The sequence below is a fragment of the Carassius gibelio genome, chromosome A3 (assembly GCF_023724105.1).
Source record: "Carassius gibelio isolate Cgi1373 ecotype wild population from Czech Republic chromosome A3, carGib1.2-hapl.c, whole genome shotgun sequence".
Taxonomy (NCBI): Eukaryota; Metazoa; Chordata; class Actinopteri; order Cypriniformes; family Cyprinidae; genus Carassius; species Carassius gibelio.
The window spans coordinates 15,013,500-15,157,678 of record NC_068373.1 but is presented as its reverse complement, the minus strand read 5'-3'; the positions used below and the strand labels follow the sequence as shown (position 1 = coordinate 15,157,678).

The window sequence follows — 144,179 nt, the reverse complement described above, 5'->3', positions numbered from 1 at the left end:
TTTCGTTTTTGGTGCAAGTACTGTAAAACATTGATCTCTGGTCTGTTTGGGTTTTTTTCCCCTATGTTTTTTTCTTTTCTTTTTTTTTTTTTGCCTGTTTGATCAATATGCCTAAATTAAACTACTAAAAAATTGAAGGGTTGTTTGTGCAAGTGTATTGAACTAGAAAAAAACAAGCAAATTCCTCTTGGTACCAATTTGCAAAGTTTGTATGTATAAACTGATATTGCCGTAAGAGTATGAATAGAGCAGTGAGGTCTTGCTCAAGTGGCCCTTCAACTTTCAAACAGTGATGTCTTCCTCTTTGACCTGTGTAGCATGACTGCAAGAGCCATGTGATCTTCTCCTCTTTGACTTCATTTGATTGTCATTTTCCAAACACTCAGAAACCATCACCATACGTAGTTGCTTCAGTCCGTGGTGTCGTATATGACTGTAAGACGTTTGTGTTTGCATAGAAAAGAAGAGATTTTCAACTTGGCAGCGCGATCTGACCATCTCTCCGTGTATCCACAGTTACGGACGAGTTTATGCTGCCGACCCCTACAACCACACACTTGCTCCAGCAGCCGCATACGGCATTGGTGCCATGGTGAGCGTGAATCTCCATCTCCATCCGTCTCGATTCCACTTTCTTTCTTTCTCTTTCCTCATTACCTCTTTATTTATCCCTTCCCTGCTCTTTCTCAGTGCACGCTTGTCATGTAAGCTCATTCTTTTCCCTTTTCTTCCCACCTATTCCTCCTGCATGGATTTCAGCACTGCTGACATCTCCTCACTTAAACTTAATTGAATTTGTCTCTTGTGCTAACGGCAGCTGAAATGCCACATTAATCCTCCCAGTAAACGTGATAAATGTCTTAATTTCTTGGCAGTGTAGTGCATGTTAGTTATTATATTTCTAATTTTGTGAATATCACCTAGCCGAGCGCTCCCCTTAATGGAATAATTAGTCATTTTGATAATTAAATCCATCACCTAAGTGGTGCTGTAGCAACAGCTAAAAGAGAGAGGGAGCAGAGGAGTGAAGAAAGAGTGCGAGGAGTCTCCAGGCACCTACTGCGATGTGCGACTGCTTCTGATCCCAAAAATGTCCACGTTGCATACAAAACGTACACTGCAAAGATCAATTTCTTAATCTGTATTTTTGTCTGATTTTCCAGTAAAAATACTTAAAACAGTTGTGTATGTTAATAAGACATTTATTTATTTTTTTATTATCATTATTATATACTTTGCATCTGTTGCTCATTTTTTGATTTGCTCTGTAAGTCATATATTTCTTTCACCCCTTTTACATTTTTAAGTAGCTAAATGCATCTCTTCTGGCATGAGGTGTGTTGGTGTGCTTGCTGCATGATGGAACGTGATTGGTTTTCGTCCGGGGGGTATGTACGGCAAATAGCCTGAATGCTAGCGGAGGTCTCCTCTGAACTGTGTGATTTAAACGTGTCCAAACCCGTGGCTTCTCTTCCAGAATGCTTTCACTCCCTTGACTGATGCCAAGACCAGAAGCCACGCCGACGATGTGGGTCTCGTTCTTTCTTCTTTGCAGGCTAGTATATACCGAGGTGGATACAGTCGTTTTGCGCCATACTAAAAAAACAAACAAAAAAAAAAACTTTCAAAACCTATTGAGAATCTTCCTGTGGGGGTAACGGAGGAGTAATTCAGAGGCCTGGGTATTGCAATACATGCAGTAGTGCATCATTTTAGCATCTCTTAAGAGAGAGAAGACAAAAACGGATATTTTTCATCTTATACCTCAGATATTTTGTGCTGTGTATTTTAATATTGTGGGTTTTTCATTTCTAAAGATTACATAGATCGTTGGCTGTAGAGGTTTCTGTGGTGATCTAGAGAGCTGCTAGATTTTAAAAAGATTAAAAAAATAAAGTAAGATACAAATTGTTAGGGCTTTATCATGTAAATGAGTTATGTATGATAAATATTCAAGTCACTTCGGGGTTATCTTATTCTGTAAGGGTGTAAGTGACTAGAGTCGTCCAGTGGTTTCTGCTTCCATTTGACATCGCCTTTTGTCTTTCTTTTGGTTTCTTTTGTTTCTGGGTTCTGTGCCGTGAAGGAGGCGTGTGCAGGGGGTTGTGGGTAGGAGTAGATGCGGGCGTGGTGGGCGAAGGACCGGGGGCTGGCGGTAAAGTCGGTGTAGTTCCCCCGAGTGCAGTGAAGACACAGAGCTGGTCAAAGAGACCACTGAGGTATCGATTATTTAAGCTGTCTCATATCAGTCATTACTCAAAGCCAAAGGTTATGTTCCTGGGGTGTTCAGTGTGTATATTTAGACTATACAAAGCAGCTCGTAGAAACTCCCCAAAAATTCCCCATGACAGTATTTTACTGTTTAACTATTAGCTAGTCCTTAAGACAGACCCGCGCTAGTTTAGGCCTACCACCAGATGTTCTTTTTATATTACAGTACTTCCAGTACGTCGATTGATATAAATGCTGACTTTTATAATACGGGAGAGATGAAACACGAAAAAAAAAAAAACGGCGACAGTAGCGCCGTTTATTTTATTATTATTTTTTTGTTTTTTTGTTTTTGTTTGTTTGTTTGTTTTTGTTTTTTTTTCAGTTTTTTCTCAGAAGTTAAGAAACTCTGATTATTTGTACAAGACGAGAGTGGGAAAAAATTAACTAACAGTGTATTAAATTTGATCTGTGCAGTGAAAATGTTCTCTTATACGAAAAACACAACTGTATAATGTTTTAGATTTAGTGTGGTAGACCAGCTGTTAGAGAAAAGTGTCTCATTTTTTATGGAATCATACACAGATTTATATCAACACTTTACAAGTAATGCAATCATTATGTAGATATAATCATAGTATTTTTGTCAACTGTACAATTTTGCACACACATCCTGCAATTTTTTTCCATCACTACTACTACTACTTCTCGATTGTGGGACGTTCTGTTGTCTTTTGGCTCTTTTGGTTCTTTTGGTTTTGAGATCATTTTCAATGTGACATCCTTTGTACTATTATTTTCTAGAACACAGCCTTTACACTTTGAAACTGTTTGATTATCGAGAACCTGAGAAATATATGACTTGTGAAAAAGAGATCTATATGTAAATAGGAATAATGAGAACTATGTCATTTACAAGTGCTACACAAACAAGCTGTCGAGGTGTTCTTGAAGAGTCGCAGCTTGGCTGTGCATATGCGAAGACTTCCCTTCATGTTGTTTACAAGTATACCTAATTAGAGGTGTTTGTCACATATCTTTTTTTTTCTTTCTTTTGTATTTATAAAAGTTTCAATTGCATAAAATACAAACAAAAGAGCAGCTCCAGTTTATCCGGCTGCGAATATCCTCTTGTGTACTGTGTGCCTCACATCACACAACTCGGCAAAAATATCTTACCCACTGCTGTGATTCTGCTCTTTCTGCTTTAAGTACGTGTTGTGGACCGGCTTTCTCCTTGTCACTGTATGTGCATGCACTATGATCTGCATAACAATAACCATCAATAAAGTTTCTCAAGATAACGGGAATTTGTCTCAGAATTTCTTTGCACGATGCCAGCGGATCTAATATTCAGATGATGGAGCGCGTTTGTCCTCTGATCTGATTTCATTGGCTAAAATTGCATTGAAAGCTCAAGGCGAAGAGGAGATGATCATCTCCGAGGAGGTTAAGTGGAATTGATGCTGCCAGGTCTGAGGTGGTCATCTGTACGCCTTTAAGAAGACTCTGTATCCAGGATGAAGGAGCGAGATCGCATTCTTGCAGTCTGATTAGGTTATCCCACACACTTTCAGGGTTATGAAACATCACCCGGTCGCAAAAGGAAGCCACAATATGGGCTTATTTTAGGGTGCAGTTAAAGATTGAATGGGGGAAAAAAAAGTGGAGCACAATCACCAATAGCAATAGATCATTCGCATAACAGTGCTGCAAATGACAATATTCTGAATGTGCTATGAAGAACATTCTTTTGGAGAACGTGGGACCCTGAACCTGTCTGCCCCGCATAACTCTTAAGTAGCACATATTCATTAACTTGCTCTCATTTCGCTAAGGTATGAGGGAATTTCATAAATGATGTATACTACAGATAGTTCTAATTGAAGAAAAGAGGAATTACCCCGCATTCTCGATTTGATCAGTGTAATTGGAAAAACTTAGCCAGGGGTTCCTTGGAAAGATAAGCAATATAAATGTTTAAATGTGATGAAGGAGTCACATTATGCTAGGTAATTACAGCACCTCTTCTCAGAAATGGGTGATCAATAATTAACGGATCTGGGGTCACAAGTTGGGGACATAATTTAAAATTGGTTATTAATTCTATTATGAGAAATGTACATTCTCTTCAGATGATGTTGCTGAGTCCACAGGGAGAGGTAAAGGAGGTCTGATGGTTTTAACACAGTCTCTCTCTCACTCGTGGTTCGGTCCCTTTTCCCACCGGCTCAGTAATGTGATGATTTATGTTTCTGAATTAAATCAGGTATTAAATGAAGTAATTTGGGTCTCTTTGCTCAGTTTGATTGGCTGAATGAGACTGGATTGATTGTCATGCATTTTGCAGGGAGTGGACGCTGGCTTTCTAACAATCGGTCAGTCGTTGCTCTCTCATAACACTGCAGACTTGCAAATCACAGCTGGCACTAGGATTCAGGCGCATTGGATTCTATGTGGGATTGTTCAGAGATTCAGATCAAGGGAGAAAAAAAAATCACTAAATATGAATTCCCCAATAGTAAAAGCTGTTTTAAAGCTGATCATCTTCTAAGGCCTTTTCACACCAAGAAAGATGACAACAATACTAGCGTCCTCACCAAGGCATGAACACATTTGTTTATTATAAGTATGTGCTGCAGTTAAGTCTTCTGATACTTTAAATGCTCAAGATTGGATTCTGATTGGCTGCCAATGTAAGATTACAGAATCTTTTTCAAAGTGACTTTTTGAAAGTGATTTTTTTTTTTAATTCAGAATATTTTTTTAAGTTAATGTCCTTGGTGTGTCATCCAGTCTATCTGCTCTATAACCAGTCAGCAGACCAGGTTGGAAGAACGGAAAACCATCTTAGACTTTTTTAAACTCTTTCAGAAGGGTTGCTTTAAATCAGTGATTCTCAAAATCCCCGGCTGTCCACAATAATATTCAAAGTAAAAAAATAATAACTTCTGAATTTACAGAAATCAGAAGCTTTGAAAATACAGGTCACTAAAATGATTAAACTGTAGAATTCCAGACGTCTGAGGATGAATGTGAATTGGTCTTTAGTCATCTTGAGGCACCCCAGTGGACCCCAGCCCTGTTTTCGTTTTCAATATTATACAGTCACAGACTTGTAAATGTAGCAATTCATTAGAGACACAGCAGGACTGGGCACCCGGAGAAAAAGGCCATACGTCACGACACTCGTAATTACAAAAACTGTCATCCCATTGCAGTTTACACTGCGTCTCCAAAGCCATTCGTCACGAATGGGACCTGCATGAGTTACTGTCATATCGAAGATTTGTGCTCTGCACCTAGCAACCTCTTGCCTGTGTGAGCTTTATCAGGCCCTCGCACTTAAATTGTCACCAGTCGGCTGGATTTCATGCAAACTTTCTTGACGCTCATGACACGGGCTGATACAGGAGGTGCACATTATGAATGTATGACTGAGTGAGCTAGAGAGAAGCAGGAGGCAGCAGGGCAGAAGCTAATCGCCTCTCCATCATATCTGTTCTGCTCTACTTTCTCCCGCAGAGTCTCTGATAATAGACATTTCATCAGAGATTAGGCACCAGGCATCTAAACACTGCTCCAGGGGAGCCCTCGCGTCGCTGAGGGAAGCTCTTCGCCCTCCTCCTCCTCCTCTCGCAGCCCTGTCTTTTTCCGGAGTCTCCAAATGACTCATCAGACCCATGATGCAAATGAGACCTATGTTGAGATGCCTGGGTGTTGTTTTCAATTGACTGGAGCCCCGTGGAATTCAACAATGCAGTGATGCAACCCTCCGTTTTCAATTTCAAAAGGCCACAGATTTGATCGTGTCTGCTAAATCCAGCGTGTGGTTCGCATGAGGTAATGTGTCGAGTTCGTCAGCATTCTTGGAGTGGCCGAGATGACATCACCACTGTGCAGAACGAGCTGATGTGAGAGTGATGTATGCAAACATTAATGTGCATCACTTTGAGTGAAGACATCAAACAGACAGCGCATCTGCTGAGGCACACTGTATCTTTTAGCTCTTTCAGCATTTGAATGCACTCCTAAAAAGCACAATAATAAGTTTGGGGTCAGTGAGATTTATTTTAATGTTTTTGAAAGAAGTCTGTCATGCTCAGCAAGACTGCATTTATTTGATCAAAAAATACAGTAATAATAAAAATAATAAAACTGCGAATTGTAACACTGTGAAATATTGTGATGTTGTCAAAGCTGCATCATTGTAAAAATAAACTATTTATTTCACACACACAGATATATATATATATATATATATATATATATATATATATATATATATATATATATATATATATATATATATATAATTTAATGGGTAATTTAAGTTAAAAAAAATATTAATTTAATGAAATCTATAAAACATCACATTAATTTATACCTATTTTCATACATTAAAATTGCTATAAATTAAATGTTATGTTTAATTTAAAAAATAAATGAGATATTACTTTGTTTAATGTGTTTTGTACGTAGCCCATGGATATGATAATTCACATCTCACAATAAAGCAGAAGTCTTATTGTTTTCACAGAGCGCCTGGGCTATGATGACGAAATATATATTCTCTTTGCATCAAATGATTTAACGTATCCATATTGGATATTGGGAAACAGAAAATGGCATTAGATCAAAAATATAACATCAGTTATTAAATTGGCACATGCCTGTGGTGGCAGAAACAAGTTGATCTTTCTAAAGCTGAAGTGATAAAGGATTAGCTGAAACACCAAAGAGAGTCATGACTCCAAAAGAGCCTTTAGATGTTTTGAACATCTGCGCTATAAAGCTGCACTATGAAAAGGCATATGGATATAATTGCATTAGCAAAAAAAAAAAGTGCTAGGGAGCCTTGTTTTTAGTCAAACTGTTTGTACACTCAGTTTGCAGTGTTAATAGTAGGCCAAGTGTGCACACATGGGAACTGCTCTTACTGTAAACACAAGCATTACGAAAAATGAGTCAGTATATATTACAGTGCCTGTGATTGTAAGAATGAACCTCCCTCTAAAGAAGCAGCTTTACAATCCTGTGGTGTGAGCATAGAGATGCAGATTCTCCTCTCCAAACCTATGAACCATCACATTCCACGGAGGTTATGTAACACAGTGCCTTAGGAGCTGACAGAAGTGATATGGTTTCTAGTATGTGGAGTAGTGTCGACTGTTGTTGATGATATTATTATAATAAAATTACATTAATGCTGTGAAATTAACCCTTAATGTCTAACTGCCACTCTTCGGTATTTGTCAAAAAAAAAAAAAAAAAAGACTTAATGGAAACTGTTGTAATTATGGACGTTATTCATCCAGACATGTACTTTACTTGGAAATTAAATCTATTAAATACAGATTCTGGAATGACTATAATACATTACATTTATACAGAATTTGGTTTTGTCACATTTCAAAACAAAACAGACACATTATTTTCTTTTGCTGTCAGTCATTTTATTTGTAGAGTTCAAGAACATCTGTTTACATTTTCCCCAGGGCACTGGGATTGATTCAATCACTGGTAGGAGCGTATTTCAACTATTGTTTTTAATTATGGATTATCGTGCAAAGTTGTGAGCCCGTTTAATAGTGGGCTACTCTCTACCCTCCAGACCCTCATGAAATCCCTTGCACTGTGCTGTTGCTTATTTGTTTTGGCACATTTAGTCACAAATCACGGTCTCACATGTCTAATAAAATCTCATGCATGAGATTTGCATCTGATTTGTGCAGTTCAGAATGCGAGCAGTGATTCCATTGTGAAATGCATGGAATACATGAGCATGGAAAATCTGATTATCATGCTCTGATAATATGCAGACATTCGAGAGAAGACTGTTTTTATTGAGTCATATTTTTTCTCTCCTATCCCCTTCCAAAACATTTTTCTTAAACATTTCTTTACGAAAGCAAGGCATTTCCATTTCGTTATTTAATTTATCTCTCTCTCTCTCTCTCTCTCAAAAAGAAAAAAGCACAGCCTTGTTCCGTGTGCATCAATATCATTCATATGATTTTACCGGGGCACGTTATGCACAGTTCAATGGCTCAATATTCCATAAATGCTCTCTCGTGAAATATCACCGATGTGAGATGACACGCTGATTGTTTTTATTTTCTAGTGTAGATGTGCGTGTGGATGGAAAGAGTTTATTACCACTATTGCAATTTATTTTGGTTTTACTAGCTCTTCTAACCGACCCTTCTCACTTGATCCACACTAGCGGAGTTCCAAACGTTCAACGCGTTTATTCTCAGTGTTCTACCTCCACCTGCTGGTCATAAAGAGAATGGCTGTTTAAAAGACTGCCACCAAGCAGTGCAGTGCAGGCATGCAGTTTTCTACATAAACATCACTCGTCGAAGGCCTATGACCTCTCACCGTAGCCTACTATTTTAGTGATGCTTCGTAATGACAATAGATGAGGAGAAGGAGGGTTGCTCAATCACATCAGTTCCAGACTCCTTTGCCCAAATATTGTACATCACAAGCCCTATCTCAATACTGCTGACATCTAGGTCGACTGTGGTTTGACATGGCAAGCGCTCTAGCCTCTTTTTTCCTCCTCTCTGTCTCATTAACTCCCTCACGCGCACTCTTTCCCTCCATCTCTCCCATCTCACGCACACCCACTCTTTCCTCATTCTCCCTCCCTCGCTCTCTGTCTCTCTATCTGTCTCACACCCACTTCTTCTCTCGCTTTCTCTTCTCTTCCTACCTTGCTGTCGGCCTCCTCACACCCAGCACCTCCATATGCTGCTCTTTAATATTTGATCAGCTCCATCTTGTCTGCAGCCAGCGCCAGTGACTTCACGGGATAAATAGCGTCTGCCTGCATCGCATCGCCTCCCCGCGTGCCTCTGCAGTGCGTAATTACGCACAGAATTTATGTGAGGCAGCAGCTTTGTTTATTTGCAAACTGCTCGCAGTAATTGATGCCAGTGTGGAGTGCGGCTTGCTTCTGGCCCTCGCGCACGGACCCCGCTCATTTTAAAAAAATATTTTTTATGACTAAACAGCTTGGCCGCTGGAGCTTGTGCGCTAGCAGCGTGGTAAATATTCGTATCTCTCTTTAAACTGGGGTTTGTTGGGAAGTGAGGGGCCTGCCGCAGTGAGAAGAGACAGACGAAGGCTGATGTGGTGCATGCGGTGTTGGGCTGGTAACGTAGGCTACTATCTGGAACAGGTGCCCATTTTCGACCCCCATCCGAATTACTACCCTACTTGTTCAAGTCGCTACCTGATTGCCTAATCCTAACCCCACCCCTACTCCTAAACCTACCTAGGGGGGTAATAATTCGGCAGGGGGTCGAAATTGGGCACAACACCGGCACCAGGTGGACTTCAATGCAAAATACAGTGTGGATGATTTCGCGCGTGCAAAAGACCAAACTGTCAGTAGAGTTAAAATTGTGACACAATTATAGATTTCTGTTAATTAGAACACTGTGACAGACAAACATAAATCCATACACAGCAAAATACGTCAGTTTTTGTTTCATTCTGAAAAACTGCGATAAAAGAAAGTAAAGATAAAACAATGTGCATTTACTTAAATTTAAATGGTAGGCTATAAGTTACAAAGAATATAGAATATAGGCCACATTGAATTAGATTGTATACCCTATGTGTGTGTGTGTGTGTGTGTGTGTGTGTGTGTGTGTGTTTACTGGTGTATACTGATTATGGTTTATGATGACACAAATGTGTATAATGACATGGGTACTACAACGTAAACATGATTTATGAGGACACCTCTTGTGTCTCCATAAAACAAAATGCTAAAAAAAAAACATTCACAAGCCGCTGTTTTATGAAAACAAATAAATAAATAACTAATCCAGTAGTTTAATGGGTATATTAGAAAGTACAGCTCAGTATAAAAACCATTGTAAGTGTGTGCAATTGTTCTGACCTGTATACTTTTTAAAATACATGAAAGAAAAAGTGGTTATATACATTTTATTATATTTTAAATGAAGGTTATTATATTTTAATAAAAAACCTTGTAAAGATTTTAAGTGACAATTAATTAGTTTCTAGGAGATATATATGCGTATAAAGATGTGAAAAAAATTACTGTAAAAAAAAAGAATAATACAAAAAACTGTTAAAGAGCAGTTTTGGATTGTCAAATGTTACAGTAGGATACATGTGGATAGAAGAACTGTTGATACTGGAGTAGGTTTTAGAGCATAAACGAGATTCAAAACTTCAAAACTAAAGAAAGGCATTACATCTGTACACCAGCAGAGGGAGACAATGATCACATAATGTAACATCACATAAATGAGGTAAAGGCCCTTTAGAAAAAAAAGAAAGAGGATGTGGAGTTTCTCATTAGTTCTAAGAATATAATCAAAAGCATCTACAGATAATGCTGTAATCAAGGTTGAATGAATGACTGACAAAAGAAGAGATGAGTTCAAGGTCAACCTCAAAAAGCAAGGCCTTAAAATATTCAGAAGAAGTGGAGCAGAAGGTCTCTGAAATATAGCATTAATGATGGAATTGTTTCTCACAAACATTCAGCTTTACACTTCACGAGATGTTAACTGATGAACATGAGTCATGTGGATTACTTGAGGATTATTGTCATGCTTTAATCAGCCGTTTGGACTCTTATTCTGACGGCACCCATTCACTGCAGAAGATCCAATGGTGAGCAACTGATGTAATGCTAAATTACAACAAATCTGTTCTGATGAAGAAACAAAATAAAAATTTTGGGGTGAACTATTCCTTTAATAACCAAAGCTGATAAGTTGTTTTATATCATCATCAGTGTGATATATATACTGCAAGCTAATCTCCATCCAAAATTATTTTCTTTCTGTGTAATATGGCCTTAATTAGAAACTTTATGATAATAGTAATCATAATGTAAAATCCAAATTCATATATTCAAGAATGCACTTCAGACGTAGATACAAGGGAAGAATACAATTATTTTGTAGATTTAGATTTAAATTTTGAGATTTAAGATCAAGCTGATCCTATTAAGAATTCATCATCATCTTTTTGTTTACATTCATTCTGATTTGTATTATTTCTGACTCATCTCACGCAAGCCCAAAATCAATACTTTCCACTTCTCAGATCGCCGGGATCAAAATATTTGATGGAAATTCTGTAGCAAGAAACTTTGCATTGGAGAAAGCATTGGATATCCTAAAGAATATTTTCTACAAGTCTCTTCGATCAGTAGAAATCAGTTATCTATCAATCAGACAGATGCAGCAAGGCTGTTTCCAAAATTGCAGTGTGTAATTCCCAAAATAATACAATGCTATCAGAAACCTTTGTGTGGGACAGATCCAGCCATCTGGAGAGGGTGAAGCATTTGCTTTCATTTGTGCTATAGTCATAATTTATTCTTGTGTGCCACTTCCTGATCTGGGAAAATTAAAGGTTTTAGTCCTAATAAAACAGTATAAATACAAGCATGTATTCAGCGAGATCTAGATGTAAGTAGAGATCCGAAGGTCAGACTGTTAATTAGGCAAATTGGTAGCAACTGATTAGGAATATATTTGCAATCACTGTCGTTTCTTCTTATCTGAGGTCTAAATTAGCACTCTACATACACTTCAACATGTATGATGGATATATAAATTGGCATTCAAAAAGTAAATCAGAGGGCAAGACCTCTCAACAAAAAATGTAATAAATAAACATTAAGAAAAGAAGATATGAAATGAAAACAAAAGGGGGGGGGCAATATTTTATTATGTTTTACTGACACAAATCAGACAAAATGAACATAAATAACATAATTAAAAGACAGTAAGCAAATGTACTGTAAAAATTAGGTTGCAATGTTTTTTTTTCTTTACATCAGGGGTTCCCATGCTTCTTTTAGCAGTTCAACCAGTCACTTGAAGACATTTTTACATTTCCACATGTAATTATTGTTATTATTGTTATATAACCTCAAAGACTGACCCTTGGCGTGCCTTGCGAAAATTGAACACTGAAATGTCCATAAACATTTTTCATTTTAAAATGTAAACACCAATTTAATTTTCAGTGTTTGTGTGGCATTTTCAGCGCCTTCACGTGATGTAATCCTCTCCTGTCCTGATTCAGAGCATGTCAGTATTCATGTTCTTCCTGATTGGTCAGCTGGCTCACTCTGGCTGAGGTAAGCAGGAACCCCACTGCAGTAAACAGTTCTCCAACAAAAGAAACAGATGCTAGAATCAGAGACCAGCCAAAGTAAATCTCAATGTCCTCCAGGGTTTTGTGGCCAGAGATGTCCACAGCCTCTTTGAAGGCAGCTGCGGAGTATGCCATGTAGACACAAATTCCAGCCAATGAGAGCATAGCTGTAAGAACAGAGCAGGAAGACAGATGTTTGTAAGACATTCTCCAGTGGTTTTATATTGGAGAAGACCATAAATTCATACATTGTACGGATCCTGGCCAGTAATCACACCTGATAAATGGTTACGTTTTATGTCGGAATACATTCTCTTAACCCAGTTTATAGTTCACTGAGTTGAATACTATAAGTATACCATTTATGGGTTTATCTCTCCCCCATAAATATAAACAATTGAGCCTCCCAGGCACCATCTAAACAGCGGCCTGCTCAGGGATAGTTCATGGGACATGTGATAGTTCTCTCAACAATGATGCCAATGTTTCTGCAACCTTTTAGGTCATTAAAATTCTGTATAAGTTTCTTTTGTTGAGCACAAAAGAAGATATTTTGAAGAATGTTGGTAACCAAACAGTTGATGACAGCCAATGACTTCTATAGTATATGGACAAAAATACAATGATGGCTACCATCGACTGTTTGGTTACCAACAATCTTCCTTTGTGTTCAACAGAAAAAAAGAAATTCCTACAGGTTTGGAACAACTTGAGCATGAGCAGAGGATGGAGAACTATCCCTTTAAGAATTTAGGAAAAGAAAATCAGATTTAGTGACAGAAGTGCAAGCCAAATATCAAAGACTTGTCAAAATATACAGAGACAGACAACAGAGTAAAGCAAAGGCGAACTCTGGCGGTGCTTTTACAAGACGGCAGAATTGAACAGAATGGGTTTCGATCGAGAAGTCAAACTCACAGAGATCCTTCTCAACAGATAAAGCTAAACTTAAGTTTTTGGCACAAATGTTAACTCTTTACTATCAAGCCCAGATTAAACAGTAAGGTTGTAAAAGTAAAGGTTGTTTGAAAATGTGCTTTATTTTTGTAGTTATGCTTAGTGACACTAGTAGCGCCAAATCCGCATACACTCAAAAAAATGTACTTTCACCTTTGCCAATTTTACTTAATCCGTTCATGTTATGATTACTTAAAAAAAAAATTATTTAACAATGTGAACTTGATTTAATCTAGTTCATTCAACAAAAAAGTGTGTATTGTCAGCTTTAATTAAAAATTATTTGTTCAGCCAACATAACATTGTTGCGTAATAGTAACTGATTAATGAAACCAACACAGACTTGCATCTCATTGGCTGAGGATTTCTGCAGTGTATTATGGGTAATTGTTATTTTGTCACCCTCTTGGAGAAGTGTAGCACCATTAGATAGGTAGATGAGTAATACAACTCATAGCAATGAAGTTGTTCTAATAAGTTTTAGAACAAAACAAACAAAGAAAACAAACAGTTTGAAATGTTGCTTTATGTTTCAAATTTGTTAGTGATACAATTGATTAACTATAATTATAGGAAGGTCTGGATGAAGAGTAATATTAATCATCTGCTCATGGTCCTAATGCAAGGGGGTGGCATTCCTAATATGGCATTAGTCAAATTTTATGTCATCATTATTTAACATTTTCAGGTACAATTAACTCATTTGTTGTTTGTTGACTCTATTAAGGTTTGTTAAGTTTACTTAAACTTATTTTGTAAAATGAACTTAATTATTAAAAACATTGTCCAAAACATTGCAAATTAGTTGGACTGACACTATTAAATTAAGCTTTGCCCAACCATAGTAAATAAGTTGAATCAACCTTAATAAGTTAAGTTGACCCAGCGTAAGTACATTAAATTGGAGTAACAGAATTGCATAATGCTGAAATAAAGCAAATTAATCATGTGGAAATCCTTTCCATGATTTTTTTATGTTCATTCAAAGAGTAATTTTTTTGAGTGTACTTCAACTTTAAGGATGTGGTACTTGTTTTTATTATTATAATATTATTATATTTAATATTTTCCAATGTATTTTGATATTTGATTTATTTATTTTTATTAATTTTTTGGTTACTAAACTCATATTTCATAGTTTTATTACTTTACTATACTTCTAAAATGAAAAAAAAAAAACTTTAATATAAGGGAGAAGGTGTGTCCAAATGTTTGACTGGCAGTAAAATGTCTCTTTGTCAATGGAAACACATATTTTGTGAATGCATTTGTTCCACCGTCTTTGCAGCAGTGAGAGTGAAGTCTAATGCAACCCTCCACAATGAGGGTCTCTGTACTTAAAAGCAAGTCATTCATGATGCTGCTCTTTTTATATGAAAAGGCCCATGACCTTTGAGAACCGCCTTCATCATCAGCCAATCATTTCTTGCTGATGAATAATCACCAAGAATTTCAGTAATTTATTGGCTGTGATCTGTAGGTTGGTGACATTTAAAGGAAACGCTGCTTTGCAGTTATTGCATGTGTTCATATCAATCTGATGAAGTTCAAAATCCATGTTGGGTTTAGTTGTTACCATGGCATCTGCAAAGCAACATACAATTTAATTTCTTTCTGTTCTAGGTACTGAGTGAATCTTAAAAAAGAGAAAGGCTTTCATCCTGAGAGGAATTTCAAGTGAACCTATATTTTCTCACAAATGATGTGGGTAGATATTTCCTTTTAAAACATGAACCAGTGTCCGTGTAACAGAGTAGCACCAGTTAAATGGGTCTGAATAAAAATCTATTCCATTGTCAATGCTCCCAAGTCCCCTTAGCTTTTTAAAGTTATATAATAAAAGAGTGTTCTACAAACTGGCGCCAGCATTACAAACGTACAAAGCTGAGTAAAATACAGTAAGCATTATTTGAAAGACTTTCACTTTTGTTGTAAAGCATAAACTGCACACAGTCATGCCTCATATATGAGTTTTGAAGCCGGTGTTATGTGTGTGGTTGCTAACAAGTTGGCCTACTAAATAAAGTCAACGACCACATGTGTTTGACAGATCAGAAAACCATTCAGACCTTTGTTAGCAATAAATAAAGTAACTTGTAAGCAATTTCCTTTTTTGTTCAACCTTGAAATTGACACCCTGACTGAAAAATTGTATTGCTCCAATGGTGATAAAATTTCTTATTGCAGAATTATGGCATTGACATGATTTTTTTTATTGCATTATTTACTGCATGATGTAGCCTATAGAATGTAGTTATACAGTATGCCCCTAAGCGAAAAATAACCCTGTATGAGTTTTTGTCTCATATTTATATGACATGATATAGTTAAGCAATATTACACAAGCAAGCAATATTTTAAATGAAAAAATCCATATCAATTTAAAAAAAAAGGAGAAAACATTAAAGGGATAGTTCACCCGAAAAATTAATTTGTCATCATATACTAACCCTCATGTAATTTAAAACTGTCATACATTCTGATAAAATTGTAATAGAAACTGTAATAAATTGTAATAAATTCTAATAAATGTAATAAATTATAAGTTGATGTATATGTTGATATAAAAATGCATATTAACATTATGTCAAGGTTTCCCGAGCTGGGGCTCATGAACTGCAGGGGAGTGAAGCCCCAGATTAAATGAATGAAATGGAATAAAATGCTTATAATTAAATTATAAAAATGTACAATAAAAAAAAAAAAATCATGTTAAAATAACACAAATCGGAATAAAACGCTTAAAAACACTAAAAATATATTTAATTTGTTTGACTGCATGTTGTGTGTCATCAGAGAACCATGTTACTTAATTATTAACTTATTACCTAAAAATCTGAGAGGGAACTTGAAATAAATATATTAGGTGAAAGAGATTTGGCTGACAAGTTTTGGAATCCCTGCACTATATGTACTGTAAATGAGAATTAACATGATTTTTTGCGCTTAATAGCGCTTTTGCGCTTAAAGCATTCCAAAGACAAAGTAATACATGATTAACCCTCTGAGTGATAATTTAAGTAGATGTAGATGATACAATGTTGAAAAACTTTTTAAATTAAAATGATTTTTGTAAATCCAGTGATCAAATGCTATGTGATTGTGTAATTACAGCCACCTGACCAATGACTGGTCTTTGTGTAAATATCCACTAAACTGGAAGAGTTTCGAAGTGTAAATAAGGCTATTTTAGAAAGGAACATTTCAAACTTGGAGGAATCAGGGAGAATCAATATATTAAAATCTTCATGTAATCAATAAAAAGTATCTCTGTTTACAAGTGTTTTCAAATGTAATTTTTTGTTGTTGTTGCTTGCGAAGCTTATTTATTACTATCAAAACCGTCCAGAGTTCCAGATGCTCTGTCAAGCATGACTTGGGCAGAATAAATATTCATGGCTCACAGAGGTGAAAGCGGGGGTGATGCTCACCACCGAACAGAAGCAGCACTCCGGTCAGGAGGAGCAGCAGGTAGGCCCTTGCCAACATACTGATGAAGCCCAGCATTCCTCCAATAAACAGCACAATCACACTGAGGGGCAGCAGGACGATGAACGTTCCTTGCATGTCTGGAAAGAGAAGAGTACTTGATCCGTCAGTGCCAGTCACAATCCCAACCAAAGCATGCTGATTTTTTCACTAATGGGTCTATCCTTTGTCACGCTAATTGGACACATTTGGAAATAAGCAACAACAAAAACTGCAAAAAATTACTGCATTACTACATTGGGGCAATTATGGAAAATCTGCGTGTTTCTGAGCGTAAAGTTGGAATTTACCCAATTAATTAATGAAAACTTTTGTGGCATTTAAAAAGGTTTTGTTTGTTCATTAAGAATGGTAATCAGTACGGCTAATCAGGATCATTTCAAAGAGCATTTCAAGAGAATGTTTTTGTTCCCATTGTGTTGACCATGATGAAATATTGTATGCCATTCAAGTTGCCATTTATGCCAGAGTATGCATTTAGCAGCTGGCGCATTTTTGACAGTTATGATATTGGACTATTAAAAAAATGATTCACAATCATTCACAGGCCTTCTAATGACTTAATCCTACATTTCTTGAGCAGCCCTTCCCTAGTAATTAGCCGATTTTTATAAAAGGAAATAGGTGATGCAAGTGAGTGAATGTGAAAAGCTAATTTGACTTTCTTTGTGTAGACTGGCAAGTCAAAGCTCAGCTCTTGAGACTTTGTGAATACAGTATACCCTTTGACAGTTTCCAGGAATTAGCCTATAACTTGTAAGATTTACTTGAAAAAAACAATCCTTGGAACAATTTACAATAACACATTTTAAGTAAATTTTACTGCTCTAATATCAAGTACAGCTTACGTGCTATTATCAAGTAAAATCTAATTAAATTAACATTCATTTAAGAAATTAAATCTAATTGCACTTTAATTGCGTAAATATTAAGTCTTTTTCATTTAGAAGTTTTGTATATTCAAAGCAATTATGTAAAGTTTATTTATTATTTTATAATAATGTCTTGCATTTACTTTGCATTTATCAAAATATTAAGTAAATTGAATTATTTACTGTAAATTAAAATATTAAAGTAAATAAGTTGATTGTATTTTTATTTTATTTTTTTAGATTTCCATTTACTTAGTTTTATGAATATCTATTACTCCTTATGATTATGTAAACATCACCAATTTCTTTTTGATTAATATAACAACATAAACTATGTTCTTTTTTTTTTTCTTTACCAGGGGTTTCAACTTTAAGGAAGAGTTTAGCGCTGTTTTCCTATTCAAACCCATCTGGACAAGCTAAGTGCCTCGAGCGCCGGTGTTGAGAACTTCTGGCCTATACTTTTATCACAAATCACACAACTAAAATAGAATTAAACTGTTTATTTTTACAACATAAAATAAAGTGAATCAGTCACATTCACATGAAAAGTTTTTAAAGGTGCATTCAGTGAAAAAAAAAAAAAATTGTTATGACTGACATTAATCAACAAAACATGCATACCTCCAATGGTATAGAATAATAATATTTGGTCTATTAAAAATGTTAAAAATAAAGTATGACTGAATGCTACTTCCAAGTTTCTGCTGCTCTGTAATACAATTTAGTCTCCATAACATTAACTGTATTTGCTGCACAATTCACAGTTTTGACTCTAGGAGTTATAAAATATAGAAGAGGAAAAAAAAATAACAAACAGAACAAGATTAAGTATTAACCTGACAGAAGTTAAGGTTAAATTGAATCGTTAGTATTGATATGAACAAAACTGCATTCAACATGAAAACCATCAATCTGTCTTCCTCCTCACAGCTCAAGTGTCCACTCTATCACACTTTCATTTAGTAAGCAATGTTTCTTTCATTTAAACACAATTTTATATTATGCAGTGAATAATAGTTCATAATAACAACAATAATGTTATATCATAGCATAGGTTTATACTTACATTTACTTTTCACATTTAGTCAACTGCCAGAAGCTTATCTCTAAAGCGAATTTTGTCCAAAGGACACATGAGGATAATAAAAGCAATCAAAACCAACAAATGAGCAATATGACAAGTCTTGCCTGAATATGGTAAAAACCAATAACTCCTTCTATAATATGTACATCAATTTACATGTTTCTGCAGTGAATACAAGCCTTCTTAACCTTTTTAACCAACAAATTACAGATTTTTTTGAGAAAAGAAAAGATTTCACTGACAAGACTGGACTTGCATGAGAGGATTTATACTTAAAGGAACACTACACTATTTTTGAAAATGGCCTCATTTTCCAACTCCCCTAGAGTTAAGCAGTGATGTTTTACCATCTAGCTATAGCACAGGATCTCGCTGAAAAATGACCAAAGAGTTTCTGTATTTTTCCTATTTAAAACTCGAATCTTCTGTAGTTACATTTTTTACTAAGACTGACTGAAAATGAAAAGTTGCGATTTTTTAGGCCGATATGGCTAGGAACTATACTCTCATTCCAGTGTAATAATAAATAATGAAATGTTGATGTTTATACAGTGAAATGCAAAGAGAAAAAAGAAAATAATCACAAGGATTATAATGCAGTCATTGAAAAGAGCTCTAGCATAGATATTCTTGTTTGAACATGTCCCGTTAAAATAGTAAACATTACGTTATTCTCATGAACCGGAGGTCTCGCCTATAGTTACACATTGAAGAATAGGTGGATTCTATGCAGATTTATTCATATATAAATATCGGAATGAATTAATTCTACAATAATTATATTTATGAGGCTTGGAAATACTGATTATCTAGACTATAAATGGATTTACAAAATTATGAGAAAATTAAAAATATATTCATTTGTGTTGTAAACATAAGTCTTATAGGTTTGGAATGACATGAGGGCAAGTAAATTATTTTTTGTGTGACCTTTTCCCTTTCTTTCTCTCTCTTCTAAAGACTTCTGTGTCCTTAACTCCAAAGTTAGTTTGAGTTCTGCAAAGAAAAAAGGGACATCAATAGTTAAAATATGAACATGTAATCATACTGTTGTTGCATCAAAATGTGAAGTAAACAGGCAGGACACAACAGAAACATCAATTTTCAAAATAATTACATCAGTCTCAAAAGAATTTAGTTATGTTGTCTCTGGATTACAATATCTACAAAAACAAACATTATTTTAGTCTTAGTAAAAAAATAAAAAAGTTACCTTGATAGAATTCTGAAGTTTACTCGCCTTAAACCCGTCTTTCCCTCTCTTCAGAAGAAGCTGAGAACACCGCTACTCCACCGCTTCAGTTGGTTCTGTGTCTTTAACTCTCGGCGCTGACACAGTGAAGTAACGAGCTCAACAAGTCTGAAATATTACATGTAAAACATACTTTTAAAAATTACCACTTCAACAGCCTCAAAATAATTATGTTAGCCTTTATTACACAATGCCGTTTCCTTTAGGAGACTAAAGTACATTCAGTTTAACCGTGAAAAATAAGATAACAAATTAACATTAGTGTAACCGTTACCATAACCTCAACCATACCTTGAAAAAGTGCAGATATTATAAAATATTATGTAAATATGACATAAGACACTCACGGACCTTATATTAAAAAGTACATCTTCCGTTTAGTAATGTTAAAGGAGGCCGTTAAGACCTCAGTGTCTGAGGCGAAAACCGCGTCCACATATTTTTCTATATAAAGTTAAGCTCCTTTGTTTCCTCCTTTCATATAACCGGGTAAACAATAAACGCTAACTTTACATTTTTAATCTTTACTTACCATAATGTCTTTCACTCGCTTCTCGCTTCTTTCACGCTGAGAAAATGGCAGCTGCCCGCACTGGAGACGTACGATCTTAACGTGACGTGCTTGCTCTCCTTCGCGTCCGCGTTCCCAACCCAGCGCCGCTGGGTTATAATCGAGAAAAATTTTCAATCCAAACTTGGGTTAAAACATCCCAAAGTCTTACCCAACGGTCTCAACCCAGCATTTGGGTTGAAAAACAAAGATTACACTGACATATTATAATCAAACCAGCTATTATTTTCACTGTATTTCTGACATTACTCTGCACTATTTTTGGAGCAGCCATAAACATAATTACCTTTAGGGGGGAATTTAGCTGAGTTTTGTCCAGCAACTACTATCTAATCAAAGCAACATCCTGGCAACCCAGGCTTATTAAGTTGTTCAAAAGCAAAAACTAAATCCAATTTTGCCAGTTAAGAGGTAAATCTTAAATCTTAGATAATCTTGGTTTTAAAACCTCATTATAGTCTCTTGTGGCAGGTAGGCCTATATAGATAATGTTTAAGGTGTGGACAATGAGCATGTGAATTTTTAAATCTCATTAGACCTACACAAGTGCCTTGAATGTCTCAGACAAGAATATATTTGATAGTGTATGATGTACGGGATAGATAAGAAGACTTTATCTCAAATTAATTTTGCTTTTCTCAATGGCTTTTTTACAATCATCAGTAGGCCCTAACTGCAGAACCCAAGATCAAGGGGGTGTGGTTGGATCCACATCTAAGGATGGAGTCTGGTAGCTTAAGGGGTGGAGATGAGTGGTTTTAGGGATCAGGGGGTGGAGACGGGTAGGTTTAGGTATATGTAAGGGGGGAGGAGTTGGATCTGGATCCAACCATGCCCCCTGGATCTTGTCACTCGTAATTATTTAGCAATAAAAAGACATGAAATTTTGAGTGATATTGTGTATAGCCAACAGCCATGTTTAGATTAGGAAAATAAAAAAATAAAAAAACAAAGGAAAATAATGTTCTGGAGTCTGCTGGCAGGTGGGCTCACAATATTATTAGAGAAACACATGAAGCTGTGTTTCTACCAAAGCTGTTTCTTTCCTCTGATTGAAGAGTGTTTCCATGACAATTTAAAGATAATAGGGCATTTTAAAGCCATTGTGTTCAGTGTCTTTAGGAACTTTACATTAAGCCATTCAGGTGAAAATGGTCTTAAAACACCTTGTTCTGACAGTCTGAGAATTTAAATACATATTTTCAGATATTTCCAAAAGCCAAAGCCAAAGTTCCTTTTCTGAAGTTTGCAGCCTGTGTGCAATTATCACAGATGTGTTAAAATTATTATTTTTGTCACGCCACTGGAGTCATTGAATTGTGTTTTCAATCCACATATGTTCCGTGTCCCTGTTAATTAGTTATTATATGCACCTGTGTCCCCAATTATCATGTCTTTATAAGCCCTAGTCCTTTCAGTTTGTGTTTGTCGGTTTTTGAAAGTGAATTTGAAAGTGCCCAAGCAAAATTAACTGTCCTCCAGGGCCTGCTCCCCGAACGATGGAGGGAGGGGCCATGGAGGAGATAAGAGGAGCTTGGAGCAGGAGAAGTCCCGTTGCCCCAGGCCACAGCCATGATATTGACAGGGGGAGGAGCCATGGAGGAGGAAAGGGGCCGACCAACGGTGGCGGAGCAGATGGAAGAGGAGCCCAAGGTAGCGACGGACACTTTTCTTTCCCCCTGGCTCATTGGTTCTCTGTCTCCACCTCGGGCTCCTCCTCCACCTGCTTTGCGGCCATTGGTTGGCCCCCTGGAGTCAGCAGCCATTCCTCCTCCATGGCTCCTCCCTCTGTTTGCTCCACCGTGGGTCGACATCATGGCTGTGGCCTGGGTCCAGTTGCTCTCCTCCTGCTCCAAGCTCCTCCTATATCCTCCCTCCATTGTCTCCTCCCTGGATTTTGTCTGCTGGCCCCCTCTCGGATATCCGTCCTCCTCGTGAGCCTCCTCCCTAGTTACCACACACTCCCCTCCCCATGTTGTTCTTATGGTGCAAGGGTGCACCTTCCAGGAGGAGGAGTAATGAGAGTAATGAGTCATGAGTCCCTGGACTCATTATTCTGTGTTTTCCCTCTGTGTTCTGTGTCCTTGTAAATTAGTTATTCTATGTACCTGTGTTTACCCAATTATCCTGTCTTTATAAGCCCTAGTCCTTTCAGCTTGTGTTTGTCGGTTCTTGGATGTCTTCCATGTGCTCCGATTCCCATTTGTATTATCAAAGACTCTCATTTCATGAATTCCTCGTCCCCTCGTTCCTGGCTCCTTGACTCCTCGTGTAGTGTGACAATTATCTATACACCTTCTTTTTTTCTTGCTATATAGATTTTTCTGTTACTTTATACTTATTTTTGGCATGTTTAAGAGAAAATGCAAATTGGCTTGTGGATTTTGCATACCTAAGCCACTCCCTGTGCCTACAGGGATAAATAGGTGACAGGTGCATCCACTCTTCAGGTTTTACACTGAGGTACAGAGAAAGTGTCCCAGCAACAGCGAATGATTCAAGGTTGTGGCATGGGGACATAACGTCTCAGATTATGTACGTAACTGAGATGTTCCCTATCTGTTGGTCAGTATGAGTTAGGTCGAACAACATATGGGGTCCATGGAAAATGCCACAACCTGAACACGTCCCAACCCTGTTGCACTGCAATTGTTAACAAGCCACGCGTGTCCCAAAAGCTACACTTATGGTCGTAACCTTCCCAAAGTCCCAGCACAAATTAACTGAATTAACTTGGTACTGAAGGGGCTCAAAATGTTGAGTACATTGCTGCTGGAGAGGGCCATGCTGCTGTTCCATCCACAAAAGTTTTTGGAATGGGATTTCAATCTTCAGTCAAAGATTGCTTCAAATATTTCTTATTTGTTCTTTGAGCTTGGCAGACGATGGGGAAGTGAGCCTAGGAAAAAGGTCACTACGGAGACCAAATCATACTCGTAGGGAGGTGACATGTGGAGATACTGATATGGACTGGCCACTTCATCTGCAGCGATATTGTTGACTTGATTGCAAATAAATTCACAGACACTATTTACCTGAACAGAGAGGACATCACTGAATTCAATGATGAACTGCCTTGAACTGTCTTTTTGCATTATTGACACACTGTTTTCCTAATGAATGTCGTTCAGTTGCTTTGATGCAATGTATTTTGTTTAAAGCACTTTATAAATAAAGGTGACTTGACTTGACTTGACTTGACCCAGGGAGCAATACTACATATGGAATGGGTCTCTGAAGCAGGTCCTACCTTAGAATGGAACAGCTGCCAGAAGTGACTGACAGAGCGGGTCAAGAGAAGACACAGGTTTACCAAGAGGGAAACCTTATCGTGGAAGAATACACATGTGGAATATAGGTATACCCATGTGGTATACCCATAGGGAATCAAGCCATATGGGCACGTAGCCCAGTATTGGGGCTAACTGGGACTCTGGGCATGCCAACACCAGTACTGGGCCTGGCAACAGACTGCTCTGCCAAGTCTGACCACAGAGGGTGCTGGAGGATGCTCAACCAGGGCACACTAACCAGGGAACTCTACTGGGAGAAAAAAAAAACTTACATCCCCATGTAAGGGCGAATAGTGCAGCAAGCATGACACAGAGCCAGTTCTTCCTGCCAATTACCTATTACCCAACACAGGGAAAGAAACCAGCTCTACACCAAGGTTAGAAGGTGTTGCCCAGCCTGCAGCTCGACAGATGTCTGCCAGAGAGGCGCCATGCGCAAGCGCATAGGAGGAGGCAACACTCCATGTGGAGTTGAGCCCTCACCCCTAGAGGGCATGGTTCCCACTGTGAATGGTACGCCTAGGTGATGGCATCCACTATCCATTGGGCCAACCTCTGCTTGGAAACAGCCTTCCTTTCTGCTGACCCCAAAGCAGACCAGGAGCTGCTCAGAGCTTCTGACACTTTGGGTGTGGTCCATGTATATGCGAAGCACTCTTGTGGGACACAACGATCTGCCTCCTCCTTGGGCAATACTTGAAGGTTCACCACTTGGTCTGCCACGTCCCATCCAGAAGCCACACATGGAGGTTCCGAAGATCTGGATGCGGGTGCCATATGGTGCCCTGCCCCTGAGAGACAAGCTCCCTCCTCAGGAGCATGCGCCAGGTAGGGGCTGTCATGAGCAGCATGAGCTCCGAAAACCAGGTCCGAGTGGGCCAGTAAGGTGCAACCAACAGAACCAGTTCCCTCTCCTCTGGTGCCCTCCGCGACCTTCATGAAGACACAGGGGGACATGGAGAGCCCAAAGTGGAGGACTTTTACATGCTATGCCCATCCCTCAAACTACAGAAATGGTCTGTGGCGAGGAGGATAAAAACAGGAAAGTATCCGTCCTTCAAGTCAATCGCTGCAAACCAATCCTGGGCTTGAACGCATTTGATAATACATTTCTGCGTCAACATCTTGAGTGGGAGCTTGTGCAAGGCCCAATTCAAAACTCGCAGATTAGGATAGGTCGAAGGCCACAGATTTTCTTGGGTATGATGAAGTATGGGCTGTAAAAACCACTCCTCATTTCGACCGGAGGAACCAGCTCGATTGCATCCTTCGCCAACAAGACAGCAATCTCCTCACACAAGACAGAGGCGTACCGGACTGCCACCAAAGTCTCAAGAACGCCACTGAATTTGGGAGGTCGCCGAACGAACTGAATCACGTAGCTAAGTCAAACCTTCCAAATGAGCCAACGGGGACAAGTTGGGCAGCGCAAGGCATGCCCTGAAACTCCGTTGAACTGTCCCACCCCTAGCATGCAGGGCAGAGGCAGCTTGCAGTATTGAGGAAATACTGCTCTTTCAGCTGAAGCGCCCAGGAGAATAACTGCAGGGACACTGCTGTACTGCGCTGTACTGACACTGACCAGAAACAGCTCTCCACAAACACAAAGATGAATGGCTTTGTAGTGAATATATATATCATCGACTACTTGACTCCGAAGCAAAAATCTGATGAGTGGGGACAGGGAGTGGCTCAGGTATGTAAAATCCACTAGCCAATTTTTATTGGCATTTTCTCTTAAACTCAGAGATGATTGACCTCCCAAGTGAGACCCCATATGTCGTTTGACATAACCCGTAATGACCGACAGATAGGGTACCTGAATATTTGTGAATTTTTTCTTTAAAAAATTATTATTCAGTATGCTTTGTGCTGTTTATAGTTTAGGCATGTTTTATTATCGTTTTAAAGAACGATTAGTGAATGAAATGAAATCTCAGATATTAAGTCATATACAGTATAATTTATCAAACCTTTGTAAATGAAGATTTAAAGAATTCATTAGCATATATGAAACTTTGAGCATATGTACTGCATTAGTATAAAGCCGGACCGAAGAGTTTTAACTAAGTAAATCAAATACTTCCTTCAACAAGAGTTTACATCCCTTGGATAGCATATTTAATAAAACAATCAACATAAAAAATATATATTTTTAAGGATTTGGTTTTGTCTGCTGAATGAAGCTTATAAAAAATACAAATTGAAGAGATATGAGGATGACACGAGGATGATATGATACACAGATCTTACTTAGTATCTGCCTTTGTGACTCTGATAAGTTTGTTCCTGCTCCATAAGGATTCATAAATGGCCAGCACTTGTTATGAACTGTAAAAAGAGAATAACTTTATCCATCCACATGATATCCTCGAGCATTAAAATCACAAGCAAAATGTCAAACACAAACATGTAATGTGACTTACAGTTACAAGTCCTCCACAGTCCAGAATGTGAGCTCAGAGACTCAGATGAGCTGTTTTCTCTCTTAGAAGTGTCAATGATGTACCAAAAATCAGTTCCAATTGCCAACACGAGACCCACAAAGCTGAGGACACCAAAGGTGGCCACAAAACTGGCCAAACCTGTGAAAGTGATTTTCATTATGTCTGAATGCGTCTTTCTGCGGTGTTTGAATAGAAACTCCTCCTTCGATAGTGTTCTTCTTTCCCTCAGAGCTGCCCTTCTGGAAGCCCCTCGCTGGATTCTTTGCTGTTTATCTATGAATAGCTAGTGTTGGCTAGTGATTTTACCAAGAGAGGGCAGTATGGTCCTCTCTCTCTCTCTCTCTCTCTCTCTCTCTCTTCAATACAATTAAATTCAGTTTGTGCATTATTGGCATGACAATTTTTACAATGTATTGCAAAAGCATAGTGTAGTGTTTACAGTATACACACATATACATATACATATATATATATAAACACACACAAATAAAATAATAATAATAAGTAGATAAATACAAATAAAAACATGCATGTATATATTATTAAAATAGGACAAATCAACATTGATATTATTCACATTATTCTATGAACTATTTAGAATTCAGTGGTGTGTAGAGTGGTGTGTGTGTGTGTGTGTGTGTGTGACTGCAGAAAATTTGGCTTTGCCATCACAGAAATAAATGTGAACATTGTGGCACATTTTGAACATTTCATGCATTTTGTGTTTAATTTGCATACTGAGTACAGTACATATTATTAGGATGTTAGATGTATGTAAGTATGTTATTCTGAACATTATCTATACACCTTTTTTTTCTTGCTTGCGATGTACACACACACACACACACACACATATATATATATATATATATATATATATATATATAGTAACAGAATTTAATTTATTTATATATATATATATATAGAGAGAGAGAGAGAGAGATAGATAGATAGATATAAAAAAATAAAAATCTTTTACTTGATACTTATTTTTGGTAAATTGAACAATGAATACAGCAATTTGTACTAATGTTACGACTGGGGGGGGGGTATAATGTTTTATTTTATTTTATAATATTTCAAAGTCTTCTAAATTCATGGAAATCAATGCTGTGTGGCCTGTTCTGGTCCTTAAAACCCTGATGTTGTATTGGCTGTGATTCATTATCCTCACCAGAGCAGCTAGGCTCAGTTGAAGATGAAATTTTACCATACACAGCTTATCATTATTCTAAGAAAAACAAAGAGAGACAGATTTTGAATGCCTTAGATGAGGTGACCTTTATTACACTAGACTGGAGCTGACACTTTAAAACTGAGCCTTACGGTTCTGCTCTTGAATAATAAGATGCATGCTGTTCCAAATCCATCAGGCAGAAATCACAGTTTTAAACTTTTGACTAAAGGTTCTATGCCTATACTTTCTCAATCTAACTTTTAAACATAGGCCATTACTAATTAAAATCATCCAGACTGATTTGTATGCTTCACTCTTTCCGTTTTGAACTCATTGATCTAGGCCCTGTAGATTCCATTTCTACTATTTCTATACATCTTTTATCTGTCACTGCTTTTGTCATCATATCCCATACCCCATCATATCCCATACGATTAGAGTATATTTTAAATACAGTATTCTTTGATTAAAGGTATAGTTCACTCTCAAATTAAATTTTGATATGTTTTAGCTTACCTCAAGGACATCCAATATGTAGGTTTCTTTGTTTTCCTCAGTATTTCCCATTTTGATATTTTTAGGTCCAACCGTTCTGTGACTCACATAATGGAGGTCTATGGTCACCACTTTAAAGAGCATGCACAGAGGAGTCAAAATTAAACAATTCCCCATCGTAAGTACACATTGATGACCTAAGACACGAAACGAGCAGTTTGTGTAAGAAAACAAACAGTATTTATATCGTTTTTACCTCTTGTACACAACCACGTCCAACTGATCTGAGTGCCGGAGTGCTTTCCGATGTGACGTGTGCGTGCGCTCTGGCTTAGTCTGCGCAACATCACTCATGTTTTTTTTTTTTTTATCATTCATTGTTTACCACACGCTACGCCACCAATGTGCACAGTATGAAATATTAAGCAGTAATTGTAATTAATTAATTTGTTTATAATGCATCCTATAATCGTTGCGATTATAAAAAAAAAATTAAAAAACACATTACTCACTCTATTGACAGCGTGCCATTGGGTCCCTCTGGCATTGGACATCGCCTCCAGTTTATACGTGGCAAACTAAAGACAACATGCAAAACGCTGGGTCTCAACAGTGGAGAAAACTCAGGATCTTCAGTCAGGCAGGTGTGTGATGGGATACTGTCAATGTCCTCGTTGTCGTCTTGTTGTTCCATTCGTGACAACATATGCTCTCCACTTCTGTTTGCATCTCACAACACTTGCTACTAAAACACCACAAATTTTGAAGAGATCTCTGTCTCTCTGAGGCTTGAAGTCGTGATGCTGCAGCGGATCGCTCCTGAGTACTTGGTCTGTGTATTCTGGTTCAAATTAATATGGTTGTGAAAAAAATTCAACGTTGTCTATGGATATATTGAAATCGTCTTCCATTGCAATTTCCTGTACGTCTAAATATGTTTAGATCTTCACAGTGAAAAGTAATACTTCTGAAATCTGTGTAAACCATAGACAGTAAGTGTAAACAATGAGTGATGTACACGCGCGAGAGATCACTTCCGGCTCTTTTCGCGCTTGCGCAGACTAAGCCAGAGCGCGCGCGAACGTCACATCGGGAAGCACTCGTGCCCTCAGATCAGTTGGAAGTGGTTGTGTACAAGAGGTAAAAACTATATAAATACTGTTCGTTTTCTTACACAAACCACTCGTTTCGTGTCTTAGGTCATCAATGTGTACTTACGATGGGGAATTTTTTAATTTTGACTCCTCTGTGCATGCTCTTTGAGGTGGTGACCATAGACCTCCATTATGTGAGACACAGACAAGAACATTTTGACCTAAAAATATCAAAATGAGAAATACTGAGGAAACAGAGAAACCTACATCTTGGATGTGCTTGAGGTAAGCTAAAACATACCAAAATTTTATCTGAGAGGGAACTATCCCTTTAAGTGTTGTACAACTGCAAAAAAATGAGTTGCTAGTAAGTTGTAGCTGTTAACAGCCTGGGATAATAATGCTAAATGCAGATAATAAAATACAATATAATATACTCATGGATACACTACCTTTCAAAACTCTGGAATCAGTGAGATATTTTTTAAATACCAGCAACAGTCTACCATCCAATTGGGTTTATCAATAATCTCATCGAGTTCAGCCAGGAATCTTGGGGTGATCATTGATTATCAGCTGACCTTTAAAGATCACATTGCAGAAACAGCACGATCATGCAGGTTTGCACTACACAACATCAGGAAAATAAGACCCTTCCTAACAGAGCATGCAACACAGTTTCTCACCCAGGTCCTTGTCATTTCTAGGCTGGACTACTGCAATCCTCTTCTTGCTGGACTTCCAACATGTGCAACCAGACATCTGCAAGTGATTCAATTTTGCTTGACAATTTTCATAAGGCTCTCTCGGTTGGTTGTGCATCTATTTCTTCCACACTTTTTCCTTCCACTCAACTTTCTGTTAACATGCTTGGATACAGCACTCTGTGAACAGCCAGCTACTTTTGCAGTGAATGTTTTTGATTTACCCTCCTTGTGAAGGGTGTCAATGATTGTCTTCTGGACAACTGTCAGATCTGCAGTCTTCCCCATGATTGTGTAGCCTAGTGAACCAAACTGAGAGACCATTTTGAAGGCTCAGGAAACCTGCAGGTGTTTTGAGTTGATAAGCTGATTGGCATGTCCACATTATAGTTTATTGAGAGTGTATTGGTGGGTTTTTGTTAAATGTGAGGCAAAATCATCACAATTAAAAGAACCAAAGACTTAAACTACTTCTGTCTGTGTGCATTTAATTTATTTAATACACAAGTTTCACAATTTGAGTTGAATTGCTGAAATAAATTAATTTTTCATAACATTCTAATTTCTGGAGATGCACCTGTAAATGTACAATAAATGAATACTTTTATTCAGCAAGGATGCATTAAACTGATCAAATTAGTTAGTAAACACATTCATGATGCTACAAAATATTTATATTTTAAATAAATGCTCAGTTTCAAAATCACCACAAAAATACTATTAATCACAACTGCTTTCAACTTGAATATCAATAGGAAATGTTTATTGAGCACAAATAAATATTACCTCAGCACATTAGCATCATTTCAAAACATTTTAAAGCAAGCATAAAAGAGAATAATGTATTCTACCCGATACCAATTAGATTATAATTCTTTTTCTGTCATAGTCAATAACCAATTAATGACCAATATCAAAATGTTGTATTTTGTCTAATTGAAAATACTACACAAGAAAACTGAAATATTGTATGTGAATCCTATTTGAATGAGCAAAATAACATTACAATATGAAAAATGGTAGAGATAGAGACAAGAGATCTATCTGTGTTTTCAATTATTATTTTACATTAATGAAATAAAACATTAAAGTCTATGTTTTATATATTTTTATATATTTTTTTATTTTTATTTAAAAGAAAGAAAATTTCAATATTTTTTTAAAACATTTGAAATTAAATTTACTGTAAGTGACATTAGATGGCCCATGTAAATCTACATTAGCATGCACAATTAAGTATCCAGTACAGGTTAGGTAAGATTGTTCATGTGATTGTTCATGTGAACTTATTCATGTGTGTAAATTAGTCTCAGTACATTTCAAAACATTTTAGCTTTGAAATTGGTTTCAGAAGATAAAGAGCTTGTTTTGGATGGATGGTTTTTTTTCTTCATTGTTAACTTACTAAATGAAAACATATTTGATTTTACAGATGTTGATGATGACCTTCAGAGCATGTGTCAGAGAAATGGGACTTTGAACAAGCAGCACATTGAACCCCAAGTTAAACATTAACATCACATCAGGATGTTAAGCAGCACAATTAATCCAACACGATTTCGCGATTGTTATTCACATTTAGTCAGTAAAGCCGGTTCTATAATTTGCAGTACACCTCCATCACCTGTTTTCAGGTGGAACAGCATTTACTACACAGAGCCATAGTTCTCTGACAAGCTAATTGTAGGATTATGAAATCAACTAAATCGTTTGCGATAATGACAGCTGTTTGCGTATCTTCTCAGTGAACTATAGCTTTGTGTAGTAAATGCTGCTCCATCTGAGAGCATGAAAATACCACATTTAATAACATGTTTTAATTCCAAATTCACTTCATAACATCAGTTGAGTGTTTAAAATAAATCCTTCTGTGAGATGATAACAACCAAAGTGACAAGTAATCATGAGCTGTGTTAAAAAGCCATGAATTTCAATGATGTTTTAAACTTAAATTTAAATGATGAAATTTCCATTTAAATACATTAATAATAAAAATAAGTAAAATTATTGTATGCAGGAACAATGTTAAAAGAGGCAATAAATGGTAATACAGCTAACAGTAACTGTTCAATTTTTTTTTTTTTTTTGTGTGTGTGTGTGTTTAAACCTGCTGTGCACAAGTGACACCAGGCAACATACACTGCAAAGTTTGTCATTTAAATTGATTTGATGCTGAGCAGCCTCTAAGAGCTCATTTATTCACTTAATGTTCTCTGGCTTAAAATATAAACAAGTGTAAATGGCAGCATCATCATATGTCGAAAAGATAAAGTCTCTCAGGTAAATCATGAGCTCGTTGATGTAATCCAAGAAATCTGCCATTTTATTCAAACCATGACTCATGGTAGGTAGTTTCCTAAGTCCCTTTTTATTGCCTTTCCTTCATCTTTCGATTTCCCTTCTATACATCCAACAGAGAGCGAAATAAAGGTGCGGCATTAGAATTCAAGGAGAATCAGGTGTGATATGCTAATTGGTGTGGTTTAGAGCCAGACCGTAACATGTCCAGTTATACCTATTAGAGCTGCACTCCTCACCTCCTGTTGAATCCATTTGTAAGTGGGAAGTAGTGTCTATCTAAGGGCAGTTGAAAAATATAACACTCAGGGCTTCCTAACACTCATAATACCAGTGATGCTGACTTGTGCGCTAGGACTTGTGAAAGTCAATGTGTGGTTGTCATCTCATTTCCCCTAATATTTCAACTCTCCCCAGATGCTGATTTGGAGTTCTGCTGGACTGACGCAGAAATAGTGGACTTTCTTGATAATACCACATTTGTGATCACGGCTGCCCATTATTATATAATTAATTCATTGCCTAAAAAACTGCCACAGACTGGAGAGACTATAAATATAGCCTAATGAATGAATAGATGAAAGTGCTCTCATTGAGCATGATGAAAGCTTGAATTATATGATTGAGTTATTTGTTTAGGGTTTTTTTGTACTTCCCTTCCCAGTGTGTTATGATGACAATACGGACGCTCTGTTCAGAACATTATAGCAACCTGCCACACCCCAGCACAACCTCTCCATAGAAAACAGGTAAGAACAGTCTATTACTAGCCCCACCAAGACATTCATATCACTTATCATCTTATTTGCTAGCATTCATCATTGTACATGTCAACAATAATACATAAAATTAATAAAGGAAAATATTAAAATATTTCTACACAAATAATAAGTAAGTTTGTATATATTAGGAGGAACATCAAATACAATCAAATAGTAGCTATTAAATGTTTAGCTTGAAAGAATATTTAATAAATTAAATAAATACAATAATTAGTACATATATAATAAAATAAAAAATGTTGTTCTCTATAGTTTTTCTGTTCCTGTGGCTCACTGGAAGTGCATTGCGTTAGTGGCAAAAAAGGTTGTGGGTTCAATTCCCAGGGAACACACATACTGGTCAAACATTTAATGAAAAGGTATAGCCTGAGAATGCACTTTAAGTCGCTTTGGATAAAAGTGTCTGCTAAATGCGAAAATGTAATTAGTATACAATGGGAAAGACATGTTTTTCTTAAATATATTCAAATAAAATAATTACTAAATAAATACAAAAAATATATATAAATGCTTCAATATATAATGGCATTAGTAGTATACATTAGGAAACTCATGTGCTTTAATATAATAAAATTTTTAGCTATTATACATGGTTATTCTCAATTTTATCCATAGTCTAAGAACTATGCTTTTGGGGCAACAGACTCATGCTAACCTACAAAAACCTTGACCTTTTGTTCCAGTGTGATGGTTTCTATATTTCCGCAGATTAAACTTCACTCTGAGACACATGGACATGTCCTGTGAAGCTTATGATCACTGACTAGACCAGTTACAGATGACAGATGGAAAGATGAATATCACGGAAGAGCCTGTGAAGCGCTCCTTTCAAGATTCAAGATTCAAGATTCAAGAACTTTATTTGCCATTTGTGCTTGCGCATAGGAACTCTTGTGCGGTTGTTGCTCAGAGAGTCAAGTCAAGTTTAAAAAGACACACAAGGAAAACATAAATCTACAGTATCTATAACACATATACATTGTAAATTGCACAAAACCCATAAAAATGTAGATTTTCATTCTGAATTGCACTAGTATATTGCATATTGCACAGGCCCCAGAGATAACAATAATAAGTTACGTTATAAATAACTAAATAAAATACACCGGTATATTACACAGGCCCCAGAGATAACAATAATATTATAATGCAAAAGTTACGTTGTAAATAAATAAATCAAATACACAGGCATATTACACAGACCCTATAGACAGTAGTTCATTTTGTTTTGGCCAAGACTCTCACTGTGGCTGGGAAAAAGCTCTTATAAAAACGTGATCTGTTTGTGATAATGCTGTCCGCTCGTCTGTGCCTGAGATTGTATGTACAGTTTTTGTGAATGAGCAGGGAGTGAGCTGAATGTAGTGTGTCTCTGATAATTCTCTCTGCTCTTTTCTGACAACGCTGTGTGTAAATTGTGTCCATCGAGGGGAGTTCTGTTCTGATAATTCTCTCTGCAGTCTTTATGACTCTTTGCAGAGCCTTCCTCTCTGTCTGTGTGGTGTTTCCATACCATACAGTGATGCCTGTGGTGAGGATGCTCTCTATCAGTCCTTTGTAGACCTGGGTGAGAGGACGACAGTGCAGACCAGCTTTTCTAAACAGCCTGATGAAATACAGTCTCTGCTGAGCTTTTTTCACTGTGGCAGCAGTGTTCAAAGTCCAGTTCAGATCTGATGTTACTTGCAGTCCCAGGAATCTGTAACTGTTGGCCCTCTCCACCTCAGTCCCCTTGATGATGAGGGGCTGCAGGGGGGGTGGGTTTTTCCTGAAATCCATGATTACTTCTCTTGTCTTGTCTGTGTTAAGGCAAAGATCGTTCACCTCACCATATGTGAGAATGTCGTTCCCCCCCCCCCCCCCCCCCCCCCCCCCCCCCCCCGATGAGGCCCAGAATGGTGGTAACATCCGCATACTTAATGATGATGGTATTGTCCTGGGTGGAGATACAGTCATGTGTGTACAGGGTGAATAGTTTAGGACTGAGACAGCAGCCTTGTGGTGATCTTGTGCTGATGATAAGCTCTGCAGACACCCTCCTTCCCATCCTCACCACCTGTGGTCTTTCAGTCAGGAAATCCAAGATCCAGTTACAGGTGGGAGTCGGGACGCCGAGGTCTGTCAGCTTCTCAGTCAGCCTGCCAGGGCGGATGGTGTTAAAAGCTGAACTGTAATCCAGGAACAACGTTCTGACATATGTTCCTCTGTTGTCCAGGTGTTGCAGGATATGGTGTAGAGCAAAGGCCACTGCGTCGTCCACTGAACGGTTGGGACGGTAGGCGAACTGGAGGGGGTCGATCGTGTCCGGGACCATGTGATTAATGTGTGTGAGAACCAGTTTTTCCAAACACTTCATGGCGACTGGCGTGAGTGCCACTGGCCTGAAGTCGTTCAGGGTGGCTGGATTTAGCTTTTTTGGAACTGGTACAATGGTGGAGGATTTAAAAATACGGGGGACTACTGCTTGGTTTAGGGACAAGTTAAAAATGTCTACATACACACCAGTGAGTTGTTCTGCGCAGGCCTTCAGGACTCTGGGAGGGACGCTGTCTGGTCCCACAGCCTTGTGGGGGTTCACCTGCCTCAGAGCTTTCAGGACCTGTGTGGGTGTCACCTGAAAGACAGTGTCCGTGGGGTTGCAGGGGGCTTTTGAAGGAGTGTCTGTGTTCATTCTGTCAAACCTGGTGTAAAAGGTATTAAGGCTGTCTGGGAGGGTGACATCCAGGGCATCTGTGGCTGGTACTATTTCCTTGTAGTTTGTGACTGCTTGGATTCCCTGCCACATACTGCGCGTGTTGTTACTTAGGTAAAATCTTTCAAGTTTTTGAGAATACGCCCTCTTTGCAGCTCTGATGGACTTCTGTAGCTCATACTGGGCTTTCTTGTACTCCCTTTGGTCTCCTGACTTAAAAGCTTCCGGCCTTTTCCTGATCTTCTGTTTTATATTTCCATTAAACCAAGGTTTCTGGTTTGGAAACAAACGCACAGTTCTGGGAGGTACACATGTAGATGTGCACCAGCTGATGTAGTCACTCACAGCCTCTGTGTATTCATGGATGTCATCTGTAGCCTCCTTAAAGATGTTCCAGTCTGTGGCCTCTAAACAACCCTGCAGGCTAGCCTGTGCACTGTCAGTCCAGGTGTTAACAGTTTTTATTGTGACTGGCTGTGCCTTAAGCCTCTTGATGTAGGTGGGCTTAAGCCTTGCCAAAATGAGGTTTTGGTTCAGCTATAAAAGCATTTCTGATATTGCTGTAACAGTGGTCCAGTCTTATTTTCTCTAGTTGGAAAAGTCACAAACTGATACAGTTTTGGCATGTTTTTCTTAAGATTACAATGATTAAAATCTCCCAGAATAATAAAAGCAGCATCAGGATATTTGTTTTCATGCTCATTGATCATGTCATGTAACTCCCTGAGTGCAGCCTCTTCTTTGGCGGAGGGGGGAATGTACACAACAGTCACAATAATGCATTGCAGTTCTCTGGGTAAGTAAAACGGCCGTAGCTTCAAAGTTAAAAACTCCACATTCTCAGAGCAAGATTTAGAAATAAGCTTACAGTCGGTACACCAAGTCTGTTTGACGAGGACGGCAGTTCCTCCGCCACGAGTCTATCCACTGCGCTTCGGTCCTCCAAAGTGACTGAACTCTCTCAGCCATAATAGGGTCGCCCGGTCGTAAATGTCATTTGCTGACCATGCTGTTACGGTAGTATAGCGCAAAATAACAAGAAATAAACAAAGTAATAATTTGACTCTGAGAGCTCCGCGATGTCGCCCTCTCAGGAGCGCCATCATGAAGCGCTCCTTTACTCAGTTCTTTCAGTATGAAAAGGTGGAACAGCTGGTGAGGAGCATTTCAATTGTTTCTTTGTTGAATATGTATCATATATAATAGCAGTGTGGCAGGTGATATCTAGGGAGTAAAGTCATGAATAGCTTATAATAGGTTAATAGGTTATGTATAAAGATCAGCAGTAGGAACGAGAACGGTAGGTGCGTTTGTTTCTGTCTGACGAAAATAGACCAACACAACTAAAAAGCTTTGTGGGTATATAATCATTTTGGGGGTGCTGCCCGAATAGAGGTGAAATACCTTCCAGGGGAGGAAAAAGAGTGTGTAGATTTCATATTTAGAGTATTACGAGAAATCTATGGGCGTTCACATTCTCATATTTCCCTGCAACGTTGTTTTTTTAATCGGAAACAAAAAGAAACAAAAAGAAGGAGAGTCTCTATTGGATTATTCTCATGCTTTGATGATTTTAATGGATTAAATTGTAAAGTCAAATGAATTGGCTCATGTTAAATCTCAAAGAGATCTCCGTGATCAGTTTTGTGATGAGGATAGAGATCAAAACATTGGTGTAAGGTTAAAAGATCAAGTACGTTCATATCCTAACTGGACAATTGTACGTGAGAAAGTGTTTCAATGGATGGAAATGTGAAGCACAGTCTTTTATACAAAAACAGAATTACTCATTGTATTTTTCAAACAGGCCGAAGTTAAGGTGCTTAGTGAGCCCAAAAGTGTTAATTAGTCATTAATATTCAGAACTTAGAGCTCTAATTGAAGCGCAACTGAGTCAGTTGGACTCACTGGTGAAGGCTTTGAGCCCTTTGAATACTGGAGCAATTGTTCCTGCTTCACTTCTGACTTTTAGAAGTAAAAAAAGGCAGAAAGTGATTTGAGATGTTTTCACTGTGCTCAGTTGGGACATATTGCACGCTATTATATATATAAAAGAAGAAAAAGATACTTGACTTAAAGTAGGATATCATTCTTACCACTGAAGTGCACAGTTTGTGCAGCGGGACCTTCTTTTGATCCATAAACAAAAACCTCTCGCTTAACATCATGTTCTTTTCAGTTAGGTATTTTAAATCCTTGTGAAGTCATATTTACTCTCATAAATATATTAATTTCAAGTAATCATTCAATAAAGAGATTGAAAAACAAGCAAGTCAGTCAGCCAGTAAAACGAAAAATGAGCGAGCGACTCTCTTTGGAAGACGGGTGTAAGCGCCTGCTGGAAGAAGCGCGTGCAGATCAGTTCTATAGAATCGAAAGCTTTGAAATAATAAATAATAAATAAAATCAGGCTTTCCAATTCCAGAATAGACAGATAGTCCAGCATGTCCAATATTAATCTCACATTATTATATACTTCTACCTTTTATAAACGCAGACTGAGTTTCATCTAATATTTTATCAATTACTGTTTTCAATCTCTCTGCATATATTAACACTAATAATTTATAATCATTGCAGAGCAACATAATAGGCCTCCAACTGTCTAAATTTGTTATATATTTTCTTGTTTTGGGGAGTAGGGTTATTGTGCCAGTTTTCATTGTTGGAGTAAGAAATCCTTATGTATAAATTCGATAAATACATCCAATAACAATTCTTTGATATCTTCCCAAAAAAACGTAATAAAAATTTAAAGGTCAGGTGACATCCTGTTTTTCTTTTTTTTTTCAGGGCGTTTTCTATTTCTTGCAAATTTAGTTTGCCTTCTAACCTTTTTTTGTCATTCTCCCCAATCCTTTTAAAATTGCTATTAATCAGAGTAAAAAAGGATTCACAGTCCTCTTTGTGGAAATTTGAGCTACTGTATACAAGTCAGAGTAAAAGAGTTGAATTTCCTCATTTATTTAGCTACGGTCTTCTATGACTATGTCATTTTTTAAAATTTGCAGATTCTTTTTTTTAGACTGCCCAGACTTTTCTAAGCCATAGAAATATGTTGTTCTTCTCACCTTCTTCAATCCATCTAGCCCTGGATCGTACAAAGGCTCCACTTGCTTTTTCTAAACAAATTTCATCCAACTGGTTTTGGAGGGAGTTCAACTCAGTTAGTTCTTCCTCCGTAGCATTAGTTTTACCCCAGAGTATGTTAATCCTTTTCAGTATTTATTTCGGTTTCAGTTTACTTGTTTTTGACATGCTTTTCCCCATTTCAATTGCCAACCTCCTTGTTTCAAATTTAAACCATTCCCAAATATCTATTCCTTTTACTTTTAGACAGAGGGATTTTATTTGTTTGCAAAAAAAATTATTTGATAAAAGTCTATTGTTTAGTTTCCATATATTACCCGAAGAGCATTGTTGTTTGGTTACCAACAAGGATAAGCTTATTAAACAGTGGTCGGTGAGCAGAGATGTAATAATCTCTCATTTCTGAACATTATTATTTATTGAATGTAACTAGGATTTACACAAGCTCCAGTCTGGATCCAGAATACCTGAGAAGAGATGATGCTGACCCTCAGAGGACCTCAGATGATGCTAACCCTGAATCAACAACAGAACTAACAAATATTGCTACAAGTGTGACTGCATCATATAACAATTATTAATTAATAATATTAGTAATGTTCATCGTCTAGCTGACTACGTCTAGCTGACTAAAAATCCTGTCAAACGTGCACAAACTGAAAGTCACCTCACCACCATAAGCTACTACTAAATATTGTTTTCAGGTTGTTGGCCTCTAGGAGCCTATCCAACCAAGAATTTGGAGCAATGTTAAAATCACCTCTCATAACAACTTTATTTGTCATATGAACAGCTTTTCACTCTGTCACTAGCCTACCCAGTTTCTCTAACATACTTCTGTTGTTCACTTTGTTATTATATCCGTAAATTGAAAGCACAAAAAATGTTTTGATATCAGCCAGTGGCCATTTTTATCTCCAACATGACTAATTACTTTTCCTGTAAACCTTTTACAAAGCATCATAACACCTGCCGAATAATTAGTACCATGAGAATATAAAACATTATCCCCCCACTGCTGTTTCCAAAATTTTTCATCTGCTGTACCCGAATGTGTTTCCTGTAAAAATATTACATTTGCCTTTTTAACAAAATAACAAAATAAAAAAGTGCCTTGTGCTTTGTAAGATTTTTCTAACCTTTTCAATCATTTAAAGGGACAATAAGTAACTTTTTAGGTATTTTATTATCTAAAATCAATATTTTTATTCATAAATATGCCCTCAATGGTGTACAAATACCTATGCCAATGTTTAAACTAATCCTTGTAAATGAAGAATTTATTATCTTTATATACATGGGAAGGGTAGGTCGACGGAGGCTTCCATGTAGTTCCGCCATCTTGCAAAACTATAATAGCAGAGAGGGACAAAAAGTACTAAGCCAATGCGTTTCCACAGCGCGTTTTCGGTCAGAGCCAGAAACGCAGGTGCAGAGCAGTGAGAGGCGCTTGAAACTGCACCGGCAAGTTTAAAAGTCTGGATTGCATTCTTATTATGGACCATACATATGCCGCGCCACAGGAGAAGAAAACATAGTCGCCAAAACAGTCAAAAATAGAACGTAAAAGGAAACGTGACCGTAGATTACAGAAAACAAGAGTTAATGTCGGGGAAGCTTTTTCTAGGTGGAAAGAGCTAATGCTTGATAAAGATTTCAAAAGAGACGCTGAAGTGGCCAGTTTTCTTCTCGACAGGTAAGTCAGTGTTACAATCTATATTATAATATTTTTTTATATCTAATAATGCATATAATTCAGAAAATATAACGAATAAAGAAGACATAACTACTAATTACAATATTTCATGTTTTCCACAGTCAGTAATTGATACTGTAACATTCGTTTGTTAGTTGTCATGTTGCAGTTTGTTTGAAATAACACACCTGTTCACCTGAAGGAAAACTCGACGAAGTGCTATTAGAAGACATCCTGTCAAAGCTTTTTGGTACATATCGCCTACCGTAGATGCAACGCGCATTTGAAAAAGCGAGGCGCTGGAGAGCAAAATTAGTTTGAATGCAAAATACAATTTCACCACTAGATGGGAGTAATTCCTACTCACTGTCCCTTTAAAGAAGTAAACAAAACCGATATTGAACACTAAAAAACAAATAAAGATAGTGCCTAATGAAAACGCTCTCGAATTAACAAAAGAGCAGGAATGAGCAATTCTGTCCAAAGTATATAATTCTGTCCAAATGTTTCAGTCAAAAACTTGGGCTATTTAATCTTTTTTTTCCCTAGTCTATTCAACAGCCCATAATAACAGAAGAACAACAACTTGGAAAACGTATGAGTTTTTCAATCAAAGTTATGGAACGTATCATATATGCATCAAGGATAAACCTTTTTCCCATCAATGATCGCGTATCCTTCCTTCAAAAAAGCCTTCTTTCCGCGGCGCCTGGCTTCATCCACCCACATGGCCACAGCTTCTCCCTCGCCTCCCGATCCTCTTTGGAGAAATCATTTTTAAAGATGATCTTCTTGTCTTTGCACACTCTGGCCTCCCTCGACATCTTCCACACTTCTTCCTTCACCGTTCGCAAAACAAACTGCATACGATGGGTCTTGGCATGTTGTTGTTCATTGCACCTTTTATTCCCAAACGGTGAACAGTGTCAACATTTCGGTGGAGCTCGTGAACAGACATGGGGACCACTCTCGTAACTCGTAAGGATACCTATGAATTCATCTCTGGTTTTCTCATCTTCCTTCTCAGGTAACCCCAAGAGGTTCCATCTCCTCTTGTGTCTCGCAGCTTCCAAAACCTTTTCCTTCTGTGATTTGTTTTCTGCCACCAGTAACTCAACTTGTCTTTGTTTCTTCTTGATGTTTTCTTTATTTTCATCCTTGGCTCATTTAATGGCATTGGTGTCTTCATCAGTGTTCTGCAGTTTGACTTCTAGGGCGTCAAACTTTTTCAGCGCTTCTTGAACATTATTCATCCTCGCTTCAATGTTTTCCAGCTTCCCATCTAGACCATCAAATCTTTTAATCACAGACTCAATAGCTTACATGAAGCTATTTGCATTCTCCTCCCTTGCCTTTGCGCCTCTCTTCCTTAACTTTTTGGGTTGCAGACTATTTACAGGAGTTTGATCGTCCTTGAGATTAGCACAAGATCCATTTTTATTTTATTTCATTTTCACTTGTTTCACTCATATCACTCAGTGCAGTGGTGCCATAGGCATGGTCAACGATGTTTGCTTCACCATGTTTTTCCATCTTTCCAGTAATTAGTAATATTGGTGCAATTCATTTTGTCAAATTAATTAATGCAATTAAGTTTGTCACAATATGGTTTGGTTGATTTTTCCTTTAAGTAAAGTTTGGACTTGAAAAACGAATTTTTCTTCGGACCCTGCTTGAAACTAAACCGCTCACTCTGCCATCTTGATTTGTCTCCCATTAGTTAACCTAGTGCCCTGATATTTTTTTGGTTTTATACTTTTGCCCAGGCCAGCCCAAAGATAAAATTCTGGCTACGCCACTGCTGAACAGTCTGTAATGTCCACTCTGACTGTATAGCATTTGCAAGAATATTGTAAACTGATTACAGTAGCTATGGGAAAAATAAGGTTCTGGCAAAACACTAGTGAGGTTTCTTTCCGGGAATACTTTGGGACTGACTGGAACACAAACCAATAGAGTGGAGGAACTATGACCGTCACTTTCCATGCAGATCAACTGTTAGCATCGCACTGGTTCCCTCAACAAAAAGCCGTTAGAATTTTTCCATAGGCCTTTGGATTATCACAAAAAATAAGCTCTGAGTTCAACAGTAGCTCATGAAATTTAAACATTTTAAACCATCGAAATAATATAAACAAAATAATATAGCTTTTATGTATTTTGAAGCCCTGCGATAGCTGAGGGAATGCGGTTTTGGGAGAAGCCTGACTCCCTCAGCCATCACATACCTTAACAACAGACATTGTTGAGTTTTATATACACTGTTCTTTTTTTTTTTATCTTTTATTATGTTGGTTATGTTGCACGTGTTAAACAAGTGCAGTGCTGTGGAAAAGAATTTCCCCTTGGGAACAATAAAGTTAAAGTTAAATACAAGCACCAGAACATTAGGCTATAAGGCAACTAACGTTACAGCACCACAAGTCGCTCGCCTTCAACGTAAGCAACTTGATTTTAGAAAATTTTTCCATAATAATTATTTTCTCTGTGGATGAATTTTAATCCACATTACATTATATAAAAAAGAAACAAACATTAGCCTTTATTAAAAAAAAAACAAAAAAAAAACCTTTGAATATATGCTCTTTTAGATAGTTTTTATTTGTGTAATAAATCATTTTTATTTTGCTTTACAGTAATAACCATTTAAAAATATATATGTTTTATAATTGTGCCTTCAGATTATTGTCATAATGCATAGGCCTATTTGAACGATTGCATGGCGCGCATGCATACCCCTGCTTAGTGAGCTTACCTTCTCTGAAACCTATGGCTCTGTCAATTTCCAGCCTTGTGACCTTTTTCACAGATGATAAAAAGAGCATAGTGTCGGGCGAGAATCATTATAAGTCTGGCCGTGTAGTAGAGCGTTGCAGCCTACATGCTGGACTACATATCAGGGCTAGCATGAGGGACAACATCTATCAAGTGTTGGTCAGTGCCTTCAGGGAGGGAGGAATACATTATAATAATTAGTTAAACATGTTGAATGTGTTCAACTGATTTTATATGTATATAAACTGTTAAACAAGATGAACAATCACTTAAAATTATAGTTCAATTTAATAATAATAATAATAAAGATCCAATTAAGGCCAGTAGCATCAGGAAAGTTATTTTCCCAACAGTAACATTATTTTGTCAAGTTTGTTTTTATTTTATCATTTTTTTTAACTGGGAGCTGACCAGAGGGAAATAAATGCACTATAACAAGCAGTATCTTCTAATGTTTAATAATACATAGGAAAAAACTGACACATTCTCATAAATCATTCTCATTAATCTTGCCATGACACAGGTCTCCACAGGTGATGAAGGCAGCATTATGTTATATTAATTACTATTAATTGGTTATTCTGCAATTGATTGAACTAAATTAGAAAACACTATAATTGAAAAAAAAAAAAACACTGAATTGATTTCAGAATACTACTTAAACAATAAACAGTCAACAATACAGTCGTTAACTTGAGATTTTTACCTCTATATTGATATTTTTTACACTACTCTTCTTTACTCTTTCCTGCCTTGTGCCCCTGATAATTGTACTTTTTTTTTTTTTTAATTTTTTTTTTTGTTGAAATTATACTTTAAGAGCACATAAATGTCAAAACTTTTTCAACTAATCAATGTGTTATGTTGATCTATTATAATAACGTCATGATCAAAGGTGTAAAAAGTACTCAAAAATTTGACTCAAGTAAAAGTATACATAATATAGAACAAATAGGAAACTCCAAGGCACTCTCTTTAAGAAAAATTAAAAAGAAAAATCAACTCCCTGATGAAGGCTTGTGTGCCGAAACGCGTCTGAGTTTTTAAAGGTTTATGATGACCAAGCCATAAAATAAAGGCTTTTTAATTTTTCTTAAAGAGAGTGCCTTAGAGTTTCCAATTTGTTCTATATTATGATTATCCCATCCAAAGAGCACCTCAAGCTAACTTGTTGAGTCCTGGAAGCGACCCCACTATAGACATTTGATGAAAAGTATACATACTGAGTGAAAATTTTACTTAATTAAAAGTACAATTATCTGGCTTAAAACATACTTGAGTAAAATCAAAAAAGTACAACTTTAAATTATTTTTTCTAAAGTACTTTTTTTCTAACAGATATACAGAAGTTTTGTTAAAGGTAGAAAACAAAACAAAATGCACAGGTCAAACATACATAGTGCAACAACATCATTTAAAGATCCCATTTTTCGTGTTTTTTTTTTTTTTGAAGCTTTAATTGTGTTAACAGTGTGCAATATAACATGTGCTCATGTTTCGCGTGTAAAAAACACAGTATTTTTCACACAATTCACTTATCTGTATACCGCTGTTTTCACTGTCATAAAAACGGGCTGATGTGTTCCTTGTTCTATGAAGTCCCTCCTTCAGAAATACGTAGCGAGTTCTGATTGGGCCAGCGGTTCCTGTGTTGTGATTCGACAGCAGCTGAGCTCGCATTGCATTCAATTTTTTGCACAGCCCTACCATCTAGTTAACAAAGCTAAACAGGGTTGCCCTTTGTGTAATAAGTTACAGAAACTGTTAAACGCACCAACTTAAATAATTAAATACACTTACCAGTTGTGGTAGTTAAACATAAATTGTAACCGTTGATCTCTAGTGGAAGTACAGCGTCCCTGGGAAGCCCAAACAAAGATGACTGGACTCAGAGATGAAAATAACATTGTTTCGACGACATGGCGACAAACACAAATGCAGCTCTTCCTCTTCTCCGTGCGAGCACGACAAGACCACACCACCTTTTTTGTGTATTCCTGTGGGTGGAGGTTAGTCAAAAAACTGTTTTTAAGAATTAAAATATACAACATGAAGATTTTGAAAGGCCACTTTTTTGTGTTGTCTGTTCAACATCACTATATAAAACAGGGATGGGGAACGTTTGATTCTGGAGGGTCCGTGTCCCTGCAGAGTTTAGCTCCAACCTTAATCAAACACACCTGAACAAGCTAATCAAGGTCTTCAGGATACAGGTAGGTATTTTCTTTTCTTTTTTTGGACCAAAACTCTGCAGGACAGTGGACCTCCAAGATCAAACGTTACCCATCATAAATTTACTATTTAAACATTTTTGAGATTTGTAACATTTAATCAAAAACCATTCCCACAAAAATATAAATTGTATTTATATTCTCATCACTGATTTATTTGCACTCAATCTTGTGCATTCAGCTAATATACTGTAAAGTATGACACAGCTAATGGCTCTTTCAAAACAGAAAGAATAATGAATTGTAACGAGTGGGGCGGGGCCGTGGGAACGGGGAGAGGCCGGTGGAGTGATTGAGAAATGAGCGACACCTGCTCGACCCACCGGTCTCGAGTCCCACGGAGGAGATGGAAGGATATAAAACAGGAGCGACGACAGTGAAGGACTCGAGACCGGTGGGTCGAGCAGGTGTCGCTCATTTCTCAATCACTCCACCGGCCTCGCCCCGTTCCCACGGCCCCGCCCCACTCGTTACAATTCATTATTCTTTCTGTTTTGGGACAACCTCGCCCCGCTCCCACGCCTCTCGGCCCCGCCCCACTCGTCACATGAATAAACTTTAAAATTGTATTTAAATTCTCATCACTGATTTATTTGCTCTCAATCTTGTGCATTCAGCTAATATACTGTAAAGTATGACACAGCTAATGGCTCTTTCAAAACAGGAAGAATAATGAATAAACTTTGTGTGTGAGGGGGGGTGAACACGCAACTTTGCTACCTCAATATGCTTCCTCAGATTTGATAGTGAACTTTTGAAGCCAGACATTTACTGGATGAAAGTCACAACTGAAGTAGAAATGTATGTGGAACAGTTATTATAGGTTCTCACGTCAAACTCGCACATTTAAAACATATTTATTGTGCATAAGATAAAATAAAAATGTAATGTACTTTTTAAGAGGAAATAAAATTGAAAGGACTAAAAAAATACAGATTCTCCTTCAGAAATGTTAAACAAGTAAAAGTACGTGTAACGTTAATCAGTTAAATTTTGAATTGAAAATTACTCAAGTATTTTACAACTCTGGTCATGATGCAAAAAGTGTTGTCAAATCTTAAAGGGGTCATATGATTTTCCTTTCTCTTTGGAGTGTTATAAGCTCTTGGTGCATAAAGAAGATCTGTAAAGTTGAAGAGACTAAAGACTAAAGCCTCATTACAGTTTTAGTCTCTTACATTTGGGCTTGTCATGTGGCCATGTCAATTTATTTTAATTCTAAGATTATTTTAATTAGTTCGATTAGATGATCTATCAATACTAAAAACATGTCAGCATAATATGTGTAGGAGCGTACGATGTTCACAAGTGGGCGCTCTTCTGGCCAAAAAAAGAAAGGAAAAACCTTTCCTGCGGCGCAGCCCAATCATTTTGCCTCTTATGCCTGGGACCAGCCCTGCCTACAGGCATACATGTGTAGAAGCTTTCTGATTCAAAAGATTCGAGTCACAGAGATGAATCAAAACCCCGTCTGCTAGTCTGGAGCTGCGATTACATTCTGGGAAACATGCAGTGCTGACAGCACACAGCTGTGGTCAGTGCAAGCCATCTGACATTTCCGGGAGCTGCAGGTCTCTCTCTATTGGCTGGAGTCGGCGGATCCCCCAGAATAGCCCGCCTCTTGCGAAAGAGGCCAGACTTCAAATGATGTTTTAAAGACCGGCTGTGTTCCTCTCTCCTGCGTTCTTCTTTTTATTTTTCGTCCTTCCGCCAAGAACCTGCTAGATTTCACCTCCTGTACAGCAAAAAGGCACAAAGGTGAGTCTTAAAATGTCTCTAAGTATCATTAACAGCAGCAGCCAACAGTGTAGCGAAAGAGATGCAGCAGCGCTCTCTCTCACCGCGGAGCACAGAGCAGAAGCCATTCAGAATCACAAGTTTATTGTGCATTAGACATACAGAGGCAGAGGCAGTGGATAGCGTCTTTCGTTATAGACGCGTTTCTTACGAAACATTGCAGTGTTAGGAGACATTAAAACTGGCCTGCTGCATCGATTCGATCCCCTCCGTACGTCTCGCTCTCTCGGATCCGCTTGACAGGTCAGATCCAGTCGGAACCGGATACTGTCGCGTCTCAGTTGCAGCAGCTGCTTTGTCTGCTGCAAGTTTTCCGTGTGTTTTCCTTTGCTCTGAGACTGAGACTTAGGAAAAGCAACATTGGCCACCTGTTATTTAAATGCATTCAATTATTGCTTCTCATAAGCCTTGTTTTCAGTTATTATTCAAGTGTTCTTGTTTTAGGCATAAACCTCATAAAATGCTGTTATTGCACTACTAAACTACACACTATTTGCCTGTACAAACAATTATTTTCTGTCACCCTACAACAAACCCACACTTAAACCTACCAAATTTTTTAGTTCATAAAACGCCATTTAGTATGTTTTTATGAGTGTCCTCATAAACCTTTACGTTGTAGAACCCATGACATTATACACATAATATGTGTCCTCATAAAGCATATATATCAGAACTACTGATCTATAGATCAGTGATCAGAACACAGAGATGTACACAAATACAGTTTTTGGCAGGCACCATGGTTACCAAAGTCAATTTTATACACACACTCTAAAACTTAAAGATATAGAGCAGCATGGATATCAGTTTCTGACACTAGTGATGATTATTTGCACATCATCTATACACTACTGAACTCTTAATGACTTTACTTGATTCAGTAAGATTATTTAAAGCTTAAGTATTGTTTGACAAGAAACCCCATTTTTCTTCATTAAATATGTTTACAGCTGATACACTAGGACATTACTGTTGAATTTCTCCTCTTTAGTTGTGTTTCCTAAACATCCATGTGAAATGATGTTTACATGTTCAGCTGTGCTTGATTTATGCTCTCTCATCATGTTAAACATAATTTCAGACTTGTTTGCTCTCTCTCTCCTACAATAATGTCCTTGAATTGCACATTGAATACTGCTAAAGGATGATTAGATGATGAAATATATATATTACAAAAAAAGGGTAGCTGTGGTTGCCAGATTTGTGTGTTTTACCTTTAAAATGGTATAAAAAAAAATCTGATAACAAAAATAAGAAATAAAACGATTAATAAAATTTGTGTTGTGTCATGAAGGGACTTCTATTTACTGTCTTTACCATAAATTATAGATTTTACTCCCTAAAAACATACATTTACAGTACAAATAATGCATTGTTTACCATTCACAGTTTTCACCATATCAATTAAGAAGTTAGCAGTACACAAGTGTAGTATTTTTACTTGCTACACTATTTCTTTAAAAATAACACCGTTTGACAGTATACAGTAGGTTTAATGCTCAGTGTTTGACAGACAAAACACCTGCTTAGACACTGACTTGTGGAGCAGATTTGCAGGAATGCTTAATGTTTTTATAAGGCACAGTGTACATGTACAGACAAAGATGGTGAGTGATGTTCTGACACACTAGTTTGGCTGTTATTCATAGCATCTACCCATCTGATGGTGAGAATCACATATTTCTGTCCAAATTTTCAAGATGCATTTGTGATTGCAATACTGTCTATGTCATGTTTAATGAATCCTCTGTGGATTTCTTATTACTGAGGTATAGGCATGCATAAATCATGGCCTTTTGCTTTTTAACTAGGATTTATTCTTTTAATAGCACAACAGTTTTCCCTACAGAAGTTGATCTGTCATCCAGACAAGGCAGCCAGTTGTACAGTTGTTTTCCTCAACTGGTTCCCTTGGCAACTGTCTTGCAGTATTTCTCAGTTTGGAGAGGTTTTACCTCTTCAATCCCTCTGAATGCCCCTTTTATTCTTGTAGCATTGCTTCGGAGACCCTCGATGCCTATTTCAACTAAATAACATCTCAGATTTTGACTGACTCCTTATATTAGTCATCTTTTTATTGCACTTTCATATTTAGTGTAGCGTTCCTGATTCATCTAGATTCTAATGTTTTTAATGCAACAAATAGGGAAAAGCACATGTGGTTTGAATCCACTTTTATTCACATGAGAAAATGTAGCAAAGAATGACTTCTGCATGTCCTTAAAGGCTGTTTAAATCATGCAGAGGGGAATTGGTGTAATGAGGTTTACCAATAGGCTTTACCAGGGTTAGAGATGAGCATTATGCGCAATGAACCGTACTCATATCCTCCACTGAAGGCTCAGTGTCTTTAGTGAGCTCAATGTTATCACAATATCCAATGATCAAAGTTCATTTGGTGCCAAATATCTGATCGGGATTATGGTGATGGTTTCACAAGCACAAACCAAAATCGGTTCTACTGTCTCTTTGTTTTTTAATTACGATCAGTGAAAGATTAGTTAATCACATCTCTGAAGTTTGAAAATGAGCTTCATATGTTTGTATTGAGGATGTATTCATGTCTTATTGCTTACTTCTACTGATGTTATCTGGCTGCTTTATCGAAAGGAGGTCGCTCGCAGGGCTGTGTTATGTAACACCTGAAAATTTGCATTTAAAAAATGGCTTTGTGGTTGTTTCTGTTGCTCACTGCTGGCTGTAGTTCACACTCTGAGCTGAGAGGAAGAGGAGCAGGGGGATTGGTGGCGGCTCGGTGTTGTGTAATCCAGCACAGGCGGCTATTGTTGGCTTTGAAATGGTCCTGCAGCACAGTGACCACGCGGAGACCCCTGATGAATATTGATTAGCTGCGTTTGAATAACATGTGATTTGTATGCTGAAAATAAGCTATGAAAGCTCATGTAATGTTTTTGAAGGTTGTGGATTTGCAGTGTTTTCATTGCCTGTACAGTCCTCTCTCATATTATCATCAGGGATCAATAACAATTATTTGTTTTCTTTGATCTGGTTTTGGTCAGCTAGTCGTTCAGATTTTGCCAAGTTAGGCTTTTAATCTGCAGTGATTTCTAGACATTACTAGATATACAGCTATAATGTATATGATGTTCCAATGGCAGATTAATACAAATTAATAAACGCACTCTTAAGTTGGTCAATCAATGACAATAAATTGCTAATTTTATTTTTCCCTTTCACTTGAGAAAGGAAAATCAGCTCCATCAGTCAAGTTGTCAGCCCCCCTCCGGCCATTAAATTAGTTTAACCCATTTTGCTCGCTGCATCCTCAGAGGCGCATGACAACAGGCTTGTGTAACACATATTTCAGAACCAGTTCTATCCGGTTGATGTTCTGTCTGTTTGGAGTGCCTCTGAGAGACGGAGCGTCTGGATTTCTCTTGTTTATGCTGCTTTGATTGCGTAATGTTCCTCAGATCTAGAGCACATGAGAGATGCACTTTCTGCTTCTCCTCTCCTTCACATGAATAAAGATGCCATGGGTCTGCTCCGATGTCCAGCGGGCGGCCAGTTCTTCCCTCTGAATTGATTCCTTTGGACAAGCTAACACATAAGACATAAGATTCTCAGCTTTCCGATGTTCAGACTGTGATGGAAACGTACACCATGACCTTTAAACTAAGCAGGAACAACACTGATAAAAAAAAGGTGTTTATTTTAGTCAAGAAGACTTAGTGCATAATAATTGCATACCGTCACCAAGCTGCTCCTTTCTTAAGCATATGCTCACTCATTATAAGGGCTGAAAATATGCTGGGTTTCCCTCAGGCACTGTCTTTTCCCTTAGGCAGGACTATTCGTCTCAATTAATCTTAGCACTAAAGTGTGACCGAGTGAGCCCGGGTTCCCTGAACACTGTGCCTGTTGGGAAGGTTTAATGGTATTTGGAAGTCACAGTGTTAGTCACTTGTCTGCTGCCCCCAGCCTTGTCCTCACAAGACTCTCCATCCCAAGAAACGACTGCGATGGTTCCACAGTGCAAAAAGATGACGTGAGGGCGAGTAAGCACATGTTGTAATTAACACCAGTCAACCGTGCTTTAATTAAGTGGCGTGAGGGCCGACTGTCAGGGCCACTGGAGTAGGACAGGATTGATGGGCATGGCTGAACCTGCTGCTCAGGGAAAGAGGAACTGTCTGTGGTACTGAAGCCTGATCCCAGGACTCTCACTTTACAGACTCCCATCTGCTATTTTTTTTTAGAGCACAAGGGTAAAAATGGCTTCATATATTGTATTATTTATAGAAATTATTATTGGTATTGTATAGTATTTCATTTGTTTAATCAGTTTTCATTTTACATTATACATTTTACAATTTTATATTTTGTAAATTAAGTCCATAATATTGGTCAAGATTAGTAATTTAAATCCTCCATATTCTTTAAAAAAAGAAAAAAAATTATAATTATAATAAAAGAGAGTAAAAATTGTATTTTCCAAATATCAAATTTTGCATAAGATTGTAAATATCATGAGCTGTAGATTGTATTATCTACCAGAACGTCTTTGACTGTGAAATTTTCATATCGGCTCCCCAATCCCTGTAATCTCTCTCCTTGTCTTTCCTCAGGTGAAGGGTAAGGCAGGTGCAGTGTGCTGTCTCTCTCTGTCTCACTCTTCATCTCTGTCTCAGTGAGTGCTACACATGGCTTCCTCACTCCTGACCCGCCAGCTGGCTTTCTCCCTTCAGAAAAACCTGCGTCTCGCCGTTCCAGGTACAAATACCACTCAGAGATAGAGGAGTAAGACACCTCCAGTCTTAAAAGTTTGTTTAACTGCCCGTTAACTGTGCGACCTCAAAATATATTTGGGAGCATTTGTGCGACAATGGTGAAAACAATTGTTGTGGTGCAGCCTATTTCATTTCTCTACGAAACCTTCACTAATTACTGCACAGTTTGTGCCTGCTGTGAGTTGATTCAGTGACCGGTCTGCCATTTATATCCAGTGTTACATAACCCTTACCAGTGATACCAAGTAAAAGAGTTAATTTTGAGTCCTGGTTATGGAGCCAAATGTCAGGAGGGACGGAGTTCAAAGTTTCTTAACCATGTAAATGAGTTACTGGGATCTGGTTCTGTCCAGCTTTGGATAGTGAATTCTGCTTTTGTAGAGAAGTGTGTGTGTCGTGTCCTTCAGTGGCTGGTCACAGTGATCACACTGATTCAATCCTGCCAGCCTCCTTCATTAATATGTAGCTCCCATTAACTGCTGTAAACTTAAGGAGCTCCTCAAGAGCTTACTACTCTTCTAATGTGGCTGAAAAGGCATTGTGTGTCTAGATGTATTCGTTGGCCACGGTTCGAAAATACTGTGAAAGTACGAAAGGTCTAAGAGCTCAGTTGGTTAATTACTTTGAGATGTCAAACATCTCAAATGTATTGATTAGCCTTTTTGTAGGAAGGTATCTTTACTGAAACCAACTCAACCTTTCGTGATTCAAGAAGAACTGAATAAATACCTACTTAGCTATGCACATTTTTAATACCATTATATTTTCTAGTGCTTTGTTGACATTACACAATTATACAAGACGTTTAAAAGTTCTCAAAGATTTAAATCAAGAGTAACAATGAAGCAAAAGAGTTTTTTACTTTGAAAACAAGCAATTATTATAAAAGCCCGTTTCCACCACTGAATAATAAATAAAACCAGGTAATTGCAATTAATTATCAAAAAATTCTGACTTTTTATGTAGAATTGCCTGGTTTTATGGTGAAATTTAATAAATTATAAAGAAATGAATATGCTTCTTGTGTTGTAATTTAAAGATAAATATTAATAAAATGGCAATTTTAAAATTGGATTGTTTACAGACCAGTAAGAAGTTATCATGTTGGTTTGAATTAAGTCGGGGACATGGACTAAATGGTAACATCTGCTCAAATCAGAGTAGTAAAACAATATATGATGTCAGTTAGATGTGATAGAAATAATTTTTTTCTCATATTAGGATTGACATTTTTGTAATGAGAGCTTATTATTGGACGAAACAATATTTTATCCAGCATGTTAAGTCATTATGGGGAAAATGTACTGCATAATATGAGTGATTAAAAATGATAAAAATATGTAGTCTTTTATGCATTTGTCTATTTATTTTGCATTAGGTTCCAGATATGTCAGCAAAACCGCCACAAAGACGGTTTCAGAGTTTGAATATGATGCCCCATCCATGAAAACGGCTGTGCCAGGACCAAAGTCTCAGGTACAGTCTCAGCATATTTACAATTTTATCATGAAACATATCACTAGATGCCTTTGTATTATGTATCCGCAGGGATTAACTTTTTTTATTTTTATTTTTTATTAAGTTTTGATTTGTATTTTACTGTAGGCTCACTACAAAAAAAATCTCAAATTAGGACACTCATGCTTCTTATTACTTTTTTCCCAAACATCATTTCTCTCATTCAACAGGAGCTGCTTAGACAACTCGGCGAGATTCAGGTGAGATAGACATGGAAATGAACTTTGGCACTTGCCCAATCTATACAAACACAAATTTGCCTTCTCAATCTCAATCTCATTGCATAACACAAGTTTGTTGTTACATTGCCAGTGCCGATCTTAGTTTGTAGTTCCATAATGATTTAAATATGAGTCACGTTTTCAGACAGTACCATACAAAACAAACAACAGCATGAGAATCATTTACAGCAGTAAAGCTAAAGTGTGACTGCCCTAGATCAACAATGTTCTTCTGGTGTGACATCCAGCCATATTTCAGCCTGCCTGGATGTCTTCAGCTGATTGGATGATGAATGAATTTCAGGCAGTAATTTATCTGCTGTCTGGACTGGCTTCTTGAGGACAGTCACACTCATCTTCTGACCTCTTTGCTGTGGATGAGCACACAGATGTGAGCTGACAGGCCTCGATGAAGCTAATATCACAGATTCGTTACGCCTCAGCTCCTGTGCGTGTCTGCTGGCCGCTGTCTGTCTCCCTCACTCGGGAGCAGACATGAGAAGAGTCATAATCTATTCATCAGATGGGCTAAAAATAGAAGCCACACGGGCAAAAACTACTTTCATTAAATAAAGCACCACTGCTCATAATTTTGCGGTAATGAGTCACAGTGCGAATGATGATATCTCCTGCTTTTCAGTTTTACTGTACATGTGAATCCATTGAAGGAATAGTTCACCCATCCAAGATGGCGATGAGATTATTTATTAATTGGAACAGATTTGGAGAAATTAAGTATTATGTCACTTGCTCACCAGTGGATCCTTTGTAGTGAAGATTGAGAGTCCAAACAGCTGATAAATACATCACAATAAACTACAAGTAATCCACACCACTCCAGTCCATCAATTAACATCATGTGAAGTGAAAAGCTGCATGTTTGTAAGAAACAAATCCATCTTTAAGACATTTTTTACTTTAAATAGTTGCTAATGAAGTATTCTATTCATAAAATTGTCCAGTAAAGCTATATATATATATTATCTAAATAAGCAGAGAAATATGCACATATTAAATTAAGCACTGTTTATAAGTGATAACAGTCCAAAACGGTTCTAAACAAATATGGCAATGGATTTTGATGTGAAAGGAGAGCATGTGACTAATACACTTTTTCACTTGCCTCTTGGTCTGCAGAATGTTGGAGCGATTCATTTCTTCTGCAACTATGAGGAGAGCAGGGGGAACTACCTGGTGGACGTAGACGGCAACCGAATGCTGGATGTGTACACACAGATTTCCTCCATCCCCATCGGTGAGCTCATCGATAAGCAGATCTCTTTAACAGCACATGCGTCCCTCTACTGACAACTGACACATCTCAAACGGCAAATCAGACATCTTTAAATAATGTCGTTCTCTGGATTTAGCACTTGCTTTTATTTAGTGTCAGACTCGGATGTGTTTTGTACCACTTCAAGGGATAGTTTAGCCAAATAAACCCATTCAGTCACCCTCACATCATTCCAAACCTGTATGACTTTAGATTTAATGCGCTTTTGTCTTTTTTTTTATTTACTGTAAAGCTTTTATTTTTATTTCAGTTTTAGTTTTAGTAAGCGCTTCAACTTAAATGAAAATTGGAAAAGTTGTTATTGTTTAGTTAATAACTACACTGCACAAGTGTTTAAAAAGGATCTTAAAATTCATCATGTATTGTTTTTGCTGTCTTGTTCAGTAAATGTGAGCTGTGTCTCGTGGCTTTGCATGAAGGCACATTTGTTGTGGATGATTAAATGTGAGTGACGGGAACTGAGGACTTCCTGTGAGGATTGCCTGTACGGATACAACAAACAGAGGCCAAAAGATGTCATTGGTTTGGTCCGTTAGCTTACTTACATTTAATCAGCCTCAACAAATTGAGTGAAGCCACTGTCTCGCGCTCTCAGAGATGCCTTCAGGTGCTCACTCAGATTTAATGAGCTTTGATTTCACTCGCACTTGCTGCTTCTGTATCATTTCAACAGAAGTGCATTATGGGATATTTTAGTTACATTAGTGCACAACCCCCACTCACCCACAAGATTCACGATGACAGGCACATGCATACAAAAGTTTGCAAAACAGATAACTCTGCCACTTTAGACATTTAACAAAAAAACTGAATATCTGATAAGTGTAACAGTGGGTGGAGAGTTATGCTAGTCTGTACTTGCTTGTCAAGAGTTCATGTGAGGGTTATTCCTTTTGTGCAGTACATTTTGTACTCTGTGTAGGGTTAGGCCATTAATATGATTGTAGTGTAATTAAAGGACATATTTCTATGTAACGATATGCAGTATTTGCTATGACGAGAAAATAATAAAGATGAATATCAACATTATGGAAATAGAAAAAAAAGAGATCAAGTTCACCACTGCAAGTTCATATTTATATTTTTTATATATGAAGTTTTGATCATATAATTCTGATTCCTTTAAATGTATATAACTTGATCAATTAATTGGAGCAGACTAAAACCACAAAACATAGTTATGGTATTAGTTATGTAGTTCATTTACAGATAAAAATATTAATTAAATGCATGTTTTGTTTTTGAATGAAACATTGTTCCTAAGAAAATATTGATTGATTGAAATATGTTGATTATGGTAAAGAAAAAAAAATGAAGAAACTGTGAAACATTGTCCGAGTCAGAAATGGCAACATTGATTCAAATCGAAGTTTATTATTTAAAATTCTCCCGTACCTTCACTTGTTTGTGATTAGGCATTTAAGAGAATAAAAATTGATAAAAATGATAATTGCCAAAACACAGTATTTATAACATATTCTATTAAATTACATACTAGATACAGTTACACAAATCACAAAAAAATATATGTACAATGTAAATAAATCTTTCAGACATATTAGAGTGCAAAAGAACAGAACTCTTAAAAATAAAGAGTAAAACTGAATACAAAAATCTAAAGTTTTTTTTTTTAATATACGTATATATATATACGTATATATACATATATATACATATATATACGCGTATATATATATATATATATACGCTTTTTTGCAAATCTAAACATTTCAGATATTAGTCAGCAGAATTGCCCAGTATTTTAAAATGTCCACAATAACAATACCTTACATTCATTCATATTGCCTGTTATCTATTTGTGATATAATAATGAAGGAAACTACTATAAGTTAATCTTTAAGAAATATTATTGACATTTTTAGCCAACAAATATGATGATGACATGAAAATGTAATGCATTACAAGAATGACCCATGACCAGCAGCTAGTGCATCCATTTTTATGGACAAATGCTTGTTGATTCAGTTGAGCTCACAGGACTGCAAGAGCCAGATGAATGCAGCGCTTGGAACAGTATGAATAGGCGTACCGTTTTAAAAGGCTGTCATCTCTATTATTCTACCTTTAAACATTACTCATTTTTGAGAGACATTTTTCTGAGAGATTAATTAGATACTGAAAAGTATTTGTGTAAATTATTTATTATTATTATTATTAAGGGAACACCACAGTCCATCATGTCATGCCAGATATCTATAATTCATTTTCTGGCTTTTGCCATAATTTGTCTGTTGTATGTTCAGTCTGTGCAAGAGCTCTCTGCATGCCATAGCTGGGATATGCAAAGTTTTGTGTAATCTCAGCTAAAAGAAAAAAAGATTGTGTGTACTTGTTGGGTGAGTCTTGTTCTGCAGGCCTAACAGGTCATTCAACAAAGTAAAAATTAGAACAGTTAATAACAGGCTCACTCTACCTTAACTCTTTTTATCTAATAAACAACTAGATTGCAGTATGGTTAATTATTAATCTGTTAATGATTACTGATTTATGTGCACAGTGACCCCAAAAAGTGTTTTGGACACTTAAGTCAGACTTTAAATAAAAGGTTGTCATTGCATTATGTAATGAAGTATCAAACAATTATTTAGGTTCACTTCATTGGTAAAACATTTCACCAAGTGAAATTTGTTCATTTTAAATAAAACAGTAGATGTGCTGCTCAAAATATAGACATGTGGACACTTTCTTAAAGGGAATTAACTTCATACATTTATCTACAAATGACTTTGGCACCAAGTAGTTCTGAGACAAGCACTAGCATTACTTTCCACTTGGTTTGATATTTAGTTATACATTACAATGACATTCATAAATATTTAATTGTGGCTTTATTAAGTGTCCAGATACTTTTGATGATAGTAGCAGTGTCAGAGCCATGCTCACCGACCGCTGTACTTATTTGGAGCAACTTCATCAATTATCAACCTAAACTCACTAGCATGCAAATACGCTTTGTTGCCTTCGGCTCCAGCGGACTAATGTCAATTTGGCAAAGGTCAGTTCAATCGCTGTTTGTTTTGGTTGGTTGGTTTGTGTGTGTTTACACTGTCGAATCTCTGCAGATATGACCCTACATGTGTGATGAACAGACTGACCATATTTTTGATCTTCCTTTCTAGGTTACAATCATCCAGCCTTAATTAAAGTGATGACCAATCCAAATAATGTGGTGAGTCCCGATCAGACTGTGAGATCTTTACAGACTGTAGAATGGAAATGAGATTTGCAGTGATCTGTGAGACAGAGCAGCATGAGTGGGACGTGGTGAGGGATTTTTAAAGGCGTAGTGCACAGGATATGATGTACACATCTCAGTGGCTTGCTTCAGTTTTCCCTTAGAGAATTAAATTCACCACGTCCTTTATTATACACTACTGTTCTGAAGTTTGGGGTCTGAAAGACTGCACTAAAAATTGTTGTAGAACAGTAATACTGTGAAATGTTATGACGATTTAAAATATCTGCTTTCTATTTTGATATATATAAAAAGTGATTTATTATTCATTAATTTTCACCATCATTACTCCCGTCGTCACATGATCCTTCAGAAATCATTAATATGCTGATTTGCTGCTCAAGAAACATTTCTTATTATTATCAGTGTAGAAAGCAGTTTAATACGCTTAATATATTTTTAATGCATTTTTTCCCCAGAAATGTTTTAATGGAAAGTTCAAAAGAACATTTATGTGAAATAGAGACATTTTATAACATTATAAATGCATTTGCTGTCACTTTTTTAATGCAACCGTACTAAAGTCAAAGTGTTAATTTCTTTCAAACGAATCTTAAAATCTTAAAGACTGCAAACATTTGAATGGTAGTGAATACACACTTAATATTAGTAGTCTTTATCAAATGAAAAACAGACCAAAAATATTGATTACTCATCCTGCGCCACACATATTTTTATTCAATTAAAAGCTTTCCAGAATGAGAATGTCCCATCCCCTTATACCACCTCTAAACTACTAGCAAGTATCCAATCATGTTCATGTCTGTGACATTACTAAAGCCGATTGGCTATTATAAAGAATGTCTGATCTAACATGCATGCTTGACCTAAACCTCCTGTTTCAAATGCATAAATATAGGAAGGAAGTACTTGCATTGTGCACCTAAAACATTTTCACAAAATAGTTTAAGGTCTTAGGGTCACTGTTTCCTTCAGTAAATCCTTTCTGTATGAATCTTTGTTTTCACAGAGTGCATTTGTCAACCGTCCGGCGCTTGGTATTCTGCCACCTGAGAACTTTCCAGACAAACTGACTGAGAGCCTGCTGTCGGTGAGTGTTGATGGACTGAAAGAAAACTCAAGTAAAGAATCTATCTAAGTCTCTATGAATTATTGCTGGTTATGCTGAACGCAAGTAGAACGTAAGGCCTACATTTTGTCTGGATCTGCCCCAATGAGGCAACCTCAACCTTTCACTTGAAACAGTTTGTGTTCGGCAGTTATAAAACAGCTCTTTGGGATTCTCTTAATCTTGATAGCATCCTTTGGAGATATCATAATGACTCTCTTTAGCAAGTGCACTCTTTTTCACATTGGCCGGAAGTGACTTTCTGTTTATTGCAGTGTGGAGTTCTGTAAATGAATGACTCTTTCTTCAACACCAGATTGCCCCCAGTGGAATGACCCGAGTACAAACCATGGCCTGTGGATCCTGCTCCAATGAGAATGCTTTCAAGAGCATGTTTATCTGGTACAGAGTGAGTGGACTTTCCTCCGTTTGCTCTAGCGCAGACTTGATGTGTCATGAAAACCCCGACAAAGCACATTTGCTTTATAAACTGTTGGTGTGATACTGGTTGTAATTTATGACAGCAATAATACACATGGTGAAGGAGTTTTTCTGAAAATGTTGGAGAAAAAAAAAAACACAGTAGTAACTATAAAATATAAAAATAATAGTAAACATGATTTTTTCTTAATATATAAACTTTTTTACTTTTTTATAATAATTATTCTGATTCTTTCATTGGTGTTATTGCTTACACTTATATTGGATTTTTTTTTTTTTTTTCAGATTACTTTATATTAGAGCTGTCAGAACATGATATAATTGCACACACACACAATTGTACTAATTGTAAATTCCATATTAGGTTGACTGAATATGAAAAATGAAGCAAAAATTGCTATGTCTGATTCATTTCTATTAATTAAGCAGATCATGATTGACAGCCCTACTTTATACACATGAATAAATCTTAAATCACCTGTTAACAAATGCTTGTTTTTATTGGCTTCTAGAATAAGGAGAGAGGATACACCAGCCCCTCGGAGCAGGAAGTCGGCACTTGCATGATCAACCAGGTTAGAAAGAAACACTACACAGAAGACTGTAGCTCCCAAAAACATCATTTAGTTTTTTGCACAGGCTAATCTCTCTTTTTTTTTTTTTATCTCTCTGTCTCAGACTCCTGGATGCCCCGATTTGAGCATCTTGTCTTTCATGGGAGCTTTCCATGGGAGAACTATGGGCAAGTGTCTGTTGATTTATTAAAAAATATTATTGAAAGATGTGTCTGATGCAGTTTTCCTAGAGTATGTTGTGAGCCGATTCTGACATTTTGAGGGATTTGACCTAGCCTATATTTGCCTTATATTTGTATATTTGTAAATGCTATTTATATCGTATGACTTCATTTGAAAACCAAAGAAGCCTGGCTGTGTTGTTTTAAGTGGGACACCTGTCCTCTAATGTGTGTGCTATTGGATTACAGGCTGCCTGGCCACAACACATTCCAAAGCTATTCACAAGCTGGATATACCGTCCTTCGACTGGCCCATCGCACCCTTCCCTAAGCTGCAGTACCCTCTGGAGGAGTTTGTGAGGGAGAACGCCCAGGAAGAGGCCCGCTGCCTGGAGGAGGTCAGAGACGTCTCCTTGATGTGTTACAGCTTTTCTCCACATACGAAGTAAAGAAGTATTCCGGGTTCAGTACAGGTTGAGCTCAATCAACAGCATTTTTGGTTGTATCTCCTTTTCTTTAAAAGCAAAAATCTGCTAAAATGAGAGGCGCTTACAGTTGAAGTGAATGGTGCCAGTCCATAAATGCTAAAATACTCACAATAAGATATACAATTACTGTATAAATTATTATTTTAACAGCTTTTACTATAAGTACAATCACATTAACCATCATTTGGCAATATTTTATGGCAGATTTTTAGTGATCTCAGTAGGAATGCTTATGATCAAGAATATTGCATAAGGTTTTTTTTTTGTTTGTTTTTTTCTAATCAACATAATGCTACAAATGCTATTGATTGGTGGTTGTCTATTAAGCTACGGGGGTTTAATAGTTATGTTCAATGTTATTTTAGTATTATTTGTATAATATTACAGTTTTATAAAAATTATTATATCACTTTTTTAATTTTCATTTAGTTTAAATTATATTAATTTAGTTATGTGCTTTTGTCATTTGTATTAGGACTATTTAGTTTTTTTATTATTCTTTATTCCTATTTAGTAATTTTAGTTTCACATTAAACTTATTTTAATTAGTTGCAATGGCTACTAATTAAATATTAAATCTAACATTTAATATTTTTATGTCAGATTTATTTCAACTAACAAAAATATTTGATCAGTTATAGTTTTAGTTAATGATAATAAATAACCCTGGCTGACACTGAGTATCTAGTCGAAGTTCAACATTATTTAAGAAACACAGACTGATTGCTGCGTTTCCGTGCACCTTCTGTAAAGTGTTACCACCGTCATTACACACAAGTAAGATATTAATGTATGTGTGTGTCAGGTTGAGGATCTCATCGTGAAGTGGAGGCAGAAGGACAAACCAGTGGCTGGCATTGTGATCGAGCCCATCCAGGCAGAGGGAGGGGACAACCACGCTTCCCCTGATTTCTTCATCAAACTGCGAAATATTGCACGCAAGGTGAAGCGCTTTTCAGGCTAGCTGTTTTCTATAATGCTTAGTTACCTTCCATGGTCATCTTTGTTTATCAGATCTGTGCTTTAAAGTCGTTTGGGATAGATCCTCTGGTTATAATATGGTTGTTTTATACAGAGGAAAGAGGCTCTTATTAAATGTCTGTGATAGAGTCAACGGTTTCCCTGAAAAGCTGGGGAAGTGTTGACTTCAAATGGAGCATAGCAAAGTGCAATGGCCGTGTCCGGCGGGTGTTGTAATGCAGTTGTACGCAGGATGACAGAATGGGTTTCGCCAGAGAGGGAGCTGACAGATGTTTATCTGTGTCTGCTTCTTTCAGCATGGCTGCGCTTTCCACGTGGATGAGGTGCAGACAGGTGGAGGAACAACAGGCAAGTTCTGGGCCCATGAGCATTGGGGCCTGGACGACCCTGCTGATGTTGTCTCCTTCAGCAAGAAGCTGCAGACAGGAGGATACTACCACAGGGATGAAATGCAACCAGACAAAGTAAGATCTGTCAATGGTTCCTCACGGCAAAGCAAAATCATTTCCAGTAATTGTCCCCAACTGGCTGATTTATTCACTTCCTTAATGAGTCATCGTTGAAGAATAGCATTATAATGTGCTTGAGCGCCAGATGATTGTTCTGCAGTTTCACAAGCTTTGTTTGTCTAAATGATTGCCTGTCCTCGGATGAGGTTCACAGCTGTATGGAACTGAGCAATGACGCCCCCTACTGTTGAAAACATGTTTCTTCCAATACAGTAACCTGCTATGGTGCTGCATTATCGAAATTCGAAACAAAACCAAAAAATCAATAGCTTAGGCTACGTCACACAAAATAATAGTTTGGGCTACGTTTAGTTAAATGACTAGAACGGCTAGATTACAAGAATAGCAACTGCTTGAATTGAAGACCTGACAAATGACAAATAATATTGCATAATGCATATTTTGGTTGCATGACATCTTTAAAGAAGACTTGCACACGCGTGCACTAATCATTTAAACTGACTTGGCCGTATGCACCCCAGCCCTACAGAATCTTCAACACGTGGATGGGAGACCCCTCAAAGAATCTGTTCTTATCAGAGGTGCTTAATGTGATCCGAAGAGAGAACCTTCTGGAGGAGGTGACGCGCTCAGGGAAGGCTCTTCTACAAGGCCTTTACGCACTGCAGGTACAGCCATCTCACGTGCCTGGTTCCCCACAGGTGCCACAGCTCAGCGCGAGATGCTTTAAAACCATTAATGCTTCTATTATGTGGACGTTCATTGTTTATCCGAGGGCCGACCTCATAATTTCTGCTGCCAGAGGGAGAACCTGAGCCTGTAATCGATATTGTCAGCGTAATGAGTGTTTGTTTTGAGGCTGTGGTTGTGGATTGATGATACCTTTCAAACTGTGAGCTGTACATCCGTTTAACGTCTCGCTTCTTCCCCTCACGTAGACCCAGTACCCTCAGATCCTGAGCAGAGCCCGTGGCCAGGGCACATTCTGTGCCATAGACACCTGCAATGATGCCACACGCGACAGTATCATGCTTAAGGCCAGGAACAAGGGTAAGCTACTTTAGCCATCATACTTAAGGCTAATACGTTAACTTTAGACTTGGTGCTCACCAGGTAAGATGCAGTGGCTTTATGGGATACTTTGTTCTCTGTCCGACCAGGTCTATTTATGGGTTCCTGTGGAGAAAAGACCATCCGTTTCCGTCCCACTTTGGTCTTCAAGGAGTACCATGTCCATCAGCTCCTGAACATCCTGAACGACGTCCTGGCTGAGCATAAATAGAGTTCTGGCTGCCAGGTCGCCCGTGATTACGGAGCGTGTAGTGGTCCAAGCCCACTCAAGGGTTTATACCAGCCTGTCACAATTGATTGGTCACTGTCTCTCTCTCTCTACATTCGCTCTCTTCCTGTTATTACTTATTAAGAAAGATAGAAGTCTCTTTTTATTTAGCCCACACAGATTCAGCCCTGCCACTATATTTCTAGACTTTTTTGGGGTGGACAGATTGAAGGCGGGATTTATTCCACTCAAATTCAGATTACATATTTTAGTAATTCTCTCGTGAAGACATTGCAACTTTTGTGCGTTTGTGAACTGTAAGGTCCATAACTGAATAAAGCACAGAGCCACAGACCACAGAGACAGTACCGGGTTCCTAATCGCAATATTTCTTCTTCTATCCCTTTATATGTCAAATAAAAAAGTCCTTAGCGTTTGGAAGGTAACAGGAAAAGATAAGTGATCTGATTATGTATGACACCAAAAATACAGAAAACAAGCTATTGTCTGTTTCTCATTTTATGGCGATAAAATCTGACTATTTTAGTATCTATAGAGAAATGGCTGCATTTGAAATGTCTATAGTGTGTAATTTTGCATGATGGAAGAATACATTTACAGAGTACCTGAATATTACGATCCTCAGTGAATTAAAAGCATGTGTGGAAGCTAAATAGTAGAAGCAGTGTTGGCTTGACTGCGTCCTGAGGCGCTAGAGAGAGCCAATGGAAAGCTGGAAGAAGTGAAAGTGCAGAGAACTGTAGATCCTCTATACCCTGAATGAGCAAAACCCTTCAAGCAGGTTCATAAAGAGCCATTGTCATTAGTCACGCGGTCTCTTGTTGAATCTTGTATGAAAAATATTTAAAGCACAACCTGGTGTGGTAACAGTAGGGTCCTACAGAATTTACATAAATCTGTATTTTCACAGTCAAATGTCCACCTGACAATAACAATAGAAACGTGTCAGGAAGAACGTTTGAAAAGCACAAGCTTGAGGCCGCTTGGCTTAGTGTCCATCCTCCGCTCAGGTGAACATGATCCCCTCATGTTTCTCATTACAGGACGTGGAAGAAAGGGTATATTGTTGTGCTGGACAACAACTACAAGTCATCTTCACTTAATGGTTATCACAGCCAGTAAACGTTTATGATCGTAGGGGTGATTCTCCTCTTCCAGTTGCTCTGAACTGACCGAGTACACGTCCCTTCAGCTTGGTTTGTTTTAATCATCTTTTCCTTTATAAACACTTAAACCACGTTATGTACTTAACTGTAGTGAGATTATGTAATGCTCATTGTGTACATTTTGTTTATGAAAACTAACCAGCAAATATTGTTTCCACCTTGTTTACAGCCGCATCGGAATAAAGTCATTTACGCATCAAATATTAATATGTGCAAAATCTCACCCTCTCTAACGGTCTTATTGTTTTGTGATATTGTGTCTCATATGTTAGTGTAATATAGAAATGTAATTCATTCACATTTAATGTTGTGTACCCGCAGCGACCCGAGACGTGAAAGCTGTGTCTGTCTGTAATCTGCAGTATCAAGTCAGTATTTAGTTGAAAAATGTTTATTAATGAAACAGATACTAACAATTATAAAAAAAAATAAACTGCATATGATTACAGTTATGTGTAGTACGATTAGAAGGAAATTATTGATGTCATTTCTACATAAAACCTAAATGTTGTCTGAGGAAGTTATAAAATAAATCTGACGTTTTGATTCATCTTTTGTTGTTCTTGAATGTCTTTGAAGGAAAATGACCAAAAAACACATGCACTTAGAAATGATATATTTTGACAATGTAGACACGGAGACATTTTTTTTCAGTGAAGAATAAAATCCACAAATGTTAGCGATTTAGATATGCATTAAGGCTTAATAGGAGAGTGCAGTCAGTTCTTAAGAGCATTCAAATCAAACAAAGATGGTTAGGGTTAGTATAACTGTTGTTCATTCCACATTATAAACCACAAACCCAATAATAGAGAATTGAAGACATACTCCCTTCCTGAGACCAAAGAAAGAAGGGGGGGAAAAATACTTGTTTTTTTTATATATATATTTTTATCTTGGAATTGTGGCATCATGCCACATAGCACTTAAAGGCATTCATTCAGTCAAGACCCTTTCCCACCCCCCCAGACCACCAGAAAAGGAACAGAAACCCATTTTGACATCACTATCACACAGTTCGGCGTTAGAGAGCATCTCATGATTCAAGCACCCTTCCAGACCAGGTCTCATGCTTCGTGCCTGGCGCTAAATGAGTGATGGTCACCTCCACGGCCTGGATCTTCTCATTTTTGGGTGGAATAGAGCAGATCTTGTAGCTAACTTCATCTCCTTCCACCGGCACGTATTCACCCTCGATGCTGTGGGAAGAATGGAGATCATCAGCAAAACATTAAATATGTTTGCTTTGCTGGATTTAGACAAAGGTGTTTATTAAAAGTGTTAGTACATTATGTCTGTTAGGGGACATTTTTAGGTCACCATGATGAAACAAGCTTCTAAATCACACAAAAAGTGTTTTAAAAATCTAAAAATGCAGAAAGAGGGGTAGGGTTAGGGGATAGAAAATAGAGTTTGTACAGTATGAAAACCATTATGTCTATGGAATATCCCCATAATGATAGGAACAAATGTGTCTGTGTTTCTCTGTGTCATTCAGATGTTCTGAATGTTTGAAAAGAGGGCAGCTGGCAAGTCTACCCATTTTTCCACTGGTCAAACATACTTGATCTGAGAGAAGCCAGTCTACTGCTCTTATCTCTCATGTTCAAGTGTTTAACTGAGCCCAGAACCTTTCACACATATACACACACTCCACAAGTTTCTATTCCCAGAAGCCCCTCCTTCATGAACAGTTCAAACCCATCAATAAATAGACTAGGAGCACTATCATTTATGATCTAGGTCTAGGATTAGGAATGCGTATTAATAATGATTTGTCCTTGTATTTGCTTCACTGATAATAAAGGTATAGTTGATATGTGTGATTATGTGTTAATTGTGATTATTGTGGAATGTGTGTTGGCTATGATATAGGAGCATGAAATCTCGTTGAAAGTTCAAGATGTTTGCCCAGTGAACGCACTCAGATATGTGCACATAGATGTCATTGCCTCCATCTGATGGCCTGATGAAACCGTGCCCTTTGGAACGTGAAAAGCACTTGCAGACCCCAGTGAACACCGGCCCCTCAGCTGCACGCGCTGCACTGTAGTGGTAGAGAGGACAAAACATTATTCAACAATTCATATGTGGGTGAAGTTCACAGAAACATACACTTAGGTCACAATCTAAAAAGTGTTTGAAGAATAAACATGTTTTCAACATGTTTTTAAAACATGCCTTATGCTCAACAAGTCTACATTAACATATTTCACATTATTCTGGCTTTTATGGCTTTTATTTAAATATATAATTCATTCCTGTGATGCATAGTTGAATTTTCAGCATCATTACTCCAGTCTTTTGTGTCACATGATTCTTCAAAAATCATTATTGTATGATGATTTGGTGTTCTAATATTATCAGTTACCATCTGTGCTCAATGAGTAATAATGGTTCTAATTATCAATTTGTTTTGGGGTTTTTTTCAGAGCAGCATTGATATGAAATACAAATCTTTTGTAACATTACAAATGGCTGTATGTTTTTTTTGCTCAATTTAATGCATCCTTGCTAAATAAAAGTATTTAATTCTCTTTTTTTCATCTTACTGAACCCAAAATTTGGAATGGTAATGTAATATAGTTTTCACAAAATTATTAAGCAGCAAAGTTGTTCACACTGATACAAATAAGAATATTACTTTAGTACCAAAATAGCATCTCAGAATGATTTCTGGATCATGTCACATTGAAATATCGATCTACACACACACACACACACACACATACACATACACAAACACATGAAGAAATGAAATGAATTGGGGACAAGAGAGGGTGGTTGTGACTGTACTCACGCTGAGCAGGTGCGGTTGCGGCGGGTGGGCAGGGGGCTGGGAATCAGGTAGCCCCTCATGGGGGAGGGTGAGCGGTCTCTGTGGCGGCAGGCAGGCAGACGCAGAGAGTTGGGGGAAACTGGAGAGACTGGGGACAGCGGGGACAGAGGAGGGGTGGTGGACTTCACAGGAGAAGATGCGTCTGAGGACATGCTGATGGTGGGACACTCAAAGGATTCTGGGAAGACAGAAACGGTGAGGAACTTGAGCTTTTAGGACTGAAATAGTTTCTCTAGCAGCATTTCCTTAAAATACAAAGCATGACCTTTGTCTGGATTGCAAAATGGAAAGCAGACCAGTGATAATGGGTGTCTGTGCTGAAACCTAACGCTGATTGCCACTCATCATAAAACAGAAAAAAAAGACCACAACAATGCAGTGTGTAGCTTCTACTGCTGCACAAAATCATGTCAGACGAGACGACCGGCAAAAACAACACACTACCCACATTGAAAAAAAAGGGATCTTGTCAGTGGGGGGATTTTTTCGATTCTGTAGAAATAGTCTGCAGGTAGTGTCAATGGGTTATTTTTGTCTCTGACTTCCTACACATATTACTCACATATAGTGTGATTCATTGTGGTAGCACAAAGAAAAGTTTAAGAGCACTGTGACTGATGGCATTCAATTGTTACTTCATTATTTTGGCGATGATAATCATGCAGAGAAAATCTGATATTGTGACAGCCCTAATTATACTATAATTAAAAAAAAATGTTATAAAAAGATTTATTTGGTGACTTTTCTCAGCAAATATATTGATATGCAATTTTGTCTCATCAATAAATCAGTATATCATCCGATTAATCTTATTATAACTTTTGATCTTGTAATATAGATCTAAAATGTTCATAATACTCGTTTACAAACAGCACTCAACTGAGAAGATGTGGCACTCATCATAATAAAAGACACCCGATACCTATCCTTTGGAGAATTTTCCACTGCTGTGAAGCAACAGCACATAATAATAATAATAATAATACAATTCCTCAAAGCTGGCCTGTGGCACTGACAGAGATCTCAAGTAACTCAATATATCTAGTGTACACAGTAGTGGATGCACCACATCCTCAGGGAGCCACTACCAAATTCTGGATGACTCAGATCAGCAATTAGGCCTAGTTACTTTACTCCTGAAACATGAAGCCTGTTTTTTTTCTTCTTGTGCATCTATATAATAACATTCTGTATCCAAGCTCTGCTCTCACTTGCATATTCATTTTATGCAATATATATATATATATATATATATATATATATATATATATATATATATATATATATATATATATATATATATATATATATTCATACAGTATATTATTCATAAACAACTTTTAACAAACTGAATGTCAACTGTACCCTTTGACTTTGTCTTTCAGCATCCTTGATGACCTCCAGCACTGAAACACAAGCCTCCAGCAGCCGCAGGAGACAGTAATTAGATCATTCACTGTTGATGCTGCAATACATGTTTAGCCTTTCTTAGCATTATCTGACTAATCCCCCACTGTCCGGGAAGATATTACAAAACTTGCACTGCCGGCAGAGCATTTGGTTAAGCCACTAGAGGTTCAATCCCCCTTGTGGAGCAGGACTTGCTGCAGAATCTGTTAAGTGATGCACTGGGCACTGGAGCGCTGCATGTTAACATGAACGGGCCACGGAGGATCAAGCATCACTAATAATCACAGCAGGAAATGGCACCGAATGCATAATCGTGAACTCTCCCCCATTCTCACTGCCCTCCTCAGGGCCATTACAGCCCACACAAATCATAACAAGAGCGGGATGACCACAAAAGATGTTCCTTACGCGCAATAAAGCATATTAAATAATTATTTGATTATTTCAAATCGCACCCAAGAAGTGGCAAAGCGGCTTTCCGGACACTCCCAGGTGGCTCTGCCATGGCAACACACTGCCAACTGTTCCCTCTGAGAGATGCGAAATGAGAAAGGGCCCCTTTGTACCTTGGATTACATCACTGCAATTATAGCTTTCTGCTGTCAGGCTCAGAATGCCCCATAAACAGAAAATGAGGCCAGTGAGTGTTTGAAAGCCAGGGCCAATTATAAAGCGCTGATTGTGTGCTGAGGTACTGATGCATGGAGGAACATTTGCTTCTGCTCTCGGTCTACCTACACATCAGTGAAAAAGGACACAGAATTGATCATCCCATCAAGAGGAAGAAACTTCTATAACATAACATTAAAAAAAAGTACCAAGGTGTGACCATGTTTTTTTTCCTGGTATTTTAACACCATAGAAATACCACAATATATGAATTTGCCAAACATTTACAACAGCAGTGTATTACTGTCACTGTACCATGATATCACAACAGTGATGTTGAAAGAAATTCTTATTATATGAAGCAGACTCTTCAGTAGTGGTTTTTAAACTTTGCCCCTCGAAATGTAATTTCATTATACCAAAGACAATATTTCAGGACCCCCTACCCAGGGTGTGATATTTCCCCTTGCACTCCGCTAAAATAAAAACAAAGATACTAGGGAGAATCAAAGGATGTAACCAGCACATTAAAGGAGTTATTGAGGGAATGATTAAAGTGTAATTTATGTTCATTGAGGTTGCACACCACAATAAAAATATTGAGTAAGAAATGTGTCATATTGAACTACAATATTGTATTATTATTGTTATTGTTTAGGGTAGGGTAATTTAAAATAAAAGCAGTAGTGTGTATACACATTGTATTATTTTTTTAATCATTAAAGGCAGGGTAGGTGACTTTGTTCAAAAAAAAATTTTGTCATGCTGGTTGAAAGTCTCTTCACATCCTGATAGTTACAAAAGCTCCTGTCTTTTTGAATGAAGAAACATCAAATTCTCCAAAACTGTTCACCTAGCTTACGATTCAATTTCATATCTGAAATCACTAATGAAACAACTGTCTCATAAATGTTGTTTCATTTGCTCAAATAGCGTTCAAAGGCTTATTTTATTTTTCAGGCTAGACCAGCCATTGTGCATGCGCAGTCCTAAGCGCACGTCTCTGAACGCTGACTGTTTCTTTAGCAACCGGGACTTCTAACGGCAGCTGCAGTGATGCAATGACTTTACCGATTAGCCATTGTCTCTTTAACTCAGAAGTCAGGGCTTCCTTCAATAGTGCTCCCATTTTGAGCATTTCATTTTTTTCAAGTGACATCATGTCTTGGGTATTCTAAAGTATTTGATAGTAATCACTAAGCTAAGTGGTCTAAATAAATTTATATGCATTTCTATCATCTGTGGAAGGCGTAGGACCAAATAATGTTCATACAATCACATTCCTCGATGACTATGATAGGCTGTCCTACCTGCCTGCCAACGCATGCATTTGCATACCTCCACATACCCTGTTCACACAGATGTGGTACATCATCAGCGCGTTCATTATGCTATTGCAGACCGAGCACGAATGGAAGGTGTTATTATTGTAATATATCGCGCTTTGTACTGTAATGTTTTCTAAACCGGTGAGGTAATCCGACAACATTGCATCCAACCGTCCACCAACACGGTGTCTCACTGTGTCGCTGCTTAGCCTCTTAGCTGCCTGTGTGTGTTCACATGTTTGGGAGGAGGCGCTGCTTTGGAGAACGATTTGCAGGGAGGGTGGGATCTTATGCTTTCAAAATTAGCTTGCTATTGCTAGCCTTTGTCCTTTCCTACCCTAACTCTCATTAAAAATAAAAAGTAAAAAATCAATTATATACAGTAGGGGTGTGAAGGTACACAAACATGATGGTTTGGTATGTAGCATGGTTTTGATGTCACGGTTTGGTACATTTTCGGTACAGCGGGGAATTATTTTTATTTATTTATTTTATTAAACAGTGGTTTACTGAACAAATTAATCTTTCTTTAAATAAGCTCAGTTATAATTAAAATTAGGCCTACAACAAGCCCAAACTTAAAGGGTTAGTTCACCTGAGAATGAATATTTTTCCGTCTTCTACTCACCCTCGAGGCATCCTAGCTCCATATGACTTTCTTCTTTCAGAAAAATCCAATCAGAGTTATATATATTGTCAATAGTTCAGAAGATGTGAAAAAGTGTGTGCATCTGTTATAAAATGTCCTTCACATGGCTCAGGGGGGTGAATAAAGCCACAAAGCTTTGGTTCCCCACAGTCAGCAGAAGTGAGAAAAAAAAACTGTTTATTACGTTTGAAATCTGGATATTTATCTTACAAAAATGCATGAATTCGCTACAACTATTCGCTAATGACCTGCCTGAGGTAAATGAAATGCTACGAGATTTTGTTTACAAGATTTGTTGCCATCTTTCTAAGATTACTGATTGAGCGATTACATGAGGCATGAGATGTTCATTCATTTTTATTTTGCGCTAAAGTTAGTAGTAAGGAGGAAGGGTTTATACAAGTTGTCTGTTACGCCAAATCAAAGAGTGCCAAAACAAAATTTATTGTTTGAATTTCCTGAAAAAAAAAGACATAATTTGTAAGATGAGACTTTTTTTCTTAACAAAAGTAACAATATTAAAAACTGGAAGTTTCCATTGAAGTTGCACTTGTGCAGTGGTTAAAACAATGTATTTTTGTTCAAAGTATTAGCCTTAAAATAAATCTTTCTAGCACCAAACTTTTAAACATGTACATGATTTGTTTAGTATGCAGTACACAGAGAAACTAGCTTGTCCATCATTTCAAACAAGTCTAAAACCAAGCAACAGCTTTTAGACAAAGGTCAACAGGAGAAGACATGACCTCAGGATGAGCACATAGACCGCACTAAGGTCAGATATGGAATTTACTGTAATTTTCCATCAACTCCACCTCTAACCAGAGTCTGCTGCTGAAAAATCTGCCTGCATAGGCAAATAACTCTATCTGGCATGAACCATCCACAACAGGAGGATGAAGCAATACTGTGATCAGGGATCCTAAACTATGCCATGCCAGTATGCAATAGCACAACAGAACAGGTTTTGGTAGACTAAATGTGATTTCAAGTTATGCCTTGAGGTCAATAAGGACTTTAAATAATACCACAAGCTGCATAGTCATAAAAACAGGGAATAAAACATGCAGCAGTGCCACGACATGTACATTTGCATCACCTAAAATGAAACATATGTCAAGGCAACAACAATGAAACAGTCTCAAGTACTGCCCACAACAACTATAAACATAGATATGGGGCCCTATCTTGCACCCAGCGCAATTGACTTTGTACACCGACGCATGTGTCATTCCTATTTTGCACCCGCGCAAAGCGCGCTTTTCCCTCCACAGAAGCACGTCGCTAAACTAGTGAATGAACTTGCGCTCCCTGGGCGGTTCAGCGCAAAAAAGCAGGCGTGTTCCGGCGCAAACAATCCCTGGTGCTATTTTGCTGTTCCATTAAACAATTGCGCCACTGACCAGAAAAAACCTAGTCTAAAGTCAGTGGCGCGTTGCGCGTTGTTCATTATGCTATTTTAATGGCGCATGCTTGACCATAGCCTAATGTATAGCGTGCACAACTCGCATACACTTTGCTCATGTAATCTACACAGATGCAACAGTTATTTTTGCAAATCATAAATTGTTACACTAAAAAAATATTAACACATGAGATGACGGAAATCATTGTGGTGTGAAAAAATAGGCATAAATCTAGCTTACAAATTATTCAGGCTAATTGTAGTAATTAAGGATCAGACCTGTTTGCCCAATAGTGGCAAGACATATATGTATATAAGCACATCTGACAAATTGGTTTGTCCGTCAAGAACCAGGAAAAAAAATCGATGAAACAATTGTGGCTATTTCCTCCCACGCCTGTTTAACCGACGCTATTTTGGGTGGGTTTCTCCCATCCCCATACAACACAACTTCTCTGTCTTTCACTGCTCTTACAAGAACATCAGTCTCCTCGGCTGTGAACCGCTCCTGGCGTGCGCCTGGTAAATACGCCATAATAATAGCAATCCATAATGGAACTTGCGCACCTGCTTTTAAAGGGAATGTTGGATGACGCTCTGATTGGTTTATTTCACGTTACGCCCAAACCACACCTATGAATAATGAAGCTACTTCAGACCAACCCATTTTAGATTTGCGCCGGGCGCAAGACCCATTTATACCGCCGGGAAAATAGCAACAGCGCCGAGACCCGCCCACAAAGTTACTTGCTCTTCGCGCTTTGACACTTGCGTTTCAGATCGTTAAAATAGGGCCCCTTATCACAAAGTTACACTTCTACATGTTCATGCCACCAGCCAAAAATATATGTTCCAAGAACGTTTTGCTAACGTTCCCAGTGAGTTACGTTAATGTTCCCTGAATGTTCAAAACATTCAGTTTTTTTTTTTTTTTTTTTTTTTTTTTTTTAAGTATTTTATAACAAAAAAAAGTTAAAGATACTCATTTTCATTCCTTCTGCTTCAAAATGTCACATTTATTTAAATACCCTACTAGCCATTTCTTTGTAAGTTGTGAAATTTACTAGCAATTTCTGAGTGAAAATCGTTTCTGCACCAGATTTTCCCCCAGTGTATACGAACATCAGAGGAACATTCCATTTTCTCATTTCTCATCATGCAACCATCATTGGAAAGTTACTTGAATGCTCTCTGAATGTTCTGAACATTTAAAAAAAATGTTCAGACAAACACCCAGAAAACAGAAAAACGTTCCATGAATAAATAAGAAAGAGCAGTTTTAGAACATTAAAGACCAGTTAACTCTGAACATTCTATTAACATTACTGGATGAATGTTTGTTCGTAATTTATGAGGGAACTTTGCCAGAGCGCTAAACAAAAATATGAAAATGTTTCCTGTTTGCTGGGTGACATTCTAGAGCTTTCAAGACAAATGTTCAGCATACTCTTTACATGAGGCATACAAAAATTACAAAATAAATGAAGCATGCAAAGACCGTAAAAACAAATTCTGTCTACACGTACACAGAATCTTTATGATATTCCCTCCAAGCTTGACTGGTAGGATAAACAACTCCAGCAGGAAGACTACAAGTGGGCGTCATCAGCAGACAGCTATGTACAGTATGTAACTGCTGATATACTAATCTGCACCTGATCTAGCCAGTGTACTAACAAGCAGCTCTGAAATTAATCGCATCTCTGCCCTTGACATGACCGGGCTACTCACCAGCAACAGTGTGCTTGGGTACAAGCGCTACTTGTTCTTCAACGAGGAAACGGGGCGACCTTGGTTGCATCAACCACCTCCCCCTCCTGCACTCCACCTGTAGCCTGTGTTGCTGTGCTGGGCGAAGCTTCCGTGAAGCTGGCGCGTATAAATACAGCAGTGATGGAGAGATAAAGGGAATCGAAACACTCCATCTGCATGACGAGTCTGGAGGTGGGAATGTTGCATGGGTTACAATCATCTGTTTGTTTGCACTCAAGGGCTGAAAGCACCTGAAGAGGTTCAGTTGGTAAAGTACACAGGAAGTGAGCAGCACAGCTTTTATAGCCTTTTAACGACCCAATGAATGTACACTTCCAACAAAATGCGAGTTGAGAGATACACTTAACAAAACTACACCACTTAATGGAATCAACAACAATCATTATCACACCAGCACAGTACACGCCAACCTCAGCTGCATTCGTACAATAACATGCCCACTCTTGCCCATGTTTTCCCCGAGGACAACATGCTAAATGGATATAAACTGATGGATGAATATAATAAAGAGTTTGTATGCATCACAGCCTGCAGGAAATGAAATAATGTGCCCAAAGTGACAATGAATGACAAAATGACTAAAACCTCAGCCAGGTCCAGATGCCTACATTCTCATCAAAAGATGTTTCTACACACAATGACGGCACACTATTGAATCCAGCCCACAGATTCAGAGTGCAAGGACAGCTCTGACTCAGACCCTACTGTTTGAGCCTCAATAAGTTTGAATCTGGCATGAATGAGAGAATAAACAACTTTCTCTATGATTCTAAGAGAAGGGTCTTTTTTAATCAATAACTGAGTCTTAAACTTTTACATTTAGTCTCTACCATTCAAAAATGCCCTTTCTCTGTGCAGTATATATACTTCAATGACAGCAATAACAGTTACAGCAATATGTAATTTCCTGTTTTTGTAAAGCTACAGTACGTGCAACAGACATATGCATTTGACCTCTTCAAACACAGCAAGCTCAACACATCGCCATTGTCTATGCACTGAACAGAAAGACAAATGCTACTTCTTGAAATCAAGTAAATATTTCCTTGCATGAAAACGTCATACAGGTTCGTGACGACATGAGAGTGAGTAAATGGTTTCACTTTTAGGGGATCTGTTCCTTTAATGGTCTTAAATCTAAATGAAGTTACACTACATTCAAATTCACTTGCCCAACATAAACTAAACCTGGCCTGACAAAATGCCATTGCTGAACTTGTGCACAAATACATCTGTGAACATATTCAGGTCTAACCACAAAAACAACAAGCTGATACAAGCTGACATGAATATTTAGAAATGCAGATAACACTTTTAGAAAAAAAGTACAAAGGCTGTCACCGGGGCGGGACCTTATCAAAAGGCCAGCTTTGTACCTTATCAGTCCATATTGGTACCTTAAAGGTACATATCAGTACCTAAAGTCTACATTTTAGTACCTTAAATGACAGCTGACAGCTTTTGTACCTGTTTTTCCTGAGAGTGCATGATGGAAAACGGGAAAGCTTAGTTTTTCGGAAGGTTGGAAATCATGTTTGAAATATCAGATTATGACTGTGATATTTTGAAAACATAATCCAAATTTCCAATAGGCCTTGGGACAAGGGAGAGCAGGAAAATAAATAAAAAAATTGAAGAAAGGACACTGGTAGTTTCCTCCTCCCAGGACGGATGGGTTTCCAATAATACAGTTATTAGAAATACAACATAATAAGCTTTTTTTATGCATATTCATCCCAACATATATTTATTATTTTTAATTCTATATCAGCATCCAACTCCTCCATAGTCTCATAGCTTGCAAAATATGATCTTTAAATATATGACTGGTAGAGTAGAAAAGGCCAAATCTATTATGTCAAGAGGCGCTGAAACCTAATTTACATGTCCATGGTATTTTCTGACAGATCAAAACTTCAAGATGATTTCTCTAAAAACAATTATCATAATTTGTCATTATCCTTTTCCTTCTTGACTATGGGATTTGTCGTTGTCTTGAGTTTGTACTGCAACATATTGTGCTGGTTTGCATAAACAGATGATCAGATAGCCATCCAAATGTCTTTAATTACATTAAAACATGCGTGTGTCCTCTGAGTTGTACTGAATTATTACAACTCAGAGATATTGTTATAATAATTTCAACAATTGTACCATCAATACAGATTCATTGTGTCTGTGTATTCTCTAGCTGACACGCCCCCACTGCGAGCCCCAAAAAATCTCAAGTTTACCCACTCGCCAGCTTTGTGGTAGCCCACTGACCAGTGTTAAACCTGTAAATACTATCTTTCTGACATGACTTGAAGGTAACAGAACTCATATTCGTTCCAACCCCATATGATTCACTAATTTGGAATTTGTTTTCCAGCGAGTAAAAAAAAAAAAAAAGAGGGACATTCTTTTTTTTTTCTTTTTTTTTTTTGGAATACCATCCAACATAATAAAAGTCACTTCAGGCTGAGATTGTCAAATTGCAAAATAACAAATAAAAAGATTAAAGATTAAGTCCTCATAAGATAGAAAACATAGAAATGCATGGGCCTAGAAAAAAACAGCAAATACATCAGTCAAGCCAATGTCTACTTTTGCATTTAGCACAAAATAAATTTCATTTTGGGTAAAAATAACGACAATAATAATAATTTCAAAAATGGAAAAGCAAATTAGGTTCAAAACATACAGCTTTATATGTCTTATAAATCCTAAACTAATGTAATGCATTAATCAAGTTGTTAATTTAACATATTATTTACTCTGTACATTTTCTATGGAGCATTTTTACTATGTAAGATGGAAGAGTTGCCAAAGGTCACGTCTACTTCATGCTACTGTACAATGTTCTTGAAGTTTAAGTCAGCAACCCAACACTGAGACAGTTTTTGTAGCGCTACATCAAAGCAATAAAAAACAAAGTTGCATTGTAATTTGTCCTGGCACAGCAAAACTGAGAAGCAGCGCACTTCTCCAGAGAGGATCTGTTTTTCACTGTCATCTGGTGTCAACTGCAATATTTTGAGTCTCCCACCAAAACACATTCTTAACACAACACACATTTTTCCTGTATATTTCCTAGAATCGTGGCACATGTTTACTAATAGTGTTACTTCGACGAGCTGCGCTTTGACCCCTCCCTTCACCAACTCGACTCCAAATGCATTCATTAAACCACTTTATTTCACTCTTTGGCTCAAACTTTCTACAATATCTCACATCTGAATCCTTGAAAGTTACATATCACAAAAAAAAAAAAATTATGACAAAAGAGCAGAACGATGCTGGTGATCGAATAAAGATGCAACAGATTAAAGTCAGACTTCCAAAAGAGAAATTGATCAATGTTTAGCATTTACATTTGACGTCTAACAGATTTTAAACAGCGAACATATCTCGTTGTAATTCATTTAATCTCTTGAATAATTCACGAACATGCAAAAGTGACCTTTCTTTCACTTTCGTAATAACAACAAGTCACTTTGGATGTAACATTTCAAACAGAATCTCAGCATCACTCACCGTTAGCAAATGTGCACGAGCCAAAGAAATGAGTCGGTAAAAAACAAAACAAAAGCAACCTCAACAGAAAGTAGATGCCTGGCGTTTACTAGTCTCTGTCTCACTCTCTGAATGAGGGTCCAAAGAGGCGTGACTAAGCCGAAGCCATCCAAAACTACGCATCATTCAATCACAATTACCGTAAAACCTTACATATTCCGAGTTTGACAAGTAAACAAAAATTTACATAAAGCTATTCAAACAAGTGGTTGCACAATCTTGGTTTATTTTTTATTTTTTTATCGCTCTTACCTACAGGTCATCTCAAAATGCTCTTAGTGGATCAATTCATAAATGAAGAAGAAACAAATGGAGGGATGCAAATGGACGAGCAATACAACAATACAATTCATTTTGTGGACATTAAAAAAAGGATGCTTCACAATTCAGAGACTGTCAGGTAAGATTATGAAAAACATTTCAGTTACTGCTTTCAATATTTCATGTCACCTACATGTTCTCCATCTTCTCTTCTTGTATTTTTTACTATGAGAGCGTAAAACATTTCCCGTTTAGATACTACAGAATGAAAATGTAATACAATGAAATGTAAAACACAACAATGTACCAGTTCACGAGAATGCAACATTAAAAACACACTGGAGAATAATTGTAGATTTACACACAATATCAAACTTAAAAGCACAAGGTGATAGTGGTTCCATTACCTACAGTATATTGAGAACTTGTTCAAAACAGCTATTCATACAGTACATGCTATTTTGTCTGTTTGAAAACTCAATTTTTTTCAGATTGTTTTTACAGAACCGAAGATGGACGGAACTTATTTTTTAAGACCATTTCCATTCGATAGAACCGTTTCTGTAAGACTTCTCTTGTAGAAATGTTTGTCTGTAAACTTTCTTTCCTGATGAACTAGTGCGTTTCATCAAAGGCATCATGAATGGATGGTCAAACACAGATAAAAAACTTTTTTGATATTGTAAGTCATGTAATGCAGGAGTGTTCATTTATAAATCTGTTTATTTTGTGAGTAAATCCCTGATTCACAGCAACAAACTAAAACTCAAGCATTTCTGTTCCCCACAACATTCATTTATCTCCCCTTTAAAAGAACAGAATGAACACTGCATGGAAGGGCAGGATGTAACTCTAGCTAAATTAAGTTGATCTGAATTTAAAAAGGTTTTTTCACATTTGCATTTGACAGTAGCAATACACATTTGGTGAGATGGAGGGTTGTCTGTAACGTTTTTGTTTTCTTTCTTTCTTCAAAGCAACACAACATTCTTTGCCTCTGTGCAAATGTTATTAAAAAAAAATTAAAAATGGAGGCTAAAATATAAGATTAGTGTCAAAGTGTTCCAGCACACACACACACACACACACACTAGACATGCATGACAGTGACTAAATTAAAACGTATGCAGACTTCTACCATCCAACCTTAAAATCATCTTTATAAAACAGCCACCAAAAAAAAAAAATCTATTTATATCAAAAAGTCCAGATAAACAATAGAATATTTCTACACAGCAACAGAATTACAGGCATGACGTGGAGAGTTTATATTAAGTGGGCAATCTAATAATGACTATGCATAATATATTAATTAAAGTATATATATGTATATACACATAAAATGTACAAGTATAATACACTGCTCAAGAGTCGAGACAGAGATCTGATATCAGTCTTCACATTCCTCTTCACCTTCTGATGTGACCCACACAAATCAATCTCTTCCTCCTGGTGAATAAGACATCAATAGAGCTTAGATGAAAATGAATGAGACATTTAAGAGTGGAAAATAGGTGTGTGAGTCAGGCTTACCCTGCGCTGTCGTGACCTCACATGGTTCTGCTGTACTCAATGCCGCTCTTGGAAGAGATGCTGGACCAGGGCAGAAAGCTGCGCAGCAGATTCTGTGCTTGGCGGTAAATTCTCTGAGGAATTGAGCAGGGGCTCAGATTGGCCAGAGCCGAACCTATATGATGAATATAATCAGTGCTCAGTGAGTTAAGAAATGCTTTCTGCCGGTCATTTACAGTTCAAATTCAGACCAGGATATAAAAAAAAAAAAAAAAAAGTAAGTGACCCATGTAGTGATTTTGGAGATTACATTGCTATCTGACTGCTAAACAATTAAGAATATTCACTGCTGTTCAATAATCTGGGGATAAGGATTTTTTATTATTTTTGAAATATGTGACTGGACCACAAAACCTTTGCTTGGGTATATATAATAAGATATATATATATATATATATATATAGTCAAGATCATGTTCCATTAAGATATTTTGTAAATTTCCTTCCATAAATATATCAAAATTTTTATTTGTGATTAGTAATATGCATTGCTAAGGACTTCATTTGGATAAATTTAAAGGCGATTTTCTCAGTATTTAGATTTTTTCACACCCTCAGATTCAATTTTTTCAAATAGTTGTATCTCGAACAAATATTGTCCGTTCCTAATAAACAATATAAATCTCAATATTATTGTCATTCTTGTTCAGCAAAGCTTCATTAATTTAAGCAAAATCACTAGAAAAACAGAAATATTGTAAAATATTATTACATTTATTTCAGTGATAGCAAAGCTGAACTCCAGTCTTCAGTGTCACATGACCCTACAGAAATCATTTTAACATGCTGTTATGCTGCTCGGGAAACATTTCTTATTATCATCCATGTTGAAAATCATTGTGATGTTTAATATTTTTGTGTAAACTGGATCCATGATTGATTATTTGTATTATATTATTTTATTAAGTATTGTTTATTGACTCCAAACTTTTGAGCAGTAGTGTAATAAATTTAGTAGTTTAATTTTCTATGTGCTGCCAGTACCAATGAAACATGGGGCAACATTAACATGAGTCACAAAAAAATGTGAACCAATGAACACATTATCAGTTAAAATCATTTGGTATGATTAATTATAATTATATTTTTACAGTTATCACCGACCTACAAAACATGCAACTCTAGTTACCAATCACATTGATTATTCCCACTAAAAGATAAATGTGACAAGAACACAAATGTGTGAGATAACGAAAAGGATATAAAAGAGTCCATGGAGGATGTCCACCATTGATGTACAGGACGTAGGTGAAGCCATCCTTCAGCACTCCTCGTATAGAGTAGTAATACGGTAAATAATGGTGCTGTTTAAAGTCTCTGTTCTCATAGAAGTGAATGGCAGTGTTATTGGTGGTGAGCACATGCAAGTAGATGGCTTTACAATGGTCCTGTGCCGTGGTGGAGATGTGCTCCTTTAAACTGTCCAGCAACAGAGAGCCTGCAAAAAGAGAGAGAGAAAGAAATAAGAGTGACATTTCACACAGTTTGTAAGGACAGGCGAGACAGATGTCAACTCTCACCTATTCCATGTTGTCGAAACTCCTTCACGACCCCTAAACTCAGGATGTACGCAACTTGGGTGTCAACAGGAAAGCTGGAGGCCAATATGTCTCCATCCTGGTGGAGTTAGCAACACAGATGGTTAGCTGGGAGAACATACTGGAATAACAAATGTGATGGTGTGGATTTTGTTATTAGTAATTGACATATTGAGGGAGTTAAAGAGTTTATAAATTTTTTTTCTTGAAGCCTCTTATTCTCACCAAGTTGGTATTTTATATATATATATATATATATATATATATATATATATATATATATATATATATACACACACACACTCCCTGACAAAAATCTTGTCGCCTATCCAAGTTGTAGGAACAACAAATAATAACTTGACTTCTAGTTGATCATTTGGAAACAGAAGTGGCTAATATAAAAGGCAAAGGCCAAGACAAACTCCTTGTGTATGTAAACACACTTGACAATAAAGCTCGTTCTGATTCTGATGACTCCATTCAATCAATGAATGTTTTGTGAAGTAGGAAAAAAACATAATTTTTCTCACTTATTTAACTTTAAAAGAGTTCGCAATCCATCATATAGCTTCCTCCAGCGAAAAAGTCCATCCCCTGTTGTCCTATCACATAAACATATTTGAACATATTTCTATTCTAATCAACCCTGAATATTTGAAGAATCGGAAGGAGGGGGCTGAACATATTCTTCTCTAAACACCATGTTTACACTGGATGTGAGCGGCACGAATACAATAGAACCAATTACCTTATTTTCCGCACTATAAGGCGCACCTTCAATGAATGGCCTATTTTAGAAATGTTTTCATATATAGGGCGCACCGGATTATAAGGCGCATAGAATTGAAGATGCTGCAGTCAAACGTTTGACTGGGTTTTCGTTATGCATCCACTAGATGGAGCTGTGCTAAAGGGAATGTCAACAAAACCTTGCTCAATATATAATACAGCCCTAATTTGATTAAAACTGTTTTGGACTCTTTCCGCTTGTAAGATCAGACGAGACAACATTTTCACTGGAGAACGAAATATTATGGACAGAGGCCTTGTTTGACGATAAAAACATCTTAATGATTAATTGATAGACTGGAGTTGTGTGGATTATTGTGATGTTTTTTTTTATTATCTGTTTGGACTCTCATTCTGACGACACCCATTCACGGCAGACGGTCCACCGGTGAGAAAGTGATGTAACATCTTGGATGGCCTGGGGGTAAGTAAATTTTTACATTTTCATTTTAGGATGAACTACTCCTTTAAGCACAGAATGTACTTCACCATTACAACAATCACTATTTTATTCTGACTCTTTCGTTTTTCCTCTTTGTATCGCTCTCTCAGTATACATATGCAAGGTGTACCTCTTTGTGCACTTTCGTTCTGCTTTTTATTTCTGCCACAATCATCCCGATAATTCCCCCTCTAAAGGTGGCAGCCAGAGAGAAGAACTTCTTATTTGATGTGATGTCATGGTACCATAAGTCTGGATACCTTAAAACACAAACAAAACAATAAGAGAGTGTGTTAGTGTTGTACTTGACCTGTGTAAAAGGATGGCTTGGTTCTAGATATTTCAGCACTCACTCAATTGGAAACCACTCGCCACAGAGCACTTTTATTCTCTCTATGTCATCGTGGCAGAGTAGGCGGAGCTTTATTTCACTGAGGGCGGTGGTTGCCACCACGTCTGTCATTCACACCTGAGAGAACAAGTTAAAAAGATGAAGAGTTCAGCAGTGGAAAACCAGCTGAACAACATACATCTAGCTTTTCAGTCCATTATGTTAAAAGATTCATGGAATGGGACATTGCGGTTAGTATGTGAACAATGTTGCCCATTAACTTGCTTTTTGAGCTACTTGTTTAGTATCATCTCACTACCAATGAAGTAATCTCTCTGAGGAGAAATGTGATATGTGTAAACATGCTACTTTCAGTTTACTGTGTCAACTCAAATGTTGTGTTCAGTAAAGTAAAAAGTGAAACATAGTATGCAATGTTAAAGTGAACAGAAACATTTATGCCGTCATAAATAAGCAAATAATAAATAAATAAAAAAACAGCATTGAACAAATACCACAAAACTGACATGACACTTACACATAAAGAAACCTCAATTACAGTAACTTCATTGCAATCTATTTCAGCTCGAGGAACAGCAGACACAGTTCAAAACACTGTTGAGTAATTTTATAAACCCACACAAAGCCAAAACCGAAAGACAACATCATAATCTCACAAGCTAGCAACTAACTTAGTTAGCACTCCTGTCGGTCAAAACACATATATACGCGGATTTTATTGAGCCAACTAAAAAATAAAAATGAAAATAGATTTAAAAATCTATATTAGCATGATGTGGGAATGCAGTGCATCAATCAAATCAATCTGTCAGTCAAGCTTCCTTTATTTGTTGACATGCTAACAGCTAACTTCCATGCAGAAATCATTAGCTAGGATGCGAAATAATTCCTAACCTGCCTAGTTTCACCGCTTGGATAAGCAGAAGGATATGCAGTCGTTTATTTGTATTGCCGTGAAGAAGGTTCACTGCTGCGGTAGCATGGTGATAGTGTGTAGACTTGTGTCCGAGATGGAGATGACAACATCCAGTCAGAGAATCGCATTGAGCTCTGAAATGCATTAGCGTAGCCGTTAGCACTTCTTCGACAAACGCTGGGCAGACACTTCCGGTGTTACACCAAATTCTGTGAGCGTATAGTAGGCGCTGTTGTCCCTGTTTAGTGTTTGGATTTAACCGGATATAACTCGATCACACTGGCGAGTATATTTGTGTTTCTGGAGGTTCGTTATATGAAGGCGTCTCCCTTTCCTGTTGTTCTGTAATTTAATATTGGAAGAATCCCTTACAATTTATCTAAATTTCATGAACAGTCATTACTTGCATGGTCATTAATTTTTAAGCACAATTTCTCCCCTCACCGTACTTCATTTGGAACAGCCAATACATTTTATAAGAGAAAATCTTTATTTTTTAATAACTGGTTTGAGAAAAACATTTTAAATGTTTCCCAGTTATTAAACTCAGAAGGTCTATCCCAGTAACTAACTCAGATAATTCTCCATTGTCATTGACACTATTCATAAAGGAGCTGTTTTGCTTTTAAGGAACTCTGTTAGATCATCCAGCACTTCATCTTTATCTATAGACCCATTTGAAATCCCTGTAGGAAAAATATTGCTTTTTGTCACATCCTTCATATAAGATTAGATGGCTTTTTCAAAAGGAGCTTGTAACAACTCCATATGTGGTGTCTTATTGGAGGAATGTGGTTGATCATATTGATTGGAAAAAGGTATGGACTCTGTCTTCGGAATACATAATAACTAACAAAGTTAGAGAAATCTCATTCAAATTGTTACACAGATTTTATCCAGCTAAAGTGTTTTTGAAAAGGTTTAAATCATATACGGATACAAGCTGTTCTTTTTGTGGTGACCCTAATGAAACTGATATACATATCTTTTGGGATTGTCCTCATACACAGCTATTTTAGATTAAATTCTCTAATGTTATTAATCACAGTGTGCTCCAGGGTTTATCTCTGCTTGTTTAGGATGTACTGTTTGACTTCTTTAATATACAAAATTACAAAATTTATGAATATTTTATTATTAATCTATTATTACTTCTTGCAAAATGTCATATTCACCACAGTAAATTCACTCCTCAATATCCTTTATATATTGGTTTTAATAAAGAGGTTCAACAGTATATCCAACTGTATTTCATCTTCCAAAAATCTTAAGGCTATTAAAGCTGTTAATTTATTTAATCTTTTTTTTTTGTTTTTTTTGTTAAAGCTTTCGTTTTATGTCATGTATTTTTATGTTTACATGCATCTATAAATGGTGCTTTGCATGTAATGTCATCTCTTTGTACGCAAAATTGACATTCTCTATACTTTTATCTTTGGTACCTTAGCCTTAATACATAAAAAAAAAAAATTATATATATATATAGTCTATATATATATATATATATATATATATATATATATATATATATATATAGAGAGAGAGAGAGAGAGAGAGAGAGAGACTATATATATATATATATATATATATATAAAGACTATATATATATAGACTATATATATAGTCTGCTATTCAAAAGATTGGGATGTGTTATTTGACCAAAAATACAGAAAAAAAAATATTGTTAAATATTATTTCTATTTAAAATACTTGTTTTCTTTTTTAATATACTTTAAAATTTAATTTATTTCTGAAATCAAAGCTGAATTTTCATCAGCATCCTTTATTATATATATGATTTATTATCAGTGTTGGAAACAGCTTGGTTTTTTTATTTTTGGAACCTGTGATCTTTTTTCAGGATTCTTTAATGAATAAAAGTTCAAAAGAACATTATTTATTTAAAATAGAAATCTTTCCCAAACAGTACAAGTCTTTATTATCACTTTTTATCAGTTTCACACACAAAAATTGCAAATTTAAAGCATGACCATTGAACAAGAAATGTTTGTTGGGGCAACATGATCATAAAAAAATAATACTAATACTAGGCCTACTAATATTTAAAAATAATATATATATAAAAAGGTTGAAAAGAAAAGATATAATATACTTTGCAAAATACTTTAAGGATTATTGTGAAAAATTAGGTGCGAAGTCACTAGGAAGCCTTTAATATCCAGCGCTGCAACCTGAAGTTGTCTGAAGTGTTGTGAGAGTTACTCTCATCCTATCTTTTCATGAATCCATTCCATATATATATATATATATATATATATATATATATATATATATATATATATATATATATATATATATATATATATATATATTTATTTATTTTTATTTATTTATTTTTATTTTTTTAATCTGTATCCATGTATTTCACTACACTACAGTTTGTGATTCTTATGAAGACGATGTTTCAGGATTCTTCACCTTAGCAAAGTCTCTGAGAAACTGAAACCTTTCACTTCTGGAGACTACAAATGGTGGCTAAAGTTTTCCTGATTAATTAATTCTTAGTTTCACACCTAATTATTCACCTTAATTTTTTTTACGCCTTTTGCAGCTAATCTCTTTTCTTCTCAACCTGTTTATTGTGATCCTGCTGATCCGACTAATCCACATCTGAATAGAAGGCGTTTTCAGCTTCCAGCCCTCTTTAACAATTATATGTCAAAATTATTAAATACAAAAATTTATAGTAGTTATTAAGAATTATTTGGTTTGGAATTGGTAAACTGTGCTTGGAAAAAAAAATCTAGGATCAGAAAATAGATTTGCCTAATAATTAATTGTATTTTGATCACTGTTGTGAATGCGCTGTTAGCACCCCTGGTAACAAAAACTTGCGGAGGACTAAGCCATACTGTAAGGACCACTCATTTTAACGATGCCACCTCAACACCGCACACACTTGGTTCTGCACCAGCAACACACCTGCCGAGTGTGAAGTAGACTGGATGAACGATTGTCAAGAAAAGCAGCAAACAGAACACTCACACACATTCCTTCTCTCATTTATACAGATATATAAAAATCCTCACAGTGTAATTGTGTACTATGTTTCTAAAACTCTGTGCATAGTGCTCTGCAATAAGACTCAAACTCAGCAAAGAATTAGCCACTAGTTTAACAACTGTAGTTGTCAACAACTGAATGTAACAATATAACAGGATCCAATTTTGTGCTTGTCATCACTGCTGATCTGGGGTGCATTTCCCAAAAGCATTGTTAGCTAACTATGGTGGTAAGTTCCACTCCACTGAACTCTTGCGACCATAGTTGATTTGGGGAAACACACCCCTGATTTGAATATTTAAGGAACTGTCCCAAGCACTGTTCAGATAAACATATTTTGTAAACTGTACAGTACATGATAAATGTGGCTTCTTAATTTCATCATATGTCATGAAGTTTTGCATGCCATTTTAATCATTTGCAATATGAGTGATAGGATTTAATGATTAGTGTAAAATTTTGCCATTCTGCTTTTTCTGCTAAATTTATCAAACGCACAAAATATGCACATTGGCATTGCTTTTGCATTGGTTTGTGTAGTAATTCAGTTGTTTTAATATGAATATTAATAAAATGTTTAGTACAGCAATTGTTTATACATCTTAATCAGTACTTTAAACCTTTGTCGTCTAATAGCTTCATGTTACAACTTAACAGAAAAAATATCAGTGGCGTAAGACAATAAGATATTTAATTATGTATTATGTAAGATGCTGGTATTCATTGCTTAAACTGTATTCATTGTTTCTGTTTAAATACAGTCATTATCTACTTGTATAATTTGTATTATCCAAAAACTGTACAAATACTGTGGCAGCCCAGACATCTGGCCCACCTCTACTCCACACAGGCCAGATCTGGTCCAACACTATGTTGCTGCCTGATATGGACATTACTCTGACAGACAGTCACCTTCATTTACTTTTTAATTGTAACATTAAGAAGCTGCATTAAAATATTTATTCTGAAAAGCACTATACAAATAAACGTGAATTGAATTTGAATTCTAGATGTGTATTGTACTTATTTGTGTGTGTGTGTTTATAGGCCTATATATATATATATAAAATGAGCTGGTCCAGATCTAGATTAGAAGGATTAGATTGAGAACAAAGCTGGTCTAGATCTGGCCCACATTTGGGCCAAATCATTATAAAGCAATCCGCATCTAGTCCGGAGCTGTTCCACTTCTGGTCCAGATGCAGAAAATTGGATAAGTGCTGGTATTGGCCCGTTGTGCCAAAGGACACCAGCCCAAGTCTGTGGTGCGGATCTGGCCCAGAACAACCGAAGGGTCTTATCCAGATGATTTTTGCTTTCTGTGTGTAATTTGTTTAACCCATTACATATGACAGATCAGAACAATCATTCAGTTACTAATTGAACATGAAATCAAAAAACTGAACTACCAGAGCCGTTCCACGTCTCTGCTGAACTACTAGAGTCTCCCCTCGGCTCGGCTGATCTACCAGAGTCTCTCCTCTCCTCTGCAGAACTTCCAGTGTCTCGTCACGTCTCAGTCGAACTCTTTGAGCACCCGACTGATCCTGTTGTAACCCGTAACTTGTTCATGTTCTTTGTTTCAGACTTACCCATCCAGACTTGTCCTCCAGTTCATTTGACCACATGGATGTGGTGGTCTTCTGCTCCGCCCTGGGGAGCGTCTGTTTGGACTGCAAGGATGTGGTGGTCTTCTGCTCCACCCTGGGGAGCGTATGTTTGGACCGCAAGGATGTGGTGGTCTTCTGCTCCGCCCTGGTGGGTGTCACCAGGGCTGATGTCCTTCTTGGACTTGTGTTTTTTTTTTTTTTTTTTTTTTCCTGTTTTCCTCCTATGGACCTGGCCCTACATCCCTCCCCCTGATCCTCTGCTGGACCAATTCCCTCCTGGACTCCTTGTTTTGTGTTGCTCTTCTCTTGTCTCTGTTTCCCCATTTTACCTGGTCCTCTTGTCTCGGTTTTTCCCATTTTACCTGGCCCTCCGTCCCTCCCCCTGGTCCTCCGCGGCTCAACCTCCATCCTGGTCTCTTTGTGTTTTTGGTCTTCCCTTGGGTTTGGGTGGAGCATCTGGCAGATGCTCCGTGGAGGAGGGGGTAATGTTACGCTGTCTAGTCTCTGTTTCCCTGGGTGTCCACTAGTGGGCTCACTTCCCCTTAGGCACTTCACCGTAGGCACTAGAATTCCACTAGTCTTGTCCTGTCTTCACAGTAATTGCACTCCTGCTAATTGCACCAGGTGCATTAACTTTATTGTCATTAGCCTCCCCATAAATACCAGTCTTTTCCTGTTGTTTGTATGGAGTCCTTACTTTTCATGTATCCAGCATTCCCCGAGATTCTTCCTAGTCTGCTCGTCCTCCGAGTCCTCTCGTTTTCCGAGTTCTTTCCTGTCCCTTCCCTTTCCTCATTTTTGGACTGTCTTTTGGTTTTGACCTTGGATTGTTTTTTGACTACGATTTGGATTATCCCGGAATAAAGACATCTGCTATTGGATCTCTCTCTTTCCCTGTGTTTCTCTGGGTAACCGATTGTCACAGAATCAGGATGGTAAGTTTATTTACATTTTCACAAATCCTTTTTTAAAATATAGGTAAAATATTCTTATTCATTGCAGTTATTCATGACAGCTAATGCAATAACTAGGCAAATATTAATGAATGAAACATTTGTAACATGCTACAGTACTTTTTGTGTTCATCAAAGCTGTATTTTTAAAGTTTAATATGAAATTTCATATGATGCAATTTCAAGTTGTCCTTTCTCTTTAGAGATTTACAAGCTGTTCATGAATAGATAACATCTCTAAACTCTCAAACCCAAAGAGATATTCTTTATAAATGTTAAGAGTCAATCACGCCCTCCTAAAATGCCTACATCACTGTGTGGGAAGAGTTGCACCGCCCAAATTTTCAGGCAAAGAACAAAGTCGTAACTTTGATTCCCGCTGCTGTAGTATTGTTGCCGCTGTCGTCATGTCATGGAGATGCTGTGTGTTTCGTTGTGAAAGCGAAACTACTTTCTTTGGCCTTCGAAAAGAGGACATGACTAGAAATGCAAAAAATGCCTTGTTCCTAATGGGTTTTATTGTTTTTATCTCGACACACTGGGACACAGCATCACAGTATGGTGAGGGGCGTAACATTTCTGTTACACACTTGAGGTATTTGGCCAATCACAATGCACTGGATAACTGGCTAATCAGAGCACACCTCGCTTTTCAGAACGATAAGCTTTTTAAAATGTATGCGTTTCAGAAGGCAGTGCATAGAGGAGGAACAATAATGTATAATATGTGAAAAATTATGCGTTTTTTTTTTTTACCTTGAATTGCATAAACACATTTAATTCAAATTCACAAAATAATTTTCTTTTCAACGTCATATGACCCCTTAAATTGAAATTAAGGCCACAGGCTTGACAATAAGGACTGCCCGAAAGACACTCAGGACAGTCAATGGTCTCTGTCACTGGTCTCATCAGGCCACTGCTGCATTACAAATGTTTATTATATACAGTGTATTGGCAAATGTGCACAGGTGACCTTAATGTAAAAATAAATAAAACTGAGAAAATCACTCCCTGCACTTTACTGAATAACTTTTCTGGCTTTACAAAGGATTCATCTATATTTACACAGCAATGCCGTGAAGAATATGCAATGTTACTTTACATTTGATTATTCAGTTCCTGTACCTGAACACCTACAAACCTAAAAGCCTAAAGCATTATTTAATTTGTATATTTTTCTAATTATTTATTTGTGCAATTGCTTATACTTTCTAATTTTTCTTTGTTAGGCTAGTAGTTTTTGCTGTGTTATCGGAATTGGGAATGTAAAATTGAACTGGAATCTAAAATGTTGCCGTCAAAAACAACGATAACAAAACAATTGCATTTTTTTTTTTTGTGGCAGCGCAAGTAAAAGTTTGAACCTCTAGGCAAGGCAAGGTTATTTATAGAGCACATTTCATACACAATGGTAATTCAAAGCGCTGTACATAAAAATTAAGTAAAAATCACAACAATAAAACAGGGAACTTAAAACCTTTTAAAATAATTAAAAAATTGATTTAACCACATCAACTCTGGGGACCCACCGGTGGGTCCAATATTGCATATGCCTAATTCTCAAAAAATCTGAATAACAGCTGAAAGGGTTCAAATTAATTTAAAACAGTTAAAATTTTAAATTATTATACATAAAGTACAGTGCAATCAGTTTTTAAAGGAACAGTCAACTCATTATAAAATGAGGTCACAATATTTTCCGGCATCACCGGGGGCCCTCCTCAGCCCAAAGCCCTGAGCTTAAGCCCAGGTAAGCCCATGCATTAATGCCACCCAGCCCATGGAGGCTTTATATATACATATATACATACTGGTAGCGCCACCCTGGCCTCTGGTAATGCCAGCACCTCCCTGGGCTCCTGTGTCACCGGTAGCAGCCTGGAGGACTCCCAACCTGCCAACACCACCCCGGTCACCTGCACTCTACCTGACACACACAGCCTGCACATTGACCTCAGTTCCTGATCACTCATACCTATTGCTCACCCTGTTCAATCACCAGCACCTCTATTTAAGCACACACCTCGTCTCTCCTCTTTATCTGGTTTTGTTCATTCGAAGTGGACTGCTGCCTTGTACTCCATCGACTATCTTCAGCATTTGTCTCCAGCGATCCCCACCAGTTTGTTCCCTTCCTTGTCTGAACTGTATTTTTTGAAAACATTACCTGGATACTAACTGCTCGACGAGGTGTGTGCTCAATCTCCTTCAGCTCCATCGCCCACGATCTCCTGCATCTGCAAACCAGGAAAGTCTGATTAACATTCTCATCTTTCTGTCAATTAACACTTTTTGGAATTCTCAGTTAATTTTTCATAAGGGGTCTGTGTCTGTGTCCACATTTTGTAACTAGATAGATAGATAGATGACAACTTTTTAATACATGTCTAAATATTTCCTTAATCTCTGTATACAGCATGAAGATTATCACTACTCTAGGTCTACTCCTGGTCTCTGTCCACCTTGGAAGCTCAATTCTGATTGGATCCTTCAACATTAAATCCTTTGGGGATTCAAAAACATCTAATGCCACCCTGCTTAACATCATTACCAAAGTGAGTGACACCCAAACCTATAAAACCCTTATACTCAAACCTATAAAACCCTTACACGCTCTCATTTGGTAACTGTATTGTGTTGAAAAGGTAGTTCAACGTTATGACATTGTACTCATCCAAGAAGTGAGAGACAGCGATCTCTCTGCAACTAAGAAATTGTTGCAAAGTGTGAATGGGTAAGTTGTCTTAACTGGCTGTATGTTACTGTATTTAATTGTAAATAAATTAATAAAATTTTCAATTTTCATTACCAGAGGTTCTTCTCCATATGAATATCAGTACATTGTAAGTGAGCCCTTGGGTCGGAGCACTTACAAAGAGAGATATCTCTTTATTTACAGGTAAATTTAGTTCACCTATCATATAAGATTTTATGTATATACGTGGTTCGTATCAAATGAATAATTGCATTTTTATTCTCATCAGACGTCAGACAGTGGCCGTTGTCAACAGCTTCCATTATGATGATGGATGTGAATCCTGTGGAACGGATACTTTCAATAGAGAACCCTTTGTTGTGCTGTTCTCCTCTAATACAGGTGGAGGTCCAAGTTCATTGTGCTAATGTTGGCAGTAATACAGTCAGAGGGCACTGTTCAGCAAAAGCTTTTCATCTACAGTTCCCCTGAAATTAAGAGCCGTGCTACAGCCAACAATGGCAATGAAAAGGATGTGATTTTCATATTTAGGGTTTAATATACACTACCATTTAAAAGTCTGGGGACAGTAAGACATTTTTTCCCCCTGAAAAAATAATACTCTTTATAAATATGCAAGGATGCATTGTGGGTTTATACAAATTTATCAAGTCAAAGACTTTTTAATTGTTCAAGAGATTTCTATTTAAAATAAATGCTATTCCTTTCCACTTTATACTTGTGAAAGAAACCTTGAAAAAATGTATCACAGTTTTTCCACAAAAAATATTAAACATCACAGCTTCATCATCACAGGTATAAATTACATTTGAAAATAGTAAAATAGACAAAAGAATTTTTAACACAATACTATTTTTACTGTATTTTTGATCAAATAAATGCAGCCTTGGTGAGCATAAGAGACTTCTTTCAAAGACATTTCTTAAATCCTATAGACCCCAAACAGTAGTGTACATTGTATTTATAATACAACATGAATACAATGACTGTATTTAGCTTACTGTTCATCAAGGATTTAGCAGGGATTTAATTTCAATTATTATAATTAATTTACAGCTCACAGTGACACTAAACAACAATCACTTGTTAGCGGATTGAGCGGATTCTTATTTTTAATCAAAATACTGAGCACTAACAAATCTTTTCTATAGCTGTCCAGGAATTTGCCCTCATTCCTCAGCATACATCCCCAGAAGTCGCTGTGCGCGAAATCGATGCTCTGCATGATGTCGTCTTGAATGCTAGACAACGTCTGAACACAAGTGTAACTATACCGATGCATAGCGATCTGTATGAACTTGTCCTGTTAACATGACCAACATTTCAATTTAACTGACACTGCTCTAATCATCACTTTGCTAATAATATGATTTGGGTGATCTATGTTAAAAAAAAATTTTTTTTTTCAGAACATCATGCTTCTGGGAGACTTCAATGCTGGCTGTAGCTACGTTTCGAATTCAGACTGGTCCAAAATACGCCTCCGCACTGACCAAGGTTACACCTGGCTCATCCCTGATAGTGCGGACACAACGGTCACAAACACAAGCTGCCCTTATGACAGGTAGGAGGACATCACAAGCTAAAATGCTGGATAAGATAAACCTATGTTATGTAATGACCCATAATATGCTTGATAAAAGGATTGTAGCCACCTCTGACATGATGAAAGGAGTGTCCGCTGGATCAGCACAGGTCTTTGACTTCATGGGAGCCCAAGGATTGAGCCAGAGCTGGGTAAGGATAGGTTTTGCCTTATTGGGATTCAGTATTCTAGCTCTCTGGAGAGTTGAGTTATTGCTGAGTGTATTCCTCTGTCTGAAGCGTTCATGTCTCTTTCACAGGCCCTGGCAGTGAGTGATCACTTTCCCGTTGAGGTCAAGCTCCTCTGAAAAAACATCAAGGTTGTTCCCTCGCAGCAGATATACACTGCAATTGCCTAATAATGCTTGATGTGTAGTGCTATCTTAGACTTAACAAAAAAATCATTTATATTTGAATATTACAATTGAATAATTGTATAGCAAGTATAATTCTATAGCTATAAGAAAAACATAATTAAATTTGAATTTGCAGCTTTAGAAATCTTCTATAAGCCCCAGTTCTTCTATAATTATTATGCATGCAGTTTTTATTACCCCATTAACAAGCTAAACTGAAGAAAAAAAATGGTGTAGAAACTAATAAAGTTTGTGGTGTCGGCTTCTCTGTTTGCAAGAAGTTTCTCTATTGTGGGTTTTCTGGTAAGCGTGATTTCACCAAGTAAAACATATTCCTGGATCAACATCCTTATCTAAAAAAATGAGACAATAACAAACAAACATACCATTAAGAGCCATATTCTGTGTGATCCTCTTCATTAATATTCTCTGCGCCTCAATCGGGTTCAAATTCAAGCAATGTAGAGGACGTCATTGTTTACAAAACAACCGGAACACGTTCTGAGCTTGAGAGGGGCGGGTTGGTCAGACGTGCTCTCGAGGCAGTATAGCGAATCACAACACACTGTCACGGAGCCAGCTGACCAATCTCAGCCCATCGCGTATTTCTGAGGAAGGGGCTTCATAATAACCCTTCTACTGTCTATGATAACAGGAAATAAATCTAAGCATTTGTCAGAGAAGTGACAGATCGGTGTGGAATAAAGATAAATTATGTGAAAAATAATTTTTTAATAAACGAAGCACGAGCACATGTTAGACTGCACCCCATAAAAAAAGTCAACCACCCCTTTAAAGGAATATTTTAAACAAAAATCCAGTAATCATATAACAGTAGAAAGAGTTTATAGTGACAGTTCAGTCAGTGACTGTTTGAGTAATTACTCCGGGATATTGGTTTGTTTGAACTCAGAGGGAGTGTCAGCCACATTAAAAAAGTTAACAGCTTAAGTCATTTGTGAATTAATGGGAATTCGAGACGTGAACCATTTAAAATGATTCAGTTCGATTTGGTGAACTGGTTCAAGAAGATCCGGTTACATCTAATGATTCGTTCGTGAACCGGATATCACAAACTGCTTTGTTTTGAACTGTCTCACAACAGACACGGAAGAATAGACAATGCTGAATAAAGTAGTAGTTTTTGCTATTTTTGGACCAAAAGGTATTTTCGATGCTTCAAAAAATTCTAACGGACCCTCTGATGTCACATGGACTACTTCGAAGATGTTTTTCTTACCTTTCTGGACATGGACAGTATACCGTACACACAGCTTCAATGGAGGGACTGAGAGCTCTCGGACTAAATCTAAAATATCTTAAACTGTGTTCCAAAGATGAACAGAGGTCTTACAGGTTTGGGACGACATGAGGGTGAGTTATTAATGACATCATTTTCATTTTTTGATGAACTATCCCTTTAAGCTTTACAGATCCACCAAGGTCACAATTGCTGCTATCAATATGAGTTTCACTATAGACAGGGCCCCTTCTGTTCCTCTCTAGTGCCTCAGGACGGCTTCGGCGGTTCAGGGTCTAGCACAACTCGTGGGCGGGGACCTTGATGCTTCAGGAAGCGTTTCATTGGCCTGGATTGCTGTTTTAGCCCAGGCTCCGTCTTTCACTGAGGCTAATGCTGTTCTGGTTTTGCAGGTTGAGCAACAGGGCTATTCTGGCGGCCTGCAGCCGTGGTGCCAGGGGGTTAAGGGAGGAAGTGACAGAGCACCTGTGACGTCTTCAAAGCCTCCGATAACCATTCAGTGAAAGTAAAAAAGGAGTTTTCCCATAGTACATAATGAGAGGGAACGTTCAAATAGGAACATGGCCACTGCAAAATAGCACCACAACAAAAGTTGCTGATAAGGCAACATGACACACTGAATTCAGTAGAGAGCTAATACTACTGATGACCTCTTGATGCTAAATCGCTAATGTGATGCCAGATCTCGGTAAAAAAAAAAACAGGAAACTTCTCAAAATAAGTGACTTTCCCCAAAACAAGGCAACACCTTTTAACGTTAACTTTTGAAACCTTTATCCTTTAAAGAAAAAAAAAGTATAAAATGATTCACTGCAACTGTAGAATATTTCATGAATAGACAAATCTGAAGAAGCTTTAAAAGGCGGATGACCAAGGCCAGTTATCAACAGTGTATGTAACATAGTTGACTGTGATTTAGCAACTTATGTTTTGGGAAGGCGGTTAATGCTGTGGCAGAGTCAAGTGAAGCGATAGACTATAACAAAATACATGTTACTCTCTCCAGTGGTTTGTCTTATCACCCTTTAAACTTTTTTTTAATTTATTTTTTGGTTTTGTTTGCAGCAAACAGAAATAACGTTTTGTCATTGCAAGCCTTACTGCTAAGTGCTGTGTTTTGCATTTAATAAACAGTTACTAACGCTTCTAAACTAAAGAGCAACATTAGAAACGAGATATCCAAATAAGGATAGGCCAAACTTTATTAAAAATACAAGATGAAAGGTTTAACAATTTTGACAGATTTTTGTTTTAGTCAGTCAGCTGAAAAATGCCCTGATTAAATCTCCCTTTACTGCTTACTGCTGCCCCATTACATCACAAAGAACCCCCTAATTAACATGTTTTCAAAAGCAGCATCATGCAATACAGACCACAAGCAGACTAATGATGACATCCAATTATGAATTTGAGAAAATATACATCATGTGATATATTTTGACATATTGTAAGGATTTAATTTGATCACATCCATCTTATATTTTGAATATGGAATCACAGCGTTATCAAAAATGACAATTCACAAAAAGAGCTTTCAGTTAACATTTTGCGTGCTTTCTCATATTTGTCTTCCAATTGCTGACTAGCACTTAGCATTCAGCATTTGTCTCTCATAAAGGCATTACATAATGCACATGCCAGTTAAGACATTTCCCCTGGCATTTATTAACTTTATTATTATTATTATTATTTTATTCTGTAGAAAGAGTGAAACCCAATCATTTCCACAGAGTATTTTGAATATTCTGCAATATTATCTAATATTTTCAAATATGATAGGGTAGTAGGGAATTATTCAAGAGAAATCAAGATATTCTTGTGTCAGATAATAAAATCAGCGATGGAGATGGAAGTGTCAGGTAAAAGTATCAGCAGGCATAGAAACAATAAATGTATTTATTTTGGAATGTCGAACAAATTAAAATGAATCAGAGACAATCTAATATGAAAGCTAGATGGAAGACAGTTACAGACACCTGAACAGAGATGAACAGCGTTTCAGGGAATGAGGAGGGTGCATGACTATGGGCTCCACTGATGGTTTCCAGCTGAAAAGACCAGCAATATCACCAGCAAACGTTGCATTTTAGAAGCTGATGTTAACCAGCAAGAAAATTCAACCAGAACTGTTTGCAGGTGAACAGCCAGACAACTTCATACTGGTTAAAAGTTGATCTTTTCTACAGGGGTTTAATGCTCAGAAATACCTTCTTTTTTTCTCTCTTTTTTTTTTTGACAAGCAACACTTAGTACAAACCACATCCTACACATGTATTTATCAGGTAACAGCAGGCTGATTACATCATCAACAATACAAGAAAGTAGCCATTGCAGACACGATGGCTTCACATTCAAGCATGCACTGATCTGGTCATGGGCTCAATAAAGAACTCTAAATGCAATGCAAGAATACAGACGTTGTAATATTTACATTTACAGTATACACTAAAACCTGAGCGTACAGGCATGAGGGATTTCGTTTGTTGGTTACACCGTCGTTACATCTATTACAAAGTACTAAGTCGCCTCTAATACCCTGCCAGTCACTGTATGTCCTCACCCGTTGATTACATCATACACGTAGGCATATCTTCAGAATTTGTCATGTTTTTTTTTTTTTTTATACGACTAATTGTTATTTAATCATTTGCAAAGCCAGCTCCAGCTGCACATCTACCTAGCCTATGTCTCGGTTTTAAACATCTGTGATAAATTGGGTATGTTGCTATGCACCTGGGAGAGAGAGACCGAGGAAGAACCTCTTTACTCTGCACTGTCCCAGTCTTTTTTGATCTGCAGGTTCCACTCCCACGACAGATGGTCTGTCTTGTCGTCGTCTGTGAAGTAGGATTTGATGTGGTAGGTTCCCCGAACGATCATGCCCTTCGGAGCCTCCTCCACCGGGGTGAGAAACTCATGCTCCTCGGCTCTCGGACCGTAGCTGCCTACCATGTACACCGACTTGTCCACTACAGGTAAAGACAAATCAATGAGTCAAATTCGTAAAAAACCATTAATCAAAATCTGTCAATATAGTCCTCTTCATACAGCTCAAGCAAATCAGTCATTGAGATTATTGACTGATTCTTTTATTTTATATTACTAAATAACCTGAGGATTTGGCATTGAGGACGTGTTTATCGGATGGTACTTTAAAATGGCATTGCAAGATGCGGATTTAGATCATGCACATGAAAACAGTGCATTTATGTATAAAGATTTCAAATGCACCCTTGATTCAAGCACTCGCAGTGCCAATGCCAGCATTTAAATTCAGGACTACAGCTGCTCTTACCTCTGAGTCCTTTCCTGTAGGTCAGATGCACATATTTCAGTCCAGACACGATGTCCCTGTTGACCTAACGGGAACAGGTTGGATGAATTAGAATAAATATTAGAATAAATATCATTAATTTAACATGTCAATTTCATTCTCCGGACATTCAACATGTTGTAGCACGGAGTCACCAGCAGAGGTCCTGTTAGATCCTTTAGGAATTCACTCTCATTAACCATGCATTGAAATAAAGATATTGCCTATTTGAGTATATTTGAACGTGAATTATAAAGGTCTTTTATCCTCTGTATAAAGGTCCATCTTTCCTGATGGTTCATGAGATATTGAAAGATATTGTTGGAGTTGCTTGATCCAAAAGGGATTTTGTGAATAATTGTATTTTGCAGGAACATGATCTGGCATGACTCACAGTAAAGTAAAGTGATTTTAGATGCCAATTTAATTAAATGTTCTTGAGAAGACCGTTACGAAATACAAAAACATTTCAACATTAACCCTGTAAGCAAAAAAAAAAAAAAAAAACACAAACCCATTTTGTGCTTAGATTGTACCCCGATATTTAATGTGGTATTATTATTCTTAGGATATTTTAGCCTGGGAAAGAGTGTCAGTGTGTATTTCTGTAAGCTCTACATAGTGCAGGATTGGTCAAGACAGGAAATTAACAATCTATCCACTTCTAGCCATGCATTTCATATCTTACAACACATGTGCTCTAAGCATGCAGAAGCTTGGGATAAAACTTGCCCTTTTTAAACAAGATCTCATAATGACATAGATTTTAAGATAAAAATACACTACAGCATTTTTAGGCCGCAATATAAAGGAATAACCTGCACACTGTTTTATGACAATTTTGTGTTCAAAAATCCGATTTTTCACCTTGAAGTGGATTTTCACCCTGTAGTCCACTCCCTCCTTCATGGTGAAGTTCTTCTTCTTCAAAGCATCGAGGTCACCTATGTAAACAAAAATAAACAAAAAATGTTTTTTTGCATCAGCCAGAGTGAAATTAATTGCAATTTAACATGGTTATAATCACATTTTTAAAGATATGCAGCCGAACTCAATGTCAGAATTGTAATTGTAGGCCTCTTTTGTTACAGGTCGCATCCTTCTGCTTGTAGTTCAATGCAAAGAGCTTCCTTACAAAAGCGCAACTGCTACGTTATCAATTTATCCCTCGAATCTGCCCTAAGTGCTTTGTAATGGATACTGAAAGAGACGGGAGGACTGAGAAATCAGAGATTGATACAATGAACAACATCAATGATGATTTGTGGGCTATTCACATGATGCCAAATGCCAGACTGTGTTCATTAGTGTCCTGTGCTCCACATCTCAACATTAATACTAGTTCCAGACTGGAGAGGCTTCATCCTCTTATAGAGCTGGATCTCAGCTTGGAGATCCTCCATCTTGAAGTCGAACCTTTGCACGTGCCCATATGCAATGTCAATATTAACATAACAGAAGCAGCGTCCAGGCCTCTCAAAACCATTTTTACATCACAAAGATGAAATACCTTATCTGTAATTGACTAAATCTAGCTCTGATAATCACTGTAATGAAATAATCCTGATTGGACAAGAGCATTAGTCTGTGTATGCATCAGTGAGCGTTGAATCGTGGCGTGTGTGATCTCCTTACAACATGTTGATTAGCTCCACTTACTGTACTGTCTGTCCATATCACACACACATCCACGCACACATTTTTTGGGATAGGTTTGGGATCAGTAAGTCTTTTTTAGTTTTAACTTTTTTTAAGAAGTCTTATGCTCACCAAGTCTATGTATTTGATCAAAAATAAAAATATGAAGTATTAATGACATTTAAAATAACGGTTTTTATTTGAATATATTTTAAAATGTATTTCATTCCGGTAATGGCAAAGCTGAATTTTATGCAGCCATTACTGATTCTAATATGTTGAATTTGTGCTCAATAACTATTTCTTCTTATTATCATATTTGATTTGCTGCTTAATTTTTTTTTCTTTTTTTAACGAACAAAGTTTATTTGAACAACATTTGTTAAAACACACACACACACACACACACACATATATTAATGTCTTTAGTCTCAATTTTAATTAATTTGTCTTTAGTCTCAATTTTAATCAATTGAATGAATACATCTTTATTGAATAGAAGTATTACTTTCTTCCAAAAAATTACTGACCGCTAACATTTGAACTGCAATATGTGTATTTCTCAAAAGACTATTTTCACAAGTATTTTCTTCTCTTTAATTTGCAAACAATCGTAACTGTGAGCGAGAAGGTTGATGAGGGAGATATGTGTTCATTCCCTCCATGAGCTTCAAGATTCAGGGGTGTTGGTTATGAACACAGTTTGCTGAAGTTGTAGTTGGTACAGTGTTTGTATGACTCCCACACAGCAGTGAGAGAGCATAGATGGAGATGGATAATAAGAAAGATCCCAGTGGAGGCTCTAGCAGTCTGGAGGTGCTGCAATCTGTCGGGGTGAGAATGTGAGTGCCCCATTCCACCCTCACTCCCACTGCTGCAGCGATCAACACAGACACCTCATCACCATCAACATAACTCACTAAATCTCGCTTTACTAAAAGATCTGTTTCCTGCATTGCCAAGAAAGGCAAAAAAAAAAAAAAAACTATTCTGAATTTCTACATCAGTCTTTTCACATTCATATATTTGTGACGGTAAATTTAATTGTAACTGCCAAATAGCTTATTAATATATATTTGCACATTCATGAAAAGACTCAAAATGTAATAAAGCAGCCCAAATAAAGAGCCAACAGGGTTAAAGTAATAGTTCACCTAAAAATTACAATTGGCTTATAATTTACAGAGCAGATTTGCAGAAATTTCACTTTACATCACTTATACACCAGTGGATCCTCTGCAGTGAATGGGTGCCGTCAGAAAGAGAGTCCAAACAGATAAAAACATACCAAATAATCCACACAACTCTAGATTATCAATTAACATCCTGTGAAGCTGTATGTTTGTAATAAACAAATACATCAAGACATTTTTAATTTCAAAACCATTGCTGTTGGTTAAGATATACCCATAATATTACTTTTTATTTTGAAAAACGTGATGTGAGATGACAACAGGGGATGGGCTTTTTCTAGAGAAGGGTTTTTATGGATTCTGATTTGTATTGTGGCCAGAAGCAACATTTTAAAGTTAAAACTACTTAATGATGGATTTGTTTCTTTCAAACTTTTTGCTTTACAAGTCCTGGGCATTTTTTGAGGATTACTGTGATGTTTTTAGCAGCTGTTTTGACTTTCATTATGACGGCACCCATTCACTGTAGAAGATCCGATGGAGAGCAAGTGACAATGCAAAATTTCTCCAAATCGGTTTCAATGAAGAAACAAATTCATCCACTTTTGGATAACCTGAGGGTGAATACATTTTCAACAAATTTAAATTTGTAGGGTGAACTATTCCTTTAAGAGTGCATCCTCTGTGCTTTATTCAGAAGGGATGTGACAAACACTGTAAAATATTCAAGTGCTCAGATGCGGACTCACTGTTCGGATTCAATTAAGAGCACTGTGATAAGGTCTGGCTTCCTGCTGCTCTAATCTGAACGTCAGCAGAGCAGAACTTCTGCTGTCATGCTGAGTGCTGCTCAAGCCTGGAGTGCAGTCAGGTTCTGCTCCCCCCCTTCATCCACCACTAGCTGTCACAGTCTTTTTCCTCCACCCCAGCCACATCCATCAATAACTCAGTCTGGTTAGTGTGTTCCATCCCAGTGGACATCCCACCGTGAGGTGCCACGTTCAGCTGTCACTTACACCAGGACTCTGGCACATCTGCATTCCTGCAGATTCTTGCACAGTGAAAATTGTATATATGTATGGATTGAGGTTATTTTAAAGTTGTAGCACAGAATTCTAATGCAAATAGCTGTGTCTTAAAAAAAATGAATATACAGTACACTACCATTCAGAAGTCTGGGATAATGCATTTTTATGCTTTTGAAGTAACTGTCTTATATTCACCAAGTCTGCATTTATTTAGTCAAAAACAGTAAAACAGTAATATTGGGAAATATCATTAAAAAAAACTTGAATAATAACTGTTTTTTATTTTAATACAGTTTAATTAACTCCTTTGATTGCAAAGCTGTATTTTCAGCAGTCATTTCTCCACTCTTCAGTGTCAAATGATCCTTCACAAATCATTCTGATGTGCTGATTTGGTACTTAAGAAACATTGATTATTTATATTATTATTACTGCTGTTGTTGTTGTTATTATTATTAACAATTTCCATACTTTATGAATATGCGGTGACAAAATATTAATGAAACTAAAAAGAATGATCAATAAAAGAACAATAACTATCAATACCAAAAAACAAACAAAATGTTGTAGATATGTACGATGTCATACATGGTAAGCTAAAATGACCATCTAATCTGCCAGCAGGGTGCCGATAGAGAAAGAAAGTGTGTTTTGTTCCCCTTGTGTCAGGGTAGAGGTAATTTAAGAATAAAAGTTGCTAAACAGGAAGTGCACATACAAAAGCGCTACAATGTAAAAAGGGCAACGCCTTCCTGTACCAACTCAAACAGCAGAGTCACTTCTGGTTTTGTTCAAAAAGAGGAAACGTGCTGGTGCACAGCTTTTTTTACGCTGTGAATGATGCTTTAGACTTTATATCTTAAAAGGTCTTCTAACTTTAAAGCTCTGATTTAAAAAGCCCAGAATCATCCCATCGCCTAGCAACCAGTTGCTCTTTTGCAGCGTTCCCGCTGTTAAAGAGAGGAATACACTGCTGAACGGGCTGAGGGCAAAGCGGAGGGCGGCAGAAGCCTGCTCGGACCATCAAAAGAGCTGACCGTCCCCTCCAGTGTATCGAAGCGGAGCCTGGTTACACTTAGCAGTGTACGCTGATTTGTGTTGCAGATCTGATTGCATGATACTGGCTGGTAGTGGAAGGAATGACATCATCCCTCTGAAGCCAGGGGAGGTGAAGCATCAGAACGCAGTGCAGAGCTGCTGAGCCTCTGTCAATAGTGTCAACTAAGCACATGCCCTTCCAGCTCTCCACCAGAAATCTTTGTGTGGACAATAGAGACCGCAGATTCAACCACTTACCTCAACCCACAAGACTATTATCCTACGAATACTACCGTAAAACTTCAAATAATAGCCCGGGCTTCTATTTACCCAAATCGCCGAACTGCACCGGCTTGTATTTGAGACAGGCGTCTATAAGAGACAGGCCTTTAATTTAGCGTTGAGATATTCAAGCATGACAGTAGGAGGTTACCACATTATATTACGTTTTATATATAATTAATTTGAATGTGTTTAACAAATCATTTAATGTAAGAAATGTCTTTGGCTATTGCCAGCTTACAAAAAAATTATAATCATAAAAAACAAAACTATGTGACCGCGATGGGAGGAACAATACAAGTTAACTTATCCCTAAACGAATGTGTTTAACAAATAATTTAGTGTAAGAAATGTCTTATATTACTGGCAGCATAATGTGACAGCACGATGTGACAGCAATGGGCAGAACAATATTACCGCTTAAATCCATCGAGCATATGAACTTGTTGCCCAAAACATATCAACAAGAAAGAATGAAAGCTACCCTGTAAAACAATTGCAATCATGTGATAGAAAATTACTCTATTCATCACTATCATCATCCCTGCGATCCTCAATTACAAGTTCATTGGCGAATTCCTCCTCCACGTCGCTCTCCTCCACTTCTCCCTCTCCAGCCTCTGCTAACTCTGCCTGCCTTGCTTGCACTAAACACAGCTCTCGCCCAGATACGCACGGCTCTCCCTCTTTGAAACAATGGATAAGGTGATCCTCACTTCCATCAGAAGCTACTGTCAGGCCACATACCTAAGGTTAACACCCCGAAGTTAATGAAATATATTACCTCCTCTTTCTCCCTCGAACACACACGCGCCCGCGCAAGCATACCTTAAGGAGTTTTTCAGCCGCTCCGTATCCAGCTCTCTTTGTATCAACCGAGAAATGTCGCTGCTTCTTCTGAATTTTGTTCGGCAAATTTGAAAACTGTCAGCTTAAAATGTCAAATCATACTTATTTATTTTTGGCTCCATGGAGGTATTGAGAGAATTAAGAAAAACTGAAGACTAAAAGAAAGTTCGTTAACCTCTTTATTATGTTGCCATAGTGAGTCGTTCATGAACTGTTGTGTCTGTCACGTGAAATCTAATCAAAACATAGAACCGACGATCTGACGGGTTTGAGAAGATCAAATACAACCCGATACTAAAAAAAACAGACCAGGCCTCTATTTGAGACCGGCCTTTATTTACCCAAACCTGTCGTCACACCAGGCGTTTAAAAGAGACAGGCGTCTATTTGGGACTCGGCTATTATTTGAAGTTTTACGGTAATCATGCAAAGAATGCAAATTGGATGCTACTGATTTGAAATAGGGCTGTCAGTGTCTGTGTTGCTATTGTTAACTAAACCGAACTATTAAAAATTATTTCCTTTTCATTCGAATTCATTATTTGAGTAATACACCTATTAGATGAAAAACTAAAATGAGAAATGATGCCTTGGCAACTAAATGAAATTGTATAAGTTGTGGTAAAATTACTAAAACTGATTTGAAATAAAATTAATTAAAGTTCATAATAGTAATATTTTTAACACCAAAAACTAAAAAACATCGCATAACAAAATTACTGAACTAAGAATGCTACATTCAAAAATATTAATAAATGCTAAATGGTATAAGTAATACTAAAATAAATAACACTGGTCAGTGTAGTATAACTTTAGTTAGTAATATAATAGAATATAATAGTTAATAATATAAAAATATTGTGTGCAAAAATAACTAAAAATAATGTATTAAAGTAAAAGAAATACAAAAATCTGATTCAAGGGACTGTCACAGTCAGCATTTGTATATCTGATTAATCTGAATAATTAAGTTAATGATATTTTAAATGGTTCGACAGTCCTCATTTTAAGTGAACCGGATGATGTTGAATAATGGTTCTGGAGAGACTCACCTGTCAGGTCCATGGTGATGGGTCCGGGGGCCTGGTCACACATCAGAGTCAGTCGGGTCACTTGAACATTAGGAATGCTGGGATCTACAATGCAATGAATAAAACAGATGAGAAACAGAGAAGATGTCTCCTCTACATTTATTATTAAACTATGCCTAAACTAGCTGCACTGGGATAAACCCACTTATTCATTAGAGAAGACTCGCTTCCTTTGTGGAAAAAATAAACTAAAATTGTGTGATTCTTCACAACTGTGACTGAGTTTACTGGGAGTAATATCGTCAGCATGTAGTGCAGCTGCATCTCTCTTAGACCAAGGTGATTTTATGGTTAAATAACAGCTTTTTTTAGTTATTCAGCAATATAATAACTGTAACAGTAACAGTATTATATACTAGTAGGTTGTTTCTAGGTGGTTGCTTACAGGCAAAATAAATAAATAAAAAAGCCCACTTTAAACCGGAAAGATTTTCTGAGACATGACTCAAATCTGCAAGGTAAAAACGAAGTCTGATCGTCTGCACAATTTAAGTTATCATTCTTGTCAATAGCATTGCAAGTCTGGCTAAGGAAAACACCAGAATCTGCCTATTCTTGCATATCCTGTCTATCCAGCATTACTGGTCCAGTCAATCCTCCAAGCCGATTCGTCCATGCATTCATCACGAGTCTCGGACCAGAGGGGAGACACTTAGACTAGACCAAACTGAGTGAAAATAGGGAGGGGGAAACGGGGCCTTCGTGTGCACCTGCAACATACTGGCCAGTCAGTGTGTAAATAAGACACATTAATCATCTCAGGTATGTGAACATGAACAACATCAATTCAGGTTTGTGAAAAGACAGCTCTCTCCAGCCATACACTTCACACTCATTTCCTTTGTTTTATCTGTCGTCTATACGAAAAGCTGTGCTCCAAAACCGAGTGAGCTGCCTTAATTACTACAGCCAACATAGACGGCCTCCTAATGATCATGGATAGATTAAGAACACTCTACATAAGCATCGCAGGATCACATGACTCATGACTGATAACTGAGCATTTTGTTAAGCTAAATGATCATCGTCTAATGAATAAAAATAGACTTTTATAAATACTTACAAATATTAGATAAAACAGATTTAAATTGAGTTTTATATTAGCATGTTTCTAAGCTAAGAGAACGATACACAAATTTGCTAAAATTGATTTCAACAGTATGACGTTAGCATGTTGCTAAGCTAACGGGACAATTCTCCAATTACTCATGAAAACACATTTAAAAAATACACACAAATATTGGGTAAAACTGATTTCAATAGAGAACAACTTACCAAAATTAACTTGCCAACATTAGCATGTTGGTAAGTTAATGAAACTACTGATTACTCATAAAAATATATACAAATATTGGGTAAAACAGATTTCAACAGTTCAGCATTAGCATATTGCTAAGCTAATGAGATGATACTCTAATCATAAAACTATACAGCAGAAATATTGGTTAAATAAACCATTCAACTATTTTTATCAATGCTTTTAGGAAGAGAACTAAATATTCATGCAGTAGCTATTATTAAATTCATTATTTGCCTGTCTATTATTTTCACTGAACCGGCTGCAACTCATTCTGTTATTGCCTTTTTTACAATGTTGCCTTAGAATTTTTTGGGGAAAAAAAATGTATCTTGAAAAGCAGCACAATTAAGTTTCCTATATTTTCAACAGCCTATGAGTCTGGTAAGTGCCAATGTTTCTTTCAAATTCAGCTCAGGAACAGAGCTACAGTGTTTCACTTCCTCAGTTTCTTGTTTTCATAGGATTGCAGCACATTACTGAACCAGATGGGGGCTTCCGGGGTTTACGTGGACACAGAGCTGCTTCGGGTTAGTGACCCTAGCATACTGAACTGTGATAGAGCTGCAGCTGCCACACCCGTTAAAGGTACAGTTCACCCAAAAAAGAAAATTCAGTCATTCCAAACCTGTACGCTGTAATTCATTGGAAAATAAAAGGAGAATTTCTGAATCTTTTCCATACAACAATAGTGCATTGTGACTATGTCTGTCAAGCTCCAAAAAAGGACAAAAGAACATTCAAAAAGCACCACAAAAGTGGTTCATATGCTATATTTTAACTCGTCTGAAGGCATACAATGACCATGTGTGATGTAATAAGTGACATTTAAATCTTTGTTTCCCTCCACCAAAGCTCTAACAACTTGAGGGAAGTAACATGAGAGTGTGGGTTTGATGTGTGAACTTCCGTCAAAGACATCCTGCAAAGCACGCTGGGCAGGTGACTAGCTTAAATTAGGCGCTTATCTCTGCTGTTCCACTGAATGATTGTTTCTGCAATGCCAAGAGGGAGCTAGCGGTGTAAAACTGCACATAACAAATTGTTGGACGGGTCTCATTGATGCAGTGTTATTGATGCAGGGTGGGCTGGTTTTAAAAGTGGGAACTACAGTTAATCATTCGCTGATGGCTACAAGTGCTGCTACCCGCTGCAGGCATCACCGCAAAACTGCTCACCGGGGACTGCACACTCCAAACATGACTGATTACTCTGGCACAATCCCGCTATTATATCTGAGGAAATCTTATGGCAAATTAATGGACATTAAGACCAACCTGCTTCATATTTACAGTGTTTTCAGTCCCAGTGAGGGGGTAAACGTTTAGTTTAGCAAAAATGATAAATTAATCATCATTTACTCACCCTAGTGACCTTTATTTTTTCCTCTGAGGAGCACAAAAGGAGATTTTTTAAATAATGTACTGACCATTATCACTTATTAATTAGAAATGTTGCCTTGGTAACGAACCAAAATAAGTACTAGCTGGACATAAACACAAACTAAAAATGAAATTCTAAATTTAACTAAAGATATATATAAATAGAAATTACAAAAGCACTTAAAAAACAAAACAAAAAAAAAACATTAAACCAAAATTTAAATGAACTGATAATCTAAAAGTAAAATTGAATTACATAAAAAACTATGAATAATGCTAAAATAACACCAGCCTTCTCATGCAGGTTTGGAATGACATGAGGGTGAGTAAATCAAACCCCTAAATCAAACGTTCTAAGCCCCTGTGAGTCAGGAGGAAATTAATCTGCCTTTAACGCCTTAAGCAACACTGTATCAGCAACTATTTCCAGTTAACACCTAAAGGATTTAGAGTGTATACTTGGATGTTCCCTGCGGCAAAAGAAATTAGAATTGCTGGGCTTTGATCATAATATCACAGAAACAATTCTTCATGAAAGGAAACAGAAAAGAAACAAAGCTGTTTCACTCAATAACTGAGCAAGAAATACAATAACTGATCTTATTATTAATACACTGTACAGCAGGACAGAATATCAAACGCAGATTATCCAGCGTAACAGTGAGTGGAATCATAATTCATGTTTCTCTAAACAACAAAGCAGTTCAAAGCCGTGCTCTTCAGACTGAGTGATAATCACCTTCTCATTTATTTGGTGAGTTAAGAGGATATTGTTTGGGGACTTTGAACCAAGACTGGAGTCCCCCGGGGACCTGAATCATTCTAGACAACAAGAGGAGAAGGGAGAGCTGTCCCTGGAGAGCCGAGCTACAGTTTTAACCATGAAGATGATGCGATCTTCAGAAGATGAGATTCATTGAAACATTCATTATTTGCATACATTTTTAAATATGGGTCAAATGAAAGTTGGATTTTAATAATTTTTTTTGTTTTGTGAGACTGGGATCCACTAAAAATGTCAAATGCTCACTGGCACACCTCTTTTAATTTTTTTTAAAAACATGTACCGTATTTTTCGGACTATTAGTCGCACCTGAGTATAAGTTGCATCAGTCCAAAAATTTGTCATGATGAGGAAAAAAACATATACAAGTCGCACTGGACTATAAGTCGCATTTATTTAGAACCAAGAACCAAGAGAAAACATTACAGTCTACAGCCGCGAGAGGGCGCTCTATGTCTTCAGTGTAGACTACAGGAGCACTGAGCAGTATAGAGCGCCCTCTCGTGGCTGGAGACGGTAATGTTTTCTCTTGGTTCATGTCTTTTAGTTAATTTCTCTTGGTTCATGTCAAATTATTTTTGATAAGTCGCACCTGACTAGAAGTCGCAGGACCAGCCAAACTATGAAAAAAAGTGTGACTCATAGTCCGGAAAATACGGTATTTATTCATTTATTTAACAAAAGTCTCTTATGCTCACCAAGGCTACATTTATTTGAAAAACAGCAAATCACTTGAAATATTATTGCAAGTTAAAATAGCAGTTTTCTATTTGAATATATATTCAAATGTAATTTATTCGTGTGACGCAAAGCTGAATTTTCAGCATCATTACTCCAAACAGTGTCACATGATCCTTCAGAAATCATTCTAGTTCAAATATGCTGATTTGGTACTAAGAATTTTTTTTTTATTATCATCAATGTTGAAAAGAGTTGTGCTGCTTTATATTTTTGTGGGAACATCATGCATTTTTATTCCAGCATTGCTATATAGAAAATTAACAAATGTATGTGAAATAGAAAACTAACATTACAACTAACTAACTTTACAAATGTCTATACTGTCACTTTTGATCAAATTAACGCATTCTTATTTAATAAAAGTATTAATTTCTTAAAAAAAGATATCTCACTGACCCCAAAACTTTTGAACTGTAGTGGATAAGTGATATTTACAATGAATAGTGTGCACATTCAGTAGGTGTGTTTCAAAACTATTTCCCTGGTTTTTAGTGAAGGTATACTAACCTGCCACCACAGGGCCAGAACCCAGGAGGGTTTGCTTGTACTTGTTCAGGCTTTCATCATCCTTGTCCAGCTCCTGGATCTCCTGCAGGCTCTTCTGAGCCGGAGCCTGGTAGTTCAGATCTGGCTCATCTTCATCCTCAACCACTGGCACTTCTTTATCTTTATCAGCCATAATGCCTGAGAAAAAACGGGGATGAAGGATGTTAGAAAAAAGAAAATAATCTTCATCTATTCCTTCTCAGTATGTTTAAAAGAACATTTATATGCATCTTCACATATAGATCAAGCTTATCACAATTTCCTTTTGAAAAGTGACTGTTAAGAGCATTAAATGTCCAGATCTTGAACTATTAGTGTAAAAATCTAGTGTGAAATCTATGAGCTGTTAAACTATATGGTTTGTGACGTTCTATGTGATTCTTTCAAGGTTCTACAGACGTGCAACGCTCTGATTAAAGACAGACTGAATGTATTTTCTGTTATCTTTCCACCTCTCACACATTGTTTAGCCTTGAAACACAAACCAATTCAGATCTGCTAACACAGTTTAAGACAACAGATTTGCACATTTATCTCTTTTAATATTCAGAATCATTTGTTGTAATCCTCTCGTAGCAGAGCAATAGACTCATCTTCGATGCTGATAACTTCTATTCAGCTCATTTGAGAGATGGTTCCTAGCGTAATGGCCACAGTCTGACAATAAATAAAAGAGCAACTGAACCTTCATGTAGTAGCTGTCCCTGTTTAATTATAATATGCCAGTCTGGTTTTAGCCCATCTCTTTAAAGAAATCATTGTTTTTATTAATACACCCACATGTCAGACATTGAAAAATGTGTTTTTTATTGTCACAACCAACACACCACGTTTCAGCCTAACAGCTAATAATTACCGGAGACTATCGCAACTCGGCGAGCAGACAGCTGAGGTATTACTCCTCAGAGAAAAAGAGGAACATAAAGAACAAGAAAGCTGCTCTCCATGCAGAGGGCCAGGAACAGGGACAGCAATTTGTCATATGAATTAAGAGAGCTGTATTGTAATGTCCACATAACACCCCAAGAGAAGCAGTCGGGTGTAAGTGTTGCACAGAAATGCAGCGTACAAAATGGGGCCTAAAACTCTTAACCTTCAGAAATTATGAACTGCCAACCTCAGGAGGTCAAACTCAATATTATATGAGCTGTTTTATTTTCTATATAATTTCTGAGTTGTGGAGTTCTTGCAACCCTGTTAGACAAAGTCTGACATCTGTAAATACAGTTTTACTTCTGGATTTGGGCAATTTTGTAATTTTCTATCAACAAACTTTGACTAACAAATACTAAATCAATTATTAAATTAGACAATTTTGGTAATTAAAATATATAGAAAATATGTTTAACTAAAATGTATTGAGTATCATTTTTAAGGTGGGTACAGATATTTGATGGATTTAAAACTAGATATATTTTATCAAAAATATCTTATAGTAAAAAAATGTGCCTCTAATACTTAAAAAAAATAAAAATAAACACTGCACCCCAACGTTTACCAAATGAATGGATTAGCTTCTAAAACATGACATCATCCCTTTCATTAGCCAGGGTGAGAACAAGTGAAGCTCCTTAGAGGATGGATCAGGACAGAAACACCCCCACCCAGGTTTAAATGTTTGTCCTGTCTGGTTTTATGTACCCTGTGTCGATGCTGTCTAGGCCAGATCTGCCTCAGCAGCCATGGAAACATGCGTACATCCTCCTTCCCAATGATTATCAAGAGTGATGATGAACATTCTTTACATTATGAAAGGAGAACAAAAACCCTAAGTGCTGTAATGTGGAGGCAAATGCAGTAATGGAAGGACGGGGCTATAAAATCTGATCTGATGGAATCAATAGAAGGTTTTTGAGGGTCATTGTCTAATACGCCATTAGTTTATAAGAGCGATTTTCACTCATACCGTCTAATAAAAATATACACCGTTTCCTTTTCTACTGTATAGCAGTAGCTCAAGGACCTTGACACTCATATGCTGCTGCTGCTGCTGCTGTATATAGACGGGAGCCAATTTCCTCCAACAAATAGGTAGGAAAATATGGGAATGAAATCTGTGTCTCTACATAATTTGAACCTGCATAAAAAAAATATAAAAAAAAAACACTATCCAGGAAGACAATTTGAGGAAGGACAAGTAGGTCAGATTATGGTTTATGAAGAAGCTGCACACAAGTGCAAAATGCTGTTGAGACATATGGCATACTCCAGCTGCAGAAGACAAATTGAACCAATTAACCTACTAATTAGTGAGAAATAAACAATCTGAATGTATACAGGAGAACATGGTAATGAAGTGTGAGAGGGGAAATCTGGCTATGCATAAATGTGTATTAATCAATAGTCAGCCCTTGTGCAAAATGAAAACACCTGAACTGACTGCAGCATTAACCATAAACTGTATAAAAACATGGACGTAGTGTCTGTGATGTCACCGAGGTTTTCTGAAGAGCATTTTTGAAGCTCAAAGTAGGCGGAGCCGGCCGTCACCATCTAGGCAGCACGTCACCGCGCATCACTCCCGGATCATCGAAAATGGCCAATAAGGCGAGAGCTGGTTGATGAAACCACACCCACCTAGCACGACGGCAGTGTCAGCAATGGCAATCTACCTGTCACTCAAGAGGCCACGTCCTTAATTATGCAGGACTTTAAGGCTTAATATAATTTAACTGACCAGCCTCTAGTGGCCAGTTGCTGAATTACAGCTTTAGTCACTTCCTTGTTGGCTTCACCAGAGAGAGCGGGAGGTTGCCGCTTGGCATTAACATTGCAATATTTACTGAAGTGTGGCCATTTTTTTGCACACTGGTGTCCTTTGGACCAATATCCTGTGCATAATAAGGCTATTTAGTTAATTTCCCCTGTGCAATTATAGCTTAAATATTGCTAGAAAAAAAAAATGCACACCAATTAAATATCTCGCACCCCGAACACACAAATCAAATCCCCTGAGCTGAGATTGACTATAAGGAGGCCTGGTCACCATGAATAAATGACTGGACTAATTGGGCTATTTAAAGCATATCCAAGAGCCAATGCCAATATTCTCACTGTAAATTACAAGCAAAATGAACTATGTAGTGAGGGATTGCAGTTAAGGATGATTATAGATGCATTTTCATGGCATTTCAGGGCATGTTTTCTGCATAATGATGATGGCATCTCAAAACTGCGATGCGAGACATATTTATATTGCACATTTAAGCAGTAAACATCACTTTTCTCCTCTGAATGTACACAAGCTAACAGCTAATCGGTTGCAGTTGTTCATAATGTGACTCAAAGAGAAAAAATAGCAAACCACCAGTTGAGAAGCACTGAGACTCGCTCCCATTCTCACAGTGGCCACTAGTAAGAGGTCATTTTTATTATCAAAGAGAAGAATGACAGTAATTACCCTTCCTCAGCTGTGTTAAAGCTTCTTTAATTGGCTTTCCCCACCCCTCCTGGATCAAATTTCTGAGTGAAATACGTGAGGTGCAGCATCTCACGCTTCAAAGGCAGCATGCTTTGGTCCGCTTTGATCAGTAGAAGCAGTTAAATGCCTGGCTACGTTGTGATGGATAGCATGCTGGGTTTTGTCTGATGGCGTTCTGCAGGTTTCAATGCACAGCTAATGAGGTGGAGTGGGAATGAACAAACACCGCTGACAAACTGCAGTCTCTCATACTCAAAACACAACAGCTGTACACCCAAATATTCAGTGGGTTTTCAGCAGATGAATGGAAGGCCCTCTAGGGTTTCTAAACACCACACAAACCTTACCCTTTTCAGGCTGAATGTAAGACCCTTGCAAAGGGCAACGAATCCCTAAGGGTGTGCAAATGTCCAAAAACCACAAGAACACTGACTATGTTGTTCACTCATTTATGTGTCAAAGTATGACATGCCATAGTAAATATTTTTTGTCTGAATATCTTGGCTGAATTTATGGGCACGGTCTGCTCTAAAATGGAAGCCAGCTCAGCAGCTGGTGTAACTGAATTCTCTAAATGCATATTAACACGTTCAACTCCTCTGCAACCCTCACAATCCTGCACTTTCACAATTACTGACACCACGCAGCTTCTCTGCTAATCAAACTGAGAGCAAAGCGGAGAGTGATGCATATCGGCAAACAAACACAAACCACAGCAGGTCGGAAACCTGCACAATTCTACGCTTTCACAGACTAAACGCTGCAAAAGGTTTCAGTTGTAAACGTACTGAAAAAGAAAAAGAAAAACGCAGCAGGAATACACATATCCACAAGATGATATCAAAGAAAAATAAGAAGAAATTCAATGAGTAATGCAGGTCCAGAAGAACTCAATATATTTTCTGTTTCTTTTTTTCTTGATTTTGAGAAGAAAAAAAAATGTGTAGTACATGTAAAAGTTGGGGACTAGGCTAAGTGACATTCAGATCCTCAGGATTGTTAATCAGATTGCTGCTGTCATTTGAGAAACCACAGCTGAACACCTGACAGGATGTAGGGAAGTGAAATGATGCATGTGATCTTCCTTATTCCTACGGCCTTTGCCTTACAGGGTGCACAAACACATCAGCTTTATGAAATCTCTGTTTCTCCTACATGCAGTCTAATTGATTTACTCCTTTAAACACGTGTCAGGTCTATGATGTGCAGCCATCCATCACAGTGCAGAAGCAGCTGAGGCTCATTGAGTCGTGATGCAGCTCTGCCGGGCCACAGGGGGTCTTCGGGTGTCAGCACCTGCAGCCCGGCAGAGAGAGAGCTGAGAAACCAGTTAGTCTCTTGGATCGGTTTCGTGAGCCTTCTTTAACTCAACTGGAATCACCCTGTTTGATTCTGGCTACTCAAATCCAGTTTGGTTTTGGGGACTGAACCACACTGTCTGTATATCCATATACAGTGTTGTCAAAATCCAAAGTATCAATACGAAGGTGTGGTCATATTTCCAATTGATTGGTGAAATTTCAAAAGGGAAATCAGGTAATTCCAAAATCAAGAGATTTGTGTGAGGGCAGAAAATATTGGTCGGGATTTTCACACGATGACCAACAAAAAGCTTCTTGGTTTAACACCTGTGCGAGCAGTGCTTAATACATCATCTTTAAAGTATTGACAATGGATTTGTACACTAATTTCGTTAATGGGACCAAACCTTAAGAAATTCCAGAATAACAGGATTTTAAGCCGATTTCATACAGATTGGAAATGAATCGAGTTTGTAAACTTTGGATTTGATGTGTTGTTTTGCTATTCAGACCACAAAAAGCGAACAGACTTGAGTCAGATACAAGAGATATAGATTTCATCAGTGGTCTTGTGACAATTCATAACTACTTTACATTTTCTTAACCTGGAATTCTCATTTGTACAATTTTATACAACCTGCTCATGCCCCATTAAGTTTAGGCTAAGTATAGGTTCATGATTATAGGTTAAAATTACATTTTAAAGTCTAAAAAAATCACACATTTTCATAAGAATTACATCATACAAATTGATACTAAATTACAACTTCCAAAATATTACTTTCTTGTAAAATCTGGTTGCGATTAGTTAGTTAGCATGGGACTATTTGCCACTATTAGATGTCGTAACTAGATCATCCGGCTGCAAAAAATTCTTTTGAATATTTAATAACATCATAATATAATGAAACGTATGTTTCCCTGTCCATAGAATTAGTCAGGTAACAGCTCAAAACACCAGCAAAACTGCACACCTGTGCACAACATCACATACTTCCAGGGGGGTCTTGCGTCATCCAAGCAACAGCCATTGAGATAAATGGGAATGTTTATGGAGAAGCCATACTGAATAGAAATCTCAGACAGCAAAACCACACAGAGATATGATCATTTATTCTTCACTTTACACATAAAGACAGCTGTTCGTCTGTCACACTTCATTACTTCCTAGATATCAAAGTGAAACGGAGACACTAAGAGAGTGGAAAATGCCAATAAAGAGATAAATTGGGAGTGAGAAACACTGGATTGGTGTCAGTAGGCAGAAGCTCTGCAGAGTGAAGCCCTGAATGCACAACATCTGTGACATTTAATTACAAGCAAACATGATGATCACACACAAAAAGCAATGTTGTGAGAGCAACAACCGATTGATCAATACATATTGATTATTCCACATTTGCTTGTTGTAGGCTAACTGCATCACATGCCAACAATAAAAATGTCTTCATCCACAGAGAAAGTCATCACACAAAATGATCACACATATGACTTTCTACCTGACTTTAAAAAAGTATTTACATTTTTCAGTTGGTTATATGATACATTGCAACTTCTTAATACCATGCATAATAAGCTTCAAACTACTTAAGCTGAAGGTTTAGGGATCGTCTGTTAAATTGGCAGATCATCTCAAGTCTTTTTGTGGAGTTTGAAGAGCATTCCAAATGCACACATTCAAGTTCATTTTGATATATTTAGTTATTTTTTTATATGTATATATATGATTTCAGGTTTCAACATTTTAATCATAAAAGATGACATAAATGCATTCTCACCTCTGTAGCAAACTGTTAACCAGAGCAGCTCAATAAACTGTCCACCAAATTCGCAAACATCCAAGCCCAACATTGTGAGTAAGCTCTTTTACCACAAGGTTTCCCCAAAAAAAATTAAAAATACAAAAAATAAATTACCCAAAAAAAATTCAAGATAGCACACCTGTGGTACAGAAAAAAATGTGTCTAAAACACATTCGAAAAAGAATTCACAGTAGCATCCCTCCTTCCGTCACAAACCAAAAAAACTGAATCACTGGGTGTGGGTTGGCTAGAAAGAGAGAGCGCAGGAGAGAGCAAAGAGAGAGATAGCAGGGAGACAGAACATGAGAGATGGAGAAAGTAAGGGAGTGCACAAATGCACAAACGATCTGTGTGTAATCCGTGCTGAAAGAACAGCCGTGGCTGAAGAGTTGGCAATGAGACAGTAACGTGGGAACAGTATTCCAGTCTGCAGATGCTATTGATTCCACCGGCATGAGAAGCAAACCCTCCGCCTCAGTTCAGCACGCCTCCCAACCCCATCACTCATTAGACAGGAGACTGCGATGATCTCATCCTCTTCCTCACATACATTCACACACAAACACACGGTTCCTTTCCCCCTCCGTTCTCTTTATTCTCTGTTCTATTTCTTCTTCACATTCCCTCTCTCCAGAGACACTTATTATTCTTACCATCCCCCGTTTTCTATCAACTATTATATTTTCCCCTTTTATCTCCCCCTTCTCTCTCTCTCTCTCTCTCTCTCTTCCCTTCAGGGGCAACATGCTGGCTGGACTGTTTTTTCCCGTCTAGTCAAAGATGACTTTCTGTCAGTTTTCAGTTCTCCAGCACGTCGCTCTGTCATCTCTCTCAGGGGTCATCAACCTGTCGGAGGTTACTCTGGGCGTACCTCTGCATTTCACGTGGCCTTGATGCTCTGCCGTTGGTAGCGTCTTGCTAAGTGGTGCTGCAGAGCATTGCTAAAGCTTTTTTCAAGAGACTTGTAGGGACCGTTTATGTGTGCCGACCTATTACAGCATACAGCATTTTGTCTGGCGCAAAGCTACGGAACAAACAGCACATGATCTGATGTGTCAACTTGTATGAATACTTATTACAATGAACCAATGTGCCATGTGTTACAGTGATTTTTCCAAGTGCAAAGGATGATCTTAGGAATGACACTAAGTGAACTGTTGTAAAATCACTGTAGCAAACAGTTTGTGTGGGTTTATTATTATTGGTGAAGTCAGAAAACAGCAATGTGACAAAAGGCGCCAAGGTTAAAAAAGTTGGATTTAAGGCTCATTCACATCACAAATGACACCTAAAATGATAATGAGAAATAAAGTATTAAAAATCTTTCGAAATTCTCAATTTTTGAGAATAAGGAATTCTACACCACTACTATAATGATAACGAAACACAGTTGGAGTCACACTCAAAACTAATATTTTTTTCCATCTGATGAACAATAAATACTTTGACAACCAAACATAATCCACACTACTTTAAATAAATCAAGCATTTAATGCTGCAGACGACAAAACTGCATGCGCTTATAACAAACTGAACATTACAATGCATTGATGTTGATGCTAATATAGTTATTGTACAGTCTCAGCTTCAGACGTCAATCCATTTTATAAATTAGGTTCACTTTGCACAAATGCAACATACATGTACTTATAAAAATCATAATCATAGAACATGCTCAGAAGGTTAAGGGCTAGGTTATGCGCACAGCCAAAGAAAAGTAGACATGTGCAGATCAACTTTGTCAGTGGAGCAGACGAAGGGGGATGAGAGACTGAAGTGCCAAAGCAAAAGCAAAAATATACTGCATCCATCTAGAAAACTACAGCATTTAACCCCCAAAAGTCATTTTAAAATTCCTGAATTTTAGTTGAATTCACACATTTAAACAATGACAAAGAGAACCAGCAATAAAACAGCTCTTATAATTAATATAATTCAATGAGAAACTTTGCAACTGTTTAGATTCTTTCCAACTGTTTAGGCTTCACACTGTAGTCGACTAGCACAATATGACTTGAGGGTTGTTCACATCAAGTGTCTCTGAAAAGGAATACACAACAGATCTATCAAAGTACACTAAGCTGAGATCCCAAGTCTGCTGCTATCTGAGCAGCCGGTGATTCTCAATAACTGCCTCTGCAACACATCAAAAAACTTCTTGAGGTGCTGCCTCAACTTACTAGGAGAAAAAAAACGCTGAAACGACTAATCAAGAGGTCATGCAAGCATACAGAATAAGATCTCTCTGCTTAAGATCTGCATGACTGGAAACTGTTGCACAAACAGGAAGTAGCATGAGTAGACTTTCTCATTTCAACCACAGTTGGTGTAGATCAGTGGCACGCTCTAAGCAATATCCTGAATGTGCTCACAAATTGGGTCTGGAAGTCAAATAAATTTAAACAACCATAGACACAGAAGCACGCTGGCGTAGTACTGAACAGTTCTGCTTGAGGCTTGTTCTGAATCTAGCAGCTCTGTTCCTCTCCGGAAGTTCTGCTCAAGGCTAGGCCTGAACGACAAACACCCCAAGAAGGAAGTGAAAGGGCTGTCTTGATCAATAGACAGATCGTGTTTATCAAAGTATGCCAGGTAATACACATCATCTTGTTTATTTGTGTGGAAAAACAGGGTTAGCTCTTCATATATAATGAAAAGTGCTAAAAAAGAAAAAAAAGAAAACCTAAAGAGATTTCATTGCTACAAAAATCATTTCCACACTACCTTCTATAGGCTATTTATCAGCTCTGTGATGCACCATAACGTATGTCGTCTACTGCACTCATTATAAGTATGAGACTAAAAAGCACTGTGAGAATTTTCCATTCCATTTACACCCCCCTAAACCATGTCAGTGCAAACTGAGCTTTCAGGAAATAAACACATCATATCTGAATTCTCTAGAGGCTGCAGTAAAATAGCAACAGACATTCTCGAGCTGATGAAAGTATTCCAGTTTGGCTATAAAGACACTAAACAACACCATATATAGCACTGGCTATGTGAAGTATGTGTAAAAGATTTTTTAGAGAGAAGACACTGTGAGTCAGACTAAACTGCTACTGAATGATAAGACAAAGCATTGAATGAAGTCAGAGCACACTAGCACTAGAGACCAGAGAACATGGATTCACCAGCACTTCATTATCCATGCACAAGTAAAGATTATTCATATTTTAATATTCAAATCAAATGCCAAAAAAATACATTTATGACCATTTAACTGCAAATATTTTATTATTTTAATTTATTTTATTTTGTTTAATGCTCACAGCTTTTTGGAATACTTGGTCATAATTGGTCAATTGCAACTTTCAGCACTCAAATGTTTCTGAATAATAACTAATGTTTTAGGTCCATGCACTGCAGCATAAGAAATAGGATAATGTACAGCCAATTGCTCATAATTCCATTTTTTGTGATAATATTAGAATGTCTGTACATTATCCCTCAAACACCAATGTGAATTTGCTCATTCTGCTCAATTTTAACTGCATTTGTTCATTCACGCTTATAGAGTGATAAAGGATGTCAGTGCCTGTAGTGTCACAGAAGCCAGTCAGAACAGGATCTCAGTTCAGTCTTTTCGTTACAAGAGGATGTGGTTGCCTATGACCTTACCAAAAAAGTACATTAAACGTGAGATGATGGGGCTTATACTGCATGTGTGGCAGTTCATTAATTAAATTATCATCAGAGTCAGATATTCAGCCTATATTTAACTGTGTGAATTGAAATCTTGTGAATAAAGCAGGAAAATCTAAAAGTTTCTCCAAACCTCTAACTCAGTGATCCCATTTGAGAAAGGCAATCGTAAAATAAAAATAAAAATAATAAAGATCGCATTTCCTTACATTCTTAAAAAAAATGGACGGCGTTAAAATATAATCAGCGTGCATTTTTGTATTGTTTACCTCGATGCGTCACTTCTTTCCCGCGAAACGAGCCGTTTCTAACACTGCAAACAAAGTTAGAGAGTTTGTAAAGTGATAAAGTAAAGTAAAAGTGTCTTACCGCCTAGTCTCGTCTTGCAGAAATGTAGAGGCGGATGTTCAACAGTGTTTCAGATCATGTGTGTACCAGGAAATCAAGTTTACCAATCACATCGCTTCAACGCCTCACGCGAACACACAGCTGCTCAGGCGACCACCAGCCAGTAGCCTACTTCAGATTGTTTCACGGTTTTGTAAATATTGTCATTTATGTTTGTAGTTACTTGCAAATGAGTGTCACATTATTATTAATGGTAAAATTATATATATATATATATATATATATATATATATATATATATATATATATATATATATATATATATATATATATATAGGCTAACAGAGTTTAAGTAACACCGAACAGCCATGAGTAAATGAGACAGTAATCTCTGCTGTCACACGTGTGCTGCAAAGCAAACAACTGCAACGTTAGCATCGTCAATCTGATATTGTGTAATCAAACACATCAGTCAAACTTTAATGTTCTAATGATGTTTCTAATGAAACTAATGATGTTCATTGTGGAATGCCTGGCTGCATATAAACGCTTATTAGCCTAAACTGAAGAAAGAGCGATCAGTGTGAGTGCAGCCCTGTGCTTTCTCCACATTCCAGTGTGCAGCAGTGTCTCAGCAGCACTATCAATGAGCTCCTAAACATGCCTTCTGCACAGACTCATCTGCTTCAACATATGACACAATCTTTGTCTCAACATGTCTGTAAATTCCTCGGCGTGCTTCTCGACGTTTCTTATGTAAATCAATGCCTGCTGCAAAAAGCTGCTCTCTTTCACTTGGTCTAGAAACGTGCTTCAAAATGTAAAGAGACATTTGCTTAGTTGCAATTTTACACAATTAATACATATCTTAATATAAGCCTAATAGATCTACATTGCCAAATGTGAAGTTATAAATTCTGAATGCAAATTAACTATTTTATTTTTTAAATGAACACTTAAATAAAATTTGTGAATATAAATTTGTGACGCCCTGGTCATACATCTAACACATTCATCAAAATCGGTCAGTTATTGTATTAGATTTTGTTTCATTCATTTGTCTAGTATAGTAGCATTCAACATTTGTTTTGTGTTTGTATGGTAACATTAGAGATAGATAGATAGATAGATAGATAGATAGATAGATAGATAGATAGATAGATAGATAGATAGATAGATAGATAGATAGATAGATAGATAGATAGATAGATTTCCATGGATTGATCCTGGTATTGCTGGAGTTGCATTACAGCAGAGCAGGGATGAAGGGAGATGAGAAATGCTGAAGAGCTAGTTTAGCCTTAGGCCACAGCTTTTATCACTTAGCCTGCCATACCTGTTTCCTTTCTCCAGAAAAAAGAATATTATATGGTTCTCAATCTCTTTGATTACAAGGACCCCTATTATCCGACAATATTCAAAGCCCTTCTGTACAATCCAGCTTCTGTTGCAGTGATAAAAACTAAGTGAGATCTCAGATGTGGTTTCACCAGAGTGAGAAATGTGATGCCAGTTTACCTGGTCTAGATCTTGACTTTTAGTTTGAAGCATTTTAATTAAGTTAGATTTCATACAAAAGTAGTCATGTGAATTTTCCCTGGTTGAGAACCACTGTTTGGCTGATTATCAGACTACTTTATAGTGTAAGCTTTTATTAAGAGCCTTACTACCCCCTTCTGTTTAATAATTGAATTACATCTCTCCATCCCTGCTTTGCTTCATATGTAATCCGTAAAGGATGCCTGATGATATTTTACCTGGTGGCTTGAATTCCTCTTCTTTTAAAAAAGCTGGTGTTGAACAAGAAGTTATCTTCGAACACAAGATCCTGACTTTTGGGAAAATCTGATAGAGACATTGTATGGGATGAACTCGGGAAATAGCTACGACAGTCTCAGAGACTCAACCATGGGCCCGATTAGAGTGGTAGGACCATCAACACCCAGAAGAGGGCCACCTAAATTCAAACAGAGAATGACAAGACAATTCCTCCAAAGAAGGGAGTCAAAGGTTAAAGTAAAGGCATCTTTAATTCTATGAAGAACCTTTAACATGGATGTTTATATATAAAAAAAAAAAAATTAAAGTGGAAAAAGGTTCTTTAGATTTTTTTAAAGTGTTCTTAGTGTTCACACAAAGATAAAAAAAAAAAAACAATTTAAGAGCTCTTCACTGAAAGGTTCTTTTGTAAACTAAAAATGTTTGTTCTATTGCCAACCCCACTTTTGGAATCTTTATTTTTAATAGTATTTCAGGAAATAAAATTCAAATTCTTCTCCTCCTTAGTTAGATTTGTAGATGAAATCCCAGAAACGGATGGTTTTGGCACTGGAATAGCCCTTGGAACATTGCTTATGTAGTGATAAACTTAATGTGTTGTGTTGTTTTATATGCTAAACCTATTTCTCTTGTAAACTGATTATTCTTATTGTCTGGCTTGTTGCTGTGCTTCATTTGCCAACTTCTTTCATGCTCCGACATCACCGTTAGTTTGTCCGTGGGAAGCCTTTAGCCAGCTGGAGTTGCATGAACTCACCCAGTATGGTATTACTTGCAACGGACAACAGGAAGACGTGTCACCTGGACTTGTTTAGTGGATTAGACTAGTTCCACCTCTGGATCCCAAAATGAGGGATGCTGCAAACCAATACTTGCACCATTGCCTTGATAGTCTGCTGTAAACAGTTGAGTTGTATAGACGCCAACCCACCAGCCTATGAAAAATACATATAGGCCTAATATAGTGATTATTGAGATGCAAGAGGTTTATGAAGGTTTACGATTGTATAAAGTTGTAGAATGTTGAACAATCTGGAATTTAATTGATCTGTTTTGGGTTCTTTTCTACACCACATAACCAAAATAATTATTTTCAATATCTATGAACTCTTTGTTTATTTGTATATTATTTGTGCCAAATCTATTTATTTTATTTTTTTACTTTTTAGCAGATGTACACTGAGAGGAGAGGCCTTATTAGCTGTTTAATATCACTTCATCTGTTGTATGGTATTGATGTCTGAGAATCTCTTCTGCTGTTAGCAAATCTGGCTTTATTTAAATAGAGGGGATACTCCACCCCAAAATAAAAATGTTGTCATTAATCGCTTTACCCCCATGTCGTTACAAACCCATAAAAACTGAAGATATTTACTTAAGATATTTAGGAGGAAAACAGGGAGGCTTGAGACTGTCCCATAGACAAGTACAAACCCAAAAGTTGGGACACTGTACAAATTGTGAATAAAAACAGAATGCAATGATGTGGAAGTTTCACATTTCAATATTTTATTCAGAATACAACATAGATGACATATCAAATGTTTAAACTGAGAAAATGTATCATTTTAAGGGCAAAATAAGTTTTAAATTTCATGGCATCAACACATCTCAAAAAAGTTGGGACAAGGTCATGTTTACCTCTGTGTGGCATCCCCTCTTCTTTTTATAACAGTCTGCAAACGTCTGGGGACTGAGGAGACAAGTTGCTCAAGTTTAGGAATAGGAATGTTGTCCCATTCTTTTCTAATACAGGCTTCTAGTTGCACCAAATCTTTTCTATGGGTGAAAGATCTGGACTGCAGGCTGGCCATTTCAGTACCCGGATCCTCCTTCTACGCAGCCATGATGTTGTAATTGATGCAGTACTTTTTGTACGGGAATAAAATTTGATTTGAAAGAAAAGAGCGCATCTTTGTGGCTCACACAGAAGAGTGTCAGCTGCCTGTCTTCTATTTATTTATTTTCCAAATGACTTCTTCATACAGATTAACAGGGTAATATACAATCAGTAAATTACATTTGGGTAACACTTTAGAATAAGGTTCCATTAGTTAATGTTAGTTAACTACTTTCGTTAACATGAACTAAGCAAGAACAATCCTTCTACAGCATTTATAAGTCTTAGTTCATGTTAATTTCAACATTTACTAATGCATTATTTAAATCAAAAGTTGTGCTTGTTAACATTAGTTAATGCACTGTGAATTACCATGAACTAACAATGAATAACTGTATTTTCATTAACTAACATTAACGAAGATGAATAAATACAGTAATAAATGTATTATTCATTGTTTGTCCATGTTAATTAATACATTAACTAACATTAACTAATGGAACCTTATTCTAAAGTGTTACCTACATTTGTTATGCATTACAACTCAAAGATTGAGCTTGTCAGCATTTTTCATTAAAGGAAATCAAAACTAAAGTTTAGGACCATAGATTTTATTTATTTATTTTAGACACAGACATATGTATATGATTAACAGCGTTTACAAATGTTTCAGTAAACAAAAAAGTGAGATTAGTTGTCCTAAATGCGCATTCGCGAATCAATTTTGGATAGTTGAATATTAAATGTGGTTTGCTTTGACAAGCCTTAACCGATTGCACCAGAAAATGACTAAAAGCAGGGTCGGAGTGCGGCCCATTTTCTGCCTGGGAGTGTTTAATGCCCAAGACTAGCCTACTTATATGTTTCAAAAAGAACATGCAAATAGATAACAAATGACATACCAAACTTATTAAGTAAACCTTCTGCAACCAAGCTTATGAATAGGCACAGCTAAAGAATACACCACATACAAATTTGACATGTATTTTGACACCTAAAACACACTTGTGAGACTGTGTGTGAGATCCTTGGTGCATTAATCACAGAATTCCATTTTACACGTTCATACCTTACAGCATTTTCTTCACATAGCTCACAAGAGCATTGTGTGTCAGGGATGAATATGTCAAGTAAATAAGTGCTTAGTCATGTAGTGTTGCTGCCTTAGCCAATTTAAACATGGGCTGAACTTCCTGAAGAAGTTAGTAGAATGTCAGTCACACATATCTATATTAAGTGAAAACATTTAGATGTAGTCTCAGACTGCTCATGAGTTCATTTATTGAAACAATATTAGGTTTTTTTTAATCCATATTGATTAACTTTGAAGCCATCTTTATCATGGTAGATTTAAAAAGGTTGACAGTTAACTTTAAACAGATATACACATTCAAGAAATACATGGTTGGACCAAAAATTGTTCTGTCTTGCACCACACAGACATTTATCCAAATCAACTGATTATTGAGAGATTTACTAAAGATTAACAAATTGTTGATTCATAGCTTTATTAGTTCACAAAGTTGTTCAAATTATTATAAAATTCTGCTTTTTTCTTTTTTTTTTATTCACAGCAACAACTAAATTAAAATTAGAGATCATCAGAGAGATAATCATTGATTAATAAAAACAAAAAAATGTGGGCTTTTAACAATGAAGCGGAGAGCCAACAAATCAAACACTTTAGCACACAAAGAAACAAGATTTCACGTTTATACACTTCATCGGACGTTTGTGGCAATCACTGCTTGGCAATTATTTTAGCATAATCATCTTTCACTGCTCAATGTTCATTTTAAAGTATAGATTTTCACAGAAAACAAATGCAGCTCGAGGCATTTCACATTGTGTGTAGACAAACTACCCTCAGAAAATGTATTACATAAAACCACTAGCTAGCTTTTAATTTGTACCAAAACTTGCATGTGATAACTAGGATTAATGCAATTAATTTCATGGCCTGATCTATGTAAACAGATTTAATACCAGTTAAATTTATAAATCAAGACAGAAACATTTAAAAGTCCTAAACAGCATTAGGTAAACATGAATGTAATGAACCATATTTGCATGTCTGTAACAACATAATATGTAGTAGTCTGCACATCACAAATAGTTTTCTTAATGCTACGAATGCTACTTAAAGCTCAGCTACTCTAAAAAATAAATGTAATAAATAAAGTCACATAGTGCAAAACTAACATAATGTGCTCATCTGCTGTATGTATACAGGCAAAAACTTACTGTGATAAAGGAGCAAAATGCATTTTTTTTTTTATAATCAAGCCCTTAAAATACTGAAAGTCAGACAAATTGTGCATGTTGTAGGTTTGTGTTTGGCATCTTTGACATGAGAGAGACTCTGACCAGCCCCTGAGTTTTTAAGGTCCAAAGGAGGTGCACGTAAGGCAGGATCCAGGGTGAACATGACGCCTAATCATGTCTGAGCCAGGTGAAGCTCCTCCAGACCATCTTTACCCACGTGGTAGCGGGCAAGATCCTTCCTGGTTACTAGTCCCACAACCTTCAAATCCACAGCACAGGGAATTAAAACGGATTACCTTACCGAGAATGAGCAATATTCTCAACGATACATGGCAAATTGTGACTGATACGATAAGCTGTTAATTATTTCGATATTATTACAGATATCCAGTAAATGGTCAACATTCAAGTTTCTTCAATAATAGCTTAAAATAAAATAAAATTTAAAATAACAATAAACATTATTTTATAGCACTTTTCATAAAGTAAATCTAAAGCGCAATATAACAAACCTTAAAATAAAAACAATATTTTTCATTATCAATAAATATTTATATCAATATACTCAAAAGCAACTTTAAAAAGATGTCTTGACTCACCTTTAATATATATATATATATATATATATATATATATATATATATATATATATATATATATATATATATATATATATATATATATATATATATATATATATATAATATTAATACCTGAAGACTGTCTAACTTTAATTGGTACACAATTCCAGTTTTGGGGTAAAAATAAATAAATAAATAAATGTAATCATTTAATTTTAAATTGAAGAAAATTTAGTAATACCCCCATTAAAATCTGCATTATAAATATGGATATTCATTCTAAGATTTGCTAAAGATTACATTTGACAGTTTATTAAATTATAAGTATTTTTAAAGATTATCTTTAAGAGAAAGTAAGATGACAGTGAGGTCAGGTGTAGTGATTGGATATGAGCTACACCTGCGCCCCACCACCGGTCTCGAGTCCCACATAGGAGATGGAAGGATATAAAACTGGAGGGACAACCGTGAAGGACGAGAGAGGAACAGGACTTGGCTTTTAGTTATGTTTTGGTTTTTATTTGCGCGCATCAGTCGTCCGTGGGGGGCTGGTGCGCTGTTTTGTGTTTATTTGGAATCATTAAAATTTCGTTTTGATTGTGCGCCGGTTCCCGCCTCCTTCTTCCGGATGAACATGGAGATAATATTATTACAATAATACTGATCAATAATGATAAATAATAAAACAAATCTTTCATAACTTCCAACAATGACTAATAATACTACTAGTATAGTGCTAATATTTTGTGCATCCCTAAAGATCAGCTGTAAGTGAAGCACAATAAAACAATAGTGATACACTTACCCTGTTCTCATGATCAACCACCACTAGATGTCTCAGTCCAAGCGCCCGAAACAATTTAAACACACGAGGGAGTGAGGTCTCCTGAAATGAAATATCAAAGACTAGACGGTTAATACTGCAGATGATTAAACCACTTGATAACTGAAATACACTTCCTGATGGTATTTTTGACAGTCAATTTGTAAATGTCATGCAAGGATTGTTGTGAGTTATTTCAATTGTGTGTGGTAGCGGCATTCTATTTAAAGCTCTGGCTCTGCGTAATTCCAGGTATAAGCCGAAAACTGGAGAGCTTCCATTATCAGCATCAATTTATTTGATTTCTTATGCAATTTGATCATTATGGCATTATCAAGTTCACATAAACTTATAAATACCAAAATACAATCAGTAGGCAGTCATTAGCCAGAATACGCTACAATGCAAGTTGACTGACCTGAGGCACAGTGTATGGGGTCGGGTTCATGAACTCAGTGAGGTCCATCATGCACTCCCTCTCATCCTGAGAGACGTGGATGGACTGGATGGGGGGGAAACGTGGATATGCATCTCTGAAGTCCTTCAGCTGTAGCTTCCTTTGTCTGAGACGCGAAGACGCCCTTTCCACAAACACCTGAGACACAGACCGAGGGCTGAACTATTACAATCTGCTGTAGTAACAGTGTTTCCTAACCAATGAGGATGAAAGTCCAACCATAATTCTCATAATTCAGTTTTTCAGACCTTATGCTTGAGAAGAACAATGAGCTGGGAGCGAAGTATAAGTCCACAGATTTTTCCTGGCTGTGGAAAGATGACAAGCAAGTTTTAGATTGTAATAAAACTGAAATATACTAGTAGCAATGACAGGACCTGAGGTCATGTTTTCATGGTTATGTCACCTCGTCGTTCTCAGTAGTGTGGATGACCACTGGGAAGCCGTTGTGATTGGTGGATGTGTTGCTAAGAACGTCCACGATCCTCCCGACTTTCTCCACTCTGTTGAAGCAGGTGACCGGAGAGCTCATGACCTCTCTGTGGTGGAAACATCAACACACAAATTACATTCACTTTATTATTTATATAATATTGTAATACTTACTAATATTTTGAATTATCTTTTATTTAGTAATTTAGGATGTGCTTTTATTGTTTTTTAAATTATATTTATAAAAAAATAAAAACATAGAAGAATAAAATATTAACAAAAAATATTTAATTTATATTTATTTCAATTTTAGTTATTTTACTATTTCAGTAACTTGTTTTATTTCAGTTAGTTGCCAAAGCAACATTTATCATTTATATTTTATTAACATTAATATTAAATTTAATTTATTTCAATTAATGACAACAATTTTAATAGTTTGAGTAAACAATATTGAATTGACTAATATATTACCATTTAATTCTATTGGGCTGATATAAGTTGGAAGCGGGACTTTTATTTTGACAGTGCTGAGAACACATGCGCTCAGTGTCACAGGACTTACATTTACATTTAATTATTCAGCAGACGCTTTTATCCAAAGCAACTTACAAATGAGAACAATAGAAGCAATCAGACCAACAAGACAACTACAACAGTATACAAGTGCCATGACAAGTCTCAGTTAGTCTAGCACAGAACACGTAGCCAAGGTGTTTTTTTTTTTTTTTTTCCAAGAATAGGATAGACAAGAAAAGGAATGTGGTAGTATTAATTGTTCAAGTGCTGGTGAAAAAGATGAGTCTTCAGATGTTTTTTTGAAAATGACTTATGAACAGACTTCATCAGTTCTGTCTAATGCTTTTATAATTTACTGTAGACATAAAGCAAATATGTTTTTTTAAAGGAGTAGTTCACTTCCAGAATGGAAATTATGTCATCATTTACCAGTGTTGGGAAAAGTTCCTTTTTTTTCTCTTTAAGTAATGGATTGCAATATTGCTTTATCCCTTAACAATTAACTAATTACGTTACTTTTTATGAAAGGTAATGTGTTACGTTACTTTTGCATTACTTTTTAAATATGAGCAGGGCTTGATTGATTTTAATATAAGAAGTTTATTTATAGCAAATGTAAAAGCCCTTTCACACCAAAAAGTGTAATGAATAAACCTCAGGCTGAAGAAGTAAATTCACGTCTGTACAGTAGAACACAGGAGACGGTTCAACACTTTTCAGCAATAATAAAAACAAAACAATGAACAATTGTTAGTTTATCTGAAGTCATTTTTGCTTATTAGTAAGATCTAACTGGATCATCAAAGGTCAGCAGCAAAAGACATTAGCTAATAAGATTGGAATAGATACATTTGTGTTAATTAACATTTAATAATTGCAGGTTTGCGTAATATTCTGAGCACTGTTTTAGTTCATTTTTTTTAATGGTCACACAGCACACATAACGCCTCTGTACTTCTGATTTCTCCCAATGGGGACAGGAGACTTGTCAGTCAATAAATGGGAAAACAAAGTAACTGGCGTTACATTTTTGAAAAAGTAACTAAGATCTTATCTTGTAAATTAAAAAGTAATGCGTTACTTACTAGTTACTTGAAAAACGTAATCTGATTACGTAACTCGCGTTACTTGTAATGCGTTACACCCAGCAATGTCATTTACTCTCCCTCCACTTGTTCCAAACCTGTATGAGTTTCTTTCTTCTGTTGGACACAAAGGAAGATATTTTGAAAATGTTAAGTGTGCGAACCATTGACTTCCATAGCAGGAAAAAAAAAAAATACTATGGAAGTCAATGTTGCCCATCAACTGTTCGCACACTTAAAATTTTCAAAATATCTTCTTTTGTGTCTAACAGAAGAAAGAAACTCATACAGGTTTGGAATATGTGGAGCCACTGGTTATATGTAACATTTCATATTCATTAGAGGTCTGTACTGGGAAGTTCATAGCTTCATATGACATGTAAGGCTGGTGGATGTGGTTACCTTGCCGTCAGCCAATGAGAAGTAGGAGGAGCATCCCAGTGGAGGAAAGGAACACTCTGCAGCTTAATATGGACATCATACAGGCCCTATGAACAACACGCACACATGTGATTCATGCTCTAATAACACAAAACACAAATGACATGCATGACTAAAAGCTTTGTGAAACCCCCCCCCACACACACACAGATCAAAAACTACAGGAAAAAGACGACCACCAGTTCTCAGGAGACAAAAACAGCCATGCAAGATATATTTCTTCTCACCTCTATAAAGTAATCCCCCACAATCTTGGCAGTCATCAGCACAAGCATTATGGGAAAACCATAGGTCACATTCCCCGTGGCTTCTATCAGGATTACAGTGAGACTAAGTGTCATTCTGACAATGCCACCTGTCAGATTAACAAAACAAAACCATACTTGTTACAGCTGACATGTACTTCCTTCACAGAAATGCAGATAGAAGTATTATAAACCATAAAACAGCATTCCTGCAGCATTTCTTAAAGAATGCCTAGTTGACACTAACATGACACTAAAACATCAGTAACTCACCAAGCTGGGCCGCAGCGCCTATTAGAGCATATTTCCCAGGATCCGCCCAAATCTACCAGTTAAGAAAACATGTCAACAGCACAATACAAACTAATCGTTCTTCATTTAGCTCTATTTTTCTCAGATTGGTGGTTTAAGATTAATTAAAGTGTAGCTGAAAGACAAAGGTGTTGGAAGCAGAGAAGTGGAAAGCTGTACTTACTGATTGGCTGGATGCAATGTAAGACAGAAGGATCCCAAATAGGCGTCCCCAGGCTGCTCCAATGAGCAGAGACGGGATAAACACTCCTGCGGACACGGTCAGACCATACGTCCAGACAGCAAGGAAGAAATATGCCAGAGTGAAGACCCCCAATGTCATAGGGTTGTAAGTTCCTGAGTGAGTAAAATAACAATATTAAAACAAAACTAGATTGCAGTAGGCCTTCAAAAAATTGCAGTATGGCCATCCTGGTTAGAAGGAACAGCTTTAGACTGGGACAGAAGCCTTAATAATAGGCTGTATATTGTTTGTTAAACAAGATTGCTTGGTTTTTATATTCCATTGCGCTACTTTTCCACTGTTCTTCTAAGTCTAGATGTGCTCACGTCTCTAAAATGCAGCGCTCAAGATAGAATAATAAATCTTGAGACCTTTTATGTAAATGGACTGTAATAATTGAGCTAAAACACTGTTGGAGCATTACCTTGGATGAGAGGATCTTCTACATGCCCTAAATGTACATGTAAAAGACCATACTCTGTGTCACTCCGTATCACCATTCAGCAAATGACGATGACTTTTCAGACCTTTTGTGGACCTTGAGACTTATTTATTTGGCAGTCTACGTGACTGTCTCAAGCCTCCCAGTTTTGATCCAAAATATCTTAAATTGTGTTCCGAAGACGAACGGAGCTTTTACGGGTTTGGAATGACATGGGGGTAAGTGAATAATTACAAATATTCATTTTGGGGTGGAGTAACCCTTTAAGTATTTCAGGTCTAGGGGGCAGCATAAGGCCACTAGCAGACACATAATATTAAAACCACAGCAAATATGTCAAATAATTAAATTATATTTAAAGACCAAAATGGTCATGATAAACTTTGGCCACTTGTTATTATTTGTGATTATTCTCGTGTGGCTGTGGATGGACTCTTGTGCACCCTGGGAAAGCATTCAAAGATGGCGAAAGATTCTAGCTGCCTGTCAGCAGGCCTGCTTCCAGCTTGTAACTATAAATCTGCTTTGGCAGACACAGGCATGTAAACACACAGGCTGCAAAACACATGCAGACAGATGCATCACATAACAACTGAAGAAGTGTTCGCAGGTGTGATGTTTCGATTGCAGTTTCGATAAGATGTCCACACACATTCCCAAACCCGTCCACACCCAACCACACCCTCACTGAGACACACCTGGAGGGTTGTGGAACAGACTCCTCACACTCCGCTCAGGGGTGTTGAAGAAAGTGGTGGCCATGGAATTATATTCCCCATCAGCACAGAAGAGCTGTAAATAAACAATGCAACAAATCATGTTTCTGTTTGACCTTTCAGACTATATTCTGATCTAAGGTCGGTTCAGCTTAGCAATTTCTCATTAAAGGAAGCATCTTGAAAGCCCAGTAAGTATATAAACACCTGTAAGGGATATTCCTCAGAGTTGTCCTGTCCCAGCGGCTGGCAGTCATTGGAGGAATAGATCAAGGCAAAGGAAACAGTAGCGGTCACCGCAGCAACAAGCATAGCCTCCATCACCTGCAGGCACGGCCGGTGGACGTACCTGAGACATAACACAGCATGTAGAAATCTCAGAAGCCAATCTCAATTTGGGCCAAAATGTGACCCTGAACCACAAAACCAGTCTTAAGTCGCTGGGGTATTGTTTTTATAAATAGCCCAAAAAAAAAACATTGAAAGGGTAAAAAAAAAAAAAAGTATTTTGGTTGTTGTTTTTTTTTTGCCGAAAATCATTAGGATATTAAGTAAATATCATGCTCCATGAAGATATTTTTTTATTTTCCTACCTTAAATATATAAAAACTTAATTTTTGATTAGTAATATGCATTGCTAAGAATTCATTTGACAATTCAAAGCCGATTTTCTCAGTATTGAGATTTTTTCACACCATCACATCTTTCAAATAGTTGTATTTCGACCAAATAATGTCTGATCCTAATAAACGATACATCAATGGAAAGCGTATTTATTCAGCTCTCAGACGATGCATCTCAAAATCTCAATCTCTGGTTTTGTTGTCCAGGGTCACAAATAGAAGAGTCTAATATGCTGATACAGTGTTCTGGAAACATTTCTTATAATCAATGATTCTGGAAACATTTTATTTTTACAGTTTAGAAGAACATAATTTACATGAAACAGAAATATTAAGCAACTTTGTCTTTGTCACTTTTGACTAATTTCTTAACAAAAACAACTGAGCTTACTAACAAATTCATATCGATGTCACATTTAAATGATTGTTAAACGTTATACTTTTTCAAACTAAACAAAATATTTTTGTGTTTTCAGTATCATATCATTCTCACTTTCCATTAAATGCCTTTCAACAATTGCATCTCTGTTCCTTTAGTTACTGGCCTCAATTTAACATGCAGGCGTAACCCAGAAAACTGTCACATGACAAGTGATTGATGCGTTGAAGTCTTCAGACACATCCAATTCAGTGACAAAGCCTACCCCTGTGAACAGCCATTTAGCAAACTGTCTAACCTAATGTCAAGTTGCTTTAAAAAAAACAAAATTTTAATTACAAAAATATTTAAAATGGAAACAATAAACACCAGATACACTGACCTAATGGTGGTTTTTCCATTATACTACATTTTGGTTTTGCAAAAAATGATTTGGCCCTAAATGAATCCCCTACATATTACGCATGACCTTCCCATTTTAATAGTTTGCAATCCTACCTTATTCTGAAAATTGTTAGCCAATAATTGATGACATTAAACAATGCTCCAAGCACCCCTCCTGGAAAACGAAAGGGGAAAAATAAAGAGAATCCATTCAAAGCTACATCCTTTCATTTCAATTTTGTAAACTAAATTATTTTAAAGTTTTATGCAAGGACAAAGTGACGTTCCCCTCACCTAAAGCTCCCATGATGATGAAGAGAGGAATTTCATATAAATTATACTGTACAGTCTAAAAGAAAAACACACACAAACACACACACATCAAATTTAGTTCAGGAGTGTCGTGACTATTATAGCTACAATCAAAAAATCTGATGTTTCTTTCTTGTGATATTTTGGACAGCTTCAAGGGTCAATTCCACTTTAACAGATTTTAATTTCAAATCTCTGTGTGGTGTATAAACTTGGGTAGCTTAAAAAACGATAGAGACCTTGTCAGAGTAACTGAAGAAGATAAAGACAGAACTTACATCACTGTCAAAGCGGCCGAAGTTAATGAGACCGGGGCTGGACAGTTGTCCGAGCTTCCCATGGTAAATACTCAGGAAAAAGTTCAGTGTGAAGGAGGAGACCATTGATGCAAAGAACTAAATCAAAAGCAGAGCAGGACGAGAGGGGTTCAAACAGCTGACGTTTGAAACAGACTGAAACAGACAGTGCTCTTTAATAAAGAGCCAAACACTTATTCACAATCACTCACAATTCTCCACGTCAACAGCTGGTTCCAGAAAGACGCGCCTTCCTCTAAACTGAACAGAACCCCACCTGTGCCAAAAAAGATCAAAGATGGCGCTGAACAGTCTTATCCAAGAATCATTTCAGGACAGTTTTTATTCAGAGGAGCAAATTATGGATTTTCACTCATAGCAACAACTCTGCCGAGTATCGGCTACTTTAATATGCTTTAACAGCATAATAATAACATATCTGCCACTGCCTTTGCATAACTTGTTTCTATGAAATGATTTTCTGCATGTCTCACCAACAGGGGCTCCAAAGGCAGCGGAGACTCCAGCCGCTGCTCCTGCCGAGACAAAGTCTCTTTTCTCGGTGTCCCTGCGGAAATACTCAAATATCTGCCGGAACAGAAACTTGACGTCAGGCTCTATGTTTAATGTGTGATTCAAGCGGACCTAACAGTACAGAAAACTGACCTTAAAATCTCTTTTCAGTGAAGTGCTTCTTCCTTGAGATACTCCTGCGGCCACCACTGCTCCCGAGTGAATCATGGGTCCTTCCTGTGAGAGGAGAGCAGCTGTTGAGTCCATCAATTAGCTTTCAATAAGGCCCATTGAGTTGATGGTTTTTATATTGTACCTTTCCAACAGCGAGACCTCCAGCAACTGAGCAGATCACACCAAAGACCTTTATCACCAGAGTCTGTGGACATGGAGAAAAACTGTTGTTATAGAGATCTATTATAACTGACTATTTATTAGGGCTGGTGATTTAACGCATTAATTAGATTAATTAATTATGGAGAAAAATAATGCGTTAAAATTATTAACCCAGGCCTATGTGGATCATCCGACATTTCATACAGTCGATCGATGACTAATATGAGGCAGGATAACAACTTACTGCATGATAGAGCCTAGAGAATATCCCTAAAATTCAAGATATGGGGACAAAATGCCTGTTTGAGATTGTATCTCATATTTACATCACATAGTTAAGAAATATCACACTACAAGTAGGCTAAGTGCACGAGTCACACGAGTGCCAATGTGATACTCATCTTATACAACAGTTCATTAAGAAGATAATATTGTGTTATTTTAGACACAATGTTGTCTGTTTTGCTCAATTTTGCCAACCAAAATATAAAGACAAATCTTCAAAACCGTTCATCCCCGAGCAACCCACAGCGGGATTTTATTTCTTAATCCACGTTAAGTGTGGATTTATTTCTTAATCCACACTTAAGTGGCGCTGCACAGAGCGATTGGTGTATGACATCACAGTACCGCGAGAGCAAATCAAAAGCACAAGCAGCCGTCTGCTCTCTAAAGCTCTCGCGGTTCTTTGATGTCACACACCGATCGGTCTGATGGTGACCGCTTCAAGTCGAAAAAGCTTAATGATTCAATGAACCATTCATAAAGAACCATTTACTTCACTCCTGAATGAATCAGCCATTTGAACGAATCAAATGAATGAATAAATGACTCGATGACTTAATCAATAAGACATTTACTAGCACCTACTGGCAGTTTTAGTTTATTATTTAGAGTATCATTGCATTAAATAAATAATTTCATATTTTCATAGTAATAATTATTAAATATTAACTTTATAGTTCACCCAACCAAAAATGTAATCTCTGTTTGATGCTTTGCACAACAATGACTTTCAGTTATCTTTTCAGAGTAATTTCTCCAAATTTTAGGTGTGATTAATTAGATTAATTAATCACCACTTCATTTAATTAGATTATAACCTTTAATCGCTTACCAGCCCTACTATTTATCTTATATAGATAACTGGATATTTACATCTATGATATCTGTATCTTTTTATCTTTGAGTTTAGTTAAAAATCAAGCTACCTTGTTTGTCTCACAGAGAAGCTTGAGCTATAAAAGGCATCACCTTTAGTCGAACAACACGAGGGATCTTCACTCCATTCAGGAAACATTTTATTTGAGGGATTCCACTTCCTGCGGCAGTCGGCTGTGAGAAAAGAGACTGCATTTTAAATAATGTTCAAAGTAAAGTAATATACAACTACTTACTAAACACTACACAGTAAAGAATGTACTCTACAAATCAAAAAATTGTTTTATTTTTTTTTTTTTGTTTAATGTCTCTTATGCTCACCAAGGATGCATTTATTTGATACAGTAAAACCAGCAATATTGTAAAATATTCCAATTTAAAATAGTTGTAATTAATATTTAAAATGTTATTTGTTTGTGTGATGTTCAAGCTTTAGTTTTAGCAGTTATTACTCCAGTCTTCAGTGTCACATGATCCTTCAGAAATTATATGTACTGCTGTATTATTACTATTATTATCATTATCATCAATGCTGAACACAGTTGTGCTACTTCACATTGGTGTGGAAACAGAGACAAATTTTTGCCAGGATTCTTTTATGAACAGAAAGTTAAAAAGAACAACATTTATTTGAAATAGAAATCCTGTGTAATCAACTAACTATAATAATGCATCCTTGCTGAATAATAAAAGTATCAATTTCTTTTAAACCCTTGCTAATCCTAAAGATTAGTATTTTGTCCTGTATTTTGCTTAGAAGATACATCCATATGGGGAAGTCTGATTAATTCTGCTTTCAGCTTGGGCACACTGAAAGAGCCGAAGTGATACTGAAGCCCAGAAGGGAAGCCGATGCCACAGAAATCCCATTCTCACAAGAAGAAAACACTCACCTCTAAAAAAGCAACAGCGAGAGCGCCAACCATCACAAAAGCAGAGTTCAACACTGCCCACAGTATCAGAGAGATGGACAGCCCCCCAAGCTCTGTGTATTTCTCAATGTCTGAACGCTCAGTTTAAGAAACGCTGAAGCCAGTGAGAAATAAATAACACACAATCACACTTAATTAAGCTGAAGAAAACTCTATGCAATTAAAGTAAGCCTTTTAATTAAGTAAGTTGGTTTGTCTGACTGTAATTTAGCAGAGGTAATTAAAAATATTGAGCTATGTCAAATAATACCATGAATAAAATCTGTGTGTTTGAACCAAACATGAGCTACTGATATTTTTTTCCAGGAATATAATAATAAATAAAGCAACAAAAAAAACTATTTTAATTTCATGAGTGCTAAATTAAATAAACTACATGGACAGCTGATATTAGATAAAAAAAAATAAATAAATAAAAAAAAAACTCAATTTTGACTCTGTCCATGTCATGCAGCCGTTAACATCCAAATTATTCATGCAGTTACAATGTAAATAGATTACACATACTTTCACAATTTGTTAACACAAATATGAACTGATTGCATGAAATGAAATTATGTTTGGAAACCTTGTTCACAAAATGCAATGTATAAGCTCATTTAAATTAACGAAGGAGCATAGGAAACTGATCATATTAGAATGTTGTAAAACAGATGAATGACAGAGAAAGGATACTCTCTTTGACTGCTAAATACTTATAACCAGCTAATTTCTCCACAGCAATGTCTATCATGCATGCGATGAGACCAGTGAGAAACCCAATCAGACCGCAGATCACCCATCTCCTGATCTCCAGACATCTGAAACCCTACGGGAACAATAAATAAACATTAAGTGTGAATCTATAATGGCTATAACAAACTACTGTTGCATAACAAGGAAACCAAAGTCTGTTTTGTCAGTACACTGAATGTGGAAACGGCTTATCTCTGAATGCCGTTCCACTAATCTTCTAAATGTTTGGCTGATTTTGAGGAGAGATTTAGACTGCAATCATGTGTTATCTCAACATTAATTCTGAGTCGGGCCATATTTGGAGAATACTATGAAAAACATGTGCTATCCTAATGCACTGCATAAATCTAATTTATTGATTTAACGCAATCATTATTAATTACTATAAAGAAAATAATGTGATTAAAAAAAAGCCAAAAAAAAACCAAAACAATGTGTTTAGGGGTAGAGTTGATTGAATGTGTACATAAACCAACAATTAAAAAAATAGCACAAGATATTGTGAAATGCCCCCCAAATTTAAGACAGTTTAAATTGCAAACTTCACATTCCTTTTAATGGTCTCCATCAACTGTTATGATTGTAAACTCAGAAAGTGTCTTTATATGAACAGACTACAAACGCACATGATCCAAGTTAACCATTAAACTTTAAAAGAAATAAAAAAGGGAACCACAGTTGTCGTCTCCACCTCTTATGAAAATCTGTGATGGTTTTACTGACCATGTGACTCATCCGCCTCTCTTCCTCCAGAAACAACTGATTCTCGCTGTTATCATAATCAAGACTCTGAAACACAAAATGCACTAGGTTTGACATTTTACATCACAGCTCTTCAAAGACAGTTTATTTAAAAGTGTACTTGGTGCATTTTTGTCTGTGGTTTTTAAGTTAATTTTCAGAAGACCTACTGATTTTCCAAAGCATTTTAACATACTCAACTGAAAAAGGGTGACTGAAGGTCAGTGCTAGATTCAATTACCTCAAATTTGAGAGACAGCAGCTTTTCATTGTGAGGGATTTCCTTTGGTCGACTTCTCACAATGTCCTGTGTGATTCGGGAAAAAACAGACTCAGAGTTGCCCGGCTGACATTCATCAAGGGTATATACAGTCATACTTTGCTCATGCAATCAGAATAGAACAAGACTTTATTTAGCTGCATCAACTCTTTGCAGCCATGAACAAATGTGGCCTCATGCCAACACACTGGAAACTTAAACTCACAAATGATCAAGTACATTGCATGCATTTTACTCAATAAATTATTTTTCCAAAGTGCAGCCTGAAGAAGCCAAAGAGCCAGCCCTTTTCCTGGTCCTTTGGTCTCTATCCAAAATGGCTGATTTGAGGTGACATTTAGACTACACTCATGCGCTATTCTAACATTCAAAGCATCTAAACCACAAACACCTTGAATTTAAAACTGAAACTATATCTATGTCAAAACAGGGAAGCACTTTTCTAGACCAGAGTATAGGCTTTTATGTCTATATTTACAGTACTGTTTTGTTTTGTACGTCTTTAGAAAGAAAAAAGAAAAAAAGAAAAAATTTATAAAAAGATTATTTTAATAATAATAAATATATTTTACCTCTTCGGGTGTGATTTCCTCCTCAAGGTCCACAGTGCTCAGCCTGCCTATATGAAACATAGCTCCCTCGGATAACTATGAACCAAATACATTACATTTATCCAGAGTCTACTCATTTTTAATATCTCTCTTAAAGCTTTTTTTATCTTTAATTAGATAGATAGATAGATAGATAGATAGATAGATAGATAGATAGATAGATAGATAGATAGATAGATAGATAGGGGCTGACTGGGCTGACTGGCCTGACTGGGGGGGGGGGCAGGATTTCTTGCAGAATTTCTTGCTATGGCCCTGACTATAATCAAGAATCAACAAATTCAGTGTAACTTAGGTCTAAGGATCACAGACGCTTGGACGTTTCTTTGCAGAATTAAAGGGTCAAGTTAAAAGAAATGGGAAGTAAAGAAATCCAAATATCCAGAGTTGCAAAACTGGCTGCAGCTTGCCATTATGTGGACTACAAATACGTCTTTCCTTACTAGGGTTTAAAAGAAACACAAGGGATTACCCTCTTATTACAAGTTTACAAACTATTTTGTTTTCATTTCAACGCTGTGATGGCAAGAAGTTAGTGCAGGTGTATTATCATGCTTTCTTCAAATACACACACTGCCTTTGCATGCTTAACAAGCGTGCTATATTTAAGAAGCAGGGCAAGTATTTGTTATAAGCAGAATTCATATAAGCAGAAGTCAAAAGATGTCAGACTGATTTCTGAATCCCATGTCATCTTTGTAGTCTGTATGGTGTGTCTATTACCTTTCTGTCATGTTTCCCGTCCTCGGCTCCGTTCAGCAGTGGGGTCCTCTCTCCGCGATCATCGCCTCGGCTAGACCATGACACTTTCTTCGCGATGTTGGCCATGTCTTATTTGACCATTAATTACACATCAAACCTGCTAACTGTACAACTAATCTGAGCACTGCTTCCCCATGACTGAAGCGACCCGTGACTTGTCTACGGAAAGCACAGAGGTCCAAGAGATACTTCGTTGTCAACGGAAGTCTGGGGATTGTAGTTCACACTTCTACTGTTGAACAATAATGACGTGCGGTAATGACTGAGATGGCTCTGTTCTGGTATAAGGGTTAAAACATGCTCATAACTGTCGTATTTGATATTTTAGACTAGATTCACCTATTAAACATCGAATATTTCTCCGCCATTAGAGTTAGGCCTACTAATAGTTAAAATAATGACATGCTAAAATAATGACAAGCATGGTTTCTCCACACACTACTCTACTGTTAAATTGCAAACATTTAGTTTCCTTGTATATATCCTATTATGTCCAATGTGTGTGTGTGTGTGTATATATATATATATATATATATATATATATATATATATATATATATATATATATATATATATATATATATATATATATATATATACGTATATATATATACATATATACGTATATATATATATATATACGTATATATATATACATATATACGTATATATATATATATATACATATATATATATGTATATATATATATATATACGTATATATATATATATATAGTTTGTCCTCTGCTACTGAGAGTTGTTTTGTTTAATATAGAACATATTTGTGATAAATTCAGTTGCTTTGTAAATCATTGAAAAATACAGATTTTATAAACTCAGCATGGCAGAGAGTATGAATAAATGTGTTTTTACTCTTGTGGTGTGATTACTGCTATATTTACAGCATTCCTTTAATATGGTGTCTGAGAAAAAACAACAACTCGAATTAAGGTTCTTGAGTCATTAATTGATTGCTAAATAAGAAATAGTTGCCTTCACACAGTGTGCTGACTGAGTGTAGACTGCATAAACAACCAAAATAAAATTCATATTTATTTAAAGCAAACATTACAGTTCAATAAGACCAAATATGATAAATTAATATAAACTGCTGTTTTATCAAAATAAATGATAATACAAAAACAGAAAAACAGAAGTGTTTTTCTGGCTCATTCTGGCTCATCGGTCAAGTGTGTTCGTATAGAGGTTTTCAAGAGCTGGTGTGAATAAATATCGATTTAAACTAAAAAAGACAGGAAAATTTGCACATGATCTGATATTTTATTCAGACCCAGAATAAGATCATGATGAACATCATAGCACTAAACACTCTCGTGTAGTGTGTGTTTCATATTCGAAGCAGGAGAGTGCTCTCGCGCAGAAAGTCGAACCAGGAAATTCCTTATATGTACAAAAGCATCCAGCTATCGCTGTATGAAAACAGTTGTTTTCACAGATAAGCAGAAACGTTTGGAAACATGAAGACATTAAACATACTATTGTGACAATATATGGTTTATTTGTGTTTTTCAAGTCATCACCAGGTAATAAAAAAAGTATAATATATATATACTTTATTTATATACATATATATATATATATATATATATATATATATACATACATACATACATACATACATTCATACATATATACATATATATATATGAAGCTCCTTGAGTCATTTTACTTTAATGGCAATGTGCAGTTCCTTTGCCAGACTATTAAAGTGAGATAACTGAAAATAAATATGGAGCCTGATAAAAATCCTAATTTTAGATGAAAATTTCAGATGGCTTTTAGAGTCTTTTGCATCTGATCTATATAATATATATGAACAATGCAGTGCTAATTGACCTCTAATTGTTTGTAGTATATAAACATAAACAAATCATTATTATTGATTATTGTCCAGCAGTTCTCTGAGTTCTAAGCCAATTAAAAGCTAGAAATGAGAGAAAAAATTAAGTTGCCTATACACTACCATGCAGTTAAAAGTTTTTTAACAGTAAAATTATTAATGTTTTTAATTAAGAAGTCTTAGCTACATTTTAGCATCATTACTCCAGTCACATGATCCTTCAGAAAACAGGTTGAAATTTTGATTTTGTTGCTCAAAAAACATTTATTATTTTGATGATACTGAAAACATAAGAGTAGACTTTTTTCACGTTTCTTTTATGAATAGAAAGAAAGTTCAGAAAAACAGCAGTTATCTGAAATAGAAACCTTTTGTAACATTATAAATGTCTTTATCATCACTTTTGATCAATTTAAAATGTCTTTGCCAAATAAAAGTATTAATTTCCATAATTCATTTTCCGAAAAATATAATGACTCTGAGCTTTTGAATGGTATAGTGTATTATGTAACAAAAGCTTTTTATTTCATAAATGCTGATCTTTGGATCTTTCTATTCATTAAAGAATACTATAAAAAATATGTTCTCAACTGATTTAAATATTAATAATAATAATAATTAAAAAGGTTTCTTGAGCAGAAT

General features: G+C 36.9%; 8 protein-coding genes across 25 annotated transcripts in view; 3 read left to right on the top strand and 5 right to left on the bottom strand.

The window, feature by feature from the left end:
* The window catches only part of LOC127948715 (RNA binding protein fox-1 homolog 1-like), a 252,507-nt gene extending 248,986 nt beyond the window's left edge, over positions 1–3,521 (top strand). For 11 of the 12 annotated variants that reach the window (XM_052545366.1, XM_052545400.1, XM_052545402.1 and 8 more), the window contains 2 exons: positions 517–592; positions 1,478–3,521. In XM_052545366.1, the coding sequence (XP_052401326.1) occupies positions 517–592; positions 1,478–1,600 (199 nt within the window). In that variant the 3' untranslated portion in view covers positions 1,601–3,521. The remainder of the gene's footprint in view (positions 1–516; positions 593–1,477) is intronic. The other variant, XM_052545439.1, reaches the window with a different exon arrangement.
* Positions 3,522–11,924: 8,403 nt separating this feature from the next.
* On the bottom strand, positions 11,925–26,600 carry LOC127948810 (transmembrane protein 114-like). Of its 2 annotated transcripts, XM_052545556.1 has the most exons (4): positions 26,323–26,600; positions 26,150–26,227; positions 16,764–16,901; positions 11,925–12,542 (listed from the first exon to the last, which is right to left on the bottom strand). In XM_052545556.1, the coding sequence occupies exons 1-4, from the start codon at positions 26,498–26,500 to the stop codon at positions 12,310–12,312; spliced, it is 627 nt and encodes a 208-aa protein (XP_052401516.1). In that variant the 5' UTR covers positions 26,501–26,600; the 3' UTR covers positions 11,925–12,309. The 2 variants fall into 2 exon arrangements, with proteins under 2 accessions (XP_052401516.1, XP_052401526.1); XM_052545566.1 differs by lacking the exon at positions 26,150–26,227.
* Positions 26,601–46,840: 20,240 nt separating this feature from the next.
* Positions 46,841–65,418, top strand: LOC127948702 (4-aminobutyrate aminotransferase, mitochondrial). Its single transcript, XM_052545339.1, has 16 exons — positions 46,841–47,135; positions 51,767–51,911; positions 53,307–53,404; positions 53,617–53,646; positions 54,805–54,922; positions 58,102–58,151; positions 59,188–59,268; positions 59,603–59,695; positions 60,240–60,302; positions 60,406–60,469; positions 60,713–60,861; positions 61,757–61,894; positions 62,229–62,396; positions 62,924–63,070; positions 63,341–63,452; positions 63,563–65,418. Exons 2-16 carry the CDS (start codon positions 51,842–51,844, stop codon positions 63,682–63,684), a joined length of 1,503 nt encoding a protein of 500 aa, XP_052401299.1. The 5' UTR covers positions 46,841–47,135; positions 51,767–51,841; the 3' UTR covers positions 63,685–65,418.
* Positions 65,419–65,467: 49 nt separating this feature from the next.
* On the bottom strand, positions 65,468–79,258 carry LOC127948776 (calcium-regulated heat stable protein 1). Of its 3 annotated transcripts, none has more exons than XM_052545483.1 (4): positions 78,398–79,258; positions 67,669–67,885; positions 66,793–66,915; positions 65,468–66,067 (listed from the first exon to the last, which is right to left on the bottom strand). In XM_052545483.1, the coding sequence occupies exons 2-4, from the start codon at positions 67,857–67,859 to the stop codon at positions 65,905–65,907; spliced, it is 477 nt and encodes a 158-aa protein (XP_052401443.1). In that variant the 5' UTR covers positions 67,860–67,885; positions 78,398–79,258; the 3' UTR covers positions 65,468–65,904. The 3 variants fall into 3 exon arrangements, with proteins under 3 accessions (XP_052401443.1, XP_052401435.1, XP_052401453.1); XM_052545475.1 differs by lacking the exon at positions 78,398–79,258 and adding an exon at positions 74,840–75,006; XM_052545493.1 differs by lacking the exon at positions 78,398–79,258 and adding an exon at positions 69,073–69,672.
* Positions 79,259–79,402: 144 nt separating this feature from the next.
* LOC127948789 (N-alpha-acetyltransferase 60) lies at positions 79,403–84,506 on the bottom strand. 2 transcript variants are annotated; one of them, XM_052545514.1, is made up of 7 exons: positions 84,288–84,506; positions 83,391–83,506; positions 83,168–83,297; positions 81,789–81,885; positions 81,472–81,706; positions 80,231–80,404; positions 79,403–80,146 (listed from the first exon to the last, which is right to left on the bottom strand). In XM_052545514.1, exons 2-6 carry the CDS (start codon positions 83,498–83,500, stop codon positions 80,248–80,250), a joined length of 729 nt encoding a protein of 242 aa, XP_052401474.1. In that variant the 5' UTR covers positions 83,501–83,506; positions 84,288–84,506; the 3' UTR covers positions 79,403–80,146; positions 80,231–80,247. The 2 variants fall into 2 exon arrangements, with proteins under 2 accessions (XP_052401474.1, XP_052401467.1); XM_052545507.1 differs by having other exon boundaries at positions 84,284–84,504.
* Positions 84,507–92,311: 7,805 nt separating this feature from the next.
* On the top strand, positions 92,312–94,709 carry LOC127948762 (deoxyribonuclease-1-like). The gene is made up of 8 exons (XM_052545451.1): positions 92,312–92,450; positions 92,541–92,629; positions 92,708–92,794; positions 92,880–92,992; positions 93,763–93,875; positions 94,021–94,175; positions 94,255–94,348; positions 94,456–94,709. Exons 1-8 carry the CDS (start codon positions 92,313–92,315, stop codon positions 94,501–94,503), a joined length of 837 nt encoding a protein of 278 aa, XP_052401411.1. The 5' UTR covers position 92,312; the 3' UTR covers positions 94,504–94,709.
* Positions 94,710–96,996: 2,287 nt separating this feature from the next.
* LOC127948796 (rho GDP-dissociation inhibitor 2-like) lies at positions 96,997–121,625 on the bottom strand. Of its 3 annotated transcripts, none has more exons than XM_052545535.1 (6): positions 121,473–121,625; positions 110,896–111,072; positions 106,146–106,229; positions 99,993–100,069; positions 99,108–99,171; positions 96,997–98,781 (listed from the first exon to the last, which is right to left on the bottom strand). In XM_052545535.1, exons 2-6 carry the CDS (start codon positions 111,065–111,067, stop codon positions 98,576–98,578), a joined length of 603 nt encoding a protein of 200 aa, XP_052401495.1. In that variant the 5' UTR covers positions 111,068–111,072; positions 121,473–121,625; the 3' UTR covers positions 96,997–98,575. The 3 variants fall into 3 exon arrangements, with proteins under 3 accessions (XP_052401495.1, XP_052401503.1, XP_052401486.1); XM_052545543.1 differs by having other exon boundaries at positions 121,373–121,512; XM_052545526.1 differs by lacking the exon at positions 121,473–121,625 and adding an exon at positions 117,435–117,522.
* A 4,698-nt stretch (positions 121,626–126,323) lies between these two features.
* On the bottom strand, positions 126,324–141,853 carry LOC127948684 (H(+)/Cl(-) exchange transporter 7-like). Its single transcript, XM_052545313.1, has 25 exons — positions 141,638–141,853; positions 140,876–140,950; positions 140,265–140,330; positions 140,006–140,071; positions 139,223–139,355; positions 138,509–138,618; positions 137,709–137,789; positions 136,435–136,497; positions 136,272–136,355; positions 136,100–136,193; positions 135,818–135,882; positions 135,588–135,704; positions 135,292–135,346; positions 135,112–135,172; positions 133,819–133,960; positions 133,594–133,687; positions 132,394–132,566; positions 132,192–132,243; positions 131,901–132,028; positions 131,635–131,720; positions 129,603–129,735; positions 129,445–129,504; positions 129,158–129,334; positions 128,722–128,802; positions 126,324–127,594 (listed from the first exon to the last, which is right to left on the bottom strand). Exons 1-25 carry the CDS (start codon positions 141,740–141,742, stop codon positions 127,508–127,510), a joined length of 2,388 nt encoding a protein of 795 aa, XP_052401273.1. The 5' UTR covers positions 141,743–141,853; the 3' UTR covers positions 126,324–127,507.
* Between the last annotated feature and the right edge of the window lie 2,326 nt (positions 141,854–144,179).

Coding starts and splice junctions, on each gene's coding strand:
- LOC127948810 (XM_052545556.1), bottom strand. CDS start 26,500: ATGAAAATCACTTTCACAGGTTTGGCCAGTTTTGTGGCCACCTTTGGT. Junction 26,228..26,322: donor ACTGTGGAGGACTTGTAACT/GTAAGTCACATT, acceptor CTCTTTTTACAG/TTCATAACAAGTGCTGGCCA. Junction 12,543..16,763: donor AGTGCTGCTTCTGTTCGGTG/GTGAGCATCACC, acceptor CTGTTCTTACAG/CTATGCTCTCATTGGCTGGA.
- LOC127948702 (XM_052545339.1), top strand. CDS start 51,842: ATGGCTTCCTCACTCCTGACCCGCCAGCTGGCTTTCTCCCTTCAGAAA. Junction 53,647..54,804: donor GACAACTCGGCGAGATTCAG/GTGAGATAGACA, acceptor CTTGGTCTGCAG/AATGTTGGAGCGATTCATTT. Junction 61,895..62,228: donor TGCGAAATATTGCACGCAAG/GTGAAGCGCTTT, acceptor TGCTTCTTTCAG/CATGGCTGCGCTTTCCACGT.
- LOC127948776 (XM_052545475.1), bottom strand. CDS start 74,909: ATGCAACCAAGGTCGCCCCGTTTCCTCGTTGAAGAACAAGTAGCGCTT. Junction 66,916..67,668: donor CGCAACCGCACCTGCTCAGC/GTGAGTACAGTC, acceptor CTACCACTACAG/TGCAGCGCGTGCAGCTGAGG. Junction 66,068..66,792: donor ATCTATGTGCACATATCTGA/GTGCGTTCACTG, acceptor TTCTTCCCACAG/CATCGAGGGTGAATACGTGC.
- LOC127948789 (XM_052545514.1), bottom strand. CDS start 83,500: ATGACAGACGTGGTGGCAACCACCGCCCTCAGTGAAATAAAGCTCCGC. Junction 83,298..83,390: donor GGCGAGTGGTTTCCAATTGA/GTGAGTGCTGAA, acceptor TTGTGTTTTAAG/GTATCCAGACTTATGGTACC. Junction 80,405..81,471: donor CATCCTCCATGGACTCTTTT/ATATCCTTTTCG, acceptor CTCACTGAGCAC/TGATTATATTCATCATATAG.
- LOC127948762 (XM_052545451.1), top strand. CDS start 92,313: ATGAAGATTATCACTACTCTAGGTCTACTCCTGGTCTCTGTCCACCTT. Junction 92,795..92,879: donor AGATATCTCTTTATTTACAG/GTAAATTTAGTT, acceptor TATTCTCATCAG/ACGTCAGACAGTGGCCGTTG. Junction 92,993..93,762: donor GCTGTTCTCCTCTAATACAG/GTGGAGGTCCAA, acceptor TCTTTTCTATAG/CTGTCCAGGAATTTGCCCTC.
- LOC127948796 (XM_052545526.1), bottom strand. CDS start 117,507: ATGTTGGGCTTGGATGTTTGCGAATTTGGTGGACAGTTTATTGAGCTG. Junction 111,073..117,434: donor GTTAACAGTTTGCTACAGAG/GTGAGAATGCAT, acceptor GTTTTTTCTCAG/GCATTATGGCTGATAAAGAT. Junction 98,782..99,107: donor CTACAGGAAAGGACTCAGAG/GTAAGAGCAGCT, acceptor CTTTACCTGTAG/TGGACAAGTCGGTGTACATG.
- LOC127948684 (XM_052545313.1), bottom strand. CDS start 141,742: ATGGCCAACATCGCGAAGAAAGTGTCATGGTCTAGCCGAGGCGATGAT. Junction 135,705..135,817: donor AGCTGTTGACGTGGAGAATT/GTGAGTGATTGT, acceptor CTTTTGATTTAG/TTCTTTGCATCAATGGTCTC. Junction 135,173..135,291: donor CATCATCATGGGAGCTTTAG/GTGAGGGGAACG, acceptor TTCGTTTTCCAG/GAGGGGTGCTTGGAGCATTG.